The sequence below is a fragment of the Epinephelus lanceolatus genome, chromosome 3, assembly GCF_041903045.1.
Source record: "Epinephelus lanceolatus isolate andai-2023 chromosome 3, ASM4190304v1, whole genome shotgun sequence".
NCBI lineage: Eukaryota > Metazoa > Chordata > Actinopteri > Perciformes > Serranidae > Epinephelus > Epinephelus lanceolatus.
The window spans coordinates 31,733,620-31,866,414 of record NC_135736.1 but is presented as its reverse complement, the minus strand read 5'-3'; the positions used below and the strand labels follow the sequence as shown (position 1 = coordinate 31,866,414).

The following is a 132,795-nucleotide window of genomic DNA, read 5'->3' as shown; positions in this document are numbered from 1 at the left end:
AACCAGGTAATTACAAACAAGGGCAACAAATCTAACCTGCACCTGTACAGCTTCCCGATTGCACAACTTTTTGGTACAGCAACATAATTATCCTAATTGACAGGTGGCAGCCTGAGCTATTGTTACGTTTCAATGGCAATGTTAATGATTGCCGTACACAGCATGTTAGCTGCTACTCATCCCTGAACACAGTGTGGAAATTAAAAAAAAAAAAAAGCTCTTCCCTCTTAACATAAGATTTATCTTGTCTGTTTCATTAGCAACCATTTAATTAAATGACTGATTTACATGCTGGGCACTTGGGCACTGCTCAACTTCTCTTCACATACATTAGTCATAAGGTGTTGCAGTGTGAGCTGGGGCACTTGCAGAGTACCCTGCTGAGTTCATTAGGACTGTCGTCTGCTCGGCGGAATATTCTTTTTTCTACAACTCAGACGATTGACTCGGCTGAGGTCGGCACTCTTTTAGTAATGAGGCCTTTGCTGTAGGTCTGTGGGTGGGTCTCAGTCGGCCATTCGTGGGTTTATGATTAAAGTTAGCTCTTTGGTCTGAGAGAATAAATTGTCAGCTCAAGGTCTCCGGTTCGTTTGGCTGAAAGGGGCGACATCAGAACCGAATGCAGCTGTCATCAGTGCGGCTTTGTTAGTGGAATCCAACGTTGGAAATGGTAATATGAATGTTGTTGCAAAAATGCAACTCTTATTGACAATTCAAGGTGAACAAACAGAGATCCTCAAACTGAGAGCACTCAAATGCAGATGAATTTAGTTTTATACAAATCTGAAAAGGCATTCATGAAAAGAACAAACTGTATTATTTCTCAGGTGGACACTCAAGTGCTGTGTTTGGTGCTAGGTTCTTTGTACTAAAGCTACGTTCAGACTGCAGGAAAATTAGATTTGTTTCCCAAATCATTTAAAACAGACTTTTCGCACTGTTATTTGCAAGTGATCACCTATCTGCATGTGTCACGAGGCGGAAGTGCTAGTTTTATAGTATTGTTATTGTGCTTGGTTTTACTGGTTTTATTTGCATGCTTTTGTTTTGTAATCATTGGGTTGTTGTGATTGTAGTAAATTTTACAACGCTAAAACTATGTAGCTGTGCTCGTGACGTGGCTTTCCAACAGAGACATGTATAGCTGCAGCCACATTCCATTTGGAGCCAACAAGCCCCTTCAAACCACGACCACAACCAGCACAAGACAGACCCACCGACATGACAGTTATTTGAACCCTGCTACAAGCAATGTTGTAGTAAATAAATATGAGGCAAACATACCAGTGATTCACTTCATGATTCATTATACATTAAGACGTGATTCCCCTTATCAGATGAGATGAAACGATCACCCTATCTTTAACCTATCCTTTATCACCTCTTTTCTACCCTAACACTTCATAGCTAGCTAAATGCTTATGTAGCATTTTCATCAGGGCCTCTGCTTCCAGGCCAAGTGGCTAAGAGGGCTGATCATGGAACAGTTCAGAGTCCTCTGTGGCACTAGACAAACTCGGGGACCAAGGAGTGCCAGCAGACAGTTTCTGGTAGATGACCATTGCTATTAACAGCCTCCTTGCTAATGGCTTCATTGTATGTAATTTACAATAAATATCACAACTTAAAACATGTGTTTTATGTGTAAAAGGTGCAAACACAGAGAGAGAGCAAACGCCCGCCCATCTTTTAAGTGGTTAAGTCTCCAATCCAGCGCACAGTTGATAGGTAGCCTGCGTGGTTTTTTAACATGAGGTAACAGAAGTGTACATTTAACAGATTCAGGGCCGAATTCACAAAGAATGAACTGCGGCCGCTGATAGCACCTTGAATTGCACTTCATTTGCACCCACAGTTTGCTCCGTCTTAATGTCCTATTCACAAAGGATATTGCGCTAATGATATACCAGCAAACATGCCCACAAAGTTTGGCAGCTGAGTGCAGTTTACCCCTGATTTGCCCCTGATTGCAATTAGCCACATGGCAAAGTATGAATGCTGGATTTGCGCCAAGAACACCGTGGCAGAACAATGACAGACTTAGTTTGGCAAAGTACTGAATACTGTATACCCTCATGTAGTGATGTCTGCTGGTGAGTCAGTCTAACAGTGTCGGATGGGTTGAAGCTGTGGATTTGACCCAGTTTGACCACTTTATCACTATTCCCTCTCACGTGTAGCTGTTTTTTTGTTATCTTTTAAATTTAAAATGAATTATGGAACCGTTTTTGTTCACGTTTGTTTCCCCCATTTCGTAAAATAAATTATTGAAAGTTGCTTTTGAAGTGCGTGACAGAAGTGCGTTTTGAGAACAACCGCAGACCGTCACCTGTTCAACGCATCAATATCTTCGGATGCCATTAAAGTAATAATGATTATAATAATAATGTCAAAATATTATTTACAGACTAATTTAACAGACGATCACTGCTGCCACGATCACTGGAAAGTCTGGGCGAGAGGCTTCCACAGAGGAGCGCCCAGTTTGCACCAGCTTTCTAAAGACGTTATTTACTTCACTCAAACTGCGTGTGGCTATTAGCGCTGGTGTTAGTGAATTAGACGTTGTTTATCAATGAGGCTCATTTGCATAGAAAGGGACAATTTTTGCGCCAAATATATGCATATTACCTCATTTAAATACGTGCAAATAACACCGGAGCACCAAGACGCAATCTGCTTGGCAGCGCAGTTAGTGGAGCATTTCACCCTCTGCACGTGCTTTGTGAATTAGACGGTATCTGTTTGCTCCATTTTTACCAGTTTAGTGGCCGCAAAAGCCACGCAATCCTTTTGTGAATTCGGCCCTCAGTGTGGACAGAGAGCGACGCTAGCTTGCTGTTAGGACACGGTGTGAAACTTACATGAGACACGCATTTCTCATGAACATCCATCCATCCATTTTCTAACTGCTTATCCTCTTGAGGGTCACGGTGGGACCTGCGACTGACCTGCGCCTGACATTGGAGGCAGGGTACACACTGGACAGGTCACCAGACTATCACAGGGCTGACACATAGAGACAGACAACCATTCACACTCACATTCACACCTACGGACAATTTAGATTAACCTGCATGTCTTTGGACTGTGGGAGGAAGCCGGAGTACCCATAGAAAACCCACGCTGACACGGGGAGAACATGCAAACTCCGCACGGAAGGGCTCCTGCACCCGGGATCGAACCAGGAACCCTGACAAATGAGATCAGCAAGACAGTTCTGAAGTACTCCTAAAGTAATCCAAAGTATTTAGACTATGCTACTTGGTTTGTGTAATCTGATGAAATACATTACAGATTACATTTTAGGACATGCATTCACTAATCTGTAGTGGAATATATTTTAAAAGCAACTCCCACACAGTATGTATTATACATTAATATTTTTAGTTAACTGTTTTTGCCACTGTCAATTAACTTTACAACGTTATTTCCAGGTGTTCCTGAAGATGTTTCACCACCATCCACAAATTTTGGTCTTTTGGCTTTGCATTGTGGGAAAACATCGTCCAACAGTGCACACGTGCTAACTTTTATTTGGAATACTTTTCGACTGTAAGCATGCTAAATACTTAGTAGCTGCAAAAAGCTATTATTAAGAACTGAATGTAGACACAGCATATTTCTAATACTATCCATTCATTATACTGAAGGATTTTTCTAAGCTTTAATAAATCAAATGCTGTGTTTAGAACATTTTGGCTGATACCACGCATCGGAAATGTATTTAGTCATTATTTGATTTAACTAGGTGAATTATCACCCACTGTGGGACACAGCAAGCCAGTCATTTTAAACCTAAGTGATCAATAATGGGACAATTTTACAGTTAAAATGTGTTAACTTCAGACCAAAAATTAATCTTAAGATGTTTCATATTTTGTGGCTCCTGTTTAGATGAAAACAGTTTTTGTGTTTGGCTTCACTTATGATGCAGCTGGAAGCCAACTTCATTTTGGTGTGTCTACCATCAGAACCAAGAAAAACAGTTTTTCATTTAAAGGGAAACTTCTGTATTTTTCAACCTGGACCCTATTTCCCTGTGTTTTTGTGTCTGAGTGACTAATGGGAACAATTTTTTGGTCCAGTATTGAGTGAGAGTGCCAGGCTGCGATGTAATCTTCAGGACAATAATACACGGTCAATGTGCATCCACTAGAAGAGCTTGTTTTTGCCACTGACAGGCGCAGATTGTTATTGTTAGTGTTTGACAAAGAATAAAATGTTCTTTTTTTGTACTTTCATTTGATTTGGTCTGTTTGTTACTGTGTCTAACCAAGTCTCACCTAAGGAGAAGTCTTGCTCTGACATCTTGTGTGTTAACAGTCTGCATAAAGCTAAAGGTAAATACAAATATATTATTTCTCTATAGGGACCCTTTCAGTAATGTTGTCACACTTAAAATAACAATCAGAGCCTGTCAGTGGCAAAAACAAGCACTTTTAGTGGACGTATACATTGACAGTGTACTATTGACCCAAAGATTACATTGCAGCCTGTTCTGAGGCTGCTGGCTGCAGCACTCTTGCTCAGTACTGGAATAAATTAAATTCATTAAGTGTCTGACAACTTTCTGGAAAGGTTTTTACAGTATCTCACATAAGTGAGTACACCCCTCCCATTTTTGGAATTATTTCATTATATCTTGTCATGGGACACCACTATAGAAATGACACTTTGATATAACTTAAAGTAGTCAGTGTACAGCTTGTATAGTAGTATAGATTTACCTTCCTCTAAAAATTACTCAAAAAGTACACCCCACAGTGAACATGTCCAAATTGTGCCTAAAGTGTCAATATTTTGTGTGCCAACCATTATTATCTAGCACTGCCTTAACCCTTTTGGGCATGGAATTCACCAGAGCTCACAGGTTGCTTCAGGAATCCTCTCCCACTCCTCCATGATGACATCATGGAGCAGATGGATGTGAAGACATCTTGCGCTCCTCCACCTTCAGCTTGAGGATGCCCCACAGGTGCACAGGTGAGTTTAGGGCTGGATACATACTTGGCCAGTCCATCACCTTCACCTTCAGCTTCCTCAGCATGGCAGTTGACATCTACTAGGTGTGTTTTGGGTCATTATCATGTTGGAAAACTGCATTGCAGCTCAGTTTCTGAAGAGGGGCGATCATGCTCTGCTTGGAATTCATGTTTCCCTAAATGAACCGAGCTCCCGTGGTTTGGGGCTGCATGAGTGCTGCCGGCTCTGGGGAGCTCGGTTTATTTAGGGAAACATGAATTCCAAGCAGAGCATGATCGCCCCTCTTCAGAAACTGAGCTGCAAGTTTTCATTATCAAGTTTTCCAACATGATAATGACCCAGAACACACCTAGTAGATGACAACTGCCTTGCTGAGGAAGCTGAAGGTGAAGGTGATGGACTGGCCAAGTATGTATCCAGCCCTAAACTCACCTGTGCACCTGTGGGCCATCCTCAAGCTGAAGGTGGGGTAGTGCAAGGTGTCTTCACATCCATCTGCTCCATGATGTCATCATGGAGGAGTGGGAGAGGATTCCTGAAGCAACCTGTGCGCTCTGGTGAATTCCATGCCCAAAAGGGTTAAGGCAGTGCTACATAATAATGGTTGGCACACAAAATATTGACACTTTAGGCACAATTTGGACATGTTCACTGTGGGGTGTACTCACTTATGTTGGTCTGTGGATATTCTCATTTATCCAGGTCAGTTCCATTCTGGCAACAATTAAATCGTAGGCAACTGGACTAAAAGGTGAAGTCCACCTTTTAGTACCAGATCTGTGTGCTAGGTACCCCAACAGAAAGGGGACCAAATATGGGGACGGTACGGAACAGTTCTATTGGTACCATCCACAACTTTTCACAGTGGAAACGGAAAAACAGTGTACCAAACTGAACTGAACTGAACTGAACTGTACTGCACAGCTCGGTGGAAACGGGGCTTTAGACACAAATGCATAGGAAAATATGGTCCAGGTTGAAAAATACAGAAGCTTCCCTGTAAGCCATTCCAGGACGTGTTTGGTGGCATAGTCAAAATCTAATTTTCAATCTGCATTTAGTTGCACCAGCAACACCACCAGCAGGCAGATTTTAGCCTCCTTTACATCTTACATAGGAGTTTCTATACGAGCCAAAGCAGAATACAACTTGGCAACTCCAGCACAAGAAGGAACTTCTGAGCCTCTAAACAAATAAGCTTCCTGTTCCACTGTCAGTCATTATGTTAATTCGCTAATGCAGATTAAAAAGTAATTGTTAACAATGTGTACACAGAATAATCTGCCTTGGCTGACTGCTGTGGAACAGATAAGAATAGGCTGTAGAGATGTCCAGTGTAGGGCATTATATGCTTCATTACACACTTTTGTTCCTGGCGTGTTAATTTAAAAAGATTCAGCAGGAGCAGAACCGACTGTAACCTTATCTTCCCCTTTCATTTTTCTCCACTCAGTTGAATTTCACCTTGTGTACAGTAATGAGGTGTTAATTTAACCTATGGCTTTCTCGGAACTTGGAAGATTTGTCTTAATTAAAGGCCAACCTGAAAGATTGCACTGAACACACAGGCTGCATGTTTACAACCTGAGGTGTCAGTGGTCATTTTATACTTTTGTTTCCTTTTGTTTTGTCTGTACATTTGAAACTTAGAATAAAACTGAGTGTTAAGAACAATACCTACACTTTACTTGAAAGGTGTAATAGCGGCGAGGCTTGATATATAAATAGTATAATATAAAAGATAAAAGCAACAGGGAAGAAAATCAACTGGTCCTCAATCTGTGGCTGTTAGGACATTTTGTCCAACAATGAACCAACTGTGTGACTGAGGGAGTGTGTTCGGTGACTTTTTCCATTCTTTCTGTATGCTTAGGACTTTTTCTTTTTTTGCCAAGGTGTTTAAAGTGGTGTCCAGTATCGTTATTTTATACTAGTATTGCATCAAAGTTTGAAATCCTAGTATTGTGACAAATCTACTGCCATTTTTTTTCAGATTAACCACCTGGTCTTTAAAAAGTCAGAAAATATTGAAAAAGGCCCATCACAGTTTCCCAGAGCCAAAGTCAGCTTCATCAATTTACTCACTTTCTCAAAAAAAAAAAAAAAACAAAGAAAAAAGAAAAAAAAAAGAAATCTTATATACAAGCGGGCTGCTGTGGCTCAGGAGGCAGAGCGGGTCGTCGGCCTCTCCAGTCCACATGTCAAAGTATCTTTGAACCCCAAATTGCGCCTGATGGCTGTTCCATTGGTGTTTGAGTGTGTTTAAAAACTGAGTAGCAGGTGGCACCCTCCACAGTAGCCTCAGACACCAGTACATGAATGGGTGAATGTGGCTCCATGTAAAAAGCCTAGAGCCTAAAGACTAGAAGGCACTATACAAGTGCAGCTCAATTTACCAGTTTATGTACAGTACAAGTTCACACATAAATTTATATATGAGTCGAAGCAAATCAACTTTTTCTCTTTTGCCATGGTGTTTAAAGTGGTATCCAAATTCTGGTATTGTGACAACTCTAATTCCAATATATTTAGAGTAACCAAGTGGTCTATAAAATGTCACAAAATTCTTTAAAAAAGTAAAAGAAAAAAAAGTTTTCCGGGGTGTCAGTGGCGTAGTGGATGGTGCCGGCGTCTCAAGTACAGAGGCGATACCTTGCTGCAGTGGTCGCGGGTTCGACTTGTGTCTTGCAGCCATCTCTGCATGTCACACCCCCACTCGCTCTCTCTCACCCCCTTTCACTCTGTCCTATACAATAAAGGCAAAAAATCCCAAAAAATAATCTTTAAAAAAAAAAGACAAAGTCAGCATCGTCAATTTACTTGTTTTGTCCGCAACAAAAAAAAGGACAAAAAAAGAAGGCAGCAAATCACTATATTTGACACAAACTAGGGACGTCAGTATTCGTTCATTATAATGTGCAATAAAACTGGAAATGTCATGTGACATTCAGAAATACCTTTCTGAATGTCCTGCAGGTGGAGTTTATATTCTTGTATTTATTATACTTTTATACCTTGTTATGTACACTTTACTTTTTACTACTTATTACTTATCTTGACTCCTATGAACTCCTTGAACTCCTATGTGCCCAGACTGCATGCAGGTGTATGACTGATAAGATAAATCTTATCTTATAATATAATCACTTGTTTTTGCTTTGTAAAAGAAAACATAATAAATATCACCAATTATTGACCCTGTTCTTCATGAAAAGTTCACGTCTTGGATGAGACACGATGGTTTAACTGCCATCTATAAAGATTTGCGCGGATCAGTGTGCATCTCTTGATCTAACGTCACAGGCAAAAATTATTCCTTGAACAAAATAAATGAATGTGCAGTGCAACTTTGTAACGTTAAACTCGCCTATCATAGTAATCTCTATAGTAGACCTATGCAACAGAGAAAGGTAAGCTAACCCTAACCCACTCACTTGGGTGTTCATTTCTGACACTACTCTTACATTAATTATTCTTTTTTTGCAAGTATTTGTGATGCTCAATGTGGAAATTATTTAAAATACCTAATCCTAAATAAAGACTAGTGAAACAAATGGCTAAAGGCTGGTCACACCAGTAAACAGCAAAACAAAATTCAAAGTCATTCACTTAGTGATGAACTACTGAAGCTAACAAGCTAACCACTAACATGCTAGCAGGCCGGGACTGTGCTAACACCTCAGTCACAGCTTCTAATATTTCTGTATGGGACTGTTAGCTCCTCCCTGGCATTCTGATCTCATGGTTTGTGCATTATTTTATTCAGTAAGCAGAGACAGTTAGCGAGCTACAGAGACAGCAGCTAATAAGCTACAATAGCGTCCTCCATTTTGTGTGTGCTGCTGCTGTAGCAACCAGCTGCAGGTGTGTGTACCTTTCTGATGCTCTTCTACAGCTCCATGGTGGAGTCAGTCATAACCTTCTTTTATCATCAAATTTGGTAATCTGTCTGACCTGTTTCATATCTTCTCTAAGAGAAGAGCTTAGAGCTCCTAGTCTTCCAAAGGTCAGCTCTAACAGGCTGAATAATCCCTTCATAGCTCAGGCCACCCAAGTGTTAAATACTCATAATGACCGAACTGATGATAACTACTGTGGGCTGGTGATGGGTAAAGTGATGGCACATTCTAGGTTTCCTCTTGTCCCTTGATGCATTCATACATTTCATTATGTTCCAGAGTCTGTGTGCCTACATCTCATTGTGTTCTACGCTTTTCTCAGCCCAGTCGCCAGAAGACAATATTGGCAATATACGCATCTGAAAACCATGAATACGTTACATCTGCACATTTCATACATATCATATCAACATTTGGAAGAGGGGATGGTGGATGGAGTGTCACCTTTGCGACATGCCTGCCAAGCTGCATACTACTGTTAGAAACCAAATCACAGTGCTTCTCAGCAGCGTTTGTGGCACAAAACCTGGGTGTTTTGTTAAAGACACTTGGCTGCATTTCCCAGCAGTGTTTGAGCCACCAACCCCCTTTTTTTTTGTTTTTTTTTTTTAAATCCATAACCACTGGATTTTCCCACCTAGAATGAATCATGCCTGTTATGACAAGGCGGCCATCTTGGGATCTGTTATATACAGTACGTTTCATATATCCAGTCCTTTACATCTTTATATGTTTCACAGGCTATGCAATAATGTCAGAGAATATGCAATATGTTGCTGAAAAAATTCATCTGGTAATGTTCTGTATAAGCATTTTTTTTATGTTTTTTAAAATGACCATGAATCATTTAATTGATCGTTAGTGTTATTAATGATCAATTAAGAAAAGTGCTTACAATTTGCAACCTTAGTTTTAAAGTATCTGCTACAAAATAGTGTACATAACATATCCCTGGTTTGCAGGAACGTTTATGCCAGAGATACTCTACTTGCGCTGCCCGGTGGTGGTGGCCACTTGACGTTTGAGCCTTAGTCCAGATTTCTCTCAGGGGATCCAGCAGTTCCTCCCCTGCCACTTGTTTTGATAAATAAGCTCTATTTTTATGCTTTTAGACGCACACTTGGCACCTTAAGTTGATATCGCACCGCTGGCAGCCTCCAGTCCTGTCAATGAGGGGAAGCAGTTTCATCAAGGTAGTCAGGATGTGAAGCACTTTCCGCCCATGTGAACGCACACAGATTTTGCTGTTGAACTTCTGGTGGTCTCCGCCTCTGTTTGGATGATCAAATAAAAGGTGGCGGGCATCACGGAAGCAGAAAGACAACAAGATGGAGGGGCGGATAGTGTTGGCTAGCAACTTAAAACAACCAGAATAAAAACCGGGCCTATGATAACATGTCCACCAAACTTCAGATGGCTGGTAAACTGTCAAAATACATGGCAATCTTTGGTAATTTCAGAAGCTCCTGTTGTCTTGTTACAATATGCCATATTTACATGGAGCCAAGCTTTCATCAGCGATGTTCATTGAAGTGCCTGTGCATCTTCACAGCCCTGGACTGTAGTGAGAGCAGCTGCTTTTATAAACTCCTTCCTTTTTTTCGGGAGTGCTCTTGCAGGTAGGCGGCTGTCATGGTGGTTGCCATGCAGCGGTATCAAGGCAGCTTAATGTTTATTAAAAATACAATCCCAGTGTGAATCAATTTATTTTCCTTGTAATTTAGAAAATGTTTTGGGGGGGGGGCAGCACCCCACCTGGGGCCAGATTTGGCCCACAGGCCTTAAGTTGAGTATGACTGGTTTATGCAACCAGTTTTTCTGCCTGACAAATTTTCCCTTAAGGACAATAAAGTTGAAGTTGACTCCGCAGCCCTTGTGGATCAGAGCTGACAGGATGACATGAATTTGAGGTTTTCCTTTCATTGCAATCTGCAAAATTAATTTCACAAATTAAGCATCTGGTGGACTAACTGATTAGTCTGTCTTTTCTGCTCTCCCTTGATAGTCTTAACAGCATGACTCAAACTAAATACAAGTACAGGTTTTCTTCTGACATTAAAGCGCCTTCATCTTCCCTCCAAACCTGTTATTGATTCTGTACATACCATATGTAACTGCAAAGCTTGTAAACATCATGCTAACTCAACATGTGATACCTTTAGTATCTCCATCTGTTCTCTTACATATGTCAAGCTACTTCAATAAAAAAAAACAAAAAAGGTAGAAAACCAGAGACGGGCGAGTTCGTTCAATAATTTAACCACATCTGTTTCTCAAACGTGCCATATGAAAGTACAGAAACGACACAGCAGGAAAATGATATGAGAAATATTTCTTATTCAGGTGGACAGCCAGTGAGATGAGTGATGGAATACGTCTTACAGCAGGAGTATAACAAAATGAATAACCAAGGTTATTGTGGCCTTCTTCCTCTTGGCTGTCTACGTTGTGTGGAGAGACACATCTATATAGCTTTTACATTGTGTACAATGAGTATTTTTTAAGATACAATTAGGACACTATGTTTTTATTCTTTCATTATGTGCAAGGTACAAGTTTATGGCAGAAATTACATTATAAACACAGCATGTGCGCATTGTAGTTGAAATAGTCAGGGTGTACAGATACTGTCAGGCATGTCCACCTCCAGAATCAGGCTGTTCATCTCAATTTCAGGGCGGGAGGGGGGGGTAAAAGGTCGAGTGCCTTCTCGCGCAATTTACAACATCTTCCTCTTCTCAAACTCCTATGGAGATGGACAAAAGAGAAAAAGAAAAGAAGACACCATGTGAAATGAAGTGAGATAGAAGTGAATGATTTATTCATGCAAAATTCACACAGTCTCTGTTTTGATCCCGTGTATCAGATCTGCCGTCGAGGCAGGGGGAAACAGAGGCGGCTGGAGCTCTGGAGAGCCTGTTGTGTGTGTGTGTTTTTTTTTCCTGGAGAGTGCAAATCACTGTCAGTAAGTTCCAGTTGTCAACATTAAAACAGTTCACTTCCTGCGATTGATCAGGGCTTGCACATCTGCAAAAAAAAAAAAAAAAAAAACTGATTTATGCGAGGTTACAGTCGCTGTGTTTATCCGCACGGACCGCCCATGTGACTACAAATGAGAACGCATTATGTTAGCCATTAAAAAGGATGTAGCTATTTACATATTCAATTTGGGAAATATCACACAAACCGTAGGATGATAGAATATGTCGTTCCCCAAGAATTTTCCATTCCACAGGGGGAGAGTAACTTAATGCAAATGTCATTTATCAGGTCTGCAGAACACACAAGCACTCATGCTCATGTTGGCCTGCTCCTCTGCGGCTTGTGGATGCCTGAAGGTCTACTGCCACCTAGAGGAGGAAGTTTTGTCATGTTTCTGGAATGCTTGGCCTCTCTAACCTCAACTTTCTGGGAAGGACAAACGAATGAGGAGACATTTTGGGTGGTGGTGGGGAGGAGGGGGAGATATTTTCGCTTTACGGAAGAGGTGGGGTAAAAGAGGGATTGGCGCAGGGTGCAGTAATTAAAGCTGTGAGAGGACAAAAAAAAGGAGTAATGGGATGGAAAGTGTGACAAGACAGAAGGAGAAGGAGGATGTTTGTGACATAAGCAGACAGATGCTTTGTTGGTCCAAGGTAGCAGACAGTAACTCAAGGGTACAAGACAGGAATCATAGCACCAAGGTAAGAGCAGAGTTGTTTGTGACAGAGAGAGGAAGGAAAAAAAAACTTTTTGTCTGAGACAGAGTCAGACGCCTGACAAGTCGAGTCAAGAGGAAGAGGGGTGGAAGTAAAATGAGGAAAGTAGAGGTTGCCACTCAAAAGGGACAGGTGAAAATATGTCTGGATAGAAACTGAGGAGAGCGGAGGAAAAAAACATGATGTGAAAGAAAAGTCAGACATTTACAAGCTAGCAGTGACAAACGCTTTAACACACCTGGGGCCAGATGTATGAGGGGCGCAGGCATCGTAAATACGCTCGGTGGGCTGCCTTCAACTCTTTGAATTTATTACACAAACAAAATCTTGAGATTAAATGCGCTCGGCTCCTGTTTGTCTGCACACATCTGAACACATGTGCTCGCACGCCTCGCTGTGAATACTGAGCAGGGCGGGATAATGCTATCTGCTGCCGCTGCTGCGATTAGGAGTTCCAGATATTTTGTAAACAAGTAAAAGGTCATAATTATTCTACCTTGCATATGAATTAAGTCCTTCGCAGATAAATACAAGTTTCCAGATATCTTGTCCTTGCACCAGTGGCGCTGAGAATTCCTTTGGATATCACTGCATTTTTAATTTAATTTAGTTTCAACATGCTTTTTGTCATGTTCTTTGTTTAAGGCTCTGAAATCGGATTTTCTCAATAGATATCTTCTGTGTCCTATATAAACATAAATTTCTCTGCTGAAGTTGGAACAGTTTTGGTTACTTAACTTCAGTTCACTTCAATGTATGTATTTGTGTTTTTCTCTTTCTCGCAGGGCTTAAAATGACCAAACTCCATAAAGTCAGTTGTAGAAAAGATTTTAAAATCCTTTTATTGGTGTTCAAATCACTCAGTGGATTAGCACCAGAATACCTCGCTCTTGACGTATGCTACCTCTTGATCACACCTGACACTGGCCTTCTAATTGTCCCCTGAGTCAAGACAAAGTACTGCGGGGAAGTGTCTTTGGTCCTTGCCTCTGGAATAGTTGGCCAAAAGAACTGAGGGCATATCTGTATCTGTAATTACCCTCAAAGAGAACCTTAAAACTTATCATTTTAGTTTAGCATTCTATTAATCTTAATCAATTTTTAATTCTCTTAAAAATGTATCTTAATTTTTAATCTGCCCCCCTTCCACTTCCTGTATTATCCTTTTCTTAAATCGTCTTTTATCCATTGTATTGCAGTGATTGATGAGCACCTTGTATTGCAATTTTACATTAAAAGGCACCACATAAATACATTTAGTTTATATGGTATGGTACATGTTTACATGGAAAGCTTTAGTAAAAGACAAACAAAAAATCGTGGACAAGGAGAAAATGTGTAAAAGTAGTAGTTGAAATTTCGCACATCAGCACTGAGCTCATTAAAAACACAAAATTTCGGCTGTGGATCATCATTAGACGTCAAATTCACACTACGAAACAATGACGTCTTCATATGAGAGGCACAGGCTGCAACAGCCAATCAAAATGGGAGCTAAATCACAAAAAAGCATACTCAGAAAGAGAAACAATACAGTATATAAATTAAACTGAACTGAACTCAAACCTTTAAGGGCCCTGACACACCTCAATGTCTGACCATTGGTGAGTGCCTGTCGCCCTAGTTTTTGCGATGTGTCCCGCTGGTTGGCCCCTATTGGCGGTTTTTTGGCTGATTCAGCGTGAGAGCTATTTTCTCTCACGCAGGCACAGAACAGACATGCTAGTTGGCCAATGGCTTTAGTCTGTGGGGGGTGTGTTCAAGTGTGACTTATTGGCCAGGACACAGGCAGCATGAGGCAATGCAACAGTCTGGCTTTGTCGCCACTGGTTCTTGGATGTTGATCTGGTGTGTCTGGGCCTGTAAGACTATGATGATATTAACAGTTTAGATTTGAGACAAGATCTGGTTTGTTGACCAATCGTTCTCCTCCATTTCCTCATGTTTATTGTGATACCTTTCTTAAAAATCACTTCTTTTATATTTCCCCTGTGTCCTCGGTCCAGGACAGAAATGTTATATTTCTACAAAATCTCAGTGCTGACTGTCTGAATTCAGCCATTTCATTTAAATATTTTTAATCTATGTGTCTGTCTACCAGGTTTGCATTAGACAAAAAACACAAGGTCTGAGGTAAAAATATTATTTTGTCAAATAGCTGGAGGTGAAAATGCTATAATTTTCAACAGAGCCAGCGATGGAAACATTCGCCATGCTGCATCCTGTTTACACTAATACAGGGTTGGCTACAGGGTTGGCAGTGTGTATCTGTAATTATTATTATGATGAATAGCGTGATTATGTAACTTTGAGAATAAAAGCATCTGCAGCAGTTTGTTCAATTGGATGACGTACCTATCAGAAGTAAGGGCCTCATTACTGTGTGGCAATAGTCTGAGTTTACTCAGAACTCCTCATAACACAAAATATGTCTCCTTGATTTAAAATACATCACACAGCCACTTGAAACACAAAAAAATAAACGACTAATCCGTCTGGACACGGAGGTTATTATGTGTTATTTCCCAAAAACCATCCACTGTAGCTCTATTAATTATTCATAAACCTCTTATTAAACATGATGACGCATTTATCCACTTCTGCAGGCACACGTTTTCACCTCCCGCAGCCTGGGCTCATGCAGGAGAGTGACATCAGAGATGCCGAGAAGGGGCCGAGACCAGGGGGAGTCGTCATTGTTCCTGCCCACACACGAGCCATTTGTGCCTACTTGCCTCTATTACTTCGATTAGAGCGGTCAATGAGATTAACAGAGATGTATGAACACAATGTGCGGCGAAATGAGCAACCACATTGCACGTTTTTCATCATTACACACAATGATTATGAATTAAACTTTGGGGGGGAAAAAAACCTGTGTAAATCTATATCCGCGTACAGTTGTGCCGGCAGTGGTAATGAAGGTATGAGATGATGAATGGGTGTAATACATGCTTTCACTTTTTATACATCTTGTTAACAGTGCTTCCCTAGAGATAAATTGAAATAAAGAGGCAGTGGTGCCAAGTCAGCCACTGTCAACAGGCATTTATTAATTTCTGCCCTTCTCTTCTGCCTTTCTTTACTGCATATTAAAAGTTCAATCTCAACCCTTGCTACTCCCAGAAAAAAAATTAATTCTTGCTCCGTGTAAAGCCTCTCACATTTATAACTGCTTGGGGATGAAAGATGATGCTACAAGTGACCAGAATCACAAGATATTTTGCTCTGAACCCAAAAGATAAGTATTTCTACTGTGTTATTACAATATGATGACATCATGCCAGCTTTAAATAGCTCGCTTATTTTTCTGTGTTACAAAAATGTAACTCTAACCTAGCCCTTCACAGGAATGCGCAAAAACAAGGGCCAGGGCCAGTTTTGAGGGGAAGTGTGAGTATTGAGACGGACCCTAAATCTTCTTTATTCATATTTTTTGTCCGGCTGCCAAGTTAAAAAATGTTCAACTTCAGGTAAAACGCTGCGCTGTCATGTTTTACCCTGCCGCCAAATCCCAGTGGAGGAGGGGCAGAACAAATACCACAAAGACCAACCATCACATCTTGCATGTACAAAAGCTGATCAGTAACAATAGAGGAGACATTAATACTGCTGGCCACATAGTCCATAATCTCTCCCGTGTGCTTCAGCCTTCCCTTCATTCAGAGAAATTCTCTACTCTGTGCTGTCATTTTTATTCCAACAGATGTTGTGTATCATAGCAACTACAGTGCCTCAGTTGAAAAAATGCACTCCCGGCTTGGTGTTTTTAGATGGCCGCTCGGACACACAGGCTTATGAAAGTAAAACTAGTGATTGTAATACCATTAAGATTTTGGTCAGACAAGAGCATATCAACGACCAGAAAATGTCAGCCCTATAAAACAGAAATACTAACGTATGTTTTTGAGGTGCATGTTTTGTCTTCAAGCACTGTACTTGATTACTATTCTTTGGGCCTCTGTATACAATCATATCCTGCTGCAACAAAGGACTCACCTTGAAAATAGTGCTGCCCAGCTGGGCAGGGGACATGCTGACAACGACTCCAGCTGACTGGAGGGCTGCAATCTTTTCTTTGGCGCCGCCCTTTCCGCCAGCGATGATGGCGCCGGCGTGGCCCATCCTGCGGCCAGGAGGAGCAGTTAGCCCCGCGATGAAGGACACCACGGGCTTTGCCTTAGCACCCTGGACACAGAGGAGGGACAGAAGAAAAAAAAACATGAGCTTAAAATGAGGTGAAAATGGCCCAAAAAAGGAGAATAAGCTCAAGGGAAAGTGTGAGGATGTGAGGGCGGTTAGCAGAGCAAAAAAAGGCTGAGGAGGAAGGATGGGAGCAGAACGAGGGAGAGCGGTGTGTAAAAATAGCGAGAATGAGCTTTCTGCACCTGCATTTTATTCATTCATTAGAAATTAAACACCCCATGTCCTCCCATTACAGAGCCCCCATGATAACAGGCTTGTCTAACCAGCCATCTCTGTCTCAGCCTGCATTATTAAAACAAAGGGTCAATCAAGCCATTTAATTGCATGGGTTGGTGTATGACCAGATAGAGGCTCAGGCTTCTGCCATTTCATATCATCTCATTTCTGAGATGGTAATTAGTCATGCAGGCACTGATTAGCTCAGCTCCTGTCTATGCTGCTTGCTCATTGATGGATGTTACGTTCAACTGTTAAGATCATTTCCAAGGTGAAGAGAGCTAATATTTCATCTTCAGCAATAACATCATAAGCAAGAGGGACGGAGTGTGTATGTGTGTGTGTGTGTGTGTGTGCAGCTAATATTTCATACTTAGGAATAACAACATAATTGTAGAGGACGGCTTTGTGCACGCGCACACACACACACATACACACACAGTCCTGTGCTTTCAACGGAGGCTGTGGCTCATCTGGCAGACTGCTTTCAGAGAGTGAATGTGGCGTGTTCAACAGCCAAAGCAATACAGCGAGGTCCTTCAAAGACACCCACTTCTGCTGCAGTCTCAGCTCCAAATTCAGACCTGACACTGGCAGGAAGAAGACGGCACTCGCTAATATAAACTGGAGATGACTTTTAATAATTAAGACTAGCAGGACGGACTGTACGTCAGCCAGGGAAATGTTGGGGACCTTGGATAGAAATGTGCCGCTGCTAATGAGACATTAACACTTGCACATTTAACAGGGAAATGAAGAGAGAGGAGAATATCACTTTAAAGCGCTCTAAATATGTTACAAGCATCTGTTCTGTGCGTCGAGAAGTGTGAGCACATAACAAATTAGCACCCAAACCCCACTCAGTATTCAGAAGTCAAATCACGTTCTGAATAAACAAACCACCCTCATGTGAATCGAGTCCTAAATCTACCTCAAACGAAAGGGGTTTAATTACTCTATTAATCCCTGCCTCCCTTGATACTAAGTACTAACAATGCATACAGGGAGGGGAGTTATGCTATCATTCACTTTACCTGTCTTTTGTCTTCCACTGTTAGCAGTTCAGATATATTACCTTAATTATGAGACCAAAGGGTGGTTCCCCCACCTCTGTGTGCTAACATGACTGGAGGAGGGCTTCTTTGTTTATGAAGACAGAACAGCAGTGCTCCAAGGTGAGAAACTGTATTCAAGCTTAAAAAAGCCAAATGGAGACAATTACACGCAGCGGTAAACCTAACAGGTAGGCATGAATAAAACTGGCGTGTGCACATATGTAAACACTGAGCTCATCAACATTTCTCTGCACCCTGCCCTTCCTCCAGACTACAACCTGCGCTGCTTCTCAGTGTTTTTTCGACAGAATTACAAGGGGTTTAGCTAAGCTCAGTGGAGACAGGCTGGGCTAAAAATCAAGAGGCTGAAATAGAGAGAAATTCAGTAAACCCCTACGGTGGCTTAGGTGCCAAACACTCCGACCTACTTGATATGCATGAAGCAAATTGTAATATGGTTATTCTGTGTAAAAACCTATTTCTGTCTTCAGAAAAGCCTGTGAAGCCTGGCGATGATAGGCAGACCTTTGATACAGGTGACTTTAAGACCATATTATGTTGGCAGGCGTCGCAGACACTGATGAAGACTGAACCTTGAAATATGCCCTGCATCATAAAATCTGACAGAACAGTCTGGTGGGAAGTATGAGCTTGTTTTCTCGATTTTTACAGAATTAAGGCGTCGGCAGATAAACAGTCTGCAGTAACTCAACCCGAACACTGACGGATGCGGAAATCAATATTCCTTCACCTTTCGGTATAATGCGTCTCTCTCAAATAGGAGTTCGATATATTTAATGTTGCATGACACAAATCCATCATGACACTGGACCTTTAATTTCAGTGAGCAGTCTGGACCTAATGTGTCCAGTGTGGCAGGATTTGTCAAGTTAATGTTGCTGTGAGTGAAGGCGTCCAAATGTACATGAACACAGTTTTCTGCTAAAGTTTAGTGCATTTCACATAAGATATTTCTGTCTTTGCTGTAGCTCTTCTCTCTCCCAAGGCTCTGCTGTAAAGTGGTGATGTTAAGGACGTTTGAAGGACCAATCAGGATTTAACACTACTTGAAGCAAAACCTGATGATGCAGCCTGATTATCAGATTTTGTTTCACTCACTATGTTTACATGCACAAAATATTCTGGGGTTTGCCCTTTTTCTGAAAGAGACAATATTCCTGTACAGCTGTTACATGGCTGATGAAAAAGAAATACTCTTAGATTAATGTGCCCTAACGCAGTGGTTCCCTACTGGTGCAGCCACAGGGTCCAGATTTCTCCTTAGTCATTAGTTCAAGGTCCACACAGTTTAATAAATACAGTGTCTTAAGCCTAGTTCTCATTACACGATTTTCACCCCGATTTTGACGTTGCAGAGGATCTTGAGAGCCACCTTGGGTCGGAGGTGAGTCAGCAGATATTCTGATAGATAGATAGTGAACAAGCCTACGAGCAAGTTGCCCCCTTGTCTGCGGCTGGGACTGGATATCTGGCATGCTAGAAAACTGGAGAAGTCTGACACGACTGACAGAGCATCAGCCAATGAGAGGCGGGATACGTCCCACGTCAGCACGCAGGAGGACAGAAGAAATGTGAGGAAGACAAGCTGGCAAGCAACAACAACAATAGCGGCGTCCACAGGATCACGGGGAGCGCGTTGCATTTGGACCCAGGCCCTGGAGGCAGATCTGATTCAACACCGGGAAGAATATCCATGCCTTTGATGTCACCGCATTATCTGGGGCTCTGTCGGCAAGGACTCAGTGGAGAAATCTTGGGGTGTGCACACACAGGTCGTAACGCAGTTGGTGAGACCCCGCTGACAGAAACACACGTCGCCAGGTATGAACACTCAAAAGATTACGATAGTCTCCGCGACTCAAGACTGGTCGGCCAGTCATGTAATATGAACTCGCCTTTACTTACATTTGGCCGTGTCGTCAAGCTAATTTGCTGTCTCTGTCAAGCAGCTGTCCGTCAGTCACTCACTCTACAACAGGAAACAGCATTTCAAAATTAAAGCTCTGTGCCGGAAATCCACTGTACTTGAAATACAGTGTGTTTTTTACAAACTTGACACATTTACAAGTCACTTGCGGCCCATTCAGAGTGGACCCACGACCCACTTTTGGAACCCACCAGTTGGGAACCATTCCCCCATAAGTGTCATTCATCACATCACAATATGGAGCCGAATAGGATTTTTTCCAAGTTTCCACATGTGACAGATTTGTTGGCAGGTGTGGACGCTCTTTCATTCCGTCAACATTCATAGTGTTTAAACGTAAGTGTGTTTCTCCTTCTAACAAGAAATGTGGGCTTTTATTTTGTGCATGCATCTCGAACCTCACGGCCATGCCAACTGTTATCTAGTTGGTTTGTGTACAATGTATCCACGACAACATAGAGAGCCACAAGCAGACGGGAGGCCATGTGTCCCAAACTGCAGGTATATTCCCGATCGTTGTATTCATGTCCAAAGAATGCTCCTTAAACCCAAATAATACCGGCATATCCCATGTCTAAATCAGAAACTGCTACATATGGACGAAGGCCTTCATTGGAATATCCAAATGAAATATGCAGTTTACATGACGTGCACACACTAAATTCAGAATACTGTAATTTGGAATAATGGTGGAATATTTATGTGCATGTAAATTTAGTCACTTTATTCACTCAGCCTGACTCTGTGTTCGTATGAACTGATTTCCTGTTGGAAAAGGACTTTATTTTGTCTCACTTTGTCCTAATCGAATGTATCTGTCGCAGCTATGTCATTTTCAGTAAACATGGTAGCTGTTGAGCTGTGTTTTTTTTCTCTGAAGATCAAAAATCTGTTGAATTTAAAGTCGTAACAATAACCTGTATACCTGCAGCTCTCATGCATTTCAAATTTTCCTGTCACTATTGTTATGGAAGGAGCTACATGGCCAGGAAACTATATAATAGAAGATTAAGTCAATTTTTAAATCCCGCCAACAAAGCTCCAACATGGGACATCATGGGAAATTGTCTTTAATGGACACCACAGCAGATCTATTTCAAAACTGCTGTCTTCAGAGGTCTGGAGCCCGTTAGTTGCTGCTGATGAAGCAGATCAAGAGTTAAACTCTTCATAAATAACACCTAATACATTTCCATATAGGTGAACGTGTGACTAACTTGCTCCTCAGGCTCTGTGGGCCTCAGCTCTCACTCCTCCTCTCCTCTCCTCTCTTGTGCCACTTTCTGGTGAATCTGGGGACCTGCAGCCCATCAGAGCGTCTGGGGCATATACAGGCTGAGGAGCTGCTAATGTAGTTCTCTCTGTCGTTATTCGGGCTACCTGTGGTGTTGGTGCATTGGTGAGCTATCCTGTCAGGATTTAATCCAGAGCTCTTTCTTGTAACCTTGTCAAATTGAAGTAGCAATACTGCTGTTGTTGTTAGAGTCACCTACTTCATGGTAATTCTTAACCTTTAAGTTTCTTGCCAGGAAGCCCTGTAGGGGAGAGCTGCCAATTTTATTACACAATTTTCTCCAGTTTTTCCTGTGTCGTTAGGGAGTTAGGTCGGGGATTGTAGCTTTTTATTTCTGGGTAGTTTAGTCAGCATTGTTGCTTCATTTTTACTAAAGGACAGTTTGTTTGGTATTTCGGCCAGGGCTCTCCCTGATGACTCCTCCTTGCTTCTTTGTCTGGCTATAAAAGCTTAAGGAATACCACTCTACTCTCTGTCCTCATCTGGCTTTATGTTGCTTCTCTCTCCCCTAGACCAACTTGAGGTCATAAAAATGTTTCACAAGGTAACAGAGAAACATTTAAGATTCTAAACCAAGTTTTCAGTGGCTCAAAAGTTCAGTGCGTAGGATGCAGGAGGATATATTGGTAGGAATGGAATACGATACAATGAGAATGTTTTCTTTGGTGTATTATCACCTGAAAATAAGAATCGTTGTGTTTTCGTTACCTTAGACTGAGGCACTTATCTCGACATATGGAGCCAAACCAAACACTGGCTCTAGATAGGGCCATTCGCCTTTTCTGCATTGGCCACCTCTGCAACTGACAGCATTGAAAAAACGCTGATTTTTTAAACTTTATTCAGTGTTTTTACCAGTTTAAATCACCAGGTCAATTTGTTTTAGAGAAGATGAGAACCATACAGATAATTTGGCTCTTGTTAAAAACCTCCTGAACCTCCTGGATGTTCCGCTATCAGATAAAAAAGGTGAGCATACATTAGCCGGTGCTGGGCTAGCAGCACATCTGTGACAAGCCGAACAGCACTGGAGAAACACTGATTTGTAACATGAAACTACTTTATTCAGTGTTTTACCTGTTTTAATCACCTGATTCGTTTGTTTTGGAGAGTTAGAGACCTTTGTAACACTGAAACATGAAGGAATCCTAACCACGAATTCACACTTGGCACATGGGAGAAATTTCAGCTGGTTGAAAGATGCCACTAAATCCTACGCACTGTTCCTTTAAATGATCCGATGATATAAATCTTTAGTGATGTAGTCATCAATAATGAAGTACAAGGTGATGCTATTGATTAAACAAACTCTACTTTGCCCATTCGTCCTCTGTAAGCAGAGTGAAATATTCATGCAACATGAGTCATGCAACATGTTAACAGATTCTCTCGCTAGTTCACGCTATAAATCAATATCACATGACACATGTGGTTTCTATAACAGATCAATGTGGTATCTCATGAAGCTCCTGAACTGGCTAAATCTTCTTGACCATCAGGTAGCAGGAAAATCTATCATCAACTTCAGGTCTTCGCTATTTTGTTGTATTTATTCATTTTGACTGAGCTCACCTGCTGCTTCCTTCCAGCAACACTGTGCCTCACTGTGCCAAACTCACATAAAGGAGGTGCCCTCTGTTTGTGTATTGGTGATGCAAATTCAAATGTTCTTTAATCCAGTAAAGTTTGGGCCAAAGTAAAAACAATGTCCCCACACTTCTCTCTGCTCCTCTTGACTATCAAGGTCCAAGTACACCATTTTATGTACGATGTTGTACACAACTGACTTTCAACAGAAGATCAGCAGCTTACTCCCACGCTCTGCTGAGCTTTTTCATGCACGTGTTTCATTTGAACTGTCCCTCGCTGTCAACAGTCTGGGTGAGTGGGTGAGGGGTGTTTGTACTTTATTTGTTGAGTGAGAGAAGTTACTCTCCTGAGACGCCAGCGGGAGATTTGCATGCATTAGAGCAGCCGAGGGCAAATCAAATCCATTTCTCAGCTCGAGAGCACCATAAGAACACGCACATGCACAGAAACAAACACGTACACGCTGACAAAATTAACAGATTAAAAGTCATCTGCAGGGAGCGAAATGCCAAGTACAGGCCTGGTGAAGTTAAAAATGACAATTACAAGTTTGCAGCCACTTGGCTACACGAGCCAATCATCACCCTACTGCTTTTTATCATATGTGGGCATCAGAAAGGTTCACTGCTTGTCAACACTGTGGATCTCTACAACATGCCCTGTGAATCATACCTTCATCCCATCTGTCACTCTGTATCTTTATCACACGGACACAGAAAAGTAAGAGAGACAGCCTGAGGCTGTGATCAGAGACAGAACACTTTGTTCTAGACATAATGATGATTTCCAGTGTTCACTACAGCTGAGAGGTTTTAAAGGGCATGACTAAGAGTTAATTCAGAAAGAATAGTTTTTATAAGAACAGACATATCTGCAAAGGTGAAGAACTGTATGAGAAGATATCACAAGGAGAACGGGGTAAAATAATAAGCGTCCAGTGTGTTATTTACTCACAGAGTTGTGCTGTTTAAGGTACTCGGCTGCATTCTCCTCAGCGTTGCCTCCAATTTCTCCGATAAGGATGATGCCCTCTGTCTTGGGATCCTGCAGGAACACCTCCAGACAATCTATGAAGTTTGTACCGTTGAATGGATCCCCGCCAATACCTTACAGGAGACAAAGCAAACACTTGCTGTATACTCAGGACTCTGGGAGGATAATTCCTGTGAATATTTGAGCATCTCATGGCTGTGCAGACAGAGAGGGGAATAAGAAGCAGGTGGAACCGAGCTTTCTGTCAATAGGGTCTGATAGTCAGCACTTAGATTGTTCACAGTTCCTCACTGGGGCTGCCAAAATCCATGTGCACTGAATTGTTTCATGTGAGCAGTTTTGTTTTGTTGTTGTTGGTTTTTGCTTGGATGTTGGTTTTGTTTGCTTATAATTTGCTACTTGTCTCACTTGTCATTTTTGTCAGGGATTGTGTTTGTGGAATTATTATTATTATTATTATTTTATTTTATTTTTTATTTTTTTTCTGTAAAAAAACAAAAAAACAGAGGAAATGTAACTGTTGATTGTCAATTTCACTGTTTATTGACTGGTTTCCCAATAAACATATTTGAAAGGAATTGTTTCATGTGAGCACTCTCAGTGTTCCTTGTTAGGTTTAGCATGATGTTACATCATCTCTGACATACATGACAGGGATAGATCTGATCTTTTGAAGCGAGGTTTTATGACGTGCATATCTATAGTCAGTGTTGATGTCAGTCAGCATGCTCCCTAGTAATATCAGTTAATTTAGAGTATTTTCACCACTTTACCTTGCCGTCAGATAACAATTTCTACCAGGAACTAAAGCAGTAATATTGCTCTCTTCACAGCCAGACTCCATTAAGAAAAACAATGATTTAACACTGCTGAACACAGGAGCGGCTGGTCTACTGCTGCCTTGATCAATTTAATACAAAGTTTCTTTGTATTATTGTGTGACTTTGGCCTTTAACAGGATTAGTTCAGATTCACCGCAGTCACACAATAACACAAACTATCTAACTCATGGAGGCAGTGGTAAACTAGCAGCTCATGTGTTCTGCAAGCCAAAATTACTGTTTTTGTCAATGGAGTCTGGTGACTTTGACAAGAGCATAGATGGGGAAATGAAGCATAAAGCATTACAAATATTATTAATATAGCGTACCCTTAAACTAATACTGATTGTTTTAGATGGGCCTTTTTCAGGTGTCTAAAATACATTTTGCTGCTGCCCTGTCTACAGCAGTACATTGCTCAGCTTTTGTGTTGGTACTCCTGCCTGCTTCTCCAAACTGGGGGTGTGCACACTGACATCTACTATATGTAATACACTAACTATGGATAAGTACCTCAGGGTTTCCCACACATTCATTTACTTGTGGTGGCCTGCCAAAATTAAAACATCTGCCACTAAGTATTGACTTTCTATATTTTTAAACTGGACTGTTCATTAGAAGCACTGTTGGAATATATATGTAGTGTTCAGATATCCAGAGAAATATCCACACTCGCAGTACAGAACGTAATCTAGGCACAGACTATTAATTAAATTTATTCAACGTATTCTCGTTTTTTTTTGTTTTTTTTCTTTCACACATTTTGCTACAGATTAACCCAACCCACTGAGCCTAACAATGACCCAAGAAAAATATCTGTCTCTTTAGCTGCTAGGTGTTCCCTGTGTTCACCAGCTAGCCACTAGCTTTGTTTGTTCGATGTGCAGCAGGTAGTGAGCACTAAGCGTTGAGAGCTTTTTTATTTTGTACCAGCTGCCTGCTGTGTCTGGAAATGAGACTGGAGAGAGAAAATCAAAACACTAAATTGTCAAGCCAGAAAATGAATTCGCTCGGCTGAAGGTGCTGAAACACATAACAGAGGTGAGGGGAAATGCAGAATAAGGCGATAATTCTCTGTAGGTGTGTCACTTTTTCAGAAAAAAAACATTAAACGCTACTGAGGTTATAGGAGCAGCATTTTTTAGTCTGACTTCAAAGTCACTTTAAAAGTTTCTTTAATCTGTCCCACTTCACCTTTATGTCTGCATAGGAGTTTAATGGCACCTTTCCTTTCATACCCACGGAACATGACTTACGAAGCGTTTCCAAATCACAAGGGTCCAATAATCATTTTCAAAAAATAATTTCCACAAAAAAATTACACCAGGATCTATAAAAGCTTGGGCAAACCTCCCCGAGATAAATCCTCGCAGACAAAATGTCACCCAGATTTATATTCTAACCATTAAAAAACCTGGCAACACCAAGAAAAATGGATAATAATCAAAGAGATCCACATTACCAGCAACAAAGACGACAGAGATATTAAATATTGTATTAACTGTAATTTGCTGTAGCCCCTAGGTCATACTCAGACTTAAGAAGTAACTAGCAGAACTACCAATAAACCTCCTTAATGAACTCTACAATATTTAATACTGTTGCAGCACTGGCTTTATGAAGTCTGGCTAGAGGACTCTCCGTAATTAAAATGTCTAAATAATAGTGAAGCCAAGTTGTTTTTCAGTTAATTTCAGTGTCCAAGCAGCCTTTTATTAAAGATTTTCTGGTGGCAGATAAGTTGGCCAGAGGAATTTGTTTTAGTAGAATAGTTGATCTTCATACTTGCTGTGTTGCCAGGAAGTAACAGAGCTGGGTATAATGGTGTCATTACAGTACGTCTGGATGGTCAGATGGAATTAAAACAGATAGGCTGATAGTCCGAGTATGTACAGCTGCATCAACACCAGACATGGTAGGAGCTCTAAACTGATCATTTTAATGGGAATACAGTGTTTCCCACAGGTCTGAATACACAATGGACAGGGCCGGCATTACCTGCTTGCACAAAAATGGTCTGCTAAATATGACAAAACGTATGTGCAACGTCTAACACATTATTTTGATTTACTGAATATTTCTACTAATTTCATATATATATGGCATCATTTTGTTGTTTTCTAATCTCATGTAGAGCTGATCTTCATCATCTTTCTGTCTCTGTCTGCCTGCTCGTGTACGTGTGCGAGTGTCTATTTGTCTCTCTCGCTCTGATTAGACACAACTGACAAATATGTTAAGTAAGTGGGCTACATAATCTAAAAAAAACCCCCCACAATCACAAACAGCAGTGATGCTGAGCTATTGCTCATTAATATAGAGGACAAAGAAAGGGACGACTGGTTGCTCTGTATGTTCAAATGTAGATCAAAAACTTGTGTCTGGTGCTCATGGAGAACAGGAAACAACAGGAAGGCAGTCCAAGGACTCCAAAGATATAGAAAATGAGGAAGGAAGTTTTAAAAAGCCTTTACTGTAGTGGCTAAATCATTAAAAAAGCCAACATGTTTCGACCACTACAGGTCTCCGACAGGACTTAAATATAGAGGATGGGCAGATTTTGAAATATCATCATGTGGGGGGTAAAAAATTCGGGGGAACTGAAGCTCCAGGTAGAACAGCAGGGAGAGGAAAATCAAATGAAATGGCAAGCATGGGCCGCATAGGCCTATTTTATCATTTATCATCATTTATATCAGATATAATGTGTCCTTTATATCATTTATAGTAGCCTAGATTATCAGTGTGTTTTCCTGCTAGATTTGTTTGCAGCTCGTGGAGAAAATAAACCAGACCCCAAAACTATCGCTGCAGATTGCAAGCAGGTATTGCGTTGGATTTTACCTCCACAGACTGTATATAATCATGGACGTAGCTACCGCAATGTCACCCACATTTTGAAGCTTTGGCTTTGAACATTTTGGTGTTTTGGCTGTTGCCATCTTGGTTTTTTGGAGTCAGAAGTGACAAGGAGCGAGGGGTGGATCTGACTCAAACTGCGGTGACACCTTGCAGAAAGCACATCACTCAAGCAGTCCTGCCTTTAAATTGCAGAACTTTAAGCCTTAATAAACTGTAAATGAGTGAGTTGTATCAAAAATTCACCCCTGTACAGTTGTAATGATTGTTAGCTATAGAGAACTAAACTGATTTTTGTACCAGGCTGTCAACATGTTTGTTTCTGCTGTAAAGTCAGACCATTTAACACGTGGGTCTATGAGGACTGTTTTAGAATAAGCATTAAGTGGCCCTTTGATGAACTACCAAACCTGCTGCATTTTTCAGCCTCGGGGCAGTGTGTCATTATTTTACAGGTGGGAAACACTGTTCGACTGCGACACAACACCAGTGCTTTGGCCGTGGTAGCAATACGAACAGGTGTGAGAGGGGTAGAGCTAGAGAGTCCACTAGTTAACAGATCCTGGGGAATGTTGTTCTCTGGGATGGCTAATAAATTAAAAACACTGACATGGGTCATCAAATATAGACAATTTCATTGCTATAGGGCAACATCTTCGGTCCCTGCTTACTTCCTGTCAGCTACTACACTGGCAAACCCTCCAACAGGAAATGCAAAGTGACCCATTTAGAATGTAAATGTTGTCAAGTCTGAAACGGTGTGTACCTTGGTGGCCATTTATATACATGGGCAGCCCGTCAAGTGAAGGGTATGTGTGGGAAACACTGGAATAACAATAAAGAGCAACACAAGACTAATGAGTGAATAAATAAGTCGGTGAGACTGAGTCTTGCTAGCAGGACACATCGTTCCATATAATGTCCCAGCTTCAGGTTGTGCTCTAAAAGTGCATGTGTTGTTAATCAACAATAGCAAGCGGTAATTTACAGAAACATGGCTGTGTAATCTTTTGAGGAAGACAACTAAGGTAATCACAGGATTGGAAGATCGTTAGAAGATCAATAACTGTGCTCAGGAATTGCAGTCATTACTGTACTGGTTTTAACACAAAAATCTGCTTCAGGAAATTAAAGTTGCTCTATGAATGGTTCGGCTCCTTAGGGATATTCATGAAATACTTAGTAAGAGGGGCTCTCAGTTCTGAACCTCTTTGTCTCGTGTGATAATGTGATATAGAGCCACGGGAGATGAAACACACTCTAAGTTCTTCAGGACAAAGAAATTTGAATGAAGACAGACAAAGCTTCCACTTGCATCTGAGCCACTTGATCTGTCTGTTCAATCTCAACGGTGCCCTTCAAAGATGGCAGCAACTTCAACAGTCAGATCTGACAGGAACATGTAAAGCAATGATCAGGAAGTTGGTAAGTGCCTTTTTTTAATACAAAGTGAGTGTGCTATTCACTAGAATGCATCAGTGCTGATGGGGTTTGGAGCAAGGTGAATTTAGTTGATTCAAATCCCAATTTCTAAAAAGAAACTGTACAACAGCTGTGCTTTTATGTACATTAGGGCTGAACGCAGCGTCCAAAATGAACTTTTTAACTCACCAGCCAAGTGGACTTATCAATGAAAAAATCCACCAACCAAGCACATTTTCTTACTGGATAAAATAATGTTAGCGAGCATGGACCAGCGGAAAGTGATACTTTAGTTTATTTCAACATGCATATTCTTACTGGCCAAAATGTATGCATACTGAGTTTGACTTCAGTACTTAATTAAAATGATCACAGAGGTACTTGGGGACCTGTCCTGCAGAAAAATTTGAGGAGTTCACTGATAACAACTTGATTTAACCTTTAAATAGAATTTTTAAAATCTGCCTATGCAGAAACAAATGGGATACTGTCATGATTTTAGCATCTAAATATTAAAAATGCTGTAGTGAAAGATCGAGAATGCAATGACAGATTTATTTCAACAACTGGCGTGGCCATACCAGTATTGATTACTGAGTTTTCCCCATAGGTGGTGCCCATGTGCTTTGTCATACAAAGCAATGTGGATTTCAAAGCTCACAAGATGCACTTGAATGCACCATGAGGGCATAGTCGCTGTGATTGTCATACTCGTCTCTGACACAGACAGCAGAGGACAGACGCAGCAAATGACACCAAAACACGGCCTCAACATAGTTTTTCATTGTGTCACTATTTTGGTACAAACATTTACCTGGCAGTATGGTAGATAGCGTTCTGAGATTTACTCGCAAAACAGAAAATTTACTCATTTGGCACTTGGTGGGTGTTAATTTTGGACCAGGCTGTATGATATGAGGAAAACATGCAATGTGCGATATATTAAATATTGGGATAATGATATTACTTACAATAAATAAACAAACAGATAAAAAAAGTGTACTCAGTTCTGCCTTTTTGCTGCTTTAAGTATATATATATATATATATATATATATATATATATATATATATATATATATACACAGTACAGGCCAAAAGTTTGGACACACCTTCTCATTCAATGCGTTTTCTTTATTTTCATGACTATTTACATTGTAGATTCTCACTGAAGGCATCAAAACTATGAATGAACACATGTGGAGTTATGTACTTAACAGAAAAAGGTGAAATAACTGAAAACATGTTTTATATTCTAGTTTCTTCAAAATAGCCACCCTTTGCTCTGATTACTGCTTTGCACACTCTTGGCATTCTCTCCATGAGCTTCAAGAGGTAGTCACCTGAAATGGTTTCCACTTCACAGGTGTGCCTTATCAGGGTTAATTAGTGGAATTTCTTGCTTTATCAATGGGGTTGGGACCATCAGTTGTGTTGTGCAGAAGTCAGGTTAATACACAGCCGACAGCCCCATTGGACAACTGTTAAAATTCATATTATGGCAAGAACCAATCAGCTAACTAAAGAAAAACGAGTGGCCATCATTACTTTAAGAAATGAAGGTCAGTCAGTCCGGAAAATTGCAAAAAAACTTTAAATGTGTCCCCAAGTGGAGTCGCAAAAACCATCAAGCGCTACAACAAAACTGGCACACATGAGGACCGACCCAGGAAAGGAAGACCAAGAGTCACCTCTGCTTCTGAGGATAAGTTCATCCGAGTCACCAGCCTCAGAAATGGTAAGTTAACAGCAGCTCAGATCAGAGACCAGATGAATGCCACACAGAGTTCTAGCAGCAGACCCATCTCTAGAACAACTGTTAAGAGGAGACTGCGCCAATCAGGCCTTCATGGTCAAATAGCTGCTAGGAAACCACTGCTAAGGAGAGGCAACAAGCAGAAGAGATTTGTTTGGGCCAAGAAACACAAGGAATGAACATTAGACCAGTGGAAATCTGTGCTTTGGTCTGATGAGTCCAAATTTGAGATCTTTGGTTCCAACCGCCGTGTCTTTGTGAGACGCAGAAAAGGTGAACGGATGGATTCCACATGCCTGGTTCCCACTGTGAAGCATGGAGGAGGAGGTGTGATGGTGTGGGGGTGTTTTGCTGGTGACACTGTTGGGGATTTATTCAAAATTGAAGGCACACTGAACCAGCATGGCTACCACAGCATCCTGCAGTGACATGCCATCCCATCCGGTTTGCGTTTAGTTGGACGATCATTTATTTTTCAACAGGACAATGACCCCAAACACACCTCCAGGCTGTGTAAGGGCTATTTGACCAAGAAGGAGAGTGATGGAGTGCTGCAGCAGATGACCTGGCCTCCACAGTCACTGGACCTGAACCCAATCGAGATGGTTTGGGGTGAGCTGGACCGCAGAGTGAAGGCAAAGGGGCCAACAAGTGCTAAACACCTCTGGGAACTCCTTCAAGACTGTTGGAAAACCATTTCAGGTGACTACCTCTTGAAGCTCATGGAGAGAATGCCAAGAGTGTGCAAAGCAGTAATCAGAGCAAAGGGTGGCTATTTTGAAGAAACTAGAATATAAAACATGTTTTCAGTTATTTCACCTTTTTTTGTTAAGTACATAACTCCACATGTGTTCATTCATAGTTTTGATGCCTTCAGTGAGAATCTACAATGTAAATAGTCATGAAAATAAAGAAAACGCATTGAATGAGAAGGTGTGTCCAAACTTTTGGCCTGTACTGTATATATTACCAAGAACGGTATTAATATATTTTCAAGTGCAGTTTTCCCAACCCAAAAAGTCCCTGAGCAATTTGACATATGTGCTTATGGCACAAGTTGACATTGCAATGACGATAAAAGAGAACAACCTTAAGTGCTGTATCGTAGTCAACTGGACTTGCTTGAGTTTCTTGAAGACGTTTAACCTTTCATCCAAGAGGCTTCTTCAGTTATAGTGGACTGGTGCGGAGTCACAGGCTTTAAACCCTTACAGAGTCGTTGAGGTCACATGTGAGCTCTGAGTTTCAGAGTCCTTTGAAGCCATCTTGGTGAACCTGGAATGACCATCGTTAAACAGAGGAGGTGGCCTACGACACCACTTATCAGCCACATACAATGCAGTCTTGAGATCCCTCCCCAGACGACCTAACACCCATTCACACCTGGACCCATCTTACCCTAGCTACACACAAGATGGCCAGGTGGGTCAACGACTGCACTCACATGTGACCCCTACGACTCAGTAAGGGTTCACACCCACACAGAGTTTAAAGCCTGCAGCTCTGCACCAGTCTGTTGGAACTGAAGAAGCCTCTTGGATGAGAGATGAACCGTCTTCAAGAAACTCAACCAAGTCCAGTTGCCTACAATAAAGCACTTATGCTTACCGTGACCTGGATGACTGAGAATCTTCACCGACAAAAAGAGAACAATATATTACGCACCTCTATTGTACGTTGTCTCTTCTATGTCTTGTAACTCTGGCCTTCAGTCTTGGCAACATTCATAAAGAGCCTCAAATTAAATGTAGGCATGTAATGTCGAGTGCCTGATATTAAGTGAACATCCTGTCTTCGAGCCAAATGCAACACATACTTAAATAAAATTCCCTCCATTATTCTGTTTAATTTCCTCAGTGTCGTCTTCCAACAACCCATAAAGCAATACACTGTATCAGGATTAATTTGCTCTTTCAGACCCTGCTAATTGCTTGTTTTAATATTGTCTGGATATAAAACTAAGAGCTGTGTTAGTGTGCTCTTAATTTTTACTCAATATCCCACAGGTCGTTGGTGACTTACCAACACAGAGCGACTGGCCCAGGCCAACTTGTGTAGTTTGGTGCACAGCTTCGTATGTCAGGGTACCTGATCTAGACACAATGCCTGAAAGAAAAATTCAAAAAAACATTTCTTTAATCCCAACTGAAACACTTCTCCAATCAAGGGTGATAAAATGAAATATAATGCAGCTGTCATCTTCTGTCCAACACTGACTGAATTGTTTCATCATGACAGCAGAATCAAAAGAGATCGCAGCTCTGTAACAGCTGTTGTGTCTATGCTTTGGGAACGATGGCAGTCAATTTAATATAAAAACAGACTTCCTGCAAAGGTTCACCGGTCAACAGCAGCACACTGTGTTCATCAAGCTGTCAACAACAGAAGCTCAATTTAGGATAAGTACAGTGTTTAATGTGTTTTATTGGGGAAGAAAGTATGAATAATGTTGTGTTTTCTGTTCTATCACATTGTTGTTCCCCCAGTCATTTCTGTTCAGAGACACAAACATGTAGATTACCATTAAGCAAATATTCTTAATAATGCTTTCCTTGCATGCCTCCATCGTGAATTGAGAATCCAAAATAGGTGAACATTCCTCATGAATTGAAGTAATAGTAATAAAACTTTATTTGTATAGCACTTTATATAACAGTTACAAAGTGCTTTATGAGACAAATAAAATACTACACACCATCAAGATAAAACAGCAATAAAATACCAAACCAAATAAACCAGTGTGTTATAAAATCAAATAAATAATACAATTTTAAACGAAGACACTGACTTTGCCAATCTAAGCTCCTAAAACAAGGAGTTTCACAGCTGTGGCGGGCTGTAGGAACAGTAAAATTTTAAAATCAATTCTATACTTAACATGTCGCCAGTGTGGCATTGCAAGGGTGGGAGTTCTATAGACTTGTTATTGGGGAGGACGTTTAACAGCAGCAAAACTATATCAAATACACACATTTTGGCTAAAAACATCACATTATAAAACCCTTCTGCCTACCAGTAGCGTTCCCTGAGTTTGCTTTAGCACGTTAATGCAGTATGAGCTCTACTTGAGCAACGTTCAAATGCACCCGCATGCCCAGTCATGCTGCTTAGCTGTGCATTAGACCGTTCATGCAGAAGTGTTTAAAAGCATAATGTTTTCACAAGTACTGAGCATGCAAATGGATATATGGGACTTTGATTTTACTGCATGAGCTGTGTGAGAGTTTGTAGACAGATGTTTTGATATAGCTGTGCTGCAGTTAAATTACACTTTATAGTAACAATCTGAGCCTGTCTGTGGTGAAAATAACCACTTCTAATGGACATACAGTGACAGTGTTCAATTGCCCCGTGTGCTTCCATTTCAGCCCATATCGCAGCTGCCCGTCGCTGCCTGCTTGCTCAATACCAGAACAATGCCAAAAATTGCTCACATCAGTCTCTTTGACCAATTTACACGAGAAAATAGGGCCCAGGTTGAAAATGCCGAAGTTATCCTTTAAGATCATGAAGACTGTTCACCCTTTTTTTGGATTCTCCGTTCACAGTGGAGGCACGTGAGAAAAACAAATTCACTAATTCAATGTAACATGCAGCCAGTTATTTTTTATAGAAATAGTCATTTAGGGGCAGTAAAATAACCCATAGCATTTAAAAGACTACTTATATTTTAACGAGCAAATTAAATGCTCAAAGATCCAAACTAACAGTGTGTGATTGCATAAATTTCATCGACAATTAAGTCTCACCAATTCTTCCTTTTTTGTGAATGTGGCCTGGCATGATCCCAATCTTGCACTCTCCAGGCTGCAGAAAAAATACATTCACAGTCTTTAATTATAATAAAAAACATTTACTACGACATGCACACATATAATTGTGTTCTTTCACATGTAAGACTTCTATTCAGTATCACTGGAAATGTTGTATTATCAATTCCCCAACTTTGAACTTCACATTTTTCTTTACTGTAGAGAAGTTTTTCTCTACAGAGCACGGCCATTAATTATTAAGCCTTTTTTTCTGCGCCATAAGCTCACTTTAAATAAACCAGAACAAACTCAGTGAACATTCACTGCACAAATTCTCCTGAGTGAGGACAGCTACTTAAAGTTGTCTTTGTCAAAACGCAAATTTGGCTTTAAAATCTATAAAACCTTAAAGATTCAACCCAAATAACTGACATTATTTATAATTAACAACAACACAAAAACAAAAAAGCAGTGTGTGTAAACTGTGCTCTTTTAAAGTTGTAGTTGGCTGGGATTCATTGTTCAAAAGGTAACAGAATATTAATGCGTTAAATATGAATTATTACTGGGTCCTTGAGAGGAAAGATTGTACTTTCAGCTCTCTCAGCTACAATGAAAAATAAATAAATAAATAAATAAAAAAGCACATGCTTTTGTGTGTGTGTGTGTGTGTGTGTGTGTGTGTGTGTGTGTGTGTGTGTGTGCGTGCGCTTACATTGATGACTCCTGGGCAGTTAGGGCCGATGAGCCGGGTGGCGCTCTGGCGCAGCAGCTTATGTTTGACTCTCACCATGTCCTGCTGTGGGATGCCCTCGGTGATGCACACCACCAAGGGGATCTCGGCATCAATGGCCTCGATGATGGCTGCCGCCGCGAACGGTGGGGGCACATAAATCACAGTGGCGTCTGCCCCTGTGCCCTCCTTTGCCTGAGGCGAGGAATAAAAGGTATTGGCGGTGCATTAAAAATAGAAAGTTATGAAATAGTGCCACCTAATGTTTCTGTAAATGTATCTGTAAAACCCTCACTGTACTTCACAGGATGTTCAAATCTGTCTGATCCAAATCAAATATTTCAGCTTAAATATATTTAGGAGTCATACATACCTCCTTGACTGAATTGAAGACAGGCAGGCCGAGGTGTGTCTTACCGCCCTTGCCAGGGGAAACACCTCCGACTAACTGGGAGCCATAGTCGAGAGACTGCTGACTGTGAAACGTTCCCTACAAGGAAAGAGGAGTCAGTGTGTATACGGGTGTGTAATGAAGTGAGGTACAGCCACTTTCTGTAGCGTCAACCTTGAGATATCATTACAGACAGAGAGGAAGGTGGAAATATGCTGCCATCCAGGATTAATCACCTGTGCGGCTGAGTAAGAGGATGGATACAGGAGCGAGGCTGGGCTCTTCTTAAGGATTCAGCTACTGGTAAATATATTCGATGAGAGGAAATCGAAACGTTCTTGACAAATAAATAATGATGTAAGCTTGGTTTAATCTCCTCGCAGAACATTTGAAAAACAAATCAAAAGTGGCTTTGGATGTTCCCCCAACGCTGACTGTAAAATATCTCCCATGACAGATCGTTTACAAAAATACTTCACATACTGTCGCTGCCATGTAGGCTATAGGGAAGCTGTCATGACTGCGCTGTCACAGCTGAGAGCTTTCATTTCTGACATTCATGAAGTCTACTCCTTTGCTTGCCAAAAAGACACACTTCTGCTTTTTATTTTTAATTATCTGAACCTCACAGGATTCTCATGGAAAAAGTCAACACATTATATTGCAATAACTTTATTTAATTGTCATCAAAAGTACAAATTCTAACATACATCTGGTGGGTGTATGCTTTACTTTTGAAAAGATAAAACCTTAAAAATGTGGTGTTGCAGGAAGCACCAATGGATCAACCTCACAGAGAGTAAGAAAGTCCGTTCTGGAGAAGGTGCAGGACAAATGCAGTGCAGTTTCACTTTATTCTAAACAGCTTTTGCTTTATATAACACCATAACCTGACGATTACTGGATTACAGTTTTAAAAAATTTGAAAGACATGTCGGTCATTGGTCATTTGGATCCTACTGGGCCGCTCTAGTATCACGAAGTGGAAAAAATTGGTTTAATTTCTTTTAAAATCACGGGCAGAAGACAATGAGCAACGATAGAAATGACAAAATAAATAAATAAAATTGCAAGAAATTAAAAAATAAAAATAAAAAACAAGAAAATTAGTAAAATAAATAAATAAAAATAAAAGAAAGAAAATTAAAAACAAACAAACAAGGAAATGGAAAGAGTACTTAAAAATCTAATAATTCTGTAACATAATTTAAAATGTAATATATAGTTTTTTTCTATAGTTTTTTGCCTTGTTTTTCCTATTTATTTATTTTTTTATATAATCTTCTAAATCTATTTCTTTGTTGCAATTTGTGGGGCATTTCTTATCAAGTTGCTCATTGCCTTTTCCCCCATGTTTCTGAAAGAATCACACCAACTTGCTCAGGGTTCAAAGGTTTAAATACTTGAGAAAGACATCTGAAAGCAGCACAAGAAATGTGACGTCACTCCAGGTTTCAAAGGGTTAATATACGCCATTGGAGTTCGGTTTTTCTTTCAGTGAATGGGTACTGTAGACCAGTGTAAACAACCATCACTTAGCATTATGCTAACATACCTCTCCTCTCTCTTTAAGCTTTCATTAATTTAATTTTGTGACATAACTCGTGACAACACATTGACAAAGGGCCTTTTGAGTATGACTACTGGGAGTAGTAATTGGATGAGGAATTACTGGTTTTGGAAGATTAAGCCACTTGTTGCCATAGCATTGGTAAACATCCAGGTAGTGGGCTGCAGGGAAACTATACAAGCATATATTTACTTACATGCATGTACTTTACTTTATATTGTCTATATTAACAAATAAGCACAAAAGGAACCTGAATATTGTGAGCTTTGCTGCCTCTTTTTCTAATGATAAATATTGCTAAACTGGAGCAACTCCACTACTTTTTTTCTTCTTCCATGTGACCCCAGAGGGGCTTCGTAGGGATCCTTTCAATTATTTATTTTAGGAATTGTAACCCAGAGCGTAAACACTTTATAGTTGAAAGATAAAATGTATTAACATATAAATATTTTGGCATTTCTGTCCTGGAATTTTGTTACTTCTAGCTGTGTACTAAACTTCATAGTGTATTGCACTGTTAACCTCTTGTATCTAACAAACAAACCAGAGGGGAAATCAGTACAAAGTCAGGGTGTGCAGCCAAACTTTGCTCAAACCCACAGCAAACAAACATGTCAGACATGTGGGAAATGGTGTATTTTAAAAGCTACACAAAATATTTATAACATTTTAATTTGATGGAAGAGGACAGCCATAAAAATGGACTCTAGGATGAGCTTCAAGTTTCATTATTGACCTTAGAAATAGTGATTTTGGAGGTTCAAAATGCAGTTTAGGGTTTGAATACTTCACTCAGCATAAACCTCATACAGCTTCATTGACGAGCTGTAAAAAGCTGACACAGAAAACTGGAAACTGGATGTTAAGAGGTTAAATAAGGTGAAGGATACTGTTGGTGGTAATCTCTGCCAGCTGTTATTACTTGTGTTCATAATGTTCTGTGTTTGGTACAAATATCACCATCAGGCCCCGTTTGAAATAAAAATAAACAAGATAAAGCAGCGATAACACTAAAGGGAGTTAATTATTACTGAAGATGCTGAGACAATGTAGATAAAGTAGCAAAGGGTCATAACCACAAGTGCAAATAAATGACCTTCATGTAAAAATTATAACTGGCCTATTAAGAGGAATTAGAAGCTATGAATCAGCATTTTCCCCCAAACTGTAATATACTCCTTCACCTTCTGCTAACTTTGCTGTTTTTGCCAGTCATTATTATCGCAAATGTTGGGACAATAAATTTGAGAAATTGCTTGCTTATCAAGCCAGAAAGACGCGACAATGTGCACTCAATAGAACTTGCTTCATTTCTCATCCCTTTCTAATTACCCGGAGTGTTCACTGGAACTATATTTAACAATCTTTTATTATGTTGAAGAGCAAAATGGAAGATGAAAAATGGAATGTGCATAAGGACAGAGGGGGGATATAAATCTGTAAAGTCCACATTTCTGGCTTGTGGAACACACTTGCCAAGATTTTTTTTTTTTTATTCCCCTTGACTCGACACGGTTCAAAGTGAATCATCTGAGCTTTTTTGGTGCTCTTGAAAAATAACCGGAAGGATCAACAATCTGCAACACAAATATGTTATCATTGACTGAAACAATGACTAAGGGTAGTCACAGGGGGAAACAACGAAAGTTAAAGTGAAAATCAGTTTCTCCAAAACCAGCTCAAATAAAAACAGGAACAAACCTTAAAGGGAAAGACACAACTCTCGCAACAATTACACAACGACAGTATCACCTGATCTAAGGACAAGATTCAGCATTTACACACCATGAATATTATCACGAATAACGCTACACACGTGAAGAAAATGAAAGAAAAACAAATCTTGACTTTATTACAAACTCTTCAAAACTTTTTAGGAATTCTTGAATTATAGAGTGGTTCACGAAGAGTCTTGAACTCATTTTTATAAACTGGCTTTTGTATAGAATTTTGTTTTCTTAGTGGGTGTGTGTGTTTCTTTGATTGTTTATTTCATGCTTTCATTAATTTGCTTATCCTCTAATTTTTATTCATTGTCTCTATTATTCCTTTCTGTTTTTAGTTTCAGTCTTCTAACTGCGCTTTGTATTTTGTTTTTATGTCTGTAAAGCACTTTGTAAACTTGTTTCCGAAAACCGCAATTAAAAAAAAGTCATTATTATTATTATAATTATTATTATTATTAATATTATTATTATCATTACTACTATTAACCCTCTGGAGTTGATGGATGTGCCGTTGCATCCAAATCACATGACTGATTTAAGATGATGTAGCAGCAAGACGCAGCCTTGCTGAAAAAAAAATATATACCAGTTTTAAATTGTGTTGATAGGCCAAGTAAACCACACTTAGGATAAATAATTTACGCCATGTTTTGTCCTGAATATTTTCGTCATGTTTGGTGCGCTTTTGGTGCAGGAAGAAACAGTAAAAAGGGGCTATTCTAAGGAAAGTAGCAAGAAAAAACATGACACCCCCTTTATTACTGGTGGTGTTTTTTGTGAGAGTTTAGGTCCAATGTGTTAATACAGTATGTCAAAATAAAAAATAACTGTAAAGTCACACAGGTGAGGTTGTGCTGGAAAAAAAAATGACGCAGGCAAGGCAAGGTTAACAGTTTTTAAGGTGAAATTTAAAGGTACCACAAAGGGTTAAAATCCAGAAATGAGTTATCATCGTTGCACTTCTGATTCCCTCATATCAGTGTCAGTGTTTTGTTTTTTTTTAAATTTTTTTTTTAATGAGTTTTTGGTTAATGCCTAAAATAAGGTCTGTTGTTAACATAAGCGTAAGAGTTTTTACGTTTTGCTCTACGACATAAAATAAGTCAATAAATTCTAAGTGATGACAGCTGTATATGACTGCACTGTACTTGTGGATGAGTAACTCAACCAGGATCAAGTCATAAAATTAAATTTCTTGAAGAAACAATGATTATGTAACACACAAATATGTAATGTGTTTTATTCAGAACCCTGCTCACATAATAGAAGAAAAACAACAGTTAAAGAAAAGTCAACTTGTGAATTTTAAGGCTTTAACAAGACGGTTGCTAAGAGGCTAAATTAGACTACAGAGAATGTCAGGGACATTAAATGTCATCCCACTGAACACTACTTTTACAGCCTTGTTGCTGTGGCAATGTTGAAGTTATGCGACCCTGGTGAAGTGAAGTGTTTCTGGCAACTGTATTTATGCTTCAGAAATCATAAAAGTGGTCATTTGTCAGGATGATCTTGCTGAACAAAACGTGTAAGTATCATAAAGTTTTGCCACAGAGCTTATTTTCTACAATAATCCAAAGTGCAATGGAAAAAAAAAAATCACACTGGCTTTTTGTCGAGGGAGTCCAAGATGATGCTAAATTCTGGGTTGGCCTACAAAAAGCATCACCCCTGCACCACTCTATACTTAAAAGTTAGTAAAATATTACAATGTTTAATTTTGTTGCTCTTCCTGATGCCGCAGAGGAGTTTTTCCTTATCTTAACTGAAGGTCTAGGGATAGAGAGTGCTGTACATTGTTCATGTGATTTTGGGCTATATGAATAAACCTGAGTTAAACTGACATAATTTATACAATTTAGTAAATATAACAGGTCCACCAAGGTGAAAACCAATTGTGTAAATATTAAAAAGTGATACATAATACACTTTTATAATCTCTCCTCTTTGGCGTTCTTAATCATACAGGAAGGCTTCGACACAAAGAATGAGGATTTGTGTGTTGGTGTGTGTGTGTAAGGAAAAACTGGAATTTCACAACAGGATTACAGTAAACCAATCTGATGTGAAGCAATAATATAAAAAAAAATGTGCTGATGGTAACAAGTCGTCAGTACAGACCTGCTTCCCTGTGAAACCTTGGCAGATGACCTTCGTGTCCTTGTTGATGTACAGGTTCTTTCTTGATCCTGTATAACAGTGTCTGACTCCAGTCTGCTGCACTGAATGGGAAAAGACAAAGGGGTTAATAACCATATAACACAAGTGTCTATAACCATCATCAAAATCTTAGCTTTTAGCTTTTTCTTTCTTGCATTAAGGTGCCCAAATACATAAAGATAAACTGTCATTAATAATGTTCTGGACGTGCAAAAAGAACTCAAAGTATTTTTTTTTCCAACAATGGCAAGCCTCATTCTTCTCAGAGTGAACAATGAAAGGTTGAAATAAGAAGTGTCTATTGACTTCTCTTCTGAGCCATAAGACTTGCAGTGTTTTGGCAACATTGTCTTTGCTCCTGCAATAATCTTTTATTGTTGCTGAGCAACAATTTCAGCTTTTATTCAGACCTGACAGATGACTTTTACTGCACCTCAGTTTTCCAAAATGTGCTATCAATATTTTTTAATTAGAGATGGTTGCTTATGCTGTTGAGTTGTTACAGTGTCAACTACTGAAAGAAAATGTAAGATAATGCTATCAATCTTAAGGATACTACCAGAACATTTTGTATACTCTAAGCCAAAGTTGCAGACTAACTGCTTACATTCAAGACCTTATTTTGAAAGTGGAATATTCAGACAAACTCAGAGAATTATCACCATGCCCTGAATTATTAACATTCTTTCAGCTTTTTGTTTTGTCTCTCCAGCCCTCTCAACCATTACTGCATGGTTCAGTTCAGTCACACAACTTTTATCGACTCAGTTTCAAACAGCGGCTTTCAAATTAGAGGTCAATACACAGTGTAGTAAGTAGCAATACAGGTCAAAGTGCAAGTAAGATGACTCTGACAACGTTTAATCTACTGTGAGACAACAGATAAGACAAACACTACAGTTGTTCTACACCAAATTTACCCTACAGGTAAAAACAACACAAACACAACTAATACAAACCCTCACCTGGAGCTACGACAAACATAGCGACTGGTTAGACAGATGTTTCAACTGTATGTTTAAAATGGTTTCATGGGTGTTAAAGCATAGCTGTTTCCCTTTGTATAACTTGCATTTTGTTTATCTGCATGTATGTTTACTGTTCACATTCAAATGGGAGCAAATATTGTCCTAACAATGCACTTTTTTTTTTACTTCAGTTAGCACATAACTACATAAACAATTAAAAACAAGTAAATTTAAAGTTTACAGTATAGAGCTTCATTGCATATAAAGCTGTAATTACCATGTAGTTGCTTACAACAACAAAAATTATATACATACATAACTTATTTGATGATCCATCTCTCAATCAAGAAATAAATAATGACATTTTTGATAGTCAATTACTTATTTAAGTAATTTATTAAGCAAAAACGCTGCACATTTGTTGGTTCACCATCTCTAACGTCATCCAGGGTGCTGGGAACTTATGTTGTCCTTTTATTACTACTTTCTGACATTTCTAAACTACTCTATTCACCACTAATTGAAAACTGCAGCATTAGACTTATATTGAACAGGACTGAATTTAGATTTTACTCCATGAACAGGTAATATGACACTGTGACCTCGACAACTGATCGCCTCTTCTCAGTGCATTAGTCTGATACACAGATGTGCTGCAACATTAAGCTCATTAATTTAATTCACTGGGTTAATAGGCTTCCCACTAACAAACAGGTTCAACACTACAATAAGGCATCAAACACAAGATGCCTGTTAGTGACAAAACAAAGGGTAAAATAAAGCAAAAACAGAACAAAACTAAGAAAACCAGATGTCTGCCAGTGAGCCTCTGAATGGTCCTGAAGCTTGTGACTAGACTTTATACAAAGATTTGACAAAGTAACACCTTTTTGTTTTACTCTGAGCAATAAAAACAGGTGATCTGACTAGGTTAAGGTTAACTAGCAGCACTCACTGTCTCTGACTGAACTTTGCTCTGCTGTCAGAGACAAGTTATCATTGACATTGTGCAAAGTTCAGCTGCCTCCTTGAGAACAAAGCTATAAAGCACTTCAAAACTACAAGTCTAATTGATCAAGCAAGCTAATTTGTTGCCAATGAATCGTCTAAAGCAACTTGAGATATCTAAGAGACACATAGAGCTGTAAGGTTAAGCATGCATGCTGCAGACACACTGACCGAGCAGCTAATTTAGCTGCTACCAATCCTTACTGGGTGACAAACAACATGAACTGTTGCAACAAAACAACCACTGCAGGGTTAATCTGTACACTACTCTCAGTAAAGAGGGAAAGCAAGGTCACTGATCGATACATGCTCTGCCCTGGGAGGAGGCAGGCAGGGGGTTAAAGTCAGATTCCAATTAGCCGTTAGCCAAAAGCTAGCTAGTTAGCTGGCAGGCTAACTGCCGGAGCGTTATCACAACATACAGACGTTTGGAATGCTAATGTGGCTAACTAGCCTGGAAGCTAACTGACAGCCAAACAAGGGTAGTTTTGCTAGCCAGGGCAAGACTGTGAGAGCCTGCGAAGCTCGGCTAATGTACAGCACAGAGCCAAAAAGTAAACGTCCGTTACAGAGACTAAACTGACAAACATTTCAAGTGATTAAAACTGGAATTTATTAAAAAATACTTACAAAGCAGCCTGGCAAACAACCTGCTGTGAGACATCTTCGGTCATTCACCAATGACACCGGAGGCTGAGGACCTGACACACGGACCTTAGCTGTCTACAAATATCCCCGTCAAATATGGATTTTTAAATAAGATTAAAAACACGTTATTTCTCATTATAAAGTCCATATTTATTGCTACCTGTCTGTTGTTATTTATTAATTAGCTGTTAACACAGTACATAAAATAGATACCGAAATTTTAAAAATATCCAGGCGAAAAGAGTAGACTGCTTCAGTTCGCAATGCATTCTGGGTAGTGTAGTTCTATATCGAGTTCGTGACAGAAACCTTACCAGCCACCGGCACTAGTGGGCGCATCAACCACAAGGATAATTTTAACGTGTCACCCAACATGTGTTACCCTGATTGACCTTAGCTAAAAATAAAATAAGTTTATTCTTAATCTTTGAGTTATTTTGAATTAAAAGGTCCACTAACTAGCTTTTAACAAAGTTTTAAACTGCATACTGTAACTTTTAATGAAATATACTGAGACATATTCGTTCATTTAAAGATATTCTCAAAAAAGAAAGAAAGAAAGGCAACCTGTTTTGGGTTCAAAGGTGATAGTTGTCATAACCTAGAATTTATTTTGTTTAATCAAAATAAGATAAGATATGATCAGGGAAGATTTCACTTTATTATCAGAAAAACAAAAGCTGGAATTTGTGCTGCGTTTCAGGCAGGGGTGTAAATATAGACAGTGCAGGCAGGCTGATTGCACTGGGGCCCATGGAGTGAGGGGGCCCAAAGAGAGAATGGGACCTCCATCATTATATTGGGCGGAAAATGGGACCATTCAAATCACCACCTTAGAAATATGCCTGTGATCAAAGAAGAACTAACATCAATTTAAAAATGGTGCCATTTACTATATATGACATTGAAAAGGGAACACCATATCCATCATGGGTTTCTTCCTTCCTTTATTTATTTATTTTGTAAAATAGTCAGTTGCAATGCATCACACAATATGTAACTATGTGCTTATTCTGCATAAACGATAAAAAACCTTGGTATATTTGTCATATATACATATATGCAGTGATGATTTCTGGGTATTTTGTGTGTTGGTATTATCCAGTGTCAAGTCTCTGATCATGTGACGAGACCATAAGAGTATACAGCAGCACGGTGGTGCAGTGATCAGCATTGTAGCCTCACAGCAAGAGAGTTCCTGGCTTGAACCCAGGGTGGGGGAGCCCTTCTGTGTGGAGTCTACATGTTCTCCCTGTGTCAGCGTGGGTTTCCTCCGGGTACTCCAGCTTCCTCCCACAGTCTAAAACTTGCAAATTAGCTTGACTGGTGAGTCCGACTTGCCCATAGGTGTGAATGTGAGTGTGAATGGTTGTCTGTCTCTATGTGTCAGCCCTGTGATAGTCTGGTGACCTGTCCATGGTGCACCCTGCCTCTCACCCAATGTCAGCTGGGATAGGCTCCAGCTCCCCCGCGACCCCTAACAGGATAAGGGGTTACGGAAAATGAATGAATGAATAAGATTATACGATAGTGAGTTTAGGTGCCTGACTAGTAACTATCATGAACTAGGGCGTGTCATAATAGTGTGCACTGGGGCCCGTTGTAACTACCTTACACCACTGGTCCCAGGACATGAGCTTTTTCACGTAAATACTGATAAACAAAACAGAAATACAACACAACATTTCACTAAACAATAATAACCACACTACAACGCCACAAATCACATCAGACAGTATGAAAAGTGGATGCAATGTAACAAGTTAATGCAAGTAACGCTCATAAAATCCTTTTTAATAAGTAGTTTCATGGTGACTTTGCTCCAAACTGCACCACCCCACTTCTACATTTCTGAACTCTTCAAAATCCAGTTCACTGAGCAAGATTTATTTTCCAAATGTCTACGACAGTATCCACCACGTTTTCATGGATATAAGAAACTACTACCTCAGAGATAAAATGAAACATTATACATGATTATTTGGACACAACATGAGAGGTTGGCGCTTTTGTATTTGAGCAGTACGTGGGTAGCATATACTGAACAGTCACTGCCACTTTGTTAATTTGTCGTTTGAGCCAGTTATAACGTGATGATTATGAGTTTTACAGGAGAACAGGATTCTCTGGATTTTGCCAGGACTTTAGTCGACCATGTTATGTGTGTGATAACAATGATTAGTCAGTGCTTGATAATGTAACTTACTGTACATAGGATCATTTTTAGGTACTTGAGCTTTGAATTAGCATAATTCTGTGAGATTTTAATCTTCCATTTCTGGGAAATAATATATATTTTTACTTTAATCAGTGTATCTGACAGTACCTTTTATGTTGATTCAACTTCTACAGATACTTTTAGAATACAATGCATTGCTTTGGTCAGACATGGACGACCTTCAACATCATATATTACATGTTTAGGTATTGAAACCTAAATAATTTACTGTTAAAGGCACCATGCCACATTTTGCTAACACATATTTGGTCAATTAATTAACAGCAAAGATAAAACATGGGAGTATTTTTGTGAAGAATCTCAGGCCCCTGCTTCAAACCCGTGAGAGAAATGGTTTTTAATCCGTTGAGGTCGATTAAATTCACGGTGTCCCAGCTCCGGGTCCTTGAGTCCAAATCTTGGCTGGTTTTCTATACCACCTCCTCATCTGCATTCATCGTCTGTCACCTTGTTCCAGGAGGCTGTAAAGTGGGATTACACTGAGTTTCTTTTTCATTATCTAGTTTGATCTGAAGCAAAGATAAGTGTTGTGTTGCAGACTTTCTCACACCACTCACCAGTAACCTGTTTGCATAATAACATGTAATTAGCAGGAGCACATAATGAAGCCAAGTTTCTTTAGAATGCAGTTTTAACAGGAATTTTGACTCTTCACCATAACTGCAGTAAAGTGGAATTGCACAGAAACACCTTGAGGGCATCTTATTTCATAAATTATTCATGTGTGGTGAATTAGTGTCACAATATATTGTTACAGTATAACCCCAAATATGTTGTGGGTGGTTCTTCAGCTATCATGGTTTTGTGTCCCTGTCAGAAACAAGAAAATACATCTCTCATTTTCTATTTTTGTGACTCTTACATGACACCAAAGGGAGCATAGGTAGCACAAATATAATGATAGATCAGTCATTATCAGAATTATTCATAAAGTAGATCCAAGAGAACACACCAACAGACCAACAGCTGATTTATGGACACTGTTAATTATGTATAGAGCAAATTGCAGAGTGTGACAAGAACATTTGCAAAAGTTATTTGTGTTTTATTCCAGAGGTTGACGAGCATAGAGGAAAATTTCACTTTAAGCACCAGTATGCACAGACTACATTAAAACACATGTCTATATAATTCTAAATGATTTAAGGGGTTGTGTAAATAGTTTTCAGTTTAAGAAAATGTATAAAGAAAAGAACAACCGGACTATACGACGCTGTCATGTAGACCTGTTCCCTTGATAACAGGGACATTGTGTATGGTTTAGGATTCTTCTGGTTATTTATTTATTTATGTTTCTTTCTGAAGTAAATGTAGGTATTGGTTATTAACTGTAACTGACAGACCATCTATTTCTTATGATATTTGTGTTTTGAGAGAGGGGCAGGTAAAATAAGATTGTTTTCTTCTCCCTGCTCCTGTTTGGTCATGGAATGTGTATCAGAATATTTGTGACTTTGATTGCTGCATATGGACATGAACAAATAAAAAATGAATGAATTATATAAGAAGTGGCCTTTAATATGTGGTTTTTGTTATATCTCCCTTGTCCCTGGGTGAGATTACAACATTTAAACCTACTTGATTTTGAATTTAATATTGATCTAATATTAACTTTAAATACAAATGACACATACACCAGTCAGCCATGTGCTCGACCCACCTGAACACATCTACAGAACCTCTCCTCATGGCTGCAGCACTCCCTGATCCCCAGCAGGATAATGCACCATGCTACACTGCAGAAACTGCTCAGGAATGACCCAAGGAACGTGACAAAGCGCTGAATGCATCAACTTGGCCTCCAAAGGCCCCAGATTCCAATCGGATCGAGCATCCATAGGACGTCTGGTACCTCATACCTGTAGGTACCCCAAATCCACAGTGGGGCCTCCCTGGATCGGACTTGTCTCTGCCCTGTCGAGGCATGGACACATGACCTTTGGAAGGTGTCCTGTGGTGTCTGGCATCAGGGTGCTGGCTTCAGATCATGTGAGACCTGTCAGTCGTGAGGTGGGGTAGCAGTACTTCCCAAGATGCTCAGTCAGACTGGGGTGTGGGAGATCTGGAGGCCAGGTTGATACCTTGAGCTTTTTGTTGATCTTGGGCCAATCCTTAGTAGGTTTTGTGGTGTGGCATGGTGCATTTTCTGCTGGGGGGGGCACTGCCATCAGGGAGTACCGTGAGGTGGTGGACTTGGTCTGCAACAGTGTTTGGGTGGGTTGAGGGCGTCAAGTGGCATCCACATGAATAGCATGACCAAAGGTCTCCCAGCAGAACATTGCATTGTAACAAAATTACCAATGTTATTTACTTTACCCACAACTGGTTTTAATGTTTTGGCTGATTGGTATAAACACCAGTTTTAATGAAATGTATGTGTTGTAAGATATATTTGTTTTTTTTTGTTTTTTTTTCATAAAAAGAACACCTGTCCCTTTGGATTTACTGTCATGTCCACTAATTTATACAATATGTACATTCAGGGAGTTTTTTTTTTTTTTTAAGTTTGTTTACTTGGTGAGCACAGCAATAGTCATGTGACAGGAAAGCACATGGCCACAGGACCGTTAGCTCCACAGAGGGAACTGAAATAAGAAGAAATTGAGGTCATTTTTTTGTTAAATCAAGAATATGTTTACTGACTGTCATTTCCAAACAGCTCATATTTTGTTGAACGTACAAATAATGAGAAAAACAACATTTATATTGTGTATTTTGTGTATACTTAGTGCCAGTGTTAAGACAGACAGTAACAAGTTAAAATATCATGAATATAGAAAAACAAAAGTGACAAAATGTCATTTGTTCACTGTGATGAAAGAGACTCAAAATGATAATACCTGTGTTTATATTACTGAAAATGTTGCATCATTATATTTCTCTAAACATGTGTTATATTTTCTCACAGTCCCCAGACCAAAATGGACCATAACCTGGTTGAAGCATGACCCAATTATGGCTGAGGTTGTAACCAGATGGAAAAACCCTGTGAAGTGAAACCATTAAACCCATTAATATGGACCAGTGATCAAAAGACTGCAGAAAGGTGACTTTGAAATATGGAGAGCAGGCAGGCCCATTTAACAGTTAATGGTTAAAGGACCAAAGGTTTATGGTTGAATGCACCTAGTGTGAGTCACTTTGGATAAAAGTGTCAGCTAAATAAATTTAATGATATATAGCTCATAATGTTTTACACATTTCTCATTTTGTCAATTAACTTTATTCTATTAATCTATTATATCCAATGTCACAAACTGCTTTTGTCATAGTGTACTTGACTTACTTACAGTTTGTCTCATTTGCTTGAACATTTGTCCCTTAAGAAGTTACATTCTCAAAACAGTTCACACACATGATGAAACACTGTGTTTGCAAAATGCTCAGACACTCACAAAGCTTTAAAAACATACAACAAAACATCATCTTAACGCCAGTCAACACAACTTGTGGTCAAATAACTATATTCTTTCAATCAATCATTACGATCATTCTACACTTTGTGAGATACCCAATTAAAATACTGTCATTATTTTATTCTTGTGTGCAGGTCTTTTTGTGCTCATCATTTGTTTCTGACATGTGAGACCCACAGTAAGCACCTAGACTAGACCAGTGACTCCCAACTGGTCCCGCCACGGGGTCCAGATTCCTCCTTAATCATCAGTTCAAGGTCCAAACAGTTGAATATATTTAGCGTCATACTTGAGCTTGGCCATGTCAATGAGCTAGTTTGCTGTCTCTGTCAAGTAGCTGTCTGTCAGTTAGTCACTCTACAGCTGGGAATGCACTTCAGTTTAAAAGCTCTGTGCCGGAAATTGACTGTACTTCAAAATAAAATGTGCTTTTTACAAACTTGACACATTTGCGAGTCACTTGTGGTCCATTCAGAATGGACTTTGATCCACTTTTGGACCGGGACCCACCAGTTGGGATCCACTGGACTAGACAAATTCAGACATTCATTATGGTACAGCTTTTGTACTGCCTTCTTTTTACACCAAGGAACCAATAAAGAATGGCATCCAAACCAGGAACACTACGAAACATTTTCTTTTTGTACTGGATCAGATTTTTCCATGTCACTTTTTTTTGGCTGGACCGCAACAGCCATATATTAGGTTTTACCTAGTCTTGTTTCCATACTTTTCAAACTACAAAATGCTGAATACTCACTCAGTTTCCCTGTGCAGTTGCCTCCTCCTCTCCTTATGAATGATTTTGATAGATTTTCTTTTATTTTGTGTCATGCACACTTACATGTGTCCAACCCTCACGGGTTTACAAGACAATGACGCTGCAGTAAACGTGTTATTTTACAGCTCAGTCCTGAAAGAAAATACTCTCTGCCTCAAAGAAATTCAGCCACAAGAAACGTTTCACTTCTGAAACACAACTCAAATTTTTCAAACAAATTCTGTCCTCCTCTGGGGTGGCATTAAACCTTCCAGTCTCTAAGGCTAACTGTAATGTTCCTGAGTGCAACTGTGCACACAGGGATCCTTGTCTTTTGTTTAAATTATACTTCACATAAGGTTCCACGCTGACGCTATTTTTATGAGACAAATATGTAGGGGAGTGCGGGGCACAACCTGACGCAGGGTAAATTGTAACATGGACTTCTTATGTGGTCACACAGGGTGGATCCTTTCTTGCTTCGGGCCAGTTGACCACAATACCACCAAACGGTGACTTGCAAAATTCCACAGAGACTGGACATGTTTCAGTAACAGAGTGTTTTCAGCCAACATAAGTAAATTTCTTTGTCATACTTGTTTTTCCATTACTGAGCAGTCTGTGTGAGTCACTGAATCCAACTTTATATCATCTTAACAACTGTCTTGTTGCCTAAAACACAGCACTGTTTTGAACTATGTAACCAACTCCCAGCAAGTGTTAGCTAGGCTTGATAAAACTTCCACACAGCAGGGTTAGTTGTGACGCAGTGTTACAACGGTCCAACCATTTAATATCGATGATAGACTGAACAGATGGATGGATACCTATCCTTCCCCTGATGTAGATGGAGACATTTAGTATATAGATAGAACTATATTGAACTAATTGTGTTGAACAGACTTTTCCGGTGACACCTCTGCCTGTTACAATGAACCCCACCCATGGGGTACGTTGAAACACCTCACTTCCACCACTTCTCAGTGCAGCTGTAGAGGAAAGGTAAGCTCTAGAAACAGTCTTAATAACATTCAGCCCAAACTAAAATGTGTTAGGTTGTGCCCTGCTCTTCCCTACCTTTGGCCTACACTTTCCTTTTGTTTAAAAACAGTTAATCCAACAGAGTTTTGGGTCGGACTGTGAGGTCTGTGTTAACTGTTTTGAAAAGGGATGTGAAAAAAATGTGTGAAACCAATGACAAAGTGTTAACACATGTGTAAGAGAGTACTTCTGCTTTTATTTGCTGAGAAGGTGATGAAGATCAAATCGATACCAGTTTGATTAAGCATGTCTTAGCAGAAGAGGAAAACTGTACCCTTATTTAGGTCTTTAAAAGATTGACTGCGGGAACAATCAAATTTAGTGTAAAGACTAAACCCTGTCTGAACCACTGGAAGAATGAGTTAAAACTCTTGGTAAGTCAGTGAAATTTGTTAAAGACAAGAAAGCTCTTTAACTGTTTTTATCAATAGATATTTTTAAATTAATTTCAGATAGCCTTGTTTTTTTATTCTTTTTCCTTTGTGTTATTTGTATATATGTTATGTTTAAATAATTTCCTTTATTGTTTGATTTTTTTTCATTTCGTAAGTGGTTTATTTTTCTTAGCTCAATTTTAAACAGAGGTTACCGGTTTGTTTGTAATTGCTCGGCTCAATAAAGAAGAGGAAAAAAATCGCTATTTTCCGAGGCGGACTTGAAGTAGACTCCACCAATTCATCTTGTCCAATCAGAAGCCACCAACTCCTCCGACGCTGATTGGCCCCACACTCCGCCGTCACAGCTCGTCGTTACGTGTATTCATGAACGCGTCGACGCATTTTTCCGGTTGTTTCCGCGTTTCCACGGTGAGAGTTTACGTACCGGCGACGAGCTGCGCTGAGAAATGAACGCAATGACACAAACGAGCCCCAGGAACTAACCTAGTCAAACACAAAACCTGCCACTTTGAGCAATTCAAGATGGTTTTAGAAACTATTTCAAGGATAATTAAAGTCCAGCTTCCAGCCTACCTCAAGAGGCTCCCGCTTCCGGAGACCATCGGCGGGTTCGCGAGGTTAACAGGTAAGTTAACTGCAGCTGTGTTCAACTTGTGACTGTCAAGTGAAGATGACTCCTTAACTCATCGGTGACACTTTACAGCAGCATGGAGCTCTTTACTTTAGCTAACCTGTGAGCTAAGAGCCAGTCATTGTAGTGTAGCTGTTTAAGGTGTCCTACAAAGCATGTGTAATGTACTCAGGTGCAGCTTGGCTCCCTTAAAACTCTTTATCATAGTTTTATTAATTGTTGTTAAGCAACATAAACTCAATAATGACCTTAAGTTATACAGCAGTACTCTCTACAGTGTGTTTGAACGCTGATGCAGTTTAGTATCTGCATCTTTTAGAGTTGCAACCTGTCCTCTGCTGTGGAAAGTGATATCCTGCTAATCCTCACAATTGATATGTGATGCCATGTTTGCCTCCAGCACAAAATGTAACCAGCTCATACCATGAAGGGATGCACAGGCATGACAGGTGGTCCCACAATCTCATAACACAGACCACTTTCACAGCCTCTGCAGGTCTGTGAGCCCCCCCCAAATTCCCACGACCCCCAGCAAATTAAGAAAACTGCCAAACATTTAATGGCTGTAGCTTCTCTAATGTGAGAATTTGCTGCCCTTTCTTATCTTACATTAAAGTAAATTTAATTTCTTTGGCTTTAGGACATGTGGTCAGGCAAAACATGGCATGTCACTTTAGGTTTGGGCTGTTTTCTGGTGTTTTACAGACCAAATTAGTAATTAAAGGTAGCCTATGATAAAAAAAAAAAAAAAAAAGCATGGCAAACTTTGAAAGTCTCTTTCCCGCTGCAGTAGGGAAGTTCCAGATGGATTATTTTTTAATTATTTTGAATACATTACACAAATTACATGGCTGCTGCCTCTGTATCGATCCAGAGTGTTGGATTGGTATCTGCGCCAATGTGGACCTTAGAACGTGGATTAAATATCAGCCATGACATAACCAATCCACAGATACCGTTTTTAATCCGTGTCAATATTCTTGATCTTTATTTTGGATCCAGGTTAGCTGCTATTAAGGTAGCAGCTACTCTGCCTGAGGTCCACAACCATCAAAGCCACACAGAGCAAGACATATAACACATGATAAAACCATCAATATCAAATTGGATCCCATCTTTTGTTTAGTTTGGTTTACGCTTGGGGTTGTTCTTAATATGTATGTTTAATATTCCTTAAAAATGGGCTTACTGGGTGCTTTAGTGATCACCTTTGGTAGCTTTGCAGATCTGCATACTGCATCTTTTTGGGGTTTTGGTTTATTAGATAACCCACAGGACACTTCCTGGTGGTGTGGCTTTGTTGGTCTCTCACAGACTTATGAGTATGGTTGTTTACTGTAAGAGATATTCCTTATCTCATTAGATTGCATGCCAAGCTGACGCTAAACTCTTTTTTGAGCCATGAGAACTGGCATGCAGTCTCTCTGTTCAGTGCTGCACACCTACTGGACAGGACAGTGTGAGCATTGCTGCTTTATTCTGAGCTATTTGGAGCTTAGACAGGTGTTTTTTGGCTGCACCTGAGCAGATTGCAAAGCAGTAATTAGTGTAAAAGTAAGTGAGTTTGCTATCATTCACCTTCCAGTGTCGATGCAGTGAGGTAAAGGTCTACTGCTTTTAAATATGGGGGAAAAAGAGAGCCCTGGCACTGGATCTTTACTTGGAGTCGGCAGATTCTCTGTATCGCAATCAGTATTTGAAGAGGAAAGGTTATGATCCGTACATCACAAATCTCCTTGGACTACTTTTGAAACTGGAGTCTTGATAAACCTCTACTGGTATCATGTTAAATTGACAACACAGAAGCAGATAACGTTCTCCAAATTTGCCACACCTTAACGACAAGACTATACACTGAAATGTCTTTATAAGCAAAGTGGGTGGTTTAAATGAAGGAGAACTGAGCTCAGTACAGCAGTGGCTCAGAAAGCCAATGTGAAAGTCCGTCTTGAAGCGGATAAACAACTTGAACCTGACCTTTCAGCCAACACAGACCTTTAGAAAGTGTCACATTTAGCCTAAAAATAGCCCCAAAAGGGGAAAAGCTGAGCTGGCTCTGCATTACAGAAATGCTTGTATGACAATTGACAGCTAACATGTGAGCAGTGCCACTATGAGAAGGCCACAAAAGTAAAAAAAAACTGATGCAGCATAGCAGACAGAAGATTTTAGTGATTGTGGAATTCAGTACTAATTAATAGGCCTTGTGAAAGTTGCTGTAATTGGCTTTTAATTTGAGACGTCGCTTGGAGTTAAAACCTGTTTCTTAAGTTGTTTTGTGTCATAAATTAGCAAATGAGTCTGTCAGCGCAGATTAGAAGATGAAAGATTTATTAAGCACATGTGAAATATAATTCCTTGAAGAGATTAAGGCTTAGCAGTGTCCCATTAGGCATCGAAATCCTTTTAGTCAAAGTATTTTAATTGCCATAAGAGTATTATGAGAAGTTCCAGAAGCCAAACTCACAGTTAATAGCAGAATTATATAACTGTGGTTAATCCTCACTGTCTGTCCTCTCCATGTATGTTGGACTGTATGATGGGTTTTCCCAAAGAGCTTTTCTGGGCTCGGTGTGGCATTCACCCTGATAGCTGTTGATCAGATGCGGTAATAGAGCAGAAATGCAGATAAGAGGTGAGCGAGTCCTCCAGCAGCTGGTCCAGCACATGAGAGCGTTACCTCACTAGCATGAGGACCAGAATAGAAGTTTGTGTGAAGGTGATTCACTTGAATCTGTTTATTATCAAAATTGATCTGCAGTCGACATAAATACTTTGACCTAAATCTCTGGGATGTTTTAATGTCTCAGGAACACATTTGATTTTTCTGCATTTAGCGACTGCTTATGTTTTCTTGAGCATTGACTGTCGAAGCTGTGGCCAATTTCAGCATTTAATAACTTCATATAATGTATCTTCATGAGGAAATATGTGTATTATTGCAACAAACAAACAGTGCAAAATGTTTCTCATGTATAGAGAAAAATAGCCTGTTGAGATATGGTATAAATGAAAACTGCAACCTCATTGTCTCATCAGGTATAACTACAGTGTAGAATATTGTGTAAAGTATCATTTAAACAACAGATAAAGATCCCTGTGTGCACACTGAGGTTAAGGAACATTACCATCAGCTCTAGAGACCAGCAGGTTTAATGCCACACTAGAGGAGGACAGACTTTGTTTGTCTGTTGTGTGAGCAAGGTGAAACTGAGATTAAGGTTCACGTTTTGTTCTACTGTCCTGTTAATGAGGACATACAGGACATACAGTTTGGGAGAGAGGGCAGAGTATTTTGTTTAAGACTGAGCTGCAAATTAACCTGTATATTTGACATAAAAAGTAAAGAAATATTGGACCACAGCAGCTGTACTGTGTGGTGTCTTGTAAACTCATGAGGTTTGGGCACTTTGCATGCATGGCGGTAAAATAAAGAGAAACAAATCATAAAGCTGTTTCACTGGATGGCACACAACCATGGATGCAGTGGAAGTAATGGAAGAAATGTTTCTTACAAAGATGGAGCCTATCCCAGCTGACACTGGGAGAGAGGCGGGGTACACCCTGGACAGATCGCCAGACTATCACAGGGCTGACATGTAGAGACAGACAACCATTCACACCTACGGGCAATTTAGAGTCACCAATTAACCTGCATGTCTTTGGACTGTGGGAGGAAGCTGGAGTACCTGGAGAAAACCCACACTGACACGGGGAGAACATGCAAACTCCGCACAGAAGGGCTCCCCCACCCTGGGTTCCAACCCCCCACAATGCTAAGTACCACCATGCCCTGTCAGCCTAATTTGACAGTGTACTCACATATATGACAAAGAAAAGCAGCATATCCTCACATTAGCGGAGCCTCAACCAGGAAATATCTGTAGTCTTCGCCTAGAAAATGATTAACCTAAACAATAATCCTAATAGTTTCTGATTAATCAATGACAACCTTCAACTACAAATTGAATTGTCAGGTTTTAGAGCTTCCAGTAATGCACATGCAGCCTTAACCCCTCTCAGGGTACACATTTTCAACCCATGGCTGACACTGGTTTAAGTTTACATTCTTGTTACGCAGGGTATACCAGTTTTCAGTTATTAGGGATGGGATGCCCCCGAGCTTATTAATTCCTTTTAATGATGCCAGCTTGTTTCTCTCACAGTTTGTATTACAAAACAGTGACATTAAACTTGCGTGTACGCTGCTGGAAACTTGAAACAAGAAGGTCCAAAGCGTGGCTTCATTTCACGAAGATAGATGACAACAGTGCTGCTTTAAATGTCTGTAAAATGATGACTTAAAGTAAGGGTGGAAAACGCCAGCATTTAACAGTAACATTTTAACACAAAATGAGCTTAAATTACAGGAATGATGTGTACTTGATGCTCTAGGCACAAGTGCAGCTGTTTCCCAACTGTGCAGCACGTCCGTCACTGAGGGTAAATGCTAACAATATGAACGCCACAAAGGCTGGCATAGCAGATATTCTTCTTTGATTAAGAAAAGCTAAAGGAAAGCATCAGACTCAGATAACAAAACAGTTGCTCTGAAACTGAAAACCACTAACACTTATTCTCCTATCTTTGCAAACGTGTGTGTGTGTGTAGTGTCTGAGTGGCTCAGGTTGCTGCCTCTCCTGGGTATCCTGGCTTTGCTGGGCTATCTGACCATTCGCCCATTCCTGCCTAAGAAGAAGAAGCAGAGAGACTGCCTGATCAACCTGAAGATCCAGAAGGAGAACCCCAAGGTGGTGAATGAGATAGACATCGAGGACCTGAACAGCGCAAACGTGTGTTACTGTCGCTGCTGGCGCTCCAAAACTGTGAGTTATACCTCTTTAAGATTCAACAGTTATTTCTATTGGAATATGGTTGGCTTACTTGCATTATATTTTATGTATTTTTAAAAAATAATTCAGAATAAGGAGGAGTTTATTGTTCCTGTATCTGGTTGATCAGCTAATATTAAGCTGTTTCCTGTTCTAGTTTCCTGTTTGTGACAAATCACACTTAAAGCACAACGAGCTAACTGGAGACAACGTGGGACCGCTCATACTCAAAAAGAAGATACTATAATCGGCCTGATGGGAGTTTTCCTCTCACCTCCTCAGTCTTTAGTTTTCATTTCCTTCCAGTATGTTCTCTATCCTTTTTTTATTTTATTCACAGAGTCTTGGTGTCATGTTAGTGTTGCTCAGAGACGTGGATGACCAGAGTCTTTATTTGAAGTGAAAATGCTAAATTCCAGTCTGGTTGTGTGAGAACTGTGTTTTAGGTCATGCAGTTTCTGTTTTTTATGGGCTTTTGTTGGTTGTTTACTTCTGCAGGTTCACAGAGCAGCCTTTTTATGTGACTGTAAGTCCAGTTTTGGTTTGTCGCAGTCAGTTACAGATCATTGGGACCACTTTGAGAGGAGAGCTTGAAACATAAATGCAGTGACTTTATGATGACTTTTAATGATCTGAATCCATCAAGGTCAAAGTTTTTCCCAGTTTAATGGTTGTTTAAATGACATACTTAACACGAGTCCAACCTAGAATCAACATTTTGTACTGTATGCTTTCCTTTTGGATGATATTTGGGATGATTTAACAGCCTGCTTCTTGTCTGTGTGCCAAATATCAACATACTGGTCGCTCTGAGGATGTGATATACTCTCTTATAAGTTATTGTGTGTATGGGAGACTACTTATTATTCTTCAAGTGTATTTTGTTCATAGCCTTAACACATTTAAGTTTAACATTTTGTACCCAACTCTGTTGCCTAACAACATTTCAGACCACTGCAGTGTTGAGTAATATCCACCTATACAGTTTTAACCTCACTGCCATGTTGAGGTTTTATTAACTTCTGCAACATAAGAATTTTGCTCTGTACTTTTTTCTGTTGTAGCTTTCTTCATTGTCACAATGGCTGTATATAGTTGACCTCCTGCTGGAATATTTCTTCTTTATTCATCAGCAATATTTTTTACATAACCTCCGTGTATTGTCAGATCTGTACTTCGACAATGATGATGCCTGTGAATGACTGTCTATGAACCTTTGTACGATGATGGCTGGAATCTGTTCTCTGTGTTTGATTTGTAAAATGTAAAAAATAATAGTCAGGATGTTAAACTCAACAGTTTTTGGCAAACAGAAGTGCAGCTTCATTCCCTGCTTTCACTATTACGATGAGGAGAACACTTCACCTTGAGTTGAAATGATTTAAAATGAATGATGAGGTAACTGAGTACATCATTTTTTAATTGTCTGCAACTTGTTTGTTCAAATGGGATTTATATTTAGGGTCAGATTTCCACAGGAGTGCATTAGTTTCAGCACTTTTGTTAATTCAGCCTCAAAAAGAGGAAAAGAGATGACACCAGTGGCATCACATTTCCTCATGCTGATGTATTTAAAGCAACAGAAATAAGACTTAAGTCACTGGTGGCTCGATGAGGCTATACAGAGATACTTTGTGCTAAATGCTAACTTTAGCATTTTAACATGCTGGTGTTTAGCAGGCAGAATGAAAGGTGAGGACTTGAATCACGATTTGGAGTCAGGTCACAAACTGGATGACTTTAGACTCGAGCCTTTTGACTTGAAATACTTGAAACTTTCCCCCAAGATAAGATATATACACCGATCAGCCAAAACATTAAAACCAGTGGTGGGTGAAGTGAGTAACATGGATCATTTTGTTACAATGCAGTGTTCTGCTGGGAGACCTTTGGTCATGGCATTCTTTCCACCCACCCAAACACCGCTGTGGGCTAAGGACGGCAAGGGTACTCCCTGATGGCAGTGGCCACCCAGCAGACAAATGCACCATGCCACACCACAAAAACTGCTCAGGAATGGCCTGAGGAACATGACAAAAAGCTCAAGATATCGACCTGGCCTCCAAAACTCCCATATCCCAATCTGATTGAGCATCTTGGGATGTACTGTTACCCCACCTCAAAACTGACAGGTCTCAAATGATCGGAAGCCAGCACCCTGGTGCCAGACACCACAGGACACCTTCCAAAGGTCATGTGTCCATGCCTCGACATGTTAGAGACAAGTCCAATTCAGGGAGGTCCCACTGTGGATTTGGATTAGGGGTACCTCAGGGGTAACAGCATGTCCCATGGATGCTCAATCAGATTTGGATCTTGGGAATTTGGAGGCCAGTTTGATGCCTTTAGCCTTTAAAGGCCACTGCCTTTAGGGAGTACCATTGCTGTGAGGGGGGGTTACTTAGCCCACAGCGGTGTCCAGGTGTGTGGAAGCCGTCAAGTGGCATCCACATGAATGCCATGACCAAAGGTTTCCCAGCAGAACATTGCATTGTAACAAAATGATCAATGTTACTTACTTCACCCACCACTGGTTTTAATGTTTTGGCTGATTGTGTATATTAAAAGTGTGCCATTAACCAATTAATTTCCCAGCAAGTGAACACTGAATTTCCCCGATCCACTTTGTTCAAACCAGTCTAACAGCATCCAATCAAGTTCCAAGAGAGAGCCATGAAGAACCAACGTTACGTTACTGAGCGCCAGTTGGCAAAAATGTTACTAAGGATTTATTCATTCGCATACACAAGCTGCGGTGGTCAACAGAAACACATTGCAGTATGCAAAATGTGCAAGTCATTAATTACAAAGATGCAACAACTTCAAGAAACTTGTTTTAAAAAGAATTTAAGATTTTTGTATGTTTAATATTAGTTTGTTGTTAAAATTGCCTTATATTTGGTGAAGACCTTATCATGACTCGTCTAGGACTTGAAATCAAAGTTTAAGACTTGGAACTTAAGTGCAAAGACTTAAGACTTATTTGTGACTTGCAAAACAATGACTTGGTCCCTCCTCTGATGTTTACCATGTTCATCTTTGTTCAACATGCCAACATTTGCTCAATAGCATCAAACAACTACAGCTGAAGCTAATGGGAATGTCATCAATTTTTCATATATTATTCCTGAATCTAAAATTAAAGATGTTGACCTCATGGTGGCACCAGATTAAAGGTTAGGGAATTACCAAGGTTATTACAATTTGTCCTGTGGGAAACAGGAATGTCTGCACCAAATTTCATGACAATCCATTCAGCTGTTGTTGAGACATTTTAACCTTAATCACAAATGTCAACTTTAACCAAAGTCAGCAGGACTCATCCTCTTGGCACTGTGGGTATCTAACAAATTTAGTGACAGTCCAACTCACAGTTGTTTAGACATTTCAGTCAAAGTGATCGACCAACTGAGAGACCAAAGCTGCCATCCCCAGAGCCACGCTGCTAGTGCGGATGAAAAGCAAACACATTAGAAGCAGACACTTAAAAAGGACAGGGACTTTAATTAAAGACATAATAAGACACACAGTTAATCAAATCGTACAAATGTTCTTGCATAGTAATAACTTTATTGCCTGATATCAGACAGAATCGTCAGCGAGCGGACAAAGGTCTGGACCCAGGCAAATAATTTAAGTTTTTCGTCTACCACTACACCAAAACATGAACTTTAAAATACATTCAAAATGCAAGAGAAGAACAATTCATGGTGTATTTTTATCATTTATTGTATAAAGAATATTTGGTAAAAAACTAATGCTTAAATCTGTCACTTTATCATAAATAGTTGCTAAAAATACACAATGAGGAAATGTAAATAAATTCAAATTAAGCTTATATTAAGTTACACTGCATACTTCTGTAATAAAAAACAAACGTAACAAATGTGAAAAATCGACTTTCCCTTACAATCAATCAGAGGTTGGGTTTACATGAATGAATTGAATATGGACATGATGAGCATTCCTGACACTGAAAGCAGACAAATGAGTTTCAGCAGCATCTTTACAAACCAGAGGAAAGTGTTGTGGATTATTTAGAAGTTTTTCATAACTACACAAACCGTTCTCGTCACCAAGTCACAGCTAGTACACATTTTATTCACACGTACGTAAAAATACACAAACACATAGCTGCATAAATATCGTACTGAGTGCACAACACCTACAAACTGTGTGGTCTAATTTAAAACAATAAAATATTGCTACTCTCAGTGCATTCAATAACGCAGCCTCCCAAATAAAGCTTCTAGTAAAGTACAACATCACCATCTGTTGAGGTCCAAATACAGTAAATAGTTACCTGATGTGTCGTCGCACAAATGGGCGAATATTGGATTCAGTGATTATGATAGAAAGGAAAATATCCACCTTTACAAAACCGTAAACCAAACGTATGCTTAACGCTAATAAAGCTGTTGAAAAGTTAATTTGGTACCAGAAACAAGACAACCTCTTGTACGCTGTCACACAGCATGATGGTGAAGACGCTGGGATGTGGGTCATTTGTTTAGAGCCTGAGGTCTGGAAACCACCAGAAGCTATAAATAAAGAGTGATTCATGTGTTCCCGCAGCATGGCAAACATCAGGAGCTGACCAGCAGATAGAAGGAGACAAAGAGAGCCACTCGGTGGCTAAAGGAAAGCTCAAATGTTCGAGGTGTGAAAGCACCAGGCAAGTCTCTTTAAATGTCCTTGCTTACTGGGTGGAGACGGGTGATGTCAGAGGGTGCTCTCGTAGGTGACAGGAGTTTCAGTGTCATCTTCGCCTCCTGCTGCAGTGCCTGGGGAAGACGGAGAGGAGACAGATGGAAAAGCCTCAGTGAAAGACTGATCGCATGCTAGTCGGATTCTTTAGTAAACAAATGAAAGAGTACAACAAGCATGAGTTGTAATTCTGCTGTGTGGTTAGTTCAGTGTACTTAAACAATGCCAGTGTTGTGTGGATGTAAAAGACATGAGGGCTTGAATGACAGGGTAAACAAAGGCAACCTACAACTATGCAAATCCTTATCTGAGTGGATGCATCTATCACAAAGGTGAAGAAGGGAAGACTATATTCACTACTCGAGCACAACTATGAAGCCAGGGTCCACAGGGCTGCTGAGCTGGGCTGAAGTGTTGAATGTAGACCTTTACCCACCTAAGAAGAAGGCTGATAAATTGGGTTTGACTCGCTCACCACAGGCAGAGTTCTTTGGTTTTTGTAGCAGGTGAGGTCCACTGAGTCCTATGACAAGAGCTCCTACAGGAGCTGTGAACAGTATGGACAGCACGGCCACAGTGAGCACATCCATGCCGTACTTCTGTAGCTGCGTGTCCTCTTTTGTCCTGGCCATGTCTAAAGCCGTGGAACCTATAGCTGCCTGATGGGAAAAAACAACATGAGTTTTTCATCTTTACTCAACAACAAATTAACCATCACAATGAGAGGATGCTTGAAGTTAGAAAAAACATGTTGAGTGTCTATTTTCCAAAAGAAAAACATTCGCAGGCATGCACCACAAAAATGATGTACTGGAAAGACTCTCAGAAAGATGAGTGTGCAGCTGACTAATATTTCAGCGCTTACATACCTGCACTGTGGCTTTGGGCATCCACGCCAGGGCTATGAAGATTTTTTCCCTCAAGTTAAAGCCCGCACACAACACACAGGCGAAGGTGAACAGGACTCGGACCAGCAGGGCAATGAGAAGCGACGCTATACCCAGACCTAAACAGAAAAACATACATGTTATTAATGAGTCATCATGTGCAGCTGACAGTACTTTCCCTTCCTGAGCGTTTTAAATCTCTTTACTGACATAAGTCAATGGTTAGTTGCTGCTCTGTGCGTACAAAAGGAGACCGCGCACTCTATCGTAAACCCAGCGTCGCAGCCAGATCACAGTCAGATGCACCCTGCCCAGTGAGTCAGGAGTGTCACTCTTGGCCGCGCCGAGTAAAGTCATGCTGCGCAGATCTTTGTTTCCATTGTCAGTTTAGACGCACCGTGGATGGACCTTCTCAGCAGTAGGTCCAAAAGGTGTCTCGCCCACTGCAGCTGACCCCCTTCTCCCCCCCGAACAAGCGTGTGTTGCGAGACCGCTGTCTGCAGTCCAGAGAGAAAGGCGTTTTTAAAAGTTTGTGTGTTCAGCTCTCAGTACTTTTGTAGCTTCTAACTGAATCTGTGGTTTTGAGTTTAGTTTCTCTCCTGCGTCCTGTTTTTACTTTACATTTCTGATTTATTTTACTGTTTCATGTTCGCTATCAGCTGTATTAGAGGTTGTGTTAAGTTGCTGCTCTAAAGTTTACACATAACAAAATAACAGGGGACTTTTATTGTGAAGAACTGATAGGAAATGAAGTGTGTTATTACTGAACTGGCGAAACTTTGCGAGCAGTTTCTCTTCAGTAAAGGCAAGTCTAATAATATGACGGAGGAAAGTGAAATCAGAAACAGCCACAGTGAGAGGCTGATGAAGGGCTGCAGACAACAGGCTCTTAATGCACCTCTGCAAACAGCTCACCTCCAACAGGTAAACTTCTTTTACCTGCCCTGCTGTGTGATGGAAAAACACATGCAGCAAAAACAACCGGGGACTTAAACCATGGATCAACCTTCTGCTTTCAAACGTCATCACTCAAGACGAGCCATCATCAGTTTCATCAGACACACCTTCAAGAGGGTAGCACTGCTGTAATGGAAATGCAAATCCCTGCTGTGCTGGGTTGACGGCCTGAACCAAGCCAAGCCAAGCTAGGCCAGCCCATGACTGTCGAAAAGGGGTATGACAGTTTCTGCAGAAAGTTTTAGTCAGGCGAAACTTAAAAATGCTCATCACGGCCACACATCTACCTGTAGTAGAGTTAACAATGTGAAGCTCCAGGCAACATATTGACCAGTGCCGTTTTGTAAAAGATGACATGCACACTCAGCCATTACCCCGATGAAGAAACTGGGCAGAAAGACTGGGAGAAACGAACAGTCCAGAGGGAATTATAAGTGGAGTGAGACATTTTAGGTGTTTCACAATTTTACGTGGAGCTCTATGAACTGTTTCAATGCATCAGTTTCCAACACGCCTGTTTATGTGTAGAATAATTAATCAGAGAGAGAGAGTGCAGAAGCAAACAGATGCCTGCTGCGTTCAGATGGCTGTAAAGACAGTTTCCAGTGTAAAGTAGGCGTACAAAGCTGCCTCAGAGAACATGAGTGTTGATATGTACATGTTGAAAAGAACACCTCCCAGTGCCTGCAAATGATGATAGCAAAAACTGCGAAAAACAGCAGCACCATATGAACATATGAGAGTTCAATCCACTTGCAACTCTGATCCATGTGTTTTTAAAATAGCTGGTAATGCTTCGCAACTTGCACAATCCACCGGTGGAAATATGAGATGCATTTAATTTATTCAGTCTCACCAGAAGCAGAGATAACATGTATCCCCACTGGAGAAAAAAATGAATGACCACAGAAGGGGGTCTCAGAAGCAGAGAGGGGGAAATCCTCCCCGGCAATCAGCACCCAGGGAGTTACACTATATCTGTTTTACTGCTGTTAAAAGGACAGTTATTATATCAGCAGTACTTCCTCTTCACAGCTGTGGGAAAGCAGGGGCACAGTCATGGTGAAAAAAATACAAAAAATAACACACTGGCTGTCTGAGTGGTGTTTATATAATGCCCTACTTACTGTAACTGGGTTATGTTGGGTGCATGTACACCTGTATCATATTTCCTCTTACACGTTGGAGTAATTTTATTGTATAAAACACAAGAAAATAAGAAGAGATTTATATAGTTTTTGTAAAAAAAGATAAAAAAGGGATGTTAAAGCAATATATTTCATGAAGCAGTACATTAACAGTAATAAAACACACTTTATCAGGAAAGATATTTAATATATTCCAAATGTCAGAACACTAAAAACTTTACTGTCACAAACTGGACAGTATAGCAGGAAGTACAGGGTCAGTGAGGATGTATTTCCTGCTACATTTTAAACCAGAAGCGAACGCTTGCCATCTGGAACAGACACTAGAGCCGTAGTTATCCCTATGAACACATTTTTAAAAGTAAAAGCGGCCTGCAGTCTGAGCAGGTGAAGCTGAGGTTTTAATAATGCTCTCCACATCTGCTCATCTCTTTAAAAGTGCCACACAGTTTTTAATGGGCCAAGGTCAGGTAGAGTTTTCACAGTCTTAAACCATGAATATACTGTACAGTATGGGTGTCACGATTCTCCAGAGCCACAGTTGTAGATTTTATGGTCATGATTTTTTTTCCAGCACTGAAAGCTATGCCAATTTGTAGACTATTGAATCTTACCAAAACCTTCTTAAAAAAGACATGGCACAGCTACACAGTCTCCAGTGTTATGTAACTGCCATATTTTTTGGAAACTAACACATTAAGATCATATGGTCAAATTTAAATAATCTATTTATTATATTTAACAACAATAACTTGTTTCAACTTGTTTTTGTGTCAACTGGGAACACAAAGAAGAGTCAGTATAACTTTTGCTTTTGGTGACTGCAGTTAGAGCTGGTTGATATGGACAAAGATTCATATCTCGGTATTTACAGGCTGACTGATGATCCATGATATACAGTACAGGCCAAAAGTTTGGACACACCTTCTCATTCAATGCGTTTTCTTTATTTTCATGACTATTTACATTGTAGATTCTCACTGAAGGCATCAAAACTATGAATGAACACATGTGGAGTTATGTACTTAACAAAAAAAGGTGAAATAACTGAAAACATGTTTTATATTCTAGTTTCTTCAAAATAGCCACCCTTTGCTCTGATTACTGCTTTGCACACTCTTGGCATTCTCTCCATGAGCTTCAAGAGGTAGTCACCTGAAATGGTTTTCCAACAGTCTTGAAGGAGTTCCCAGAGGTGTTTAGCACTTGTTGGCCCCTTTGCCTTCACTCTGCGGTCCAGCTCACCCCAAACCATCTCGATTGGGTTCAGGTCCAGTGACTGTGGAGGCCAGGTCATCTGCCGCAGCACTCCATCACTCTCCTTCTTGGTCAAATAGCCCTTACACAGCCTGGAGGTGTGTTTGGGGTCATTGTCCTGTTGAAAAATAAATGATCGTCCAACTAAACGCAAACCGGATGGGATGGCATGTCGCTGCAGGATGCTGTGGTAGCCATGCTGGTTCAGTGTGCCTTCAATTTTGAATAAATCCCCAACAGTGTCACCAGCAAAACACCCCCACACCATCACACCTCCTCCTCCATGCTTCACAGTGGGAACCAGGCATGTGGAATCCATCCGTTCACCTTTTCTGCCTCTCACAAAGACACGGCGGTTGGAACCAAAGATCTCAAATTTGGACTCATCAGACCAAAGCACAGATTTCCACTGGTCTAATGTCCATTCCTTGTGTTTCTTGGCCCAAACAAATCTCTTCTGCTTGTTGCCTCTCCTTAGCAGTGGTTTCCTAGCAGCTATTTGACCATGAAGGCCTGATTCGCGCAGTCTCCTCTTAACAGTTGTTCTAGAGATGGGTCTGCTGCTAGAACTCTGTGTGGCATTCATCTGGTCTCTGATCTGAGCTGCTGTTAACTTGCGATTTCTGAGGCTGGTGACTTGGATGAACTTATCCTCAGAAGCAGAGGTGACTCTTGGTCTTCCTTTCCTGGGTCGGTCCTCATGTGTGCCAGTTTCATTGTAGCGCTTGATGGTTTTTGCGACTCCACTTGGGGACACATTTAAAGTTTTTGCAATTTTCCGGACTGACTGACCTTCATTTCTTAAAGTAATGATGGCCACTCGTTTTTCTTTAGTTAGCTGATTGGTTCTTGCCATAATATGAATTTTAACAGTTGTCCAATAGGGCTGTCGGCTGTGTATTAACCTGACTTCTGCACAACACAACTGATGGTCCCAACCCCATTGATAAAGCAAGAAATTCCACTAATTAACCCTGATAAGGCACACCTGTGAAGTGGAAACCATTTCAGGTGACTACCTCTTGAAGCTCATGGAGAGAATGCCAAGAGTGTGCAAAGCAGTAATCAGAGCAAAGGGTGGCTATTTTGAAGAAACTAGAATATAAAACATGTTTTCAGTTATTTCACCTTTTTTTGTTAAGTACATAACTCCACATGTGTTCATTCATAGTTTTGATACCTTCAGTGAGAATCTACAATGTAAATAGTTATGAAAATAAAGAAAACGCATTGAATGAGAAGGTGTGTCCAAACTTTTGGCCTGTACTGTATATCTCTGTATCTTCTACGAAATGGGCGACATGTTTTCAGTTGCGAGTCAAAGCCACATTTGAGATGTCACAAGCACTTTTATAAAAACAGACTGTGATCAAAATAAAATGCAAAGACAGGGATTTTTTTTTTACCCTGTAAAATATGTAGCTGCACAACATGTAAATGAAAAACTATATAAAATAAACAGCAGAGCTGTACATTAGCGTTTTGCACAAAGCACTGGAGCTACAGAGGTTTGCAGCACAGGACACAAAACTATAACATGAGTATAAAAGTATCAAGAAGTAGTTTGACACAATTAAAGATCTTTGTGGGGGAGTTATAAAGTCGTTTTCCATCTGTTGGCCTTTCAAATGAATCAAGTGCTGGAAAATTATATAAACGTTTTTATTTATTTAGGCTTAATCTTACTTATGCACACAAAGCTTCACCAGAGAGGCCGAGGTTATATACGTCTTGTACATGAAATGTCTGTGTTGTCGCTGCATTTTTTTAACAGATGTCACCTGCATCCAGGCGCTGTCACCATGTCACACAACAGACTACAACTACCAAGAACAACAGCGACACGCTATGACCCACCTCACACACGAACTAGCAGCGCTGGACTGCACATGTGCTGCGGTCATTTCATTCATCTCACAGACTGATTAGTGAAGCATGTGCAACATACAGACGGATGTCACACTGTAGCCTAATGAACAGACAGATTAAACAGAGGAGTCGCGCTGTGTCTCTGTTAGTGTTGCTGGAAAACTTGTGAGTGAGTGAGTGGGGCGGAGCTGTGCGGAGTGTGTGAGAGAGGAGAGATAAACACTGGTATGCGATATATAACGCAACTTGACCCTATATCGATATATCACCCAGCCCTAATGGCAATTAAAAGCTCATTTTGATCGAATTAAAATTGAAATCCCATATGGGAACTTCTATGGAGGCAGCGTCCCTACAGCTATCAGACACTTAAATTGAATGACTTTGAAGACCTTTTAGGATAATTTTAACCAAATTTAAGACTGTGTGTAAGTGTAAAAACAAGTAGATATATGTGGGCCTGCACAGAGGTTGGTTTTACATAGGAATATGGTTATTAGAGTGAGTTCAGTAATCTAAGTTTTGCCAGGTGAGTGCAAGTGTCAAGTGAAAAGACAGTATTAGGTTCAGTGATTTGTACATCAGAAATGTGGACGTTGATGCAGAACAGCTCGACTTATTTTGACAAAAAGAAATTAAAATATGGATACATAAAATTAGATAAAATGTGTGTGTCAATTAAAGAATTCTAAAATTCAAATTTAAGACTTTTTGTGAGTTTTAATGCCCTTTTTTAATTGAATAAGGCTTTTTAAAGGCTTTTTAAGGACCAGCAGACACCCTGTTGAAATGCAGTATAATGGAGTACTCAGGGTTTTTTTGTGTTTACTGTACACATACAGAGAGATAAAAATCTCCTGGGGCTTTTTTTGGCTATGGAAATATATTTAAATCCACAAAGCTACATTTGAATGTCTCACAGTGATAACAGCTACCTCATTGTGGTATTACGTGTGTGTATGTGTGTGATCTTCTCACCAACTGTGTATCCCTCCAACTCAGAGATTCGAATTTCTGCTCCTATCAGTCCGAAGAGGAGAGGCTGAAACACGTCCCATGCCCACCCCACCACTTCCTCCACACGGGCCTTAAGACAAACAGAACACACAAAAAGGTTTAGGAAGGTTATCTTTGACATGCAGCAGCGTAGATGATGAATAACTTGCTGTACAAACTGCTGTGTTACTAAATAGTATGCTTAAAAAATGTACTGTGGGAAAATATTTCTCTCTCTCCTGAGTGTATCTCATCAATATTCAGCTCTGAAGATAGAGAACTGCAAATAGAGAAGTGAAAAACATCTGTATGTGCGACATAGCAGGCATATGTTGTTACCTTTTCTGACCCCCAGCCGAGGCCGGCCAGGAATGCCAAGACCAGGGTGCAGAGGCCTCCAGAGCCGGGAAACCCTGCCACACCACTGCCGAACACGGCAAACACGGACAGACCCAGCACCAGAAAGGATCGCTTCATTACTATGTGTTTCTAGGTGAAAAGACAGTCAATGATTTCAATATAGAATATTTTAATATTATGAAACTTGCACACTTCTTGGCAGGTCATGACATTTTACTTTTAGTTTACTTTTGTTTAAACTAGACTGATTCACAACGAGTCTGACAGGCCACTGAAAACATGGATGGAGTTGAGATCGCTCAGTTATATCTGTTACGCAAGAAATGTCATGACCCACAGAAACATCTCTCCCATTATATCCCTGTAAACTTCCCCACTTAGATGAATCCAAAGTGCTCTCATCAAAAGTCCTCAGAGTTTAACATATCAAGTACACTTCACTGACTTTTTACAGAAGCCTTTGTTGGCTCTTCTTGAGTTGTTCTCACACACAGGCTGTGGTTTCAAGAGGTGTGAGCACGACTATGCAATAGTGAAACTTGCTGATATCATGGTAACATTGCAAGGACATGCTTACTTGGTCAACACTAGGAAAGTACTGGATGAGGAAGCCAAGAAGAAGCCCAGCAACCATCCCACCAGCAACCTCCAGTACGCCTCTCAGAAGGTTGTACCAAGTGGAGCCTGGAGAGATCAGCAGAGAAGATACACAATCATTAGTAAGTAAGTGCGTAAACTGAACCAACTGTCATAGAAAGCAGTCCTAAATGTGTTTTAAACACAGTTAATGGCCCTACAGAGACTCTGCATTGTGGTAAACTGGAGTCATGAAGCACAACATGCACGGTGAATTGGCACAAAAAACCCTTCTGTGTTTTTAACAAGCTTAAATAGCACACTCACACCCTCTGCTGAGCTCCTGACAAACTACATTCAGGAGTTACTTATTTCACATGCCTCTCTGTGTTGACCTACTCTTCAGTACACTGAACCTGCTGCCACTCCCCTGGAGATAAGGTGGTGTTGCATTTCAAGAAAAAGAACATGGAAGTCAGCACTTCTGTATTTTCCTTCACCCTTCTCCACACACGCAAACACATACATCCAGAGGTTACCTGTGGCGAAGGCCATGCCCAAGCATGTGGTGAACCCTGTGATGGCAAGGATGTCGTCAAAGCTGCCTGCAGCCATCAGCAGGGTGGGAATGCCTTGTTCCAGGCCGTAACCGTCCTTCTGCAGCAGCAGCATGGAGGGAACCACCACTGCTGGAGACACAGCTCCCAGCACGAAGCTGCAACATGGAGGAAATGGATCATTAAAGCAAACAAGAGAAAAGTTGTTAGAAAACTTTGGAAAGCATCATCAGCCTTTCAATACACATGGAGATGTGTGACAGGGAGGCATTCCCGAAGCACGATATGTAGTTTGTACTGTATTGTAGCTGAGATGTGGTACCAGGCCTGATTTGACACAACAATCTGGATTCTCTAATGATTATCATTTTACTGCACAGCTTCGCCCCACTCACTAACTCACAAGCTCCTAAGCAACACTTTGTAGAGCCGTAGCCTGACGTGCACCTCCCCAGAAATGCAGACCTCCTGTCTATTTTTGTAAACTGAAACCATTGCCCTCAGTGGAAACAAAGCTTTTATTTACTTTAATTTCACAGATAAGAAACAATAAATTGTGAGGATGATAAAGCCTCCACAAAATAGCATTTTAAGTCTTGTGATTTATCCTGGCTTCATATGAGCAGAGGAAATCGCCACTATTCGCTAGGCTAATTTATACAATGTAAAATGCCATGGGCTTGTGCTAATAACATTAGATTGATATATTTGTTTGGAAAACGTGTTAAGTATAAGACAGCTGTTTTGTCGGTGAACCTTGCGAGTTGTGATGGAGCCAAATTTGGAACATTACCTTTGTTAAATCTTGCTGTTTATATGAGTAAAGGAAAAGTTTGATAGCTGCTAGGCTAATTTATACAATGTAAAATGCCATAGGCTTGTGCTAAAAACATTAGCGTGTTGTATTTTTGGGGAAAATGTGTCCAGCAAAAGACAAATGCTTTGTCTGTGAATGCCGCGAGTTATAGTGAAGCCGTTTTGTGTGTTTAAAATTGCTGCTATTAAGCCATGTTTAATGTGTGTTTCGAATCAACTAAACTTTACAGCACTCCCGCTGCCGACTAGTGCTTTGGAGCTGTAACTGTTGTGCAGCTGCATATTTATAAATAGGGGGGAAAAACCTGTCTTTGCATCTTATTTTGATCATGGTCTGTTTTTATAAAACTGCTTGTGACATCTCAAATGTGGCTTTGACTTGCAACTGAAAACCTGTCGCCCATTTTGTAGAAAATACTGAGATATATATTGTGTATCGCCAGTCAGCCTGTGAATACCATATCTCCCAGCCCTGGTATGTAGTGTGTTGCACAGCATTAGTCTAACTTTGTCATCAGAATTCAGCCTTCCATGTCTTGACATTCTCTCTCTGCTGGTTCCTGCCTCAGAGGAGTAAACTGAACTGCTCACACAGCAGATATAGAAGCATGTTGTACATTTAAAAGATATTTATTTTATTTCTGTTAGGAACTTTTAAAAAACAAGACCCTGTGAAGTTGAAATCAGTCTGCGTCTAAACCCTGGATCTTCAACAGTGGGTTCAGGACCCCCGGGAGGTCCTCAGAGTTACTGCAAGAGGGCTGTAAATTTATTGTTTGACCATTTACATGACTGAAAATACACATTAACATGAATCAAATATATTTTGCCTTTTGAAACAACTTATCCTTGTGAAAGTGGAGTTTCCTCCCTCACCTACCTGACAAGCAAATACAGCTCAAGACTGCAGCTTGAGGTGGACATGGCCCTCTGCCTGACAACCTCCATCTGCTCAAGATGTAACACAATTTTACATAATATTTGTAGGGTCCATGCTCCATCTCTCTTTTAGCTAAGGGGTCCTTGGCCTGAAGAACGTTTAGGGCTCCTGGTCTTAACTATGCAGATTAAGGCTTTTAATATAACTTGTCCCTTCGCACTGCAAAAGAGTGCCTGAAGACTGTCTGTTTTTCTTTGATTAGTTTTATAATCTTAAAAAGCACACTTTCTCCCTACATTCCCTGTCTGTGTCCTCACTGTCAAGCTATTTAATAATAATTAAAAAGAAGGAGCAAAACATAATGTTAAAAGTGACGTGGTAAATATATTTAATAAACAACTGGTTCATGAACTTTTTGATTCATCCAAACACTGTGTCTGTCTGTCCGAGGCATAATAGGAAGACACAGCTTGATATCAATTAGAAAATGAAGGTGAGGATAGAGTGGGAGGGAGTGTAGTGTTGTATTTACCCAAGGATGAAGCCCCACACCCAGGGCAAGCCCATGAGGAAGTGAGACACCAGAGCTACGGTGCAGGCCTCTATGATGCAGGGCCCACATGCCACGCGTATACACACGCCTTTCAGTTTCTTCAGAGCCTGACAACACAGACACATACATCATCCAAGAGTTTGTTACAGCAATTAATTAACTTCTAAACAGACATAAAGAGAGGATTAACAAATGCAGTGATGCGTGGTGGCACTGAATGATTTGTTGATTAACTGACTGAAACGTCTGAAAATTGACAGAGAAAATGACTCTGCTGGTTACACTCAGACTCGCTTGCTTGTCCCAATGTCATATCACTTGAAATTCTGGATTACACACAGAGATGGGATAAGTACATCATCATTTTATGAGTGCAGATATCAAGCTTCAATAGTGAGGCATACCGTGGGATCCAACCCCAGACCAGCTCTGGCCAGAATGACAGCCAAAGCGATGTTCCTCAGCGACGCAGACCACCTGTAGTCAATGTACACCCATTTTGTTATAACTGGGATGTTTCTCAGCAGGAAACCCATCAGCAGCATACCTGCAACACAGCAGAGAGTGTGAGAGAGGAAAGACGATCCTTCAGAACTGTCCGTCGCACAGATAGAGAACAAGGAATAAAGACCACCTGTTACTTTTTGAACTTACAGTGCTCATGTTGGACACCTGAGACGCTAAGAATCACTGTGGGACTGGGATCACTGTCTCAGGCCCCGATCACAGGTTGCAAACTGCGAGGCGTGCCGCACTGCAATCTACCGTTTATTTATTTTATCTTATTCTATTTATTTGACAGTAATTAGTATCTAGCTCCTAAAATGGACATCAGAGGGTACTTGCTGTAGCTCTAGTTGAGGGTGAGAGGCTGTCAGTAAATAGTTTGTTGGGCACAGGGAAACAGAGATCTGTGTGGGTACATGAGACCCTAAAAAAGAGGGTGGATCACCGGGAGTACCACCTGTTGGTCCAGGAGCTTCTCGTCGATGATGACCGTTTCCAGGCATATTTCAGGATGACTCGGGGCAGTTTGACAACCTGCTGCCTATTATTGGGCTGTATAGCTCTGGGTATTTAGCAACCACTACCACCAGTTTCTCCTCCATCCTTTATCAACTGTAAACGTGTTGTTGTGACCACGACAGAAGGCCCGTCTCTCAAACAATCGGATTGGACAATGGGCCCTTTTTTGCTTTGAGTTGAAGTTTTTTCAACTCGAGGTGGTCAGAGCACTCCAGCAAAAATGCCAGGTGCCTAGAGCTGCGAGAAACACGAGGCATGTCGCAACACAAAAACCACAAGCAAAAAGCTTCATTCTCATTATAACAATTACAAAAAGGCGCCTCCAGCTCTCCAACGCTTTCTACATGATCAGGGCCTTTTAGCACTAATAATTCAAGTTTTTCAAGGTTGTCCGTAGATAGAGGAAAGATGCTCCAGGTGTCCAGTTTGCATCCAAAACTGAACTCTCTACCACGCTTGCTGTCAAAACTTTTACTATGCTGAGGCTAACTCTGCTCTCTGTTCTGACAAGTCTGCTCTACGCTGGACGTTTCAGGTTTCTTTGCCAGTGTTGTGTCAAAGTTTTTTCTTCCCCTTATTAGACAGCGACTGGCTTTTGTTTATGACATACTCAATCTAGTTGACTCGATATATGTTTGAATCTCAGATTTCAGGGAAGTACATGGACATTGTCCCCTCAGTAGAGAAACGTAAAAACACCTCTCTGGTAACAAACTTCGCTCAGATACAAGTCAGTATAGTCAAGGTCAGACCTTTTAGGCGATGTAAACAGAAGAAAAATATATTTTTGAGTGAAGGGGGACTTTAAAACTTTATTATAACTGCAATAGATGTGTTTTTGAAATGGTTAAAAACAGTCAACAAGAACATACATAAAGAGCAAATATTTAAAACTGTTGACGAGTGGGGACAGAGGACTTCACTTTTACCCTTCAGACTGATCGCGACCTTCTAACACTGTCATCAGAAACACTGGGCATAGATCTTGGAGTTTGTTTCAAGTTGGACTTCAATCTACTTTTGATGCTATTTGCGAATAAGGAGTGGCTCCAGCTTCCTTGATTTTTATCTCAGTAGGGGTGCAGCTGGTGGCTTATGATTCTGATTTCAAATTCAAAACACCAAGAATACACATTATATTACATACAAACCATTACCAATTGCTAAAAAAAGGACATTTGCACTAGCTTCTGATCAATGCTTTGACTTCTTCCAAGCCAGCATTAATGTTATACAATAAAACATTAAATGGCATTCCATCACTTCAGGTAAACAGAGCTTCCATAACCAGAGCCTGACTAAGACTTACATCTCTTATATTACATAATAAGTGACAACGCATGTTATTTACCTCCAACATCTTTGCATAAATAGCAAGGTCGCTGACATGCATTTTCAAACTAACCGGACCAAAATCATGTAGGCTAACAACCCAACAAATAGAAGCAAAACAAAACCCAGCAGCTAATGTGGACTTAACTAATAATGGAACAAGTGAGTAACATGGTTTTACAGTTAATCAGGGACCTTGGTCATTTTATCAGTGCTAAAGGTGAAATGATTCAGTCACTGGATTCCTTTGTTATAAGTAGTGCTGCACGATTAATCTAATCGCAAATGCAATCGCGATGTCAGGCTGTGCGATTACCTAACCGCATAAAAGGCTGCGATTTAATGGAAATAAATGTTTTGGGTTTTTTTTAAGATTTGTTTATTCAAAAAAAAAAAGTTCTGTACAGCATTGCTCGTAGTAGAGTACAATACGAATATCTTTTTTCTTTTTTATAACCCAACTAAAATATAATATATATACTAACATATTATAGAGCAAATAAAAACCAGTAATAAACAGTATTATACATAAAAATATGAACATTCACATACACAAAACACAACCCCCCCCCCCCCCAAAAAAAAAGAAATACCCACTTAGGATCCAACTGACCACCCCAAATCCCCCCCGCCCCTCCCACACACACACACACACACACACACTGGGGATGGACCTCGCGGCAACAGTAGTAATGCTCAACAGGAAGGCAAAATGAAGGATCAAGAAAACAAGTCAGCTAAAAAGAAAATAATAGAAATAAATGTTAATGTGTGTGCCTGTGAACGTGATTACCTCTGCTGTAGTGTATGGAGTTTGTTGACATTACGCCCACAAGCTATCCTGGTGTGTGCAGCACGTATGGTCAGGTGACCACCTGGTGTGCAGCAGTGACCAACATAGACGCTGAAAATGAGCACGACCAAGAACAGGCTGAGTTGGTGGCAAAAAAACGCAACGTCTATTATATGGCGACACTTTGGATTCAGGTACGGTGACACTGAACAGAAAGACGTGCTGTGTAAAACTTGCAAAGTTGAAGTTGCCACGTCCCGCAGCAACACGCCCAATCTATATCAACACTTGAGACAGCACAGAGAAAAGTAGGAAGAATGCATGCGAGAGAAAACCGGGCCACGTGACATTAAAGACAGAGAGACAACTGAAAGCCACCAGAGCCTCATAAAACAACAACAAAGCACAGTTACGCATACATCTGTAAGTGTCACGCCATATGACAAGACCTCAAAGAGACACAGGGAAATCACAGACTCCATAACAAACTATATTTAATTATTTTCATTTTAAATTAAATTAAATTAAATTAAATTTATATACTTTATTAATCTCCCTGAGGGGAAATTCAATTTTTTCACTCTTTTGTCATTAACACACAGGTCCGAAATACACACACATGCACAAACAGGACCTATACATGCCCAAAGTGGAGAGATGTCAGAGTGAGGGGACTGCCTTGGTCAGGCGCCCCGAGCGGTTGGGGGTTCGGTGCCTTGCTCAAGGGCACCTCGGCAGTGCCCAGGAGGTGAACTGGCACCTCTCCAGCCACCAGTCCATGCTCCATATTTGGTCCGGATGGGGACTTGAACAGGCGACCCTCCGGTTCCCAACCCAAGACCCTATGGACTGAGCTAATAACAAATGAAAAATTGGGCAAAATTTTGCTTGGGCTTGGCCCACTTGACATGCTGCAGTGTTGTGCAATGGCCTATTCACATGCTTGTCATTTACGTGTCTGAACGCCTGAACGCAACACAGGCTCTGCTCCGCTGTGTGTACTATGCCGTGCTGCGCTGCTATGGGAGAGCCGTGTTTGACTGTGCGTAACAGCAGTCTGTTGACGGTCATTTACACACTGTCCATAACAATAACTATGTCAGGCCAGTGCCCCCCTAATATAATGGTAGGGGAACATTTTTATCAAATCGTGCAGCACTTGTTTTAAGTCACCACATGAATACATCTAAAACACTCATCACATTAAAACTACTGGACAGGCACATCACCTGTAGATGATTAATAAAATGATTTCTGTTACAACATTAATATTTGCTTGGTCAATTCATGTGAATCAAACGCGTTCAAAGACACTTGTCTACTTTTAGTGCTTCCAACCTTTTTTTTAATAAACTCAGTCAGATTTGAGTCTAATTTGAAAAGCAGTTATCGATGATTAAAAATACTTCCTCTAATCCTGGTATAAATGTAATTCTTTGTCAAGAATTACTAGCCCCTCTTTAACACTGACACTGGAAAATGATGTATTGTGTTACTAAATATCACCCTGGTGGAGACATCTGTGTAACTAAATATCTGATATACAGTACAGGCCAAAAGTTTGGACACACCTTCTCATTCAATGCATTTTCTTTATTTTCATGACTATTTACATTGTAGATTCTCACTGAAGGCATCAAAACTATGAATGAACACATGTGGAGTTATGTACTTAACAAAAAAAGGTGAAATAACTGAAAACATGTTTTATATTCTAGTTTCTTCAAAATAGCCACCCTTTGCTCTGATTACTGCTTTGCACACTCTTGGCATTCTCTCCATGAGCTTCAAGAGGTAGTCACCTGAAATGGTTTCCACTTCACAGGTGTGCCTTATCAGGGTTAATTAGTGGAATTTCTTGCTTTATCAATGGGGTTGGGACCATCAGTTGTGTTGTGCAGAAGTCAGGTTAATACACAGCCGACAGCCCTATTGGACAACTGTTAAAATTCATATTATGGCAAGAACCAATCAGCTAACTAAAGAAAAACGAGTGGCCATCATTACTTTAAGAAATGAAGGTCAGTCAGTCCGGAAAATTGCAAAAACTTTAAATGTGTCCCCAAGTGGAGTCGCAAAAACCATCAAGCGCTACAACGAAACTGGCACACATGAGGACCGACCCAGGAAAGGAAGACCAAGAGTCACCTCTGCTTCTGAGGATAAGTTCATCCGAGTCACCAGCCTCAGAAATCGCAAGTTAACAGCAGCTCAGATCAGAGACCAGATGAATGCCACACAGAGTTCTAGCAGCAGACCCATCTCTAGAACAACTGTTAAGAGGAGACTGCGCCAATCAGGCCTTCATGGTCAAATAGCTGCTAGGAAACCACTGCTAAGGAGAGGCAACAAGCAGAAGAGATTTGTTTGGGCCAAGAAACACAAGGAATGGACATTAGACCAGTGGAAATCTGTGCTTTGGTCTGATGAGTCCAAATTTGAGATCTTTGGTTCCAACCGCCATGTCTTTGTGAGACGCAGAAAAGGTGAACGGATGGATTCCACATGCCTGGTTCCCACTGTGAAGCATGGAGGAGGAGGTGTGATGGTGTGGGGGTGTTTTGCTGGTGACACTGTTGGGGATTTATTCAAAATTGAAGGCACACTGAACCAGCATGGCTACCACAGCATCCTGCAGCGACATGCCATCCCATCCGGTTTGCGTTTAGTTGGACGATCATTTATTTTTCAACAGGACAATGACCCCAAACACACCTCCAGGCTGTGTAAGGGCTATTTGACCAAGAAGGAGAGTGATGGAGTGCTGCGGCAGATGACCTGGCCTCCACAGTCACCGGACCTGAACCCAGTCCAGATGGTTTGGGGTGAGCTGGACCGCAGAGTGAAGGCAAAGGGGCCAACAAGTGCTAAACACCTCTGGGAACTCCTTCAAGACTGTTGGAAAACCATTTCAGGTGACTACCTCTTGAAGCTCATGGAGAGAATGCCAAGAGTGTGCAAAGCAGTAATCAGAGCAAAGGGTGGCTATTTTGAAGAAACTAGAATATAAAACATGTTTTCAGTTATTTCACCTTTTTTGTTAAGTACATAACTCCACATGTGTTCATTCATAGTTTTGATGCCTTCAGTGAGAATCTACAATGTAAATAGTCATGAAAATAAAGAAAACGCATTGAATGAGAAGGTGTGTCCAAACTTTTGGCCTGTACTGTACATGTGCGTACAAAAACACAAACTCATGAAGCATAACAACCAAAGTCTTAGCCTTACCAAGGAGGGGTGGGAACGGTGGAAGTTTGGGCAGACGGATGAGTGCCACCACTTTGCCGCCAATGAGTGCGCAGATGAAGAGGGTCGTGATGCCAAACAGGTTTCCTCCTGGAAGACACTCATCCTCTGTGATAGACCAGACCACTCCAAAGAGCACTGCTGCCAAAAGGACTGGAGACGAGAAAGCAGGATGACGTCAGATTATAAAGTAATGGCATGTGTCACTATAGTGTTTGTGATGACGAGGTTATTACATGTATTTTCTAATCGTGTCGTAATTGTCAACCTCTCAAACTTCTTCAGCAGTGAGTAATGTCATAAATAGGGCTACTATGACCTCATTGTTGACTGGCTGCCTGTCTCTGGATGTTGATTGTAATGTGAACATGAATGTTAGGATTAGTGTGGGTAATCATGCATGCATTTATTTATGTACTACCTCGGTGATTAATTTTTAAATAGTTCAAAGCATACAAGACATTAATGTCATCTGATGTTTGTCACAATCTTGTGAGAAAGAAGGAATCGACATGCAATACATTTTCCTGTGTAGGAAGAACAGACTGTATAGTGTCAATGGATGACATGACAGCTCCCCAAAAGTGATGCCAAAACATCTCAATCTCCCCCTGGTGGCTGGCTGCAGTATAGGTCATAAAGCCCACACCCTTCATGCTAGTGGATGCGACATGGGCAAACATAAAAACTCAAAGTACATGTTAAATAAATTTTTTCCAGAGATGTTTTTTGTCATTTAAGGTAGCTCTAATTATACTGATAAATGTTCTAGTGTTTGTTTTACTGGTAAATTTGTTTATCAGCAGTTATTTGATAGTATAAAAATAGGTTTGCCGTCATGAATGACAGCTGTGTGTGCCAGTCAAGTGCTCACAATCAATGGCGCTGCTAGCTACTGGTCAAACAGCGGGAACCTAATACACTGGAGATCGCTGCTGCACAGACTGGCTCTAAATGATGTCACCTGCGCAATATGGCAGTGGCGGTATTTGGGATATTTTTGCCGGAAGTGGAGACGCATTGTCAGTCATTGGTAGGAACTCACCAAGCCAACTACAGAGCCCCTCCTTCCTTACCTTTAGTAATGAGAGAAGCCAGAAGGCCTCTTGGTGGACACGGGCAAAACCTGTGGAGCAAGGGGCAGCAGACCACTGGCGGGTCTGTGTTGGTGCCCGCATCCGCCACAGGGTTTCGAGGAATAAAATAGGTGGTCTCCTCGGTGACATTTGGAGTGGAGCAGCGCCGTACGACTACCTGGATCTGGTTCACATTAAGGTGCTGGAGAAGGAAGATCAGAATATGCACAATAGGGTCAGTCATCACATTTGTCTGTTGGACATAATGTTTTACTTGATGCTTTAGCGCCACATCTGTAACGGCAATCAATGATATAAGAAGTATTTTTGCTGTGCAACCTGTTTTTCTGTTACAGTTATTGATATGTTGTAGCATATTGTTGCTGTAATAGTTTTTGATGCTTTTAAAGATCACTGTTGACAGCAATGTTCAATGCAGTGCATTCACTGTATATATTAATATTCATGCCTTGTGGGGCATCTAGAGCACCAGATCAGAGACGTCACACTGTCACAAATACGAGTGCCTTTCCTGTGTAAAGACTATAAAACTGTGAGTGAATGTCCCTGTAGCCTCTTTAATCGTCGAACCCTTATTAAGTATCGTGCTCTATCAGTATTGTTGACAAAGAGGTACGTCATATCAGCAGATTACAGGCCACTGTTTCTTGGCATACAACAGAGTGAAGATATGAACTTCCTGATTAATGCAACTCCCAGAACACCCTCTTTGTCACATTGCTCAGGTGGGGACGTTGACTCAACATTTTTCAGTCTTGCCTCTGGCTGCTTTTTAATTAATTCTCACATTAGACTAACAGCAACAAATGACGAATAATTTATCTCAGGTGAACAATTAATTTTACAAGGTTAGAGAACAGTGAAACATGGAGGAATTAACACAACACAACAGCATAATGTGAGGCAAAGAAGCAGAGCCGCATGACAGCAAGCACATCATTCATATGTAGCTTAACAATTCTTATTTAGTGAAGTTTACAAACACACTTTTTAGTTTTACCAAGGCAGTAAATACTGAATATAACAACCAAAGTAACTAACAAGTAAATTCTTATTAGTAAAGTACTATACCTCCACATGGTTTGCTGAGGGCAAAGCAATTCTGTCCAGCATGGGGCTGGGTGCTGGGCTGGGTGCTGGGCTGGGCGCTGGACTAGGCGCTGGACTGGGCTCCGGCGTAATAGGCTTGGTCTGTGTGTCCTCCATGGCAACTGGCTACAGTATTTCTGGTCCACTCACTTCTCTGTCACAGTACATCAAGCTGAGGGGTGGGGTTGGCCATTGATGGGCAGTTCCTTCACTTCTGCTTCTGTATATCCAGCTCTGACTGCAGACTCCTATTCATACAACAGGGTTTTATCAGTGGAGAAAACAAACGATTGTTTGCTTAATAAATAATGGAGAACAGTGGTGTTGGTACAGGTGTGGAAATTGGCATGGCATGAAATGATAAAATTAATCTCACACACAAGCGTGTTTTTCCAAACATACAGGCTTTACAGTGAAGATCTCAGTTTTAAAGTTGTTTCATTTGACAAGATGTGTTAATGCGAGAAGGAAAACTAACCAGGCTTCAAGGCACATGATTCTTGTCTATATGAAGATCTCAGGGGTGTCAAACGTACTGCTCGCAGGCCAGAATTAGCCAGCCAAAGGGTCCAATTGGGCCCACTAGATGACTTTACACACCTAATATTGATACACTTGTGAAAGCGAAAAGGTGCCAGGTTTCAGGACCAAGTTAAACAGTGAAGCCTCAGAGCTTCAGAGGATTTTCCATGCTGACCAGGATTCAAGTTCAATGAAAAAACAATGAATACTTATTATGGTCATACTTAGGCATTGTAGTTTGTGCAAAAATATTGTCAACCAGCAGCTTCAGTACAAAAAAACATGTTAAAGGCCTCTAGCGTTTTTTCTCTTGTGGACGAAGGCATGTGGCCACACCAGCGTCATTTTTCAGTGCTCAGCATTTTTTGTGCAGCTACTGAAAATGCTTTAAGTTGAAAATCTCTGAACTTTTCAAAAAGGTGCCTGTGATGGCACTGCCACTTCTTTAGCAAGGCTACTGTCCACTGTAACAACGCAGAAAGAAAAGCGTTTTTTTTAGGGACAGATTGTCCAGGAGACACTGAATGTTGCTGGTGTGTGTTTTGCCTTCATCACCATTAGTTTTGTAAGCTTCAAGTTGACTGTGTCAACCCTAGCGTTGTGTTAGCTACCTGGCTAATGTTAGTGTCAAGATGTTGTTGTCATGGAGACAAAACCCACAAAAAATCTATGTGGACACAGGCCCTAAATCAGACTTCTATCTTAAAGGTCAAGTGTGTAAGATTTAGGGGGATTTAATGGCATCTAACAGTAAGAACTCCAGACACCAACCAGCTGAAATTTCTTGTGGTTAGGATTCCTTCAGTGTTCATTGTTCAGGATTTTTTTTTTTTACCAGGAGCTGAATTATCTGCAGAGAGGTTTCCTCCTCTCCAAAACAGACAGACCAGGGTATTAAAACCGGTGAATAAAGCAGTTTCACATAACAAATTTATTCTCATATGCTGTTCGGCTTGTCAGAGACAGGCCACTAGCTTAGCACCTGCTAATGTGTGCTCATCTTTTTTCTCTCTAACTTAGGATCCAGACATTTGGGAGGTATTTACCGGGAACCAAATTATCCGCAGAGGTCTCTTTCTCTCAAACACCAAACAGACCCAGTGATTTAAATCAGTAAAAGCACTGAATAAAGCCTTTTCTCATTAAAAGGTCTGTGTTTGTCCAACACTGCTTATCACGGAGGGGCTTTTAACTACACTGGCTGATGCGAAACAGCAACTGGCCCTATCTTGAGCATGATCTAGAGCAGTGGTTCCCAACTGCTAAGGCGTCCAGATTTCTCCTTCGTCATTAGTTCAAGGTCCACACAATTTATGATATTCAGTGTCATAACTGCATTTGGCCATGTAGTCGAGCTAGTTTGCTGTCTCTGTTAAGGAACAACTAGCTTGACTACCTATGCACTCACTCTGCCGCAGGAAATGGGACTTCAAAATAAAAGCTTTGTGTCAAAAAAATCACAGTACTTTAAAATAAAGTGTGTGTGTGTGTTTTTTTCCATACTTGACACGTTTGCAAGTCACTGACGTCCATTCAGAATGGACCTACGACCGTCTTTTGGACCGCGACCAACCAGTTGGGAACCACTGATCTAGAGCCAGTGCTTGGTTTGTCTGCTCTGGATGATGATCTGCTCCCTACGTAGATATAAATGTCTCATTAAAAGGTAACAAAAAACACAATTCTTATTTTCAGGTAATTATAAAAAGAATCCCCCTAAATCTTGCACATTTGACCTTTAAAACTTAGTTGAAACTCAATTGCCTTCACTTTAATTTGATGTGGTGATGCAGAGTGGAAATGTATGGAAGGAAAATGCACATGTAATGACAGTGAGCAGTAGACTGACTAAATGTGGCAAATCTGAGACATATTGATGAAATCACACTTTCTTTCCTTAAGACATCTGTTGTGTAAATGGATGAGTGTTTTCACAATGTACTTCTTTACACTAACAAAAGGAACAATTTGAAGTGCTGTTATTTATAGGGTCATTATGCAATGGTTTCACTGCTCCAGTCCACTTGAGATCAAATTGTTCTGTATGTAGCCCATGGACTAAAATGAGTTTGACACCACTGATCTTGCAGGCTAATGTATAACCACATGCTGCCTGTGTGTTCACATTGCATGTCACACTAACACAAGGTGACTGACCTGCAACTCATTACAAAGCACAGATACTAACCTTTGTGCTCCTCTCTTTATAGCTTCACTTCAAACCATGTTAGATACAAACGCATACAAGTAACCAGCTATTTTACATCACACTGAACTGACGCTACTACAATGTTTTGACAGTTGCTTATGGCAACAGACGCCGGTTAATCCACTTGCTAACAGACCACACTAATCAATGCTTACAGCTCGACCATATGGCACACCTAGCTAGCTAACGGATGGTACCGCAAGTAGGTTAGAGTTAACTAGCTACTGTCAACAACATAAGTTACCTATCCAACTGGCATCGGTACACACCCATCCAGCCAGTAAAGCAAAGCAAATGTTACAGGTTGTCCTGGTGTTTGCTTCAAGGTGCTGCCGAAGCGGCGCAACGTTACACACGGAGTCATAGCTGAATTAGCTAATTAGCTAACGTCAGTGAAGAAGTAAATCCACGCCTCATGATAAACCGTGTGCGTGAACCCATTATCGGACAAGAACACGGTGTCACAGTAGCGTCAGCTAACTCAGGCTAATACCAATATTACGTTATATTAACATTTCCGTTTAAAATATTAGCCTGTCATGTCGCTGTTGGCCGATTTACAAAACCACGTTAGCTTAAAGTTAGCGTCGGAATGTTGCATCAGTGCTTTCAACCGTAGCCGTTATCGTTAGCTTAAATTAGTCCGCGGCACGAGCTGCTTTAGCGTTAAACCCGACCAACGTACGCTAACGTTAGACGCCTTTAGTGATAAACTGACTCGGCTACCGACGTTTTAACCACAGTTTGACTTCCTGCTCGGTCACATTAAAGTTTAATCGATAATATTTTGGAGGGAAGTCATGTCCGATAATGGACTCCTCGCCGGTAGCTGGCTGTGTGCTTCTAACAGCTGTCAGTGAACTCTCCACACCGGCTCCACATGCCCGGTAGCTAGCTACAGGGACCGCTCCTGGCTCCACTGTGGGGGCTCCCTAAATGTTTAACGTTATTAAACAAAGAAAAAGCAGCTCACCTCATGTCGTAAACATCGCTATTGCGTGAGAAGTTTCAGCGTGCGGCGTTTCTGGCAGTCATGAGGCAGATAGAGCAGCTGGGAATTGGGAATGAGGCGGATTAGTGATGGCCAAGCATGTATGTACAGCACAGGAGTGAGTGCTCGGTTGGGGGGGAAGTTAGGTCAACCACGAAAGCCACTCAAGGGTATTGGTGAGGACATTTTAATAGATATTTAATTAAACCCATTATCAGACTGCTTTATAAAATATTAAACAACAGATGCATTCATAATAAACTGATAATAACGCCTGCACACTGTAGCTGTGATACAATTTATTTGCACACATTTGCAGCATACATTTAAGTTGGAAAATGGGTAATGTCTCCCACAGAATCAGTAAACATGATATGCAAAATCAAAACATGATCAAATCAAATGTTGTGCACTTTAATATAGAAGTCTCCACCACTGTCAGGATGAGCTTGCAGCAGTTTCCTCACAGTGACCATCCTCCATCCATGATGTGCTCCGTGCCGGTCACATAGGCAGACTGCAAAGGGGCCAAGACAGATCACATCACTGGGGGATTATTTCACCACTAATTAACAAGCAACAACTTTGTCTGCATTTGTGACGATAGAATGTTAAAGTTACTTTGGGGTAAGCATGCATACACCCTGACACAAAGCCAGGATGTAGGAAATACTGAGGTCACAAATAGCTCTCCCTTCTAACAAAAACTTCACAAGACACCAAATCTTTGGTTTTAAACTGTGAAAACTTAAAAATGTTCAAAGACAATGTCTGTAAATTTTATTTCCTGTCATGAGGAGCATTCTCCACATTGCCAGGAATACAATTCTGGTGAATTCTTTATATAATAGTATATTTTAAAGGTCTAAAAGTGGTCTAAAAAATACAAAACAGTTTTTAATGTTGACTTGATTTCAAAGCCCTTCAAATGTCTAGAACAATCACAAAGTACCAGGACCTATGTGTTTTCAACAGCAGCTAAAGCCCTGCAAACTCTGCCCCAGTGTCTGTATGACATGGGCCTACCGTCTGCAAGCACTCACCTCATCTGAGGCCAGGTATACGCACAGGTACGCCACCTCTTCGGCTGTGCACATTCTGCCAGTTTTCTGTCGTGCCATGAAATCCTTATAAGCCTGCGGAGTTAAGGAGGGAAAGAGTTACACTTGTAGCATTCATTATCTCCAATACCCAGGATTTCTTTTTGTGGAAACTGAGATAAGATGTACTTGTTCAGTGACTCATGTGGGCATTACTGTCAGATTAAGACTGGAGAAAATGACAGGGTAAATCAGAGCCTATCGTACCTGTTCTGGGTCAGGTTGGGCCTGGATCCTGCCCCTCAGTGATGGAGTGTCAACAGTGCCTGAGGAAATGTAAAGAAGCAACCATGACTTTCTTTTAAAACCTCTATCATAACAAAAATATTGAATAAAAAAATATAGAAACCATTTGCTTAATTTAAAAATTTTTACTGACCAAATAATACACTTTAAGAAATAATTTGGTCATTTGTCAGGTTTATGTATTTCAATTACATTACAACAAAATAAAATAAGTTAACTGTAACTCAAATAATTTAATAATTAATTAATTTATTCTAATAAAGTTATAAATTCTGTGTATTTCAAACATGCAGATTAACAATTTTTTTCAACATAATTTTGACCAAATAATTCATTTAAAGGAATAATTTGGTCATTTGTCAGTTTTACTTATTTCAAGTACATTAGATTTCCATCAAAAGGAGGGAAATTAATTTACCAAAAATCAGAAAGTACCATTTATGTAATAACATAAAATAAAATAAAATAAAATAACTATAGCTCAAATAACTTGCCTAATTTATTCTAACAAAGTTTATGTAATTACTGTTAATAAATTCTGTGTATTTCAAATGTGTTGATTAACAAATTCTTTTAACATAATTTTACTGACCAAATAATACACTCAAAGAAATAATTTGGTCATTTGTCAGGTATTTAAATTACATTAAATTTCCATCAAACTGAGGGAAGTCAATTTACCAAAAAACAGATAGTACTATTTATGTAATAAAATAAAAATTAAGTTAACAATAGCTCAAATAATTTGCCTAATTTATTCTCACAAAGTTTATGTATTTACTGTTAATAAATTCTGTGTATCTTAAATATGCTGATTAACACACACACACACACACACACACACATACATACATATATATATATTTTTTTTTACATATTTGTATTCCTTTTTTTATAAACAACATATAAACAGTTATATAGCATTACAGAAGGAAAAAAGCATACAAATGCACAAGTATACACACATATACAGATACCTACATACACACAGAACCTTTATAAGAACAGGCAGTTGCAGAAGATAAAGGCCTAATCAGGGCCTATCCTGTTGTGATCAGCTACAAGATGTAATAATAATAATAATAATAATAAAATGGAAAAAAAAGTATAAATAGATGTGACTTACTTCAGATGGAGTTATCAATAAAGTGGGGGTTTATATTTGAAATACATAGAATTCATCAATAGTAATTAGTTACAAAAGCTTTATTAAAGTAAATTAGGTAAATCGTATGAGCTACACCTGACAGTAGACCAAATAATTTCTTTGAGTGTAGGTGTGACAAGGTTCACTTCAGGTCTCGACATTGTACAAATGTGTTTGCAGTTATTTAGACTAGCTTTGATAGGGGACAAACTCAAGGCTTGTATATCTTTGAAATACACAGTGTCCTCAAACAAAATAAGATTTTTTTCTATAACATCAGTTCATTTTGTTGTCAAGGACATCCAGTCTATATCTGTTAAAATGCTGAGGAATACTTGAGGAAGAGTCAAAGCAAGTTTTATTTTGCAGGTTGTTCTAAACTTACCAGGACAAACACAGTTACAGCGAATGCCTTGCTCGATGAAATCAGCTGCTATAGATTTGGTGAGCCCAATCACTGCAGCCTTGGAGGTGCTGTAGACACATCGTTTCACAGTACCTGTGTTGAGGAAACACACGCAGAGCAATTATCTGAGCTAAGAGGATTACAATGAACATGGTCATACTTCGACAACTTAATGTCCCTTTAATTGGGCATAATATTTGTTCTACAGTCTTATACAGTGAAAGGATCTGCAGACGTTCATTCACCTTTTATGCTTGATGCAACAGATGCCATGTTAATAATGTTTCCTGACTTCTTTGCCAACATCTAAGGGGACAAAAAATGAGGAAGGTGGCATATAAACAGAATATAATAGATAAAATGAAACATACAATTATGCAATGGTCATTTTTATGCAACAAATAATTGGGAAATGTGCTATGATCCGAGACAGTTTGGTTAGTTTGTGGCTAAAGCTGGATTAGTGATTGGTCAGTCGCCGCCCATCATGCCACAGGCTCAGAGTAATACAGCTAATCCCAGCAGACAAAGAATGAGAACAAAAGAAAAGCATATGTCACTCAATTTACAGCAGCACTTATTTCATTCTCTCAACAACAGGATGAGCAGTGTTAAGCATTCGGTAAAGTGGGCAAAGGTCACCTTAGGGAGGAAAGCCTTGCACATGAGGTACATGCTCCGGACGTTCACGTTCATTGTGAAGTCCCAGTCGGCCTCCTCGCAGTTCAGGATGGAGCCGTGGTGCACAAACCTGTGTACAGTAGAGGACATGGGAACTCAGATATTACAAAGGATGGTATCACATGTAATCATCAGCTTTAGCTAAGAAGTAAAAGACCTCATATGTCAAGCATGATCAAAACAGAAGAGCATCAGAGTTCAATATGATATAGGCATTATTAAAGGGACAGTTCACCCCCAAATCAAAAATGCTTACCCGTAGTACTTTTTTATAATCTAGATTATTTTGGTGAGAGTTGCAGAGTATTGGAGATATCGACCGTAGAGATGTCTGCTTTCTCTCTAATATAATGGAATTAGATGGCGCTCAGCTTGTGGTGCTCAAAGCGCACAAAAATACGTATGAAAAACTCAACATCAATGTCTCTTTGCAGAAATCATGACCTGGTTACTCAAGATAATCTGTAGACTTTGTTGTGAGCAGTTTTATGTAGGAACTATTTTCTTTCTACACCCACCAACTGTATCACTGCGCAGAAGGATGTGTGCATCTACTCATGGATATGGACGTTAGCTAGCTCAATGGTTCTAGGTGAGAAAACAGTAGATGCACGCTCCCTTCTGTGCAGTGATACAGTTGGTGGCTGTAGTTTGGTACAAATAAAATAGTTCCTACATGAAACTGCTCACAACAAGGTCTGTGGATTATCTTGAATAACAGGGTCATGATTTCTGCAAGAGACATTGCTGTGGCGTTTTCCAAATGTATATTTTTGGCGTTTTGAGCACCACAGGCTGAGTGCCATCTAGTTCCATTATATTCAAGAGAAGGCAGACATCTCTATGGCCAATATTTCAAGAACTTAGTAACTCACACCAAAACACTCTTGACTGATAAATATCACTGCAGGTAAGAGGAAAAATATGCATTTTTGAGTTTAAGGTAAAACTGTTCCTTTGAACTGAAAATAGATGCGGGTCCAAATGCTGCGTTAACTCCCTCTACATTTTACTGAGCCTTAAAAGGTGTCAATTTGGAGACCTTTGTTAAGGAGATTGGCAAAAGGTCAAGTAGAGGTTAAACCTTGAGGTATAGGGATTTTGGAAATGACGTTAAGCAGGGGATGGATAAACATGCTTAATGTGGAGACAGCTTGCTGGCAAAACAAGTAGAACAACTATGCATTAATGCATGTCAAAGAAAAGGCTGATGATGATCTGTGAATTTGTTACTGATAACAGTCTAATGGAAAGACAAAACCAAGAATGTGTTGGTCTCTTGATACTTTCAGTCTTTTCCAATGGAAATGTAAATCTTTAAAAACTTAATGAATATAAAGCGTCATTTTCTAAAACATATGGGCATTGTAGTATATAGCAAATATTACTAAAACAGGAGTACATAGGGCATTTGTTGTGGGCTGTACATGTTTGTGGATTTGGTGTGCTAATGAACATTTCAGACAAGTGCATGGTGCATGTGGGAACTGACTAAAATAAAATACATTGCCTATTTTAATAGGTAATAAAGGAACATGTCACCCAGTGCAACAGTTCAACAGTAGCTCATTGATTTTATGACATCTCCTGACAATAAAATAAAGAGAATATTATACCTAAAAGTCCAGTTTGTAGGGTTTAGGAGAATCTATTGGCAGAAATGGAATAAAATATTTATAACTATGTTTTCATTGAGTTTTTCGTTGACTGTTTTATCTACATACAAAGAGGATCCTCTTCCACATAAGCCACCGTGCTGCTCTACGCTGGCTACAGATAGGGCCATTTGCGTTTTTGCATCTTCCTAAACGCTGGACCTTAAATGCTCCGAGTACAGCTGATCAATATTCTGCACTTGTATAGAGTAAAGAGGGAAAACATACCCAGCAACATTAAACAGCACATCTACATGGTCATGTTCCTTGGCCAGGGCTTCCACTTGGTCCTTCTTGGTTACATCCACGACCTTGGTCTTGATCCCTGTCAGTTAAGAGAAAAGGAGAGCTGTGGTTGTGCAGAAAAAATCCCACTTATTTTAATAACGTTCTAAAAAGGAGATTGCAGGAGATACTATTTTTAAAATGAGGCAGTCAGTTCCCTAAAATAAATGAACAAAGCAAGTGAGCTACTACAGATAAAATCACCCTCTGTTCTGACAGCACATCTGCACAATTACACACATTCACACCTGGCTGCTACCCTGTACAACCTCTATCTTCTCCTGCTGGCCACTCAACAGCTCTACAGAAAGCTGTTAGAGGGGAAGAGCTTCGCTTGTGAGCAACCTGATAGAAAGTGTACAGAGAACCAAGAGTGTCCATCACCACCTATTTATTCAAACCTGGTGCAACTGGGGCAATATTCCGCAATAAGCCTGCTCACAAATGTATGGCTGACTGCTTACAAACACAGCAAATTAAATATTGTGACTGTATGTTTGTCGTTTACCATGTCAGTTATCTGTTAGACATTTTGAAATTGTCACAGAAATGCTAATATAAAGCTATCAAATCAGCTACATTAAAAAACTAAAAAGCTTGTTAAAAGGATATATATTGAAGATACTCTGGTAAAAAATAAAACAATAATAAGAGAATTTCATGGCATGCTGTGTGTTTTAACCACAGAAACAGAATGACAGTATAGTAGACTACTTTTATTAACATTATGAAGTATTATTATTATATGATATAGAGTACAATATGATGGGAACAGCATGGTTTAGTTCCAGTTTAGTAGTTTAGTCTCCCTGTCTCAACCATCCTGGCTGCATCACACTAGTTACCCAGCAGATGGCAGCGTCACACCAGCAGAAATTAATCTTACCTGGAATACCGTCCAGCTCTTTCAGCTTCTCTCCATTGATGTCTGTTGCTGTGACTTGAGCTCCCTCCTTTGCAAATGCCTACACAGTTGAAAAAAACAAAGAGTCAGTGCTGAGTGGTTTCACAGTGTCTGCACATATCATTATACAACCCAGTTGGACAGTTTTCACTTGCTTTGTGTAGGATGCAGCTCTGGAATATTTTAAAGGGATAGTTCTGATTTTTGGAAGTAGGGTTTTATGGGGTATTTCTCCATAGTCAGTGTATTACATACAGTAAATGTCAGTCAGCACGCCCCCAGTTTGGAGAAGCAGCAGAAGTACTGAAGCAAAGCAACGTACTGCTCTGGATGGGGGGCAGCAGCAAAACGTATTTTAGCCACCTAAAAATAAAGTCCCACCTGTATTATATTGAGAGTATTTTTACTGCTTAACCTTCCCATGAGACAGCCGACAAGGAAGCCATTAATGTCTACAGTTACACATTTATGCCCTCTTCAAATCCACCAGATTCCATTGACAAAAACAGTAATTTTGGCTCGCTTAACAAGGGAGCTGCTGCTTTACCACTCCCTCAGTTAGTTAGTTTGTGTTATTGTGTGACTTTTGTAAATCCAAACTAACCCTTTCAACACCAAAGTCACAATAACACAAACAAAATAACCGATCGAGGCAGCAGTAGACCAGCAGCTCCTGTGTTCAGCAATGTTAAATCACTTTTTTTCTCAATGGCGTCTGGCTGAAAAGAGAGCGATATTCAGTTCCCTGTCAGAAATTGCTGTCTGATGGTGAGGTAAAGCAGTGAAAATATTATTAAAAGATAACTTTGGTATTTTTCAACCTGGGCCCTATTTCCCCATGTGTATGTGTGCGTATGATTCATAGATACAACTCGTTCTAAAATGTTTACTATGCTATTTACAGAGATAACACTGGCGATCTGAACCGGTCAGTGGCGAAAAAAAGCACTTTTAATGCACAAACTTACACGGGACGCATTTGCCCCCGTTACCATTTTAGCTCGTTTCGCGGCTCCTGGCTTAATCACCTGAAAATGAGAACTGTTGTATTTGTTAGCTTAAAATGAGCTGTTTATATCTACATAGGGAGAGGGTCTGCAGAGATCACCATGTTGCACCGCCATGTTTGTACAGTACAGTAGCCCAAAATGGACAAACCAAACACTGTCTCTAGATAGGGGCATTTGTGTTTTTGCATCAGCCACTGTAGTTAGCAGCCCTTCATGCAACAAGAGCGGCTCATCACTGTTCGCTTCAGAATAAGTCGGTCAGGAATAATCAAAATGGCTTTCAAGGATATTGGCGAGGCATCTGTTGAGACTGAGGTCACCATTCACCCTCACAAGCCGCAGTGTCAAATCTCTGGAGAAAGTCTGCGCAGACTTCATCAGTGGGGCTAAGGAGAACAACCTGAAGGTGAAGGGACCCGTCCACATGCCTACCAAAACTCTGCGCATCACCACCATAAAAACTTCCTGTGGTGAAGGATCCAACCCTGGAATTGCTTCCAGATGAGAATCCACAAGCGCCTCATTGATCTGCACAGACCATCTGAAATCGGCACTTCACTTCCATCAGCACCGAATCATACATTGATGCACACATGGTGCAAATGATTCAATCACAGAGTCTGTGTGTTTTAAAGAGGAAGAGACCTCTGCAGATAATTCAGCTCCCGGTAAAAAGTATATTGAGTATTGAGTATACTTCAGCAGGTGCTGGGCTTCTGGCCTATCTCTGACATGCCAAACAGCGTAGGAGAAACACTGATTTGCAACGTGAAATTGCTTTCTTCAGTGTTTCTACTGGTTTAAATCACCTGGTCTGTTTGTTTTAAAGAGGAAGAGACCTCTGCGGATAATTCGGCTTCCGGTAAAAACCTCCTGAACAATGAAACCTGGGGGAATTCTAACCTGGAGAAGTTTCCACTTGTTGCAATCTGCAGTCCTCACTGCTAGATGCCACTAAATCTCACACACTGGACCTTTAATTGTTTTTTATCTTGTTATATAAAGTTTAAAAGAATAATTATGGTATAAAACCTGCAGCACAGCATTTCCTTTAGAAGAAGTTCAAATATTTTGTTAGGATCCAGGGATTCAGACAATTAATAATGAATATTTTGTTGAGTAAGCATATGATTATAAAAAAAAACCTGAAGGCTTGGGAACAGTGACAGGCAGGTAAGTGTTTCTACAGAGTACACAGTCACTTCCTCTGACTTTAATTCAGGTCACAGCGCTGACACCAACATCTCAATCCCACATATCTATAGACAAGATGACAGAATTTCTACCCTTAATCCCTCCACCTTGAAACTCACTCCACCTCAGGTCAACTGATAGCTGATGGAGTGACTGCATCGTTAAACACGGAGCAAATCACGTCAGCAAAATAACACCTTTTAAAGCCGAAATAGAAAAAGCTCAATGGCCCCCTCACACCGTATGTAACTTTTAATACTAAGTGATTTGAACCTAATGATCCGGGACGTAAATAGACCTCTTTGTATTTGAATATCTGCACACTACACAGAACACAAAGCCCTGCCGGCATGGCGTTACACTCTTAAGACATCACTTGAAGGGAATGGCATGTGATGATGATACACTCTTGACACGGACGTATGTGTGTGAGATTTTCAAGTGTTTTGCTGGCTCTTTGGCGAGAATATCACCAGAGGATTGTTCCGCCTTGAACGTGTGTTTGCGTCAGTTCAAGAGCCACTATTACAGCAGTCATTTACAGCACATGTGGAGTGATAGTACACACACATGAGGAAGTCTATAATCTTTACAGGAGAGGAAAACAGTTGTTTCTCTAACAAAAGGCATTGATTTAAATTTTTATTTCATAATAACAGCTTTTATATTTCTTTGCGGAATTCAGCTTTTCCTCTGACTTGGTATAAAAATGGGGTAGAACTAGTGCTTAAGCAGGCAACTAAATATATATGCACAAAGTGTGTGTTTCTGTAGCACAGTATTGTGGAAGAAAACATGTTTTGGATCACTGTTATTGTTGCTGAGCTACACTTGTATCCTTTCAAATGGCTTTTACAGAAAATATAAAATATGACTGGGTGTCAGCAGCATTCAAAGCTTCCATTTGCATGACAAAGAAACTTGCTGAAATATGTAATGAAGTCAAAATACACACTGCCTGGACAATTTTTCTCTGTGATTTGGCTGGAAATGTATCAGTGAGAAGTTCTTATTAGAGCTCATTACTATTGCTGCAGCACGTCCAATCCCCTGTGCGGCGGCAGACAACACAATCACCTTCCCGTCAAGGCGGCCCATAGTGCACCTTTCTCTGCTGCTGTGATCAAAACAAACACACAACAAACAGGGTATGTTACAACACCACAGGTTCATTTTGCACATTTCAGTGCAGTTTGCCTTTTACTCTTTTCCCTCAACAAGCAAAAGACAGAGGGCTTACAATGACATGTAAATGAAAAGCTAAATTTTTCTTGCCTTATTTCTTCAGACATATTCTCATTTTGTATTCCTGACATTGCAAATAGTTTAATCTCACACCCAGTGGTGTGACATGTTATGTTCAGCTCCTGTGCAGTGTTCTCTTGAATAAAAATACAGACGACATCATAGTTGTTACAGCCTCTCAGGCAGGTGAAGACACATGCGGTGTGTTCCACTGCAGGTAAGAACAGAATATGTGAGGCAACGCAGTTTATTCTGTGTGTCAAGACCCATTACTATTTTGATTTTAAATTTGATTTAAATTTATTTAGCCCTGTGATAGTTTGGCAACCTGTCCAGGGTGTACCTGCCTCTCATCCAGTGTCAGCTGGGATAGGCTCCAGCCCCCCCACGACCCTTAACAGGATAAGCGGTTACAGAAAATGAATGAATAACTTTATTGACTCTGGACCACAGATCTCAGTATGGAGGATGAACATAGAACAAGACAGGTGAGCAACCAGAATAGATTATCAGCACACACTGAGCCATTTTAAGAGGGGCATAACATTACTCACAAAACACCTGGTGGACAAGTTGTCCTTGGTTTGTCTGTCAGCAACAACAATCTAAGTTTGAGCAAAGTATTTTGGCAGGTATTTCTAACTATTCTCAATAATATTTCTTTTTTCACATTCAAACAAAAGGTGGTAATCATGTTTAAACCTGTTAATACCAACAAGTGCCTACGTAACAGGTTCAACCAGTAGTTCTCAAATGGTGTGCTGTGGCACACTGGTGTGCTGTGATGCAAATCCAGGTGAGCCGTGAGATTTCATGATGACCACACAATGTTATTGCAATATTCAACGGGGCCTATACAAAAAGATATGAATAAATTTTAAATTTTTATTTTAATCAGTATGTTGTGCACACCCATTTCCTAATAAGAGGCAAACTCTACCTTAATCTACCTTAATTTAATAAAAAAAAAAAACCTTCACAGGGAACCTAGTTGTTGCCGATCACACAAAGGGAATTATAAGTGTGTAACACACCACATTATTTTACATCATTTCATGTGTAAATGGATGTGTTACTGGTGCTTTGATGTAATTTTAAAAAGTTTAATATGAATTCTTGAATCATTTTGATAATAAATATTTCACAAGTAATAGTTGGTTGTAAATTACTGCTTGATATTACCACTATATACTATAACATGTTATAGGGTCTGTTGTGCACAGATATAAATACAGGTGTGCCTTGAGATTTTGGTTTGCCCTCTGGGGTGTCTTGGGGCATAAAAAGTTTGAAAACCACTGGGTAAAACAATCTCTCTCATAATGGAGTAAATGACTGCATGTATGCATGCTAGTTTGAGTAACATATCTGTAAAGTCAAGTTTTCAGTCTGGATTAAGGCATGAATGATGCAGGTATGACTGGCAGCTGCAGTGTAACATTCCTAATTGACCTACTGATGACCTTGATGGCAATTAAGGGCATTAATACATAATGGGATTCAACAAAGAAATGATATTACTGTAAACTTTACTTTAAAACCCATACATAGGCCACTCTTTATCTGTATTCATTTCTTATGTGCTTCACCACGGCCTTTCAAACAGTGCAGATGTAACTCTTAAAGTCACTGTGGTCCAGGGGTTTGCAGCACTGTGGTCACTCTCTCAGACATGATGGAAACAACCTATATTGGCAAATATGCACCATTAAAAATATGCCGAATTAACTATTAGGGATTCCTCTTTGCAATGTAGTCCTGAATGTATAGACAGCTATCACAGGATTATTTTAATACAGAAGAAAACTTAAAAACGTGACAATTCTCAGGCAAGTTTTGTTATAAGGAGCGTCTGTCATTTCTATGCGGATTCATGACTGTATAAAAGTCACAACCCTTATTAGAGGTGGGCTTGATCACAGTAATTTTCTGATTTTGGACTATGTTTTGATGTAAAGCGTTGCACGTGTTGCAGTGAGCTGCTATTGTTGTTTGTCCACAGACAGCTTGAGTGCATTTTCTATGCTCCTGTAAAAGTCTGCCCGGTCCGAGATATTATGAATGACACTTTCCCTGCATGCCTGCACTTATTTCTTTGAATCAGATCGTTGCATAACACGTCTCCTGTAACGTGTTTCACCAACTCTACACCTAATTACTCCTGCACGGAAAAACAGCTTGTATCCGCACAGACTGTAACCTCCAGTGTGCAATGTGTATCTTTACACTTCACAGACTGTAAAGTCAAGTCAAGACCAGAAAACTTTATATTTGTAAACTCACCCTCTGTGCAGGTCCCACACACTGAACGTCGGAGATCACAAGGAAAGGAGCACCTCATGTGACCTTCTGCTTGTAATGCTATTGGCTTCTAACTATGGGGTTCCATTTGTGCCAAAAATATGTCGACACGCGCACTGTCTATGTCTATTAAACGCTGAACTGTCCTTGTGTCATTTGACTTTGTCATTACATCGTGTCGTCATGCTGTGTCATTTGACAACGTCGTTGCTATGCGTCGTTACTATGTATCGTCTTGATGTGTCGTTTGACAACGTCGTTGCTATGCGTCGTTACTATGTGTCGTCTTGATGTGTTGTTTGACAACGACGTTGCTATGCGTTGTTACTATGTGTAGAGCTACGTCACTATTACATTGTTGTGTACCATTAATTAAAGTCCCCCCGCTGCAACAGGTGACACGGAACCATAAAAATACTTAATTCGATTTAACACCGGTTTTACAAAAATATGAACCTACATGGATAATATTACACATAGGTTTTGAGAATGTTCACAAAAATAAAAGATTTAAAATAAAATACATGATAATATGTGTAACACATTGACACAGCTACACAATAAACATTAGTCAGTGATCAGAATTTATTTAAATGTTACAATACAGTAATGCAATAAAATAATAATCAAGGGGCATAATTGTTAATCACTGCTTTCACACAAAATTACACTGGAAACACAGGGCCAACAGTCACCAGTGTCCACTCAACTTCAAAGTTTACTGAGCACCTAATATAGTTGGGTTTAAAGATACCATTTCATTTCAAAAGTAACACAAATAACAAAAATATTGATTAGACTGTATTTCATTCCAAATAAATCTGAACTGTCATCTTCTTTTGTATAATGTTCTTTGGTATAACAAGAAAGTAAGCAACGATCTCACACGCAGTGAAAAATCTTCTAAAATACTGTATGTTTTTATTTCCACCAAGTCAGATGCACAATTTTTCCATGTCTCTCTTGGGTTCCTCCTCACGGACTGAAGGATGAACTGAACTAGCGTGGCCCAAGGATGGCGCTCACACCAAAGTGGTGACGTCACAGTTACCCACAGCCACCCTGTGGTGAACAAACAAACCGTTAACAGCAGTGTTTAAGACAAATTACACATTTCCAAATGGAGTTTCATGATCAATTGACACAATCTGTATCAAAAGACAGGAAAGGACATAGAAACAAAGGTAGCACACATCACAGGACCCATCAGTCTTGTGGTCACACTCAACTTGGCCCTGAACAGACACTCCACGGCAAAACCTGTAGAGGGAAAAAAAACTATATAGCAAAATCAGTCTCCAAAACACATGTACCATACGTACATGTGCAACCAGTGTAGTGTAACAGGCTGGATTTGACAATTCCACTTTCAAAGTAAAAGCCTATAGTTGTTAGATGAACACATTTCAGCATTCAATGCACATGCAACAAGTATTAGCGACAGAGTGAGTGACACAATTACCGCTGAAAAATAATGACACAAATATGAAGTACAGGGCATTACCCTGTGGCTGACAATTTAGGCGTGGTGGTATGGTACTATATACAGTGCCTTGCAAAAGTATTCATTTTTCCACATTTTGTCATGTTTATTGTACATCCTACACTGCTGTTTGTTGTGTTCGACCATTTATTCGTCAGTCATGAGGCAACGTCAAGTTCCTCGGTTACTGATTGGCTGGGGGGCGGGAGAACAACAACAGAGAGTGGTTCGTCGTCAGTTTCCCCCAGTTCACCGTCTTTCCACCCGGTTTACAGGAACGTAACTGATGTAAATGCGCTATGGTAAGTGTCATATTGAAGACACGAAGGACACTGTATTGTAGTCATTGCTATTTTAAATAAAATGCAGTGCGTTCAGATTGTCAAAGCGTGGTGTGCGTTTTCGGCAAAGCTAACAAACAAGCTAACGTTACCGCCGCTATTCAGGACTCCAGCAGCGTTCGCGCTCACATTCAGCTATCACCCCACTGAAGCCCTTAGCCCCTACAACGGGCGAGGGGAAACCAGATAGCGCACTGGGTGATTAGTCAGTGGCATGCTTTGATGTTAACAAGGTTATAAACATGAGAAAATGAAACAGCTAAGTAGCGCTAGCTTCGGTAGGTAATCAGGGCACGTCATGCACGTTAGCTGTGCACTGAGTCTCCTACATACAGTATTGTGTTCAGTGGCTGATGTGATGTAAGTGGGTCATATACAGTAAGCCGTTTGTTAGTGAGTAGCCTTATTACATGTTATTTTGTGTATTAATAATTCATTTAGTTTCTGGGCAGTTGTAGTTGCGTTGTTTGTTACTGTGTTATTGTTGGCTGTAATCCCGCCGTAGCAGCGAGTTAGCCATGTCTAAAACATAAGACACGTAGAGACACAGAGAACTGATACTCATCGGAGACTGTGTTTCTGTTCGATTTGCATAAAATCATTTGGCACCTGCATGGACAGTGTCATCATTGCGCAAGTGTAACATGGCAGATACTGTTTATTTCACAGATGTGCGTGTTTCTTTGCGTATCCCTATCAAATAATGAGCAGTACTCACGTGACGAGGACCGTTTTCCCTCCGATGGTGATCGATGATCCTGAATCCGCAATCAGCATTGACATACCCGGTGCTTGCTATTGTAATCACATTGATATGCGACGGGAAGCATCCGTAGCACTAAACTTTTCTCACATCAGTTTCCCCGCACCAAATGTCTGAACCGTTGCTGTATCTGTGGTCACAATGTTGGAGTCTAATACTATCATAATGTCATTACACACAGAGATGTCTTTGTGTCAGTTTATCACTCTGTCTGCCTCTGCACAGAATGCCCATCGACCCAGCCATTGAGAAAGATCACCAACTGCAAGAGCGGACACCAGAGAGCCCACTGTCTTCATCAAGAGACATCAAGTGCTGGCAGGAGTAAGTGTCAGTTTCTGTAAGAATATAGTTTAACAGTTTTTCCATCTGTGTTGGTTGCAAAATATCTGTGATTCTAAGGTGCATCATTGTTTACAGCAAATCTCGAGGAGCCACACGAGAGCAAAGCTGTAGGAGATAAAGATTTTGAATATGTCCTCGCTACATCTGATAGATATTACCTGTGAGGGGCAGAGCATCTCCTGGAGGTTCAACGCACACGGTAATGTACAGTGCCTTGCAAAAGTATTCACCCCCCTAGAACTTTCCCACATTTTGTCACGTTTTAGCCACAAATGTAAATGTATTTTATTGGGATTTTATGTGACAGACCAGACCACCACAAAGCGTTGCATAATTGTGAAGTGGAAGGAAAATGATACATGGTTTTAATTTTTTTTCTACAAATAAAAAACATAAAAGTGTGGTGTGCAAAAGTATTCACCCCCCTGAGTCAATACTTTGTAGAACCACCTTTTGCTGCAATGACAGCTGCAAGTCTTTCGGGGTAAGTCTCTACCAGCGATACACATATTGAGACTGAAATATTTGCCCATTCTTCCTTCGCCCCAGTCTCAAGTCTTTTGCAGACTCCTAACAGGTTTTCTTCCAAGATTGTCCTGTATTAAGCTCCATCCATCTTCCCATCAACTCGGACTGGCTTCCCTGTCCCTGTTGAAGAAAAGCATCCCCACAGCATGATGCTGCCACCACCATGTTTCACAGTGGGTATGGTGTGTTCAGGGTGATGTGCAGTGTTAGTTTTCTGCCACACATAGTGTTTTGCATTTAGGCCTAAAACTTCAATTTTGGTCTCATCTGACCAGAGCACCTTCCTCCACATGTTTGTTGTGCCCCCCACATGGCTTGTGGCAAACTGCATGGCTTTGTTTCAACAATGGCTCTCTTCTTGCCACTCTTCCATAAAGGCCTGATTTGTGGAGTGCATGACTAATAGTTGTCCTGTGGACAGATTCTCCCACCCGAGCTGTGGATCTCTGCAGCTCTTCCAGAGTTACCATGGGCCACTTTGCTGCTTCTCTGATCAGTGCTGTCCTTGCCCTGCCTGTCAGTTTAGGTGGACGGCCATTATCTTGGTAGGTTTGCAGTTGTGCCATACTCTTTTCCATTTTCAGGTGATGGATTGAGCAGTGCTCTGTGAGATTTTCAAAGCTTGGGATAATTTTTCATATCCTAACCATGCTTTAAACTTCTCCACAACTTTATCCCTGACATGTTTGGTGTGTTCCTTGGGCTTCATGATGCTGTTTGTTCACTAACGTTCTCTAGCAAACCTCTGAGGCCTTCACAGAACAGCTGTAAATTTACACTGAGATTAGATTACACACAGGTGGACTCCATTTACTAATTAGGTGACTTCTGAAGGCAACTGGTTGCACTGGATTTTATTTAAGGGTATCAGAGTAAAGGGGGTGAATACTTTTGCACACCACACTTCTCTGTTTTTTATTTAGGAAAAAAAAAAAAAATTAAAACCATGTATCATTTTCCTTCCACTTCATAATTATGCACCACTTTGTGTTGGTCTATCACATAAAATCCCAATAAAATACATATAGATTTGTGCTTAAAACATGACAAAATGTGGAAAAGTTCAAGGGGGATGAATACTTTTGCAAGGCACTGTATATAGTACCATACCACCACGCCTAAATTGTCAGCCACAGGGTAATGCCCTGTACTTCATATTTGTGTCATTATTTTTCAGCGGTAATTGTGTCACTCACTCTGTCGCTAATACTTGTTGCATGTGCATTGAATGCTGAAATGTGTTCATCTAACAACTATAGGCTTTTACTTTGAAAGTGGAATTGTCAAATCCAGCCTGTTACACTACACTGGTTGCACATGTACGTATGGTACATGTGTTTTGGAGACTGATTTTGCTATATAGTTTTTTTTCCCTCTACAGGTTTTGCCGTGGAGTGTCTGTTCAGGGCCAAGTTGAGTGTGACCACAAGACTGATGGGTCCTGTGATGTGTGCTACCTTTGTTTCTATGTCCTTTCCTGTCTTTTGATACAGATTGTGTCAATTGATCATGAAACTCCATTTGGAAATGTGTAATTTGTCTTAAACACTGCTGTTAACGGTTTGTTTGTTCACCACAGGGTGGCTGTGGGTAACTGTGACGTCACCACTTTGGTGTGAGCGCCATCCTTGGGCCACGCTAGTTCAGTTCATCCTTCAGTCCGTGAGGAGGAACCCAAGAGAGACATGGAAAAATTGTGCATCTGACTTGGTGGAAATAAAAACATACAGTATTTTAGAAGATTTTTCACTGCGTGTGAGATCGTTGCTTACTTTCTTGTTATACCAAAGAACATTATACAAAAGAAGACGACAGTTCAGATTTATTTGGAATGAAATACAGTCTAATCAATATTTTTGTTATTTGTGTTACTTTTGAAATGAAATGGTATCTTTAAACCCAACTATATTAGGTGCTCAGTAAACTTTGAAGTTGAGTGGACACTGGTGACTGTTGGCCCTGTGTTTCCAGTGTAATTTTGTGTGAAAGCAGTGATTAACAATTATGCCCCTTGATTATTATTTTATTGCATTACTGTATTGTAACATTTAAATAAATTCTGATCACTCTGACTAATGTTTATTGTGTAGCTGTGTCAATGTGTTACACATATTATCATGTATTTTATTTTAAATCTTTTATTTTTGTGAACATTCTCAAAACCTATGTGTAATATTATCCATGTATGTTCATATTTTTGTAAAACCAGTGTTAAATCGAATTAAGTATTTTTATGGTTCCGTGTCACCTGTTGCAGCGGGGGGACTTTAATTAATGGTACACAACAATGTAATAGTGACGTAGCTCTACCTGCCCGGCAAAAAGTTGGGATGCTTTTGCTCTGGAGACAGAGAGCGCCTGGCAGTCTGTGTGTGTCTGTACTGACTGTGTCCCTCGCCACTGCTATAGGTGAAGTTAATGTGCAGATCCTGATTCCTCCGCCGACCGCAAAGGGTAAGCCGGGAAAGGGGCGCCCGGTGCCACCGCGGTAGCCAGGCATAAGGACGTTGTCAAACGACACATTAAGACGACACATAGTAACGATGCATAGCAACGACGTTGTCAAACGACACATAGTAACGACGCATAGCAACGACGTTGTCAAACGACACATCAAGACGACACATAGTAACGACGCATAGCAACGTCGTTGTCAAACAACACATCAAGACGACACATAGTAACGACGCATAGCAACAACGTTGTCAAACGACACATCAAGACGACACATAGTAACGACATAGCAACGACACGCAGTAACGACGCATAGCAACGACGTTGTCAAACGACACATCAAGTCGACACATAGTAACGACGCATAGCAACGACACGCAGTAACGACGCATAGCAACGACGTTGTCAAACGACACATCAAGACGACGCATAGCAACGACGTCAAACGACACATCAAGACGACACGTAGTAACGACGTAAAGACACTGTCAAACAACACTTAGTATAATACACAGCAAGACAACACAACATAACACATCATAATGACACTGTCAAACAACCCATCATAACAACACTTTGTCAAATGACACAGCATGACGACACGATGTAATGACAAAGTCAAATGACACAAGGACAGTTCAGGGTTTAATAGACATAGACAGTGCGCGTGTCGACATATTTTTGGCACAAATGGAACCCCATATCTAACCAGGAAGTCCTCATGACAAAACTTTGCAATGTGAAGATGAATGTGAGGGCAAGAGAGTTCAGTGTCCTTGTTGCAGGGGCATGTTCAGTTACATATTAATGCATATTTTTCCTGCAAGAAACCGTGTGTATTTAACCCTGTAGAAGAGCATTAAGCAATTTCTTCAAATGCATTAAATGCCTATTTTGGGGGACCTGCTTGATGGGCTGGTACTGTTACCATCTAGTCATTCATTTTAACCAGACAGAAGTGTACAAACAGCAATGAAAACATGCAGGAGTTGACTCTTCCTGTGGTGGTGGTGGTGATGAAGTGTCTTCATGATTACATAAACTAGATATAGCTTTGGAAAGACTTGGACACCGACCTTTGAGATCTACACAAAGTTGTTCATGACCCAGTTTTATCCTTTTTACATAACATAAGATAACTTGATTTGCTGTTTGTACACCTGCACACAGTGTGGGCACATAGGAATTCCTGTGCAAAAAAACACTCAGAGTCAAGTCAGAAATATACAAGTAATAAATAGTAAAAGATAAAGTGCACACAACAAGCATGCACTGTGTGTGGGACACCTGTGCCAGAAGGGGCACCAAAACAGCCCAATGTGATCATTATCAATCAGGAGTGTAAATATAGACAGTGCAGGCAGTGTGGTTGCACTGGGGCTGTGAGGTTAGGGGCCCATAGAGAGAGTGGGCCCTCTAACAATGTGTGGGATGGAAGAATGGGCCCTTGTGAGTGATTGCCACCTGGAGAAATAAGATCTCTCATTCAATTAAATACAGTGCAGTTTGCTGTGTATGCCTTTGAAAAAGGCAAACGCATCTCTGTCATGTTGATTTTTCCTTTTTTTTGTGAACAATCAATAGCATCTATAGCAAAATAATATGCTTATTCTATAAACTATAAATCAACTATTCTATAACTATAGATCAACAATTACAATGGTTAAATTAAATTCATATATACAGATGATTGCTGGGTAATATGTATGCTGATGTTATCTAATGTGAAGTCTCTGCTCATGTAACGAGACCATATGTGCATGATAACGTGCACTGGGGCCCATCATAACTACCGTACGCAACTGTTATCAATCATAATTATACATATAGCATTAACACTCCCAGCTAAGGCCCTTTTAAACACAACATGGTTTGAGCTGTGCTGCCGATGGTTTCAGTGAAGTGCAGCTGCAGCATTGCACTCACACTTATAGGTTTTTATTAGAGTTATTAATTCTGTCAGTTGAATCTGCTGAGCAAAGTTTTTTGAAACTTAAGCTCATTAAAACATACCTGCATTCAACAATGGGACAAGAACATCTGGTGGTCTTTCCATCATCAGCATCAAAGCAGAACTCACTCAGAAGCTGTCATATAATACACAACAAAGTAAATGCGCTTCGGGCACCCAAATGGCCAGCAGCGGCCCTGACAGTCAGACAGTCATCAGCCGATTGTAGAGTAAAAGGAACAAAATGAACTCAAGGTCACATCTGAAATTTGAACACAGAAGTTCATGTTTTATTTTGTTTCAAAGTTGCGACCACTTACATTTCCATGACACCAGTGCAAACTCCATCAGCTTAAGAAGGTCATGTAGTATGATCAAAAGCTCTAGAACAGGAACTCAGTGGACTTTGAGATGTGACTGCTTTGACAACTTCTCTTTCACAGGTCAAGAATGAACCTTGAAACTCAGTGTTTTTCAAGGTTCAAGGTTCAAGGTTTCTTTATTAGTACCCAAAGGTAAATTTGTTGTGCAGACAGGAACTCAGCAATCCCAATATAAAATCACAGCCACGCAACAGACATCATGACAGTCAAATGGATCACACAATAGAAAAACAATACAATCATACCAAAATATACATAAACATAGAAAAGTGCTTCAACATCTCCATGGATCCAACTAACGTTAATATGAACAAGATTGTTCACCTTGTGGCCTTACTATTCAGCATTACAGTTGCTGTGGGTACAAAGCTATTTCTGTTCCCTATTGTCTGTTTTTCATTCAGAAACTCAATGTGGTAAACCTTGATTTATAAATCCAAACTGGTTTTCATTGCTTTTGGTGATTCAGTGGATCTTCTGCTCTTTTTAAATCTGTGTCAAGTATTTTCCACTGCTGTCCTTCAAATATAACCTGTTCATTGTTGGTTTTTGAAGACACCACCCTGTGTTCGTTAAACCATTTCATGTGCACTTCATGGCTTTAAACTGAATTGCAAAACACTCTGTCATTGCTTTCTGCAGTTTTTAATTTCTTAGTATAACCTTAAAGTTACAATGTGTATTTTTTCGGGTTGTTTATTAGCAAATATCAACTATTGCTTTCATAAATATATATTTACTAAAGTGTAATGCAATTCACATACAAATGGAAGCTTTCTCATAGGCTTAGAAAGATTTCTCTATATATACACAGGCAGGGCGCGGTCTGCTGGAGGCTGCCTTCTTGCGTCGCCATATTTGAATACAGTGGCTGAAAGAGATCTACGCGCTTCGCCTTTTGCGTTTACCTAGAACTTGCCGTAACTGGAGACAGTTAAGGTGAAGATCAATCCAGGGCGCTTCTGCATGAACCTGCTTTGTACTTTTATGATTCTGTCGCACTTTAAATGGAGGACCACACATATGTTTTGCCCCGTAAGAGGGAAACCACGCCACCAAATAAAAGATAAAGATCAGATAAGCGAGGACGGGACAAAATGCGAGTGAATATCGGCGTTGCTTATTCCAGGTGGAAAGAACTCCTGAAGGAGAAGGATTTCACAAGGGATGCGGAGGTTGCCTGCTTTCTGCTAGGCAGGTAATTCAATCTGATATTTTAAAATCATTTTGGCTTCATGTTTGCAACTACTTTTCCCTCTCGTCTCAGTTCGAGTGACGGCTACGTTTACGTGCTAATGTTATCCTAGCCTTGGCTAACATTATCCCAGAGCTACAGCTAAATGGTTAGCCTAGCCTACAGCCTAATCTGTTGATTCCTCTCGCGCTGCTGCGAAGGCTGCTGCCCTCTCCTCCTCCTCTTCCCTGTGGGTAGCCGAGACACACCTCTTCGCCTGGCCGTTCCTGCACCGCCTCTACCACCTCGCCCCCTTCATCTCCCTGGTCTTCCTCCTCTCCCTCTCCCTCTTCCTCCTCTCCCTGTGTCCTGTGGAAGAACACTCTTGAAACGCATATATTATAATCGTACCAACCTATATTTGCCGCACTGTGCCGTGACTATCACATAAAATGTGTTATTTTAGCATTACTGTGCTAATGTTTGCTCATGTTACCAAAACAATTAGAAATAAAACACTCATAACATATATCTCACAGACAACTTATATCTCACTGATAAGTTATAACATATCGTAACGTGGTTTAGATTCCTAAATAAATATTCACCTCGTCGCTATATACTCCTGAAAAACTCGAAAAACTCGTGGATGATGCCATCTTTGCTGTCTGCGCAAGGCCTTTTGTCCTACAAGGCCACCGTCACTTACTCGACGGGAGGGGTGAGTGAGTGAGCGCTGCAATCTAGAATTTGACCGCTGATGTCACTGTTACTCACCATTTTTACACACTGAGGCTTTAACGATCACATTAAGGGCGTTAGGGTGTATTATGAATCAGTTGCTCTTTAGAACAGTGGCTCCCAACTGGTCCAGCCATGGGGCCCAGATTCCTCCTTAGTTTAATACATTCAGCGTCATTCTTGCATTTAGCTGTCCATTATTCACTCACTCTACAGCAAGAAACAGCACTTCAAAATATAAATTCTGTGTTGGATATTCACTGTACTTAAAAATAAAGTGTGTTTTTACAAACTTGACATGTTTGTGAGTCACATATGGTCCATTCAGAATGGACCCATGATCCACTTTTGGTCCATGACCCAGCAGTTAAGAACAACTGCTCTAGAAAGCTGCAAATATTTAACATATCATCTTAATTTTCAGAGGTGTTGTCACCCTGTATAGGAATAGCTAGTTATGTTTTTTGACCTCCATCACCTTTGATTTGATGCAAATCTCTCATCACATGGATGAAATCACTTAACATGGTGCAGATGCATGGAAAATGAATGTGTGTATTCATCTTACCAGACTATTGCCACAATGACCACGAACACCCCAAGAGCTTGTGGATGTGACTACACCATGACATGCAGTTTCTAGTTACCTAATGAGAAACACAAATTGGGACTGAAATATCTGTTGAAAGACTGCATGGGCCGTCAGATGATAAAATATGCATGAACAATTTGCCATTTGCCAAATGTTTAACCAGCTTAGCACCCATTGTTGAGTGAGGCCAAGAGGGAGTGAGGACATCATCATTTTCTTCATCACCACAGATAAGTGACGTGCGAGCCCGTCTGTTACACACCCCAGGGACACACTTTAATCAGTGGACAATAACATGCATGTGCCTATTACACTCTGAAAAGAGCTGCGACTGGTGGCTTGTTGGTGTGAGATATTACAGTTTCTGTTCATCTCAGATTTATCGTAAAACAAAATATACCTGGCTGCATGTGTTTCATCTGAGCATCTGTGTTTCAAGTCATTCTTTTCTAAATAGATTCAAAAATATAATGAAGACCCTTTAAAATGTTTACTTGTTCAAATTAATTCAATTCTTTGAAAAAAACAAACATATTTTCTTTCAAGCAATTGTGCCTCATTCTTTCCTCTGTCTAGCTGTTTTGTAGCCTTGGGGAGAGCCAGCCCGTTTCCCCATTCAAAGCACTTTCCATCACACCAGCGATGCACATTGGTTTTGAGCCTAGAGCCTTTCTGCTTTCTGTGGAGCGATCTAACAAGGTCTCCCTGGCCTATTGAAAATCTCATGCATTTCTTCAAAACACATTATATAGACTGGCCTCAAATGACCACTACCATCGTTATGAAAATGGCATCACTGAGCCGACTAGGGCCCTACACTAACCCTTGTCCATAGTGCAGATAGCCACTGAGAATGGCCACTTAATGGGTTGACACAATTCAAAGCGGGCGTGTAATCTGACACTTGATCTACTCACTTACAACGGAAATGTGATAGTGTTTGTTTCTAGTCTGTCTTTGTATGGGGAATGCATTTTTTTTGTCCTTTATATAGCTTTGGGGAACTCCACTAGTTTTACACATGAAGGTGAGTTATAAGTCATAGTCAGTTTTACTCAGCCTGTAAAACAAGAGGGATGGGATATATGTAAATTGTGATAATGGCACACACCTTTGGACAAACACATGTATGGACCATAGACTGTATAAAATAATGGATTTAACTACCGTGACGTCACCCATTAGTTTGTGGACTGCTGTTTTGAAGCCTTGAGTTTGGCATTTTGGGCGCTGCCATCTTGGATTTTCTGAGCCAGAAGTGACCAGAATTGGATAAGAAGCTGGAGCTGTGGAGGATTGAGTCATAAACTGCCACTCAAAGTAGCCCGCCCTTAAATACACATAACTTCTAGCCTTAATAAAATGTAAACAGATGAGTTATATGAAAATCCACCCCCCGTACAGTTGTCATGAATGGGGAAATTAGCTTTAGTTTTTTCAAATAAACACAAGAAGTTTGTGCTCTAGGTTTAGACCAAAACCAGGCAGTAAATGTGTTTATTTCTGCTTTAAAGTTGGGCATTTTAAAATGGACATCTGTTACTGACTCGCTTCTGGAGCCAACCTCAAGTGGCCATTCAAGGAACTGCAGCTTTCGGCACTTCCGCTGCATTGGCTTAATTTTTCAGGTCGCTGGTTTTGACAAGTAAATAAAATTGTAATATATCATCAAGTTTATTTCAACTAAGAAATCATAAAGACTGAGTTGAACTGAACACTCGGATGAAACGAGTATCTGGTACAGGTAATGTTCTGTTTACGAGTATTACGAGTTTTTACAAGTATCATCTGAGTAAAATGTGTTGATATCTCAGAATCAGAATTCCTTTTATTGTCATTGTATCATTTAAAAAACACAACGAAATTAAGAGCGCTACCCCCTTTAAGGTGCTGACAGTTAAAACCACATCCTCCATACAATCAACCATCCAATCCATCCATTCATTTTCATCCGTTTATCCGGGGCTGGGTCACAGGGGCAGCAGGCCAAGCAAAGCACCCCAGACATCCCTCTCCCAGGCAACACTTTTCAGCTCCTCCTGGGGGACCCCAAGGCGTTCCCAGGGCAGACGAGATATGTTATTTCTCCAGCGTGTTCTGGGTCTACCCCGGGGCCTCCTACCAGTGGGAGGCGCCCAGAAGGTATCCTGGTCAGATACCTCAACCACCTCAACTGACCTCTTTCGACGAGAAGGTGCAGCGGCTCTGCTCCGAGCTCCCACCAGATCTATCTCTATCCCTGTCTCTAAGGCTGAGCCCGGCCACCCCACAGAGGAAACTCATTTCCGCTTCTTGTATCCACGATCTCATTCTTTCGGTCACTACCCAGAGCTCATGACCATAGGTGAGGGTTGGGACGTAGATGGACCAGTAAATCGAAAGCTTCACCTTCCAGCTCAGCCCCCTCTTCACCACGACGGACCGGCGCAACGCCTGCATCACTGCAGAAGCTGTCCAATCCTCACACTTATAAATTATAGACAATAAATAAGTGTGCTAGGTAAGAAAAACTACACATCTGTAGATATTGCATATATAGTGTAGTAGATTGGTTATAAATGTTGCATATAAAGTGTAGTAATTACACCCATAAAGAAAAAAGTTCATCCTGTGTATTTGTATTTTTTAAATGTCCCTATTGCTGTGGGTAAAAAACTGTGTTTGGTGGTCCTGAATGACCTGTAGCTGTTTCCAGAGGGCAACAAATCAAACGGATGGTATCCTGGGTGAGTACAGTCTTTGATGACCTGGATATCTGAATGAGGAGCTATACTGGTAATGAAGAAAAAATCTAATTTGGGCAGCTTTGCTAGGTCTTTTACTCTTAAAATCAAAAATGATATGAGGCTCAAATCTGAGATTGTGCTATAAATAGGTTTGTGAACTTCAGATCAACCCATATCAAATTCAGGCTTAAAATACCAACTCTGGTTTTAGTCCCACCTCACTTTTGGTTTGAACTCCAAACATTCCAAGATACATTTAAAGATAATTCAGTTGGTTAAAAGATAAAGATATCAATAATGGTGTGCTTGCTCATACACCCACAAACCGAGTATGTGGAGTGTAAAAGACAAGGATATTTACCAGGCATGCATGATCTATCTCTATCTCTATCTCTAGATAGAGCCTTAGTGATAGGGTAAGGAGCTCGGACATCTGGAGGGAGCTCGGAGTAGAGCCGCTGCTCCTTCGCGTTGAAAGGGGTCAGTTGAGGTGGTTCGGGCATCTGATCAGGATGGGCGCCTCCTGCTGTAGGTGTTCCGGGCACGTCCCACTGGTAAGAGGCCTTGGGACAGACCCAAAACACGCTGGAGGGATTACATATCCAGGAGTAGCTGGAAAGCTTTGTTGAGTAGAGGAAGGTCTGGGGTGCTTTGCTTGGCCTGCTGCCCCTGCGACCTGGCCCCAGATAAGTGGACGAAAATGGATGGATGGATGGATGGATGGTCTAAAAAAAAGATACTATGACAAAAAATCTCTTGCTGTATTTAAACTCTATTTTATGAAGAAAGTCAGCCTTCAGTTAAGATTTTTTTGTCAGACTATTTCCAAAAATGAGCTTTCATGTTCACATTATTAGATGCATTACAGGATATGTAGGCAGGGAAAAGACTCATCCCACACTGGGGGTATTATTAAGATTTCTTTGCTTCTGGTGCCTCAATTTTTTATATTCTCTTTTCATTCTCTTTTGTGAGTCTTCTAATATGAAAGCGCAATACTAAATCACTTGAGTGCCCCTTTTTACGCTGGTGATGTCATCAGGTGTTATTTCGATTTGAGTGGGTAGACTGTAAATTCATAACAGAAAGCCTACATTACAAACTGAAGACTTGGAGTGTGAAAGATCGTCACTAAGGACTAAAAGTCAGGACAACTCTGCCTTTGTTCTCTTGATTTTGACCATTCTTTGTGTCTCTAAACGAATGCAAAACTAAATCACTGCAGTATCCTTAAAGAATCAATACATTTGTTCACGACCTGCATCAGAACTGACTTGTAGCAAACCTTTAATGACTTATTGATTGAGTTGGAGGAGAAAATTAAAGCATTTCCCCCCCACAAGGCTCAATCTACCTTTAATCCAAAACAATCTGTCAAGACGTTTTAGATTTACATTACTTGTTTAAACCTAATGAGTCGATACATGTAGAGCCATTACAGTACATAAACAGTTTATACTACAGTCTGTGTCTCAGGAGAGAGCTTCAGTTTATGGCTCTAAACAATGGATTGAATGTTATTTTGTATCCACTTGTTCCTGAGAATAAAAGATTAGCACAAGGTTCTGTATACAGTACACATAAGACAACAGTATATATATTCATATACTATATGTATAAGCATAATGTATATGTGAAATGCACAAGTTAATAAGGCATCTGAATGAACGCTTGCATAAAAATCACACACAATATTAGCTATAAAAAGCAGATGTAACAATTATCACCTGCAACGTGGTTCAAGGGTTAAATGACATCCTGCTGTTACTTTCCTTTCCTATAGGTGGCGCCAGCTGCCAAGAGTAGAACAAGTGTGAGCAAACTGCACCTTCTTATTGGATATCTAAACAATTTCATGAGTATCATATAATAAAATACAGTAGCATAAATGTATGTGTGCAAATGATATACTAATCAGGGTGTTTCCAAAAACAATGTAAAGACAGGAGTTATCCTTCTCCATCACTTATGACCAACTAGAAGTGTGTGGTGGTGTATTTATCTGCAGAGACTCTGCCCTCTACCCAGATTTTCTTACTTTCTCATTATTTTGTGTCTGGGATGTTGATGGGTGTGTGCTCTCACAGCACTCAGGTGAGGTCTGGGCTTTATAAAAGGTAGCAACCAGGTGCCAGACCGTAAGCAGCAGGCATCCAAGAGACATAGCGCCAGAAAAATGCAAATACAAAGAGGCGAAATGCCAAACGAGAGTGAATCTGGGGTTGGCTTTTACTTTCAATTTTGCTGGCTTAGTGGATGCAAATAAACTAAAAATTGTTTGACCCAGGAGCCAAGTCTGATATTTAAAGACTCAAAGTGTCCCTCAAATTCATATATATATATTTTTTTAATACACTTTTATCACAATGCTCATTACAAAGAAAAAGTGTGGCAGCAACTGTGGTGCAGTTGTAAATGGGGTTGGATTAGAGAAAATGCATTATCACTGGGCCTGGTGGGAGCTTCATTTGCATCAGACTATTCAAATGTCCAATCCCCATCACGGCACAGTGACAGTTTACAGATATTGAGACAGTCCAGACAGGCCTCTGCCAACTTTCTCTGAATGATGTGGATATATTGTTTACACCACTGTATGCTCAGAGGCAGATTTTCAAACCCATGTTTCTGGAGATACCTAGAGATTCAGTGTGTGAGATTTTGGGATTTCTATTGGCAGAAATGGTCTTCAACAATCATAACTCTGTTTTCATCAAATTATAATCACTTGAAAATACGAATCGTTGTGTTTTCACCACCTTAGAATAAGCCGTTTATATCTACATACAGAACTAGTCCTCTGTCATGGAGTCCACCATGCTGTTCTACAGTAGCCCAGAGCGAACACACCAAACACTGGCTCTTGATAGGGTCATTAATATTAACATACTTTTGCATTTTCACGTTGGCCACCGTAGTTCCCCTCCACCAGGGTAGGCGACCTGTGGCTCTAGAGGCACATGTGGCTCTTTGGCCCCTCTCCAGTGGCTCACTGTGGCTTTGACACAAAAATTATATGGAAATACCTGACAACTAAAATGTGTAATACATCTACTGCCTGGCACTTTATCTCTAAATTTTGCCAAACCTTGATAGCAGTTGCTCGTCTTGAGTCTTCTTAGCTGGTTAGCTATGGATGCCAAATCCAAAAACATAAAATCCTTGGAATAAAATAGAGCATTTAGCAGTGCAAGGACAGATTTGTTGGCTTTTACTGCCAGCTCTGCAAAGTTAAAGTACCGAATATTCATATGCAGTGCCCCGCACAGTAGCCTCTCTGCAGTAAAACATATCAGTTAATGCTCATTTAGACTATTAGTAAAAGCTAATTTAGAGTTAATAGGCTGTGTTACCTTCATTATAAGATTTTTTTTAATTATTTTTGGTCAAAAAGGGCTCTTTTGATAGCACAGGTTAACGACCCCCATCCTACACACTTGGCATACATGAGAAGTTTCAGTTTTACAGCCTTGCCTCTACTAAATCCTTCACACTAGACATTTAAACAGCGTTATGCTGGATTACTGTTCCCATCCCCAAACTAACACACATGAAATTGTAGTGTAAATATGGTTGTCTGTAAATGGTTTCAGCAAACAAGTGGAAATGAATATTTAATTAGTATGGTTGGGTATGAAAGATTTATGTATGTCCATCAATATTTGAGACATGTTATCTACAGGCAAATTCAGCCTAAACAGATGAAGATGCAACAGACTTTGTGAGCAAAGCCCCAGTGATTAAGGAATTGTCATGGCTTGTGGGGAAAAAGACTTATCTGTCACGCTGTCACTCACGCTTTGGAACGTTCTTGTTATTAGTTTCCCTCTCAGAACACATCTTGATCAAGTCACATCCGTAAAGGACTTCACTGTCTGTAAGAAAGGAGTAAAAATTCCCACAGAAAATCTTATTAAAACTAAAAGAAGACGCCTTTTGTAGTGGAATTAATAATTGTCTTTGGCTGCATACCCGTCTGATGTTACAAATTAAACAGGCTTTTGTTCTGATTTCTGACTGTATAAGGTTTTTTTTTTAAATTCTGAAAATAGATTCGTCCTAAAGAATAATAATAGGAAGTACAATTTAGCGCAGTCTCTTATCTTTAATTGCAGATTTATGATCAGAGTGTGTGGACACCGCACAGCTGCATTATGCTGGATTTAATCATTTCATCACAGTTTGACCTCTGTCAGGCGTTGCAGCAGCATTACTGCTCAGGTCAGGCCCCTGTAGAATAGAAACATTAACATTTTATCACACATGAAGAGGCTATTACCGCCCATGACATGAAGCACATAAATAGTTTCCAGCACAACCCAGGGTTTTTAAAATACTGTGGACCATTAAAGTTACAATGTGTAATTTATGTGGTTGTTTATTAGCAAATATCAACTATTGCTTTCATAGATATATATATACTAAAGTGTAATGCAATTCACATACAAATGGAAGCTTTCTCATAGGCTTAGAATGATTTCTCTATATATACACAGGCAGGGCGCGGTCTGCTGGAGGCTGCCCTCTTGCGTCGCCATATTTGAATACAGTGGCCGAAAGGGATATACGCGCTTCGCCTTTCGCGTTTACCTAGAACTTCACTGGAGACAGTTAAGGTGAAGATCAATCCGGGGCGCTTCTGCATGAACCTGCTTTGAACTTTTATGATTCTGTCGCACTTTAAATGGAGGACCACACATATGTTTTGTCCCGTAAGAGGGAAACCACGCCACCAAATAAAAGATAAAGATCAGATAAGCAAGGACGGGACAAAACGTGAGTGAATATCGGCGTTGCTTATTCCAGGTGGAAAGAACTCCTGAAGGAGAAGGATTTCACAAGGGATGCGGAGGTTGCCTGCTTTCTGCTAGACAGGTAATTCAATCTGATATTTTAAAATCATTTTGGCTTCATGTTTGCAACTACTTTTCCCTCTCATCTCAGTTCGAGTGACGGCTACGTTTACGTGCTAACGTTATCCTAGCCTTGGCTAACGTTATCCCAGAGCTACAGCTAAATGGTTAGCCTAGCCTACAGCCTAATCTGTTGATTCCTCTCGTGCTGCTGCGAAGGCTGCCGCCCTCTCCTCCTCCTCTTCCCTGTGGGTAGCCGAGACACTAACGTTACCTCCTCGCCTGGCCGTTCCTGCACCGCCTCTACCCCCTCGCCCCCTTCCTCTCCCTGGTCTTCCTCCTCTCCCTCTCCCTCTTCCTCCTCTCCCTGTGTCCTGTGGAAGAACACTCTGGAAACGCATATATTATAATCGTACCAACCTATATTTGCCGCACTGTGCCGTGACTATCACATAAAATGTGTTATTTTAGCATTACTGTGCTAATGTTTGCTCGTGTTACCAAAACAATTAGAAATAAAACACTCCTAACATATATCTCACAGACAACTTATATCTCACTGGCAAGCTATAACATATCGTAACATGGTTTAGATTCCTAAATAAATATTCACCTCGTCGCTAGATACTCGAAAAACTCGTGGATGATGCCATCTCTGCTGTCTGCGCAAGGCTTTCTGTCCTACGAGGCCACCGTCACTTACCCGATGGGAGGGGTGAGCGAGTGAGCGCGAGTGAGCGCTGCAATCTAGAATTTGACCGCTGATGTCACTGTTACTCACCATTTTTACACACTGAGGCTTTAATGAATCACAATTGCAATTTAAACTGACACATTGATTACAAAGTCCCACTGAGGTTTTGTTTCGTATAAATTAGACTTTTGACAAGATGACATTCAGCAAATTTGAAATGTTTTTTATACAGTATATTTTATTAAAAATTGCAGATATTAAACAGCATCTGTATTCCAGCAGGGAAACAAAGAGAAAGAATATTACATCATGCTTTCACTGTTGTTAGTCAGCGAAATACTTTATGAAACAGGCAGAAAGAAGCTTTAAAACATGGACTGAAGCTCGGGCTGTGAGCCAGACGAGGACGTATAAATGTTTGGTTAATTCTTCTGCATCTGCACTGACCTTAAATATAGTTGTACAATTCTTATAAATCCCTGATGCATGGGCTCTCACCCGCTGTCAGACAGGGTAATGAAAAGGTCACTGGAGTGTCTGAAGTCGAATCCCTCAGTTATTCAGTTAAGCTTCATGCATAAATGAGCATTAGTAATGTGGAACTTACAATGACTGGAATTTCCCATCAACACACTGGTCTCCTCCCACATAGTCCAGTATTGTGGAGTGATTAGCTTAAACCTGCTTAAACACAGCAAGCTGGACAAAACAACACCCGACATAATCACCTTATAAAGTTAATACGGCGAATGTTTTAGCAAACGGTCACCTATTTAACAATCCAGCAGACCTGGAGCAACAATATTCACTCTTCTTTTTGGTTTCCACCAGTCCTCAGCTGCTAAATCCTCCTCTCACCATGTTCACCAGCAAGTCACTGACTTTCTGCGTGAGCTGTTTGGAGCTGGGCAGCATGTACAGTGGGTTTATCTGTTTATTTATTCAGTTTTTGATTTTTTTTTTATTCAGTGTTGCCTGCTATGGCTGGAAATGACACTAATGCGAGGAAAGACACTTTGCCAAAACAGTAAATGCGTGGGCAGTAAAACCGGAACAATGAGAAAAAAAAACACACTCTGTAGAACTGAAGGGAACTGCATCATCAGGTGTTGTCACTGCACTGAGTCAGATGGAGACAATCAAGGCAGACAAGGACAGTTCAATGATGCATTGACCAGGTGAACTAAAATGGGTACAGACAGAAGTGACTGAGAATCTGAAGGTAATGAAGCAGGAAAACACGGTATAGGCAGGTACAGATGCAGGTTGCCAGGTTCAGGTTAAAATTCTAGGTCATAGATTGCAGAGGACAGAGGTAGAAAAACAATGACATGGAACAACGTTGACAATCTGGCAGGGAATGAGTGGAAATTGGCCGGATATTCTGCAGGGGTAGAGTGAGGACAGGGCTGCGTTAAGCCCTAACAAAACATAGCAAAGTGTTTATTAGAATAAAAGCACTGGGTTGTGCTTTAAACACCCTGTTGTGTTATGCACGGACACTGGCTTTTAGTTTAGCGGGGCTGAATTCAGTTTAATACAAAAGGGCTCTATTTGAATGGGAAACATATGTTCACATGCACTGCTAATTGGGCAGCAGCTCTGACACACCCACCAAACGAGAGAAAACATACCTCAACACCCATTTCAAACTGTTTTAAAGGAACATGTGCAGGTGGGTGGGCCTGTCAAGTGATAGAGAACGGCAGGAACACGGCTTACTGAAGGTCAAGAGGGAGTGGTAGAATCTGAAATGATGTGAGAGTTTGTATGCAGGTACATGGACAGGCTGGGAGAGGAAAATGGCAAGAATCATGCTGATATAGGGTGCATTCAGAATCACATACCTTTTTGGTAACATTTCACTTGAAGGTATCTACATAAGAGTGACATGACACTGTCATTACTAGGACATGACACGGTCATGAACCTGTCATGAACATTATGTACATGTCATAAATGTTTATGACTGCTGTCATTAAGTGTCATTCGTTCTTTGTAATGACAAGTTGACACTGTTTGGGTTGTCCTGATTATGACAACTTGACATTAATCAAAGTGACATTACCAGAAGTTGTCTTTGTCATGACAAGCTGACATTAAATTTGTTTGGGATGTCCTTATAATGACAACTTGACATTAACCATGATGACATTACCAGAAGTTGTCTTTGTCATGACAAGTTGACATTAAATTTGTTTGGGATGTCCTTATTATGACAACTTGACATTAACCATGATGACATTGCCAGAAGTTGTCTTTGTCATGACAAGTTGACATTGAATTTGTCTGGCGTGTCCTTATTATGACAACTTGACATTAACCATGATGACATTACCAGAAGTTGTCTTTGTCATGACAAGTTGACATTGAATTTGTCTGGCGTGTCCTTATAATGACAACTTGACATTAACCAGGATGACATTACCAGAAGTTGTATTTAAGGTAATGTCAAGTTGTCATTATAAGGACATCCCAAATTTTTTTAATGTCAACTTGTCATGACAAAGACAACTTCTGGTAATGTCACTTTGATTAATGTCAAGTTGTCATAATCAAGACAACCCAAACAATGTCAACTTGTCATTACAAAAAACAAATGACACTTAATGACAGCAGTCATAAACATTTATGACATGTACATAATGTTCATGACAGGTTCATGACAGTGTCATGTCATAGTTATGACAGTGTCATGTCAGAGATTTTGTTTAATTAATTAATATTCCTAATATTACTGTTCGACTGGTCATCAGTTATTTGAATGCGCTGCCATCCGTCATTGTAACTTCTGACAGCTATCAATCAGATGTCATCTGTTTACAGCTCAGTTGATGTGATGAATCGTCCGCTGCACAGAGGATTGTGGGTCAGAATAACCAAAAAAGCATGCTGGCTTGTAGACTGCAAAATCGGACCGGATGTAGTAGAACATATTGGTATTATTGGCATATCTGACAATACAGATACACTGCTATTCGAATCAGTCCAGTGGTCTATATAGGATACATAACAGCTTGTCTTTCACTTGCACTGTACATAACCTGTAGCTTTTATTATGCTTCATGTCAGTGATGTGTGTTGTGCACTGAGCACTGTCAAAACATGGGTGACCTACACTCATTACTGTGACTGAGCACATCCCATGCATGTGGTTAGAATCTTATCAGCCCATTAAATGACCATTATCATCCGTTACTGGGAGCAGGTAGTCTGATCCTACTCTGTAAGAATCAGACAAAAGATCTGCACACTGTATCAAAACCTCCCAGCAATTTTAATTGTGCAGTGTTTCGATGTAACAGATCTGCGTTGGACAAGTCAAAGCAAAACAAACAAAACACAGACATAAACACATTCATCACTGATGATTGTGATCTGCATGATTGACAGTTGATCTACTCTCAGGTTGGAACAATGAGAGCAGAGCTGAGCGACTCTGTCTGATACTCCCACACAGGGAACTGAGCATACCTCTATGGAAGGGTTGCCTTAGAAGTAGGGCCCTACCATTACCTCCGATACTGCTATTGTTAGGCGGCAACCTCTAATGGCCATTGTAATTATGACAAACACAACACAGGAACATTTATCCAGCAGACTGCTGTTCGTGTTGTATTTGAAACCAAAAAGGCACTAAATTAACTTTTGTAATGTACTTAAATTATGTAACAAACAACTTATTTTAACTTAAACCATGCTGTCATCCTAAATCTAACCAAGGAGTTTTGGCGCCTAAACCAAAACTGTAACGGTGGCAGGAGAATGTGCTCGCTGGTACGTCAACTTTGATCCTTGCGCACGAACATTTTGGAGACGGGGCAAACTGGCGGCGCAGATGGTGAGGTGGTGAATTGAAGCCAGATTCATCTCATACATTTAATGTTGTCAGATATCAGACTTCAAGATCCACGTAATCATAAACACCCAAGCTTGCAGTGTTATAGATGTGTTCCTTTAGTGAGCCATTAGGCCTACTACTGTATTTGCAGCACCATGTTCATATATCATACTTCCATCTTCAAATGATGTAGAGCGGTGGATCGCACTGATTGATTATTAATTGTGACAAGGTGTGTAACAATCAGTCTAATTGCTGAGTAAGCATATAAATAGCGCGGTGACAGCTGTGCGTAATGCTGCACAATGGATGTGCTGGCACTGCTGGAAGATCACGCCAATGGTAGGATCAGGATGGAGAGAGTTTTTAGGGACCACAAAGATTTCCTGGCCCATGATGATGACTGGCTAATAAGCCGATTTAGATTCCCTCGGGCAGTGCTCGTGGATCTATGTGCTAAACTGGGTCTTTCCAGCGGGAATCAGCCGACATAAGACAGCAACTATGTTTCATTTTTTAACAAGATCTTTAATGGAGCTGGCAATTTCAGACATGACATCACACATGTTACTCATGACGGTACGTATTTGTTGGAGTTCGTCTCTGACTTCATTGATTGCACTGATGGTGTCCCTCTGCATTTGCAGGACAGTGACGGTCAGGACCCGGCCACTTCCTGGTACGCCATGCGCTCGGGACACACTGGTGCTGAGCGCGCTGGTGCTGGGGACAGCCAGGCCTGCAGCCATGGTGCCAGGACACGCCGTGCCGGGAACCTCCTCATCACCCACCGCAAGTCCACTGTGCCTTTTCACAAGTCTCTGTTGAAATATTTAATTTATACATTTAATAAACAGATAAAACTGTACTTTACCGGTCTCCTGTGTGGTCTCCGCCAAATCTGTGTCTCCTTCCCTCTACGACACTATGCCACACACGCTGGCCATCCCAAGGATGGAGGCTATTTTGGTGTCCAGCGGTGTGGGCTCGGGTGTGCCCTGGCCCCCACCTGTAGCAGACATGCTTTGACGGTGTCATGCCACTCTCCTCTTGGCCTCCACCTTCAGATCACACCACTTCTTCTTCACCTCTGCCACAGATCTCTGTTGCACTCACACTATTTACAGCGGTGACGACGTGCTGCCACTCACTTGTTTTCCTTTTATTAGTGATGCCACTACTGTGACCACCAAATAATATAATTTCCCTGGCCTCCAGCTCCCCCACAAGCACCTCTATTTCATTCTCAGTGAAATTCCTTTTCCTTGTCTTCTCTGCCATGATTGAGCGTAAAATGCCATTGATCAGCAGGCTTATTTATATGCACTTTGCATTGACCATTCATGGTAAAATGTGGGTGTGTAGAGGGCGGGATATGAGGTGAATCCACCTGCGCAATCAGATTATTTTTTGGCACACGCCATTTTCAGCTTTTGGGCGCACAACACTTTTAGTATGGATCCTACTCAATGTTTTATAAATGAGGCCCCAGGAGTTCTCCTTGGTTCTTCCAGTCCGCATGTCCGCATTGGCAAGATACAGAACGCCAATTTGCTCTTGATGGCTGTTCCATCGGTGTGTGAGTGCATGTGCCTCAGCCACCAGTGAGTGAGTGGGTGAATGTGACATGTCATGTAAAAGCACTTTGAGTGGCTGGAAGACGCTGTACAGGCGCTGTACAAGTGCAGTCCATTTTCGATTTCAGTGAATATTTGGTAATTAGGTTGCAATTACCATTGCTGGACTTATATACAGTAATGGTGTTAATGTATGCAAGGATTCTCACTTTAACTATACATTATGATGTGCATACTGAAATACATATCCACATTATTGACCTGTTATTGTTTGTACTTTAGTCTGTTTCACTGATACAGACATTAGACTTTCCCTTTTAGATGAGTTCAACTGCTGAACTGAGCACAGGTTATGTGAGAGGCAACATGGGTGATGGCTCAGTGTCTCGTCAAGGGACCCAGTACGCAGCCTCGGACAGAAAAGTGACGGTGATTGCCATTGATTCTCTGGAAAATCCAATCAACAGTTTCCAATCTGCCAGAATAGGATTCTATCATTGCAGCAACATGACAGCACTGAGTAAAGATTGATTGTTTCCATTTCTCTTGTTACAGAAAAAAACTGCCACCCAAACGTCACACAGCGACTGTTTACTTGGGGCTTATTTCAGGCAGGACCTGGTCATTTGGAACGTGAGGAATGTGGGTTTTGATTCCATCTTTGAAAAAGCGTGCACGTCACCAGCTTTAATAAACAAGCCTGTCTGTTGTTCTCAGGCCTTAATTTCTTTATTTCCATTTCCATTCTGTCTGAAAAGCTATCTTCTTCTAACTAATAACGTCTGCTCCAGTGCCACAATGACTGAGAGAGGCAGAGCAGGCCAGAGGTCAGTGAAGCAGGCCTGTGACTATATAAATCCTGCGAGCAGTTAGGTGGAGTGAACTAATGAATAACACCTTACTATCTAACACAACTGAAGTGGTCTACATAAAATGTTATTTTGGATACGCACTTCTTTGATTTCATGCTATAAGAGTCATCCCCAGTGTAAAATGTATGTGTATATGTGGGATACTAATTTGTCTTGTTGGGGTCACTGTATTGTCCACTGTCATTTTAGGTAGGAACCATTCATTGAGGGACAGGTGTTGCTAGACGGGCAGCACACAGTTTTTTGACCGAAGCGCCAGGCCACGTCACGTCAGGTGTATGCTGCTCAATGTAATGGTGAAAATTTGTACCTTTGAATGGTTTATGGACACAGTTTCATGGATGTTTGCAAGTTTTTCATTGAAGACTACAGCGGTGATAAATACATTATGCATCAAAGAAGAAGAAGTGGACTCTTTGTCTTCACCTAAAGAGCAGCCGTTGGTTAGGTCAGGCGAACATGTCGGCATCCTGACCTGCAGACTCCGTCAAATACACAGGGCTCAATTTCACCACACTAGACTGTATGGGTTGTAGCTGCTTCTGCAGGAGTGTGAGCTCTGTGCCCTGGTATGCACACAGTGAGAAGGCTAACTGTTAGCATCACATGGCTGACTTTCATTAACACTTATTAACGGGTTTAATGACAGAATTGAGTTGTTCGGTGTCAGTGTGAGTTTGTGGTGTTGGGTGTTAGTTGCTGATGCTGTGTTAGCTCATGCTGACCTAGCAGAAGCTGAACTGACTGTTCGCCAAGAAAAGAGGCTCCAGAGACTTCAGCAACAGACAGTTTGCGGGGAGTTGGGACAGTCTGGGATCAGACCACTGAGGCAAAAAGGATCAAAAAGGATCAAATGCAGGTATTGTTTTCATTTCAATGCTACTTGCCACTGGGTTATATTTGGCGATACCTTAAAAGTATTGGATACTGATAGCCAAGTGAAATAAAAAAATCCATTTGCCAGCAGTGTTGGGCTTGTTAATAAAAAAAGAAGAAATAATTTGTCACGCTACATGTTATATTATGTTTCCGATACATCCCACAAAATTGGCAATTGCATCCTCAAAATTCAGACACGTGCACCTCTGTGTGAATGTCAGGGCAACCGTCAGTAAGCGTAGCTACGGCTAGATAGCTTGCAAATTTTTGTTTCCGGCTGGGTGTTCTGTTGCCTGGGACCAGTATTTTTCCAAGGATTTGTCTGAAAGACAGTCAATCATGGAGATAGGCAACACTTCATACACCCCATATTCAGCCACACTTGCACCCTGCTGTCCACAATTATCATGGCCACAGCCTTCCTCTGGGGTGGAGGAGGGCTCACCTTCAGTGTGGTTTATTCCCACTAGCTCACATTATTTTGCTGTCATAGTGGGTGTTTCAGGAGGTTTGAGGTTGTTTTTTAATTTCTGAATTTAGGTTGATTTTCCGTGACTGCTTATCCTGTTGGTGGTCATGGGTGTGCTGGAGCCTATCACAGATCTGTATTTGATAGATCTCTTTTGTTTAATTCTCTCTCTCTCACTCACTCACTCACTCACTCACTCACACACACACACACTCTAAAAATTAAAGTTTACAGCCCCTCCTAAAACATGCTATGGTCAATTGATATTTTCCTCTCCATTAATTTCAGTGAGGGACACAGCTGGACGAATCTGCTGCCAGTTGCTAACTGACCCTGCCTTGTTAGTTTCACACAGGCTGAATGGGAGGCTGCTCAGCTTCACGCAGCGCAGACACATTTACTCTTTGATGGGCCATGCCCGTGCCTTTTTCCTCACCCACCTCCTTTCTCCTCAGCACTTGAGTAAATTTCACCACCAGTCACCATCTCTGACTGCAGCCTTACTTGAGCGACAAACATGACAAGGAAGCTGTGTTGTAGTCATTACACAGATGGACAGATAATTTTAGAAATGCTCCCTCCCGCTGAAGTACCAGGCATGACACGTGGAGCATGCAAACTGAGAATTTTCAATTAGAACAAATAATTATAGATCAATTTTTTTTTTCACATGTTCTAACGATGGCTCTAATTTTGAGTAAGCGACAGCCCTCCTTACCAGACTCTTGTCACCAGGAGGCTGCCAGGCACAGAAGTTCTGGGAAGAATGTTGATTTTAACACACAGACATGAAACCATCGAATCTATTTCTCAGGAATAAAGCAAAGCATGTTTCCCTAAAAAATAGCGAACTGTTCCTTTAATCTGCAGATGGCACATTGGGAGGTAGGGAAACTGTGACTGCAGATCTGGTAGCTTTAGGTGTGAATATGTGTCTGAGAAAGAAGTGGCAAAGACATTTGATGGCACTTCATAACAACGGGGATTATATAGTTACTAACCACCGCACAATACAGCACATATTGTTCTGAATTTCCTCTGTGAACCATTTGTCTGTCTTGCTCTCTATTTCCTGGAGGACTGAAGGCCAAAACAGTCGAGGCAGCTCCAGATGGCCGCGGCAGGTTAAAGGGTTTGACACTTTGAGTTGTGTGTCCTTTAACAATAACATTTGCGTTTGAATCTCTCAAGCTCGACACATTCATTCTTGAAGAGACGTGTGCACTCTCACAAAAAATACAAGAAATGGAAATGTCCCCCCCTTAGTTCAATCCTCTACACAAACTAACTCTCAGGTAACTCTCTCCTGTCTCTGAAGACTTATGTAAAAACAAAAAAAAATCAATGTGCTATACTCTGACGTCTATTCATCACACTGATTGTAATCACTTAGAATACCTGTTGTGATTTATGTTGCTGTCATGCCACATGCAGCTCCAAATGTGGGAAATCAGAAAAGGATCCTGCGCATTATGCGTCACATTTTAGGCAATTTATCTTGCAGTGCAATAAAAAAAGGACATGAAGCTTTACCTTGTAAAGCCTCAATGTGTGCACATGAAAATGATGTTTATGCTCTCAGAATCACATAAACGAGCGATGCAGTTAACACGATGAACTGCCAAGCTTTTAAGCCATTTCTTATTGGTACTTCTATATGAATGTGAGTCATATTTTTCTTGTCAAAAATTTATGGCACACAGACATCAACATGGCAGCAGAACAACAGCTCATCTGCAAAAGAACCAAGAGCAAAAGACACAAAAAAGACTCAACAAAACAAAAAGAAAGAAGGTGACATGTTGAATGACAAATGCACAGATCTGATTGCAGTGGATGGATTGCAGTCCAATACAATTATTGGACTTGGAGTATAATTTCAAGCTGTTTAAAATGGATGTTGAGGGAATGAGTGACCAACAGGAGATTAAGATCCCACGCAGAGGGCTCTGGGACTTTGGCAGCTGTTGATCTAGTTTTGCCACTGACTCTTTTGGAACAAAAGAGAGACTCTTCGTTCCAGGAGTCTCAGCGGGTCAGAAGGAGCTATAACGCCCTGTGTTCATCTCCAGGCCACGAGACAGTAGCTGTTTAATTTGAGAACAGCTGTGTGGTTAGCTGGAGATAATGCTCACCTTGTAGGGAAAAGATTTGAAGACAGAGTAAAATTTCCTTCTTTTTTTCCCCTTATCCAAACTGAGGGTTTAAAGGGTGCAGACCAGCGTGTCGGCCAGAGAACAGGCTGTTGTGATTCATTCATTCATTCATCAGAAATACACCTATGTTCAGAGAAGAACTCACAATAAATGTGTGTAAGTATGTCTGTATAAACTATAAACCATGAATAAACTATAAAAATATTTAACTGAATAAATTCATTCTTATTTTATTTGGTATTTTTGTCAAATACAGATTTGCACTGATGATTGCAGGCTAATATGTATGTCAATATTGTCCAACAGCAAGTCGTAACTAGTTCAGATGCAAAATTTTGCACTCATAAAATGTTTCTGTTTTTGGCAGCTTTTAACAAATCAGCCCAGTCGCCGGAAGAAATTGTTGGCATTTCTTGGCCCAATTCCAATCCGATCCCTTACAGACTCACTGACTTAGAGGCGCGTTCATGTGAAGTGCGTGAGTGTGTGAGGGCTGTCCCGCTGTCAAATCGTCAAGTCAGTGAGTCAGTGAGTGAGCCCTTTATGCCCCCTTACGGTAGGTCAGCATCGATGCAGACTTACAGTAAGGAAATTACCCACAGTTCATAGCGTTGTGACGTCAAATACAGGGGTTGCCCTCGGAACACCGGAAGTAACATGGTCGGATATGCAAATGTTAACGTTATGGAAGGAGAGCGAAAAAACAGATAGATAAACAATGAAACATTACATTAACAAGGATTTAAGATGGTACATAAACACACATAAAGTCAGAGGAATACCAGTGGTTATATTCCACACACAAAGAATATATATCTATAGAGATAGATAGATAGATAGATCTATCGATATATATAGATATATATTCTTTGTGTGTGGAATATATGCTGACAATAACGGATAAACGATCACGCCCAGAGCCGCCAATGTTAACAACATTTTGTAGAGAGGGGGATAAGTGCTGTCCCATTCCTATTTGTAGCATCCGGAGCCCTTTCAGACTCTCACACTCAATCACTTACAGCTGATGTCAATTAAGTCAGTGAGGGTTCAGGGCTTGAGTCTTTAGGGGCCGGATTGGAATTGGGCCATCGTGTCTGCAAACCATGGATATGTGACATTTGCTCTTTTCAAATGCACCACATCAATATCCCTAAAGTGACATAGTATATGAGCTACCTTTGTCATCAGGAGGTGGAGGGGATTGTGGATCGCGTGACACCTAGGCGAGATGCCTACCAAGCTGCAGACAATTGTTCGGGACCAACAAACAGCAAAAGTTTTTTTTGCCAGTTGTTGCAGTGGCTTTTTAGCCCGAAATATGGGTGTTTTTAGGGATCTTTTGCTGTTCGTACAGCAGACTGTTTTGGGGGCATTTTGCCTTTAATGGACAGGGCAGGTAAGCATGAAAGGAGGGGAAAAGAGAGGGGGATGACATGCAGCAAAAGGCCACAGGCTGGATTCGCACCCGGGCTGCTGTGGCAACAGCCTTATACATAGGGCGCCTGCTCTACACACTAAGCCACCGACGCTCCAAGCAGATTGATTTTTACTAAGACATCCACATCCTGCATTGTGCCTTCCAACCCAAGTGTTACAACCCAAACCACAACCAAATGTTTTTGTGCCTGAACCTATAACACCTAACATCTTTATACAATCAGGCCCTGAAAATAATGGACAAAAAGCCTGTCTGGTGGCATCACTGTCGCATATTACAGCAATACAATCTTTTCAGCTTTGACAGCTTCATTACATTCTGTTTTCAAATGTATCAGCAGTCCAGCTCCAGAGCCTCTCTCCAGATTTATTCAAAGACAGTGATAGAATAACAAGGAGCAGCGTGAAGGCCATTGTAAAATACCAGATTGTAAATCTAAAGTTGGACAATCAGCTTTTTCCATAAAGGGCTGTCAACTCTGCAACACATTAACAAGTGAAATCAAACTGGTTACAGATGTAAAATGCTTCACAGCAAAGGTCAAATGCTGGCTAAAAGCAAACCATTTTATACTTCTACTTCTAGATGAAGACTTCCACTAGCTGTAACATTAAAATGCTGCTTAAAACATCAGTAATTATATTCCAATGATATCATTTAGCTATTAATATGACTCTGCTTTACAAGTACTTCTACGTTAATACTTAAACTAAGTTTCTTTGTTGATACTTTTGTGCTTTTACTGAAGTGAAATCTTGAATGTTTGACTTTTACTTGAAGTTTCTCTGTATTTTCACAGTTGAATTGCTACTTCCACTTAATTAAAAGATTCGAGAGCGTCTTCCACCACTGCCCAAGATCAATGCAGGTTAGAGGACTGGATGGTGTAGGTGTTTTCAGACAGCAGAGATTGCAGTACAAATGCTAAAAAAAAATCAATCTTATTAGAAGGGAGTATTTTACGGATATTGTGGATATGGAAGAAACCAATTTACAACACGCATTCTAGTAAATTTGTGGTTTGGGGCAATGTAAATAAAAACAAACTTAACTCGACTGTCTCGAGGCGACTGTGGTAAAGAATTATACCCCAAAGTTGACTCCTTTCTCTTAAGGGATGAGCACCAACTTGGTTTTACTGCAAAATAATAGAAAAGTGAAATTTTCCCAGGTGGAGCGTGGACTTTAAACTTTCTAAGAGAATGAAAAGAAGATTGAACATTAATGCAGTGTGGCTTAACGCTCACTGAGGAAGCAAATGATTTATCTTGCATATTAAAATTAACCGAGGATGCAGAAAAAATAAAGTATGGTTCAGTCACATAAAAGTCAGGCAATAAAAGGATGGACTGTTGCTGCTAAGGAATAATGGATAATATTAAGTAAGAATATAACTGGGACAAAAAGTTGCTGCTGAATTAATGTTGAATCTTCTACTACAAGACCCTGGGGTGTCTCAGTCGCTCTTTGTTGTTGTTTTTAAATCAGTCATATGTCAGAAATTATGTAATGTCATTGTTTTTGCAAAGGGCCTTACAGTAATGTCTTCTTTTCTTGTGATTATGGAACTTGGCAGTGATTACAACAACACAATGTTCTCTTTTCTTTTGGTATGAACCCTCTTCACTAAGTCTTGACCTTATAGAAAAATAAAATCTGCATTATATATTTTTTTTCAGAACACACTTTTGTTTTGTTTTCATATCAAAACAGCATTTGTCTCACTTTGACATGATGCCAGCAGCATGCTGAGAATCTGATTGAGGAGATGGCTTTTTATTTAACCTTTCTTATGGCACTTCAATTGAATTCCCTTGCCATCGTTTTCCTTTTAATCCTCGGGGACAAATGACTGAAAGGATGAAAACCCAAGGTGTTCTTTGATCCTTCTGTGGGCAAATGAAGTCTGACGGAGGAAGACAGACTGCCAGGACCGTTTCTGAACATGTCGTGGTCCTAAGCCATGTGTGTATAGATGACATAAAAGAAAAAAGAGAAAATGTATAGTTAAATAGAATTTTTGCTTGGTATCTGTTTTTAATTTCTCCCAGCTATTTGGAATTAGTAGGACCTTATAGGTATAAAAAACTAAACACTGTCAATGAAAATAAACTCCCAGTGTCCTCAAATGAGACAATTAGGGATGCACTGATCCGATAGCTGGATTGAATATCGGCCCCAATATCATCAAAATAGATGGATCGGGTATTGGAAAATGCAACCTATACCTGAGGCGATCCTTTCCCTTTAAATCTATTGCGATGCGAGCTACGTTATACGTCATGAAGCAAAGGAGAGAATCTGCTGTGTGGAGGTATTTCACACTATTTCAACTGCTGTTGCACAATTGTTTATTTTTGTTAAAAATAAATAGTTCATCATTGCATTCATCTGTTTCATCTTGTTTTATTTTATCTTAGGAAAGAACTGTGTAGTCATCAATGCCTGATGCCTCTTTTCTGTTCTACATGTAAAGGTATATAGCTTTTTAGGTCAACCATGGTATCGGATCGGTATCGGGTATCGGCTGATACTCAAAGCCACAGCACTGGGATCGGTATTGAAACTAAAAAAGCTGGATCGGTGCGTCTGTAGAGACAATATTAAAGTCCCAATGTCCTCAAACAAGTACTTCCTAATCAACAGCATCTTAGCTTGTTTCTGTTGCTAAAATGGGTCAACTTGCATATCAGTGGCATATCAAACTACAAATGTTATTTATTCAATCATAAATAAATAAGTTTCAATCATTCAATTTGCTGCAGACTGATTTGGCAGAGATGGCTGCCATCTTGTTTTTACATGGATGGGTGTACTGTGCTCTTGTTACCACTAGATGGCACAAAAAAGTATCCACAAATGAGGACAACAGGTCTAAGTCAAGCAGAATGAAGTACAAGGTCCAGTAAACCCAAAATTTAATGTCCTCATGTGAGGACACAGGGGGCTCATCCCAATATCCCTCCTCGACTCCTCCGTCATCTATCTTCGATCATTTGACCTGGAAATCGATTGAGACTCGCCATCTTGTAGGATTCTCAATTTGTTTAATGCTCTTGGAGGAGTTGAGGAGAGAGGAGGCTTTCAGAGGAGAGGGAAGCGAGGATACATGAGTGCAGCCTTTGCGGAAGTCTTTTAACGACCGACACACCCCTATGATTGGATAGTTGATCAGACTGGTCTGATACATCACGACATGACTGGAGTTTCATACCAGAGGGAAGCCAGATAAGAGATTAAACTCAAATGCGTCACTGCCAAGTTTTCTAATTTCTTTGTTTTCTGATTCACCACAAACGACTTTTTTGATTGTTCTCTTCACAATCTGTTATTTCCCTCATCAACTTTTGTTATGGATACAATCAAAGTCAGAGAGTCTGTCTGACAGCAGGAAACACTTTTACATCAGTGATCGTCATTTCCATTCAGTCACAGTGAATCATACTGTGTGACTCTGAGCAGGACACAGGAAAGATTATAAATACAAAACACAGGTTGTTGTTCATGTGCAGGTGATTGTTAGACAGAGAGAAAACGTCTTTTATCACTGTATATGTATATATAACAGAAACGAACTCCATTAAAAGTTTCTATAGCTGTTAATAAAGCCTCCTGACAGCTGATCTAGCTGTGATCAGCCGCTGCCGTCATTAAGGAAAAGACGTCTCAGTTCTCTAAAGACATATTTCCTCGTTTCTTCTCCCCTCACGTCTCTCCCCTGTGTCCTACGAGGGCCAAGCTACGATGCTAGGAAGAAACACAAGTGACCTGTTTTGTTATTTTTCTGTATCCTGCAATCTGGTGGCCACATTTTATTGCTTTCTTAATTAGTAGACGCAGACCTCAAACGATATGTAGATGAAATATCTCGAGCCTGGTGGTTTGTGGAAGTGATAAATTGTGTCACTGCAACATGAATGTTAATATTAGCAGCAGCACAACAACAATCATTGTCATCAAACCTGTTACTGGTAGCAGCATCATAATGAACAACGGTGCTGACTTAATTCAAACATGATCTGAAAGAACCTCTCATTATACTGAGCAAACTAAGCATGCTGTTAAAACAGCAGCAGGCAGGAGGTTGTAGCCTTGCTGATGCAAGCACAAACAATTGAAGGACTCACTGACTGAGATGATGGGTCTTTAATCAGGCTCAGGTCAGTCACACAGACAGAAGTATCCTAATCAACAGGCAAAAAGGGTGGTCAGAAGGCAAAAAATGGTCAAAAACACACTCACGAGGAACACCAGGGAAACGCTGGAACTCTTACTCAAAGGTGAAGACGATCTGGCAACAAACAAGTGGAAGACAGGGACTTAAATAAACTAAGACAAGGGAGACAATGAGACATAGGTGAAGTAGGGCAAGTAATCACAAAGGAGGGAAACTTGACAGGACGTGAGATCTGAAACAAGACAAGACAATGGTTACAAAAATAAAACAGGAAATACAGGGATGAAATAAACATGAATTTAGGTGGCTTGACGGGTCATGACAGATGGTTGTCTCTTTTGTACGTGTGCATAGCACCTAAAACACACACACACACACACACACACACACAGAGCCAAATTTAAAAAAGCCAACATGTCAGGGTCATTTTATCTGCAAATTCAACTCGAGTAGCCATGGCATTGCTGTCGGCATCAAAAAAAATAAACCCTGGGTTGTGGTTGATGCCATTCTGCGCTATGGTGCGCTATGTGTTCCAGACAGAGGAGCTTTACACTTCAGCAATGAAAAGAAGAGCTGTTGTGAATGGTGTATTCAGGCAACACAGGGAGAAGGACACACACACACACACACATAAGGCAAGCAGGTCGGATGACGGTGAATGTACTTTAGGGACAGACTTACAGGTTGCAACAGGATGGCAGTCCAAATGCGTATTCAGATCTGGGAGCGCCTGGCTGGAGAGCAGGTCAGAAACAGAGGCGGAGACTGGAGTCAGGGTCAGCTGGAAAAGTCTGGTGGACAGATAGAGAATGGCAATGACTTCAAGCTGTTACAAGCACTTTTTAAACAGAGATTTTACATTTTACAGATTTTTTTTGACACTGAAACAAACAGCAGTGACATAATGCTGCCCCGGTGTGTAATTTATGGAATGCTGGTGTTACAGAAGCAAAAAAAGGTGTGAAGTGTAATGCTGTGTTCACCCTACGAGCAATTACACAGCAGCATGACCAGCGCAGGTGTTGTTGTTAACGTAGTTTCGTCCTCTGTAATTTGCCACAAAGCACCTCAACTACATGTCATCTAAAGTTGACACACACGTGGCTGAGGCTACCATACAAGGTGCCACCTGCTACTCAGTTTTAACACAATCACACACTGATGGAACAGCCATCAGGAGCAATTTGGGGTTCAGTATCTTGCTCAAGGATGCTTTGACATGCAGACTGGAGGAGCTGGGGATCAAACCGCTGATCTTTCGACTGGTGGACGACCCACTCTTCCTCTGAGC

The 132,795-nt window shown here is 40.5% G+C and overlaps 4 protein-coding genes and 1 long non-coding RNA gene across 10 annotated transcripts; 2 read left to right on the top strand and 3 right to left on the bottom strand.

Annotated features, from left to right (window-relative positions):
- Window positions 1-11,128: 11,128 nt before the first annotated feature.
- On the bottom strand, window positions 11,129-43,799 carry suclg1 (succinate-CoA ligase GDP/ADP-forming subunit alph). Its single transcript, XM_033625269.2, has 9 exons — window positions 43,682-43,799; window positions 41,037-41,137; window positions 35,601-35,717; window positions 35,210-35,422; window positions 34,492-34,549; window positions 32,765-32,848; window positions 23,847-23,998; window positions 16,583-16,771; window positions 11,129-11,631 (listed from the first exon to the last, which is right to left on the bottom strand). Exons 1-9 carry the CDS (start codon window positions 43,713-43,715, stop codon window positions 11,605-11,607), a joined length of 975 nt encoding a protein of 324 aa, XP_033481160.1. The 5' UTR covers window positions 43,716-43,799; the 3' UTR covers window positions 11,129-11,604.
- Window positions 43,800-51,938: 8,139 nt separating this feature from the next.
- On the top strand, window positions 51,939-58,418 carry cisd2 (CDGSH iron sulfur domain 2). The gene is made up of 3 exons (XM_033624102.1): window positions 51,939-52,178; window positions 56,796-57,010; window positions 57,174-58,418. Exons 1-3 carry the CDS (start codon window positions 52,076-52,078, stop codon window positions 57,261-57,263), a joined length of 408 nt encoding a protein of 135 aa, XP_033479993.1. The 5' UTR covers window positions 51,939-52,075; the 3' UTR covers window positions 57,264-58,418.
- A 2,082-nt stretch (window positions 58,419-60,500) lies between these two features.
- LOC117255324 (sodium/hydrogen exchanger 9B2) lies at window positions 60,501-85,025 on the bottom strand. Of its 5 annotated transcripts, none has more exons than XM_078166268.1 (14): window positions 84,870-85,015; window positions 83,191-83,324; window positions 81,148-81,413; window positions 80,056-80,257; window positions 78,962-79,132; window positions 72,984-73,126; window positions 72,559-72,686; window positions 70,313-70,488; window positions 69,775-69,881; window positions 69,177-69,326; window positions 68,820-68,928; window positions 62,593-62,729; window positions 62,160-62,382; window positions 60,501-61,800 (listed from the first exon to the last, which is right to left on the bottom strand). In XM_078166268.1, exons 3-14 carry the CDS (start codon window positions 81,280-81,282, stop codon window positions 61,739-61,741), a joined length of 1,743 nt encoding a protein of 580 aa, XP_078022394.1. In that variant the 5' UTR covers window positions 81,283-81,413; window positions 83,191-83,324; window positions 84,870-85,015; the 3' UTR covers window positions 60,501-61,738. The 5 variants fall into 5 exon arrangements, with proteins under 5 accessions (XP_078022394.1, XP_078022396.1, XP_033479985.1 ...); XM_078166270.1 differs by lacking the exon at window positions 84,870-85,015 and adding an exon at window positions 84,141-84,628; XM_033624094.2 differs by lacking the exon at window positions 83,191-83,324 and having other exon boundaries at window positions 84,870-85,025.
- Window positions 85,026-85,166: 141 nt separating this feature from the next.
- On the bottom strand, window positions 85,167-97,201 carry bdh2 (3-hydroxybutyrate dehydrogenase, type 2). 2 transcript variants are annotated; one of them, XM_033624099.2, is made up of 10 exons: window positions 97,044-97,201; window positions 94,542-94,632; window positions 91,294-91,372; window positions 90,351-90,447; window positions 88,429-88,537; window positions 88,032-88,092; window positions 87,766-87,879; window positions 86,195-86,253; window positions 85,931-86,023; window positions 85,167-85,404 (listed from the first exon to the last, which is right to left on the bottom strand). In XM_033624099.2, exons 2-10 carry the CDS (start codon window positions 94,611-94,613, stop codon window positions 85,351-85,353), a joined length of 738 nt encoding a protein of 245 aa, XP_033479990.1. In that variant the 5' UTR covers window positions 94,614-94,632; window positions 97,044-97,201; the 3' UTR covers window positions 85,167-85,350. The 2 variants fall into 2 exon arrangements, with proteins under 2 accessions (XP_033479990.1, XP_033479991.1); XM_033624100.2 differs by having other exon boundaries at window positions 94,542-94,629; window positions 97,044-97,197.
- Window positions 97,202-98,414: 1,213 nt separating this feature from the next.
- Window positions 98,415-102,597, top strand: LOC144462475 (uncharacterized). Its single transcript, XR_013490766.1, has 3 exons — window positions 98,415-98,846; window positions 99,874-99,972; window positions 100,069-102,597. It is a non-coding gene; the product is annotated as an uncharacterized LOC144462475 (long non-coding RNA).
- Window positions 102,598-132,795: the final 30,198 nt, after the last annotated feature.

Coding starts and splice junctions, on each gene's coding strand:
- suclg1 (XM_033625269.2), bottom strand. CDS start 43,715: ATGTCTCACAGCAGGTTGTTTGCCAGGCTGCTTT. Junction 41,138..43,681: donor GTTGTTTGCCAGGCTGCTTT/GTAAGTATTTTT, acceptor TTTCCCATTCAG/TGCAGCAGACTGGAGTCAGA. Junction 11,632..16,582: donor TGGGCAGCACTATTTTCAAG/GTGAGTCCTTTG, acceptor CCATCTCCATAG/GAGTTTGAGAAGAGGAAGAT.
- cisd2 (XM_033624102.1), top strand. CDS start 52,076: ATGGTTTTAGAAACTATTTCAAGGATAATTAAAGTCCAGCTTCCAGCC. Junction 52,179..56,795: donor CGGGTTCGCGAGGTTAACAG/GTAAGTTAACTG, acceptor GTGTGTGTGTAG/TGTCTGAGTGGCTCAGGTTG. Junction 57,011..57,173: donor GCTGCTGGCGCTCCAAAACT/GTGAGTTATACC, acceptor TTCCTGTTCTAG/TTTCCTGTTTGTGACAAATC.
- LOC117255324 (XM_033624094.2), bottom strand. CDS start 81,282: ATGGAGGACACACAGACCAAGCCTATTACGCCGGAGCCCAGTCCAGCG. Junction 79,133..80,055: donor GGCTTCTCTCATTACTAAAG/GTAAGGAAGGAG, acceptor TCTCGTCTCCAG/TCCTTTTGGCAGCAGTGCTC. Junction 62,730..68,819: donor GTTGGAGGGATACACAGTTG/GTGAGAAGATCA, acceptor TTTTCTGTTTAG/GTCTGGGTATAGCGTCGCTT.
- bdh2 (XM_033624099.2), bottom strand. CDS start 94,613: ATGGGCCGCCTTGACGGGAAGGTGATTGTGTTGTCTGCCGCCGCACAG. Junction 86,254..87,765: donor CTGTAACTGTGTTTGTCCTG/GTAAGTTTAGAA, acceptor ACATTTCCTCAG/GCACTGTTGACACTCCATCA. Junction 85,405..85,930: donor TATACCTGGCCTCAGATGAG/GTGAGTGCTTGC, acceptor GCCCCTTTGCAG/TCTGCCTATGTGACCGGCAC.